The sequence below is a fragment of the Schistocerca americana genome, chromosome 4 (genome assembly GCF_021461395.2).
Source record: "Schistocerca americana isolate TAMUIC-IGC-003095 chromosome 4, iqSchAmer2.1, whole genome shotgun sequence".
Lineage (NCBI taxonomy): Eukaryota > Metazoa > Arthropoda > Insecta > Orthoptera > Acrididae > Schistocerca > Schistocerca americana.
In genome coordinates, this window is record NC_060122.1 from 293,271,704 (window position 1) to 293,415,882 (window position 144,179).

General features: G+C 39.9%; 2 protein-coding genes across 2 annotated transcripts; one reads left to right on the forward strand and one right to left on the reverse strand.

The window, feature by feature from the left end:
- Positions 1–20,461: 20,461 nt before the first annotated feature.
- Positions 20,462–89,616, forward strand: LOC124612705 (probable enoyl-CoA hydratase echA8). Its single transcript, XM_047141052.1, has 6 exons — positions 20,462–20,685; positions 47,596–47,849; positions 49,803–49,947; positions 70,548–70,697; positions 75,372–75,532; positions 89,434–89,616. Exons 1-6 carry the CDS (start codon positions 20,571–20,573, stop codon positions 89,521–89,523), a joined length of 915 nt encoding a protein of 304 aa, XP_046997008.1. The 5' UTR covers positions 20,462–20,570; the 3' UTR covers positions 89,524–89,616.
- Positions 89,617–95,454: 5,838 nt separating this feature from the next.
- On the reverse strand, positions 95,455–104,896 carry LOC124613429 (ribonuclease H1-like). The gene is made up of 3 exons (XM_047142131.1): positions 104,761–104,896; positions 104,014–104,183; positions 95,455–95,604 (listed from the first exon to the last, which is right to left on the reverse strand). The coding sequence occupies exons 1-3, from the start codon at positions 104,894–104,896 to the stop codon at positions 95,455–95,457; spliced, it is 456 nt and encodes a 151-aa protein (XP_046998087.1).
- Positions 104,897–144,179: the final 39,283 nt, after the last annotated feature.

Below are 144,179 nucleotides of genomic sequence, written 5' to 3' on the forward strand. Positions count from 1 at the left end.
GATAAATTCTTTTTCCGATTGGCGTCATCGTCAAAATCTTACTGTTGTGGCACTAAAGATGCGAGGAAGTGGTGCTGTGCCATCGTATATTGTCTGACGTTGACATCTTAAATAATAACGAAACGAGCGTTTAATTACTAAGGCAATAATTGTATTTATATAAAGTGACCTGACACGAACTAAAATGGTCATTATGTTTTTAAATGACGCTTTTCTCTACTACCTGCTTGGTGTTACAACACCTTTCAGACAGTTCCATTTTCCTTGATACGTGTGAATAACGCATTTGACGATGAGTATGTATCTGTATAATGCGCAGTGTGCACTTTGTGTATACCATTGCAGGTTTTTGGTACAATGCACGTGAACTTGTCAGTTAGCAGCTGCGAAACGGAGACTGATAAACATTCCCCCTAACACGTCACCCCTTACCCCGGCGACAATGGAACTTCCTCTCTCTCCTCCGCGTGCACGCCCTTGAGATAACACACTAACTCCAAATATTCGTACTGAAACAAATACTCTACTGCTCATAATCCGATGAACATGTGGACGTCAGTATAAATTTGTGTAAAACTGTGAAGTATACTCATTGTACTGATAATTATTCGAAAATGAGACCTAGCTGCAAAATGAATTGAGGAGACAATTTTTAAGAATGGAAGTTTTTGTTCGGGTTGTCGAACGCGCAATTTTAGTTAGCAGCTTACCTTAAAGATACAGAGGGAGTGTTGATTAGCCGCCATATTCGTGACAGGGGCAATGCTGGCTTGGCTCCACACTGGTGCTCCCAACCCACAAGTGTGTGCACATCCTATAAAAGTTGCCCTTTGGCTAACGTTTTGGATAAAAGCTTGTGCAAAATTGAAGTAAGTATAAAATTGAAACTGAATTTTGATGCTGCATGTTTCTGTTGTTTTTTGGTTCAAAAATGGTTCAAATGGCTCTGAGCACTATGGGACTCAACTGCTGTGGTCATTAGTCCCCTAGAACTTAGAACTAGTTAAACCTAACTAACCTAAGGACATCACACACATCCATGCCCGAGGCAGGATTTGAACCTGCGACCGTAGCAGCAGCGCGGCTCCGGACTGGAGCGCCTAGAACCGCACTGCCACCGCGGCTGGCTTTTTGCTTCTTGTAGCAGTTCATGAATGCAAACAAGTTTAAGATACGATAGTGTATGGAAATTGGGGCTCTAATTATAAGTCTTCACGAATCTATGTTACTTCTGTGTGGTATCTACACCTAAGGGCTGATCGATATACACTCCTGGAAATTGAAATAAGAACACCGTGAATTCATTGTCCCAGGAAGGGGAAACTTTATTGACACATCCTGGGGTCAGATGCATCACATGATCACACTGACAGAACCACAGGCACATAGGCACAGGCAACAGAGCATGCACAATGTCGGCACTGGTACAGTGTATATCCACCTTTCGCAGCAATGCAGGCTGCTATTCTCCCATGGAGACGATCGTAGAGATGCTGGATGTAGTCCTGTGGAACGGCTTGCCATGCCATTTCCACCTGGCGCCTCAGTTGGACCAGCATTCGTGCTGGACGTGCAGACCGCGTGAGACGACGCTTCATCCAGTCCCAAACATGCTCAATGGGGGACAGATCCGGAGATCTTGCTGGCCAGGGTAGTTGACTTACACCTTCTAGAGCACGTTGGGTGGCACGGGATACATGCGGACGTGCATTGTCCTGTTGGAACAGCAAGTTCCCTTGCCGGTCTAGGAATGGTAGAACGATGGGTTCGATGACGGTTTGGATGTACCGTGCACTATTCAGTGTCCCCTCGACGATCACCAGTGGTGTACGGCCAGTGTAGGAGATCGCTCCCCACACCATGATGCCGGGTGTTGGCCCTGTGTGCCTCGGTCGTATGCAGTCCTGATTGTGGCGCTCACCTGCACGGCGCCAAACACGCATACGACCATCATTGGCACCAAGGCAGAAGCGACTCTCATCGCTGAAGACGACACGTCTCCATTCGTCCCTCCATTCACGCCTGTCGCGACACCACTGGAGGCAGGCTGCACGATGTTGGGGCGTGAGCGGAAGACGGCCTAACGGTGTGCGGGACCGTAGCCCAGGTTCATGGAGACGGTTGCGAAAGGTCCTCGCCGATACCCCAACAGTGTCCCTAATTTGCTGGGAAGTGGCGGTGCGGTCCCCTACGGCACTGCGTAGGATCCTACGGCCTTGGCGTGCATCCGTGCGTTGCTGCGGTCCGGTCCCAGGTCGACGGGCACGTGCACCTTCCGCCGACCACTGGCGACAACATCGATGTACTGTGGAGACCTCACGCCCCACGTGTTGAGCAATTCGGCGGTACGTCCACCCGGCCTCCCGCATGCCCACTATACGCCCTCGCTCAAAGTCCGTCAACTGCACATACGGTTCACGTCCATGCTGTCGCGGCATGCTACCAGTGTTAAAGTCTGCGATGGAGCTCCGTATGCCACGGCAAACTGGCTGACACTGACGGCGGCGGTGCACAAATGCTGCGCAGCTAGCGCCATTCGACGGCCAACACCCCAGTTCCTGGTGTGTCCGCTGTGCCGTGCGTGTGATCATTGCTTGTACAGCCCTCTCGCAGTGTCCAGAGCAAGTATGGTGGGTCTGACACACCGGTGTCAATGTGTTCTTTTTTCCATTTCCAGGAGTGTAGGTTACATGCATCACCTTTATGTTGGCAGTGCCGAGAGAAAAATTAATACAGATTCATTTATCCTTTCATGACGCCCTCTCCTCACCAAGTCCTCATTATCTCCCCCCCCCCCCCCCAGACAATGAGCTAATCGGTCGCATTTTCAGGTTCTTGCGTTAGGTAAGACAGTGTTATTATTTTGAAGGGGGGCAATAGATGGACATGACAAACAATAATTTGGGAGCCACGAACTAGAGTATCAGCCTATGTGAATAAATATTTTGGTAATTGCTGGTCAAGTACCTCCAGCCGCGGAAGTCGAACATGTGCCAGAACAAATGGACATGGCCAGCCCATAGTGGGCTCCGCGTCAGCGGCGGCTCTTCCATGCAGCGGCTCTCCTGCAGCGAGGTTGCCACCGCTGCACCACGTGCAGACCGCGGCCAATAGCCGCTCCCTCCAGTTTCGTATATAGGGACCCGCTCTGCCCTAGTCCAGACTTTCTCCCATTATTCTGTTTTAAGTTCCCCTTTCTCGCCTTATGTATGTAATATGTTACTCTTATGTCACTCGGCTGAAGAGCGGCGGATTGTGCCGCTGACAGCCCTCCCCTGCCCATATGGGGCAGGGGAATGAAATCACAATAAAGGAAAAAAAAACCTAGTCCAGTCAGTCTGGTACTCGCTCTGTATTGCGTCTGTATCTCGGCGGTACTGCGTTCTGGTCGTTGCTTGTTGTTGACATTTGCCTGGCTCTGGTTCCGAGTGGATTTACTGTTGGTGTTTGGTGTTGTGGTTTCTACAAGCCTCCGTTGTTTATCTATTCCTTCTTGTGTCGGTCATAGTCGGTTGGTTGTTGTCGGTTGTCGTTGGTCTGTCGTCCGACTCGTCCTTGTGTTTACCCGGTGGTGCGTGCTCCACCGCCAGCGGCTTCCCCACCTGGCGGTTCTGATCCGCAGTCCTAGGTGTTCCCGCAGTTGGTTTTTGTTACTACAGCTGGTGTGATGTGTGTTTCTGTAGACTAAACTAGCAAGGTCTGGTGATACGCCATGCTTCATTCTTAACAAATGGACATCTGGTTAATCAATAGTGTGTAATTTATTGGGTGGACTGTTTGGTTGACTGACAGTGTCTTTGTACTTTGATGTTTGATTGAATGTTGCATAATTCTTTTATACTTATCTGGTCATGATTTTAAATATTGTACATACTCAGGAATCAGGGCCTTACCGAGCCCCTGGCTATACTGGCTCCCATGAAGGGTGTAAGCACACGAAGCGTAAAAACCTATATAATCAAAACGTGAAATACGATTTAATTCTCCTGCCTCTCATGTTTCTGTCTTCTGACTGCGAGAAGAAGACTTGCCCTCAGGTCGCGACTGTGCGCACACAGTTATCACAGTGTCATTTCGTCCAAGCAGCAGCATAAAAAATGATTTCTAATGAACAAGATTCATATGAGTTATGTGTCAACAGTGCACTTACTTCATAAATTGCCAACTACTTTTTTTGTACACTACTAGCTCACGTTCAACAATGGAATTTTTGTTGAAACTTCGTTACGGTATAGTAGGATCTAATGGATTCGTGAATGAGTGCTAAAAGAGATATGCTATTTGACTGAAGATTTCAGATTTTTGCTGATTTCTGACAACTAGGGAATGGAATGAAACGGTTTAAGCTTGAATGCTTCAAATTATTTGATAGAATAATAGGTGTATCGGGAAACGGGTTTCACATATAACATCCCATTTCACCTCATTTTAATTTATTGCAGGAATGCCTTAAACGAGAGTTTCCCATTTGGATATTTCGAAGTTTTTTTCAGAGTATGGGTTACTAGTACAGTTGACAGATTAAACTGACAAAATTACCAAATACATCCTGGCAAAAGAATTTTCTGAGCTGATAAAAGTTGTTGCATGCTGCAAAGTTCAAAATAATTCTGTTTTTACTGTATTGACACTGAATTTATTTCTAGTATCAGACCATAAATGATTCACATGACTGAAGATTGGTTCAAATGGCTCTGAGCACTATGGGACTCAACTGCTGTGGTCATAAGTCCCCTAGAACTTAGAACTACCTAAACCTAACTAACCTAAGGACATCACACACATCCATGCCCGAGGCAGGATTCGAACCTGCGACCGTAGCAGTTGTGCGGTTCCAGACTGTAGCACCTTTAACCGCTCGGCCACTCCGGCCGACTGACTGAAGATTATTCCCACACAGACAATGTTGCATCGACCCATCATTACCCTTTGATAACATTTTTTATGTTACATGTTTCTTCAATACCCACCATCTTCGATGCTTGTACAAATTTTTCATATGTAGGAGTTACTCTTTCTGCATTCATACAACTGAAAATATTAAAAGGAGTATTTTCATAGACAGAGAAGTTTTCATGATAATCTTTAGCTCTTTGATAAGGCATGAGAGCTTCATTCTTGAATTTATTTAAGTCAACCTCATTTAGTTTTAACACATCTTGATAAAATTTTGCGCCAAAGAAACAGTCATTCTTATGTGCTATGATATCCAGTTTTAATGTGACTATTGTATTAAATAATTCTAGAATTTTATATGTTTCTGAAATAAATTAACAAATGATACACTAAACAAACGCATCACTCTGACAATCTATTTTATTCATTAGCCATGAAAGACAAAATAAGCTTACTGCACTCACTCTCATTCTCTTGGCAGAAATACATCTTGGTTCCTTTCCAGTCAAGCAAAAGACTTTCCGCAGTTGCCCATCTAACTGTTGTGGCAAAACAAGGCATGATAATCATAATTAATGAAAGCAGAGCATTCTCTAAGCACCTCCACTCTTTTAACACTGAAAGAAAATTCACCAAAACCTTTAGTACAAGAGTTTCAATATCAAAAGGTACTGGCTTCATGCAATGTTTTGCTGCATTACGCAAAACATGGCTACTACAATTAGATTTATGGGCTTCAGGGTTCAGATTGACCTCATTTGATTGCGCAAATCAATAAGTAAGTTAGTGATATGAATGTAATCCGAAAAATACTGAACCACCCACTTGTACTTTGGTACCAAACACCGAACATGGACCGGAAATACGTAACAGTTTCGTAAATGACCCAACATCCGATGGCTCAGCTTACAAGCTGCTTCTCCAAACTTTGAAACAGCTTAGGACTTAGGGGATACTTATGACAATGCCAGTGACTGCAGCATGTTGTCAAGGCAGTACAGCAAATTAAACATGATAAAAAACTATTTAAGATAGAGTATAGCTGAGGTAGACTGTCAAATTGAGCTATCTTGTCATAGAATAGGACACAGCTGCTAGATTTGACATCAGTGACAAAAACCAACACGTTTGCTTCGCGAAAGTAAGAAAATGGAAACTAAAATTGTAACAAAAACATATTCTTGAGAAGACACATATTTCAGCACTTATTTACATCACCTTTTTACTTACGTCCAGTTAATTTATGAAGAACAAATAAATTCTATTCGTTACTGTACATCATATTAAAATCAGTATGCAATAGCTGACATAAAAAATTAGATACAGTTTTTGGTTTATTTTCATTTTTTAGAAATTTGATACGATTTGTAATTTATTTACTGCATACATTTAATTAGTTGTGTGCAATATTTTCCATTTGTTGTTGTTGCTACCGTTATGGCCTTCAGTCCAAAACCTGGTTTGATGCAGCATGTCATGCTAGTGTATCCTGTGCAAGCCTCTCCATCTCTGCATAACTACCACAACCTACATCCACTTGAACCTGCACCTTAGTACTCTATTCAAGCATTGTTTTACCCTCTCCACAGACACACACACACACAAACGCATACTTACTTCCGTCACCAAAATGACAATCCCTTGATGCCTCGGGGTGCATGTTAATAACTGATCCATTCTTTGAGTCAAGTTGTGCCTAAATTTAGATTTTCCCCACTTCGATTTAGTACCTCCTCATTTATTATTCGATCTACCCATCAATTCTTCAGCATTCTTCTATAGCACAACATTTCAAATGCTTCTATCTTCTTCTTATCTGAATGGGTATCGTCAATATTTCACTTCCATACAAAACTATATTCCAGACAAGTACCTTCAGAAAATATTTCCTAACACTTACACTATGTGATCAAAAATATCCGGACACCCCCACAAATATGCATTTTTCATATGAGGTTCATTGTGCTGCCATCTACTGTCAGGTACTCCACATCAGTGACCTCAGTAGCCATTAGACATAGGGAGAGAGCAGGATGCGGCGTTCCGCACAACTCACGGACTTTGAACGTGGTCAGGTGATTGGGTGCCATCTGTGTCACACGTCTGTATGCGAGAGTTCCACACTCCTAAACATCCCTAGGTCCACTGTTTCCGGTGTGATAGTGAAGAGGAAACGTGAAGGGACACGTACAGCACAAAAGTGCACAGGCCAACCTCGTATGCTGACTGACAGAGACCGCCAAGAACTGAAGAGGGACGTAATGTTTAATAGGAAGACATCTATCCAGACCATCACACAGGAATTCCAAATTGTACCAGGACCCACTGCAAATACGGTGACAGTTAGGCAGGAGGTGAGAAAACTTGGATTTCGTGGTCGAGCGGCAGCTCATAAACCACACATCACGTCGGTAAATGCCAAACGACGCCTCGCTTGGTGCAAGAATCGTAAACATTAGACGACTGAACAGTGGAAAAACATTGTGTGGAGTGCCGAATCACGGTACTCAATGTGGCGATCCGATGGAGAATGCCCAGTGTACCTCATCTGCCAGAGTGTTTAGTGCCAACAGTAAGATTCAGAGGTGGTGGTGTTATGGTATGGTCGTGTTTTTCAAGGAGGTGGCTTGCACTCCTTCTTGTTTTACGTGGCAATATCACAGCACAGGCCTACGTTGACGTTTTAAGCACCTTCTTGAAGAGAAATTCAGGGATGGCCATTGCATCTTTCAACACGGTCGAGCACCTGTTCATAATTCACGGCCTGTGGCGGAGTGGTTACACGACAATAACGTCCCTGTAATGGACTGGTCTGCACAGAGTCCTGACCTGAATCCTATAGAATATCTTTGGGATGTTTTGGAAAGCCGATTTCGTGCCAGGCCTCACCGAGCGACATCGATACCTCCCCTCAGTGCAAAATCCATGAAGAATGGTCTGCCGTTCCCCAAGAAACCTTCCAGCACCTGATTGAACGTATGCCTTCGAGAGTGGAAGCTGTCATCAAGGATGGACCAGCACCATACTGAATTCCAGCCGTACCGATGGAGGGCGCCACAAACTCGTAAGTCATTTTCAGTGAGGTGTCCAGATACTTTTGTTCACATAGTGTAGGTTTTTAATAAAAGTTAACAAATATGTATTTTTCGTAAATGGTTTTCTTGCTGCTGCCAGTCGGAATTTTATTTCTTCCATACTTAAGCCATCAACAGCAATTTTGCTGCCAAAATAACAAAACTCATATACTACTTTGAATAACAGCAGAGAAGTTTACAACTCTCTCTCACTCCCTTCTCAACTACTGCCTCCCTTTCACTTTTTTCGAATTGCATACCTGCACTCTGTCTTCTACACAAAATCTTAATAATCTTTTGGAGCCTGTATTTTATATCTGCTACCTTTCGAATTGTGTAGTCCAGACCAAACTGTCGAAAGCTTTCCCTAAATCTACAAATGCTGTAAACCTATCGTCTAGGAAAAGTCATAGAGTCAGTATTGCCTTGCATGTTTCCACATTTTTCCATAAACCAAACTGACCTTCCCTAAGGTTAGCCTCTACCAGTTTTTCAATTCTTCAGTAAATAATTCGTGTCAGTATTTTTCAACCAGTCATTCCTATGAACACCTGCCTTCTTTGGAATTATTTTATTCTTCCTGCAGTCTAAAGCTGTTTCGCCTGTCTCGTAATTATATCTTCCACACCAGGTAGAATAATTTTGTCATGGTTGGCTCTCCAAAGAATCTCAATAATTCTGAGGCAATGTCGTTATTTCCAAGGGCCTTATTGGCCTGTAGGTCTCTCATTGCTTTGTCAATTTCTTCTCGCAGTATCACTTCTTCCCTGTCATCCACATCTACTTCTTCCCTTTCTACAATATTGCCTTCAAGTTTGTTTCCCTTGGATCGCCCCTCTACATATTCCTTCCACCTTCTAGCTTTTCTTTCTCTGCTTAGTACTGGATTGTTATTTGAGCTCTTGATACTCATTCAGCTGCATCTCTTTTCTCCAAAGGTTTCTTTAATTTCCTTACAGACAGCATCTATCTCTCCTCTAGTCAGCCTTGCATTTGTCCTTCATCAATTTGTGCTTAACCTTTTTGCACTTCCTGACAATCTCATTTTTTATGCATTTGTATTCTCTTTTGCCTGCTTCATTTGCTACATTTTTATATTTTCTCTTTCCATCAGTTAAATTCAGTATCTTCTATGATACCCAAAAATTTCGATTAGGCCTTGTCTTTCTACGTATTTGCTCCTCTGCTGCCTTCTCTGTTGCATCTCTCAAAACTACTTATTCATTTCCTACTGTATTCCTTTCCCCTGCTGTAATCAATCATTGCCTATAGCTCCCTCTGATATTCTCTGGTTCTTTCCACTTATCAAGATCTCATCTCCTTAATTTCCTACGTTTTTGTAATTTTTCTTGTTTTAATCTACAGTTCATAACTAATAAATTATGATCAGACTCTACACCTGCTCCTGGAAATGTCTAACTGTTTGAAAGTTGGCTTCCAAATCTCTGTCTTACCAATACATACATTGAGGTAAGGAAAGTAATGGGATAGCGATGTGGACATATTCAGAGGGCGGTATTATCATGTACACAAGGTACAAAAGGGTAATGCATTGGCAGAGCTGTCATTTGCACTCAGGTGATTCATGGCCACACAATGGGAATTAACGGACTTTGAGAATGTGGTATGGCAGTTGGAACAAGATGCCCGTAACATTCAATTTCGGAAATCGTCAGAGAATTCAGTATTCCGAGATCCAGACTGTCAAGGGAGTGCCGGCAATACCTCTCACCAAGGATAGTGAAGTGGCCTAACGGCCTTCATTTAACAACCGAGAGCAGCAGCGTTTGTGTAGAGTTGTTAGTGCTAACACACACGCAAGACTGCGTGAAATAGCCCCATAAGTCAGTGTCGGATGTAGGAAGAACGTATCCATTAGGAAACTGCGGCGAAATTCGGCGTTGTTGAGCTAGGGCAGCAGATGACCGTTGCTAGTGCTATTGCTATAGGCACAACACCACATGCAGTGCCGCTCCTGAACTCATGATCATTTCACTTTGACCCTAGACGACTGGAAAATCGTGGCCTGGTCAGATAAGTCTCGATTTCCTTGGTAAGAGCTGAGTGTAGAGATCGAATGTGGCTCAGACCCCAGAAGCCATGGACCCAAGTTGTCAACAACACACTGTGCAAGGTGGTAGTGGCTCCATAATGGTGTGGGCTGTGTATACATGGAATGGACTAGGTCTTCTGATCAATCTGAACCGATCAGTAACAGTAAATGGTTATGTTCAGCTACCTGGAGATCATCTCGTTGTTGTTCCCAAACAACAATGGAATTTTTATGGATGTTAGTGTGGCATGTCACTGGGCCACAGTTGTTCGCAACTGATGTGAGGAACATTCTGGACAATTCAAGTGAATGACTTAACCACCCAGATCACTTGAAATGAATCTCACTAAACATTTATGGGATGTAATCAAGAGGTCAGTTCTTGCACGAAATCCTACACTGGCAACACTTCCACGATTATGGATGGGTAAAGAGACAGAATGACTCAGTATCTCTACAGCATGCTTCTAACGACTTGTTGAGTCCATGTTTGGATGTGACTATGTCTTATTTTTAATTAAATTCTGAGATATTATTTCTTCTATGTTGACTTGTCGAATACCTGGTAGAAATGTAAAGAATGTAAGTCAGGTGTACACACAGTAAATTTCATAAATTTAAAATTGATGAGTCTAATCATGGCACTCCATGAAGTAAAACGTCTTTTCTCGCTTTACATTGGTTCCTTTGTTGGTTGGTGGAGGAGACTAAATGGTGAGGTTATTGCTCCCATCAGATTAAGGAAGGATGGAGAAGGAAGTCGGCCATGCGAGGTGTGTACCTCACTGAACTCTCACGCCAGGAAATCCATGTCAAATTGTCTCAACATGGAGCATATTTACAAAATTCCATAATTTCAAGACAAACAAATGTGACTACATTGCCACAGACACAGTTTTTTGCACATGAATCTCGTCTTGGCAGAGTGCCTACTTCTGTACATTATTTACAAGGACAAGAAAAGTGAAGCTATTCCAATAATATTTTACATAACAGGCAAAAACATAGTGATCAAAAATTCCGTTTCTTGCAGCACAACATACTGCCTGGTGATGTACCAAACGAGGTGGTGCAGGACCCCTCCAGAGGGACACAAGTAGGACAATGCAAGTGGTTGGCTGGATGGGAGAGTGCCAGCCAGTCTACACTCAAACCATTCTCACAGAGTTGTGTCTTGGGACACTGGGACACTCCACTGCTGCTTTCCTAAAAGCATGATGTCTTTAGTTTTTGTGTGGAATACTGTGTGCTACTTTGTTGAAACTGAAATATTATTTTCCATTTTAAAATCTCCCCACCTAAGATATTGATAGTGCCACAGTCACATTCCTTTTTATGTTCCTTGGGCTTAAGGATAATTCACACCAGCTGTCATGGCACCGTCACATCACAGCACCATCATGTCAAAGTGTATTCATATCACCTCACCTAATAGCATGTCACGTCCATTCAAGTGATGTGATCTCTATTTGCATGGTTGCCCTAAACCGTTTTTTCGTGGGAGTTGTGATCTTCTGAAGATGACTTTCATCTGTTTTTACACACAAAATGCATGTACACAACAGAATATCTTATATACGTGGATGGTGGAGTCCACATTTGTATGACAGTGACATATGTTTGACTCAAATGGTTTGCAGCTTGCATAAATGCAAAACAACACAAAAAAGAGAGTAGGTCTATAAAATGTCATTATGTGGTACAGAAAGGGAATTTCACACGCTATAATGGAGCTCAGGGAAGAGGAATCTGTATTTTATAAGTATTTTAGGAAGTTGAAGCGCCAGTTTTTTCATTGGTTACGCCAAATTGCACCCAGAATCGCTGAAGCGAACACAGTGTTATGAGCTGTCATCACGTCTCGTGAAAAATTGGTCTGCGGAAGATTTAATTGCCAGTCCAGTGCAAATTTTTGTGCATTAGTCGTATCTCTTTCAAACGTTTCCCTGGAGGACTTATACGTTTTCTCCACATCTTTTATTGGCATAATCTAAATCATTTCAGGCAGGGGGGTTACCTTCATAGTCTCGTATGTTATTGAATTTAGCATATGTTATAATACAGGAGTAAGTAAGAAACAAACATTTTTTTGTTTTCTCCAAAAAAATTCCTGCCCCAAGATACAGGCCTCAAATGATGACACTGTGAACATCATTTTGAAGATGCGAATTTCGGAATTTTTTTAAAAAAATGCTCTATCTCTGTAACAGTTCTAGATTTTTGTTAGAGTTGTTTTTATTTTAAAGATAATTGCTTTATGATTACAATGGTATCCTCCGTTTAGCCATATCTATCAAAGTTCTTTTACTGTCACCTTTTGAATTTTTTTACAATTTACAGAAAAAAATTTTTTTTTCAAAAATACCGATCCAGAAAAGTTAGATTTTTTTCTGTTGATTAGTACCATGTAGTACTATATTCTCTGTACAGGTGTGCTTCCACTTTTAAGTTGGACAAGTTTTATTTCAAAAAATCATTTTTTTATCTTTCAAGGGTAATGCATGACTTCATTGAAGCTGTTTTCTTACCAATTTATTTGTTACAATGTTTGTTTGTATTGTCTATGTTGTAGTTATTTCTTATCACTTTCATTGTTGCAGATATTTCTTACACTTTATTGTAGTCTCTTGTCAGTTTTTTGCTGTGGTTGTTCATTGCAGGTTTATGTATTGTAGTTGTTCAGTGATAATTTGTATACTGAAGAGGCTTCTAAGAAATCTGAGACCATCCAGTGAGTTCTGTGTGTTTGTGAGGAATTTCCATTTGACACAGTTGCAGTGTGTTTTGTGAAAAGGACTGTTTGAAATGTATTCTGACTGGGGCCACAGGAGCGTGAAGTGTGCTAAATGTTTGCTCATCCATAAAAGTGTGACATATAAGGCAAACAAAAAAACAGACTTTGTTCAGGTTGGGAATAAGTGTTCTTATTTGAAGACTCTGTTTCAAAGTGAAGATATTTCCAGTGATGACTTTTTGTGTTCCAAATGTTTTGACAGAATAACAACAATGATAGTATCTGAACAAGGTAAAGCCTCACATGGTACAGATGAGGCAGATTTTGCATCAATACAGGAAGAATTAAATACCTTGAATCAATCATCTACAGAGGTAGCCCTGTTAGTTAACTGTGATCAGTGAAGTCGAGTCATAAGCTCTATGCATCAAGAAAATGCACAGAAATTACTAAAGCTATGGATGAATAAACTACAGAAAAATTGACCACACTCTTCAAACCAAAAATTCCATCTTCAGAATGAAATGAACCAAAGCTCTCTTGCAGCTCTTGCCAGGAATTTTTCACAAATATCAATTCAGCTGTTGAATATTGTGCATCCTACTGTGAAAAGGTGCAAGTTTTAACTATTATTTCAGAGACATTTTCAAAGAAAACAGTTTGAACCACATTCCATTAGTATCAAAGTACATGGTAGACAAATCAAGAAATTTGATGTCTGTAAAAGGAGTCTTTGGAAGACCAGATCCCTATTATGGTCATCCTGTAGAAGCAGCTCAAGTTCAAATAGTGCCAACAAAAAAGACATTATAACTGCAACAGTTGAAGGTCAAAAATTTGTGAAAGTGAAGACACATATGACTCTCAGTATTAAAGAAACTTTTCCAATTTGTAAGAGCAACTATAGAACTTCACATAGTGGAAGATCAAAATTTTATGTCCTATGACCTAAGTGAGTAATTCCATTTCCACCTAGAGATGTCTGCTTATGTGTGTACTGCGCGAATTTTGAACATTGTGTGGTAACTTTGAAGAACTTCCTGGAGCACGTGACATATAACACCTTGGTTGGGCGCGTGAAGTCATTATTAGTCTGTGATGTAAAGTGAGAGACTTGTTTGTTTGAAGAATATGACGACTGCCCTGGAAAGGGAGGACTGTCTTTACAAACTTAGCCTGGAAGATGTAGCGGTAACTCTGAATAAATTACATATGTGACATGAGAGGAAAATAAACTAAATAAGAAAACTGTTGCCTTTGACAGTTTCACTGATGACCTTGGCAAATGGTCAATGAAAGCAGTAACACACCAGCATCTGAAGAAACTGCAAGTTATTTTACTGTGAACTGGTCTGTAATTCTCCCACAAGATGTACAAGGGTATCATTGGAGTAATGACCAGGTTTCAATTTTTGTAGGAGTGGTATATTTTCAAAACAAGACCACAAGTGTTGCAGTTATAAGTGATGACGCAGGATATGATTCAGCGCATGCTTTGGTAGCAATACGCAAAATTCTTCAACTGCAAAGAGGGGCAGAGAAGATCATAATTATTTCTAATAGTGCTCCTAGTCATTTTAAAAATCATTACCAGCTGTATAAATTGAGTAAGTCGCTTGTGCTAACTGACTGGGTATACAGTGCTACTGGTCACATGAAGGGGCCTTGTGGTGGTGTAGGAGGCATGCTCAAGCAACATGCTACAAAACATAATATTTCCAGACCAAATACAGCTGCGATTCAGAATGCTGAGGATTTTACAAGAGTCTTGAAGTCTTACACATCCACAGCCCTAATTCTTTTGTCCAAAGAGGAAAAAAGAATTCCATGCACAGAAAAAAGAAGACTGGCCCAAAAAACTACTCCTGTAAAAGTAATTCAGAGGACACATTTTTCGACTCAAAGTGATGGGCAAACTCATACTGCACACACTTTAAAGAGCAAGAAAGAAGAAACTTCATTCGTTCAGCCAACACCTCAGAAATAGCAGGATAATATTCAGATTCAGAACTTGAGAAGGGGGATGTTTGTGGTGTGTGTGTGTGTGTGTGTGTGTGTGTGCGTGTGTGTGTGTGTGTGTGTGTGTGTGTGTATGACTGTGACTGGTGGATTACAGAGATCATAGACACCAGTTATGAGTTAAACGAAATTGTAGTGAACTTTATGCTACCACATGGACCAGCTGCTGGGTATAGGTTTCCAGCAGGACAGCAACAACCCCATCAGTTCTCACTTCCTGTTCACAATGTTTTGAAGATTGTAAGTGATCCAGATCCTATTGATTCAACAGGAAGGCATCACTCTATATCAAAGGAAGATTCTGAAGCACTGGAACACATTTTTAGTTCATTGACTGGCTAATTTCAGTACAAAACAAAGTGCACAGAAGTTTTATAAATTGAAACCCTTAAGTCTTTGGACCTTTCACATACATTTTGAAATCATTTAAAATGCTTGAAAATGAGTCTCTTACTCATCTTTCAAAACTAAAATTATGTTAAATAAGGATACATTCTGATTTTTATGAGCCTGTAATGTGATAATAATACAGGTTTTATGCATGCAAAAATTTCAGTTGTTCATAAAACCTCTTCAACCTACAACTCGAAGCTCTCCTTTTCAGGGAATGTAGAACTATATGGTGCTAATCAACAGAAAAGAACCAAAATATTATGGATTGGAATTTTGAGAAATTTTTTTTTCATAAATTACAAGTTCATAATTCTGTCATAAAACAAATTTGGCAGATAACTCCAAATGGAGCGTTTCGTTGTAATCATAAAGCAATTATCTTTCAAATAAAGAAAAACCCAACAAAATATCTAGAATTGATGCAGAGATACAGCAATTTAAAATCTTTTCCAAAATTCGCATCTTTAAAATGGTATGCACAGTGTCATCTTTGGAGGCCCGTATCTCAGAGCAGAAACTTTTTTTTAAAAAAAAAACAGAAAAAAATGTGTTCCTTAGTTAGTCCTTCATTTTGACATATGCTAAATTCAATATCTGAGACTTTTTCTAGCCTTCCTGAATTAATATGGACTATGCCTATTTGGCTTTTAATAGTTCAAGTGCCTTATTTGTACTGGGGTTAACAAGTGAAACCAAATAAATATTGAACACTAGTGCTTGCAAAATTGTTTCATACGCTGTCAAAGGAGCTACTTAGCAATAAATAAGTCTGCCAAAAAGACACAATTAAACGAACAACTCTAATAATACATTAGTTGATGTATACTTCACCAAAAATGTATTTTTCCACTGTTGCAGCATCTGAAGATTTCAGTCCATTTCATTATGAAATATTACAAATGCCTAACAACATATAAATAAATTTCACTCACTGAACAGTCTGATTCTGCCCACGGAATTCTTTTCAGTTAAAGTTGCAGCTGTACTGCTGTCCATTGCATGGTAAAATATTAAATACAGTATCGGTATGCATAAAAATCTATAAATGTAGCAGAGGGCAACTAATTTACTAACCTCATGTCACACAATCCAGACTACTGCCTCACTACTTTATTTAATCTTACATTTATTATAAAATTATAAATTTTAACAAAAGAAATAACGAAATGAAACAATTTATAACAAATAACAAAAATAACGAACGAGAAATAACTGATGTCAACCACAAAAAGAACGAAAAACGAAATATGGATATCTGCACATGGCCATGTATCAGGAGTGAATGAGCTTGTGGTCATGTGATTAACAATGGACAGATGATATCAGCCATCAAAACTTTTTTTGCAAGAAACTTTGACAGTGCCATGATGTGATGTGATTGCCAGTGTGGATGCTGCCATTTGAAATGCATTGCAGAATGTTTTGAGGATGGGTCGGGATGTGGCATGAAGTGATAGCGAATGTGAATTGGCCTTTAGCCCCTGAAATCCCTAAACACAGCATGAGGAAGAACAAGGAAAGCAAGGAAGGGTAAAACTTGAATAGCAGTGTAATTTGTCCATTGAATGGTTACATTTATTTAACCACCACATAATAGCATGAATAAATAACTACAATAATCACAAATAATTATCAGTAACAGTGTAAGGTTAATTAGTTTTTTACAGCAATGATTGGTTTCAAGAAATTTTTTTACCTCAATAAGCCACAAAGTACAGTGCCAGAATAAATATAAAACAGTAAATTAAAAAAACTTTATTTTATTATAAAATACAAGCTGCTCAAAGGGCAACAGTAAATATATTTTAAGGCAATTTAATAAAAAGTTACATAAGGCCTTTAAAGAGTTTTTGGAAAACTAATTATTAAAAAAATAATCAAACAGGCACTTAACACACAAGAGGTGAAACACACTGCTAAAATCAGCATAAAATCTACTGAAAAATTTTTCAGGTTCCAAAACAGCAAAATAGATTAAGGTTGTTCACTCGTGAGGCAAGTACAATCTCAATTTAAGCTCATACCAGTAATTATGCTTAAATGATTTAGAAGTGTTTGCATAACATAATAATCAAAAAAGTAGCATGAGCTTAAGCAAGTTTAGAAAAAAACTTAGGTACCTGAAATTCATAACATGGGCAATACAAGAATATTCCAAAGGAGATATACAACTTTAAGTAAAATTTAAATAAGGTTCCATAGATCAGATCATTAAGCAATATAGACACTATTTAACTTAGAATTCATTAGCAGGCAACTCGAACCAGCACGTTAAGGCAATCGTGGATGTGCCTCAAAGGAAGCCAATAAACACCAAGGCAATGCATAACAACAACAATACCCTGCAGCCGCCAGCCACTTAAAAACTGGCCATGAAGGTCAGAAGACTAAGTAGGGCTGTTAACAAACAATACTTCGGTGAAACACAGACCTAACAAACAAGTTAGGCAAATATTAATGCCCATCTTCTCGAGAAATGGTCAGCATAAGGCCTCTTAATATGCCACCAAATTTTAAACATTTATCCTTAATCAGATTTACAAAATATCGAGAATACAGAGTTGTAGCGAGGGTAAAGTCTCTTAAACCATTTAGCTGAATAAAATTTGATACAAAAAAACTTAATAAATACCCAGAGAATAAGATATGGCAATAATTTAGCCAAAACAAATGGCAAAGACCATTGTGTGAACCAAACAGTTGTGCAAGGAGAACAACAAGCTTACCTTTACGAGGTGATACTTAATGATTAGATCTTAGAAGCACTGCTTCCTTCCGTGGTATTTAGACATGGAAATCTACAACACGATTTTAACTCATATATTAAGTAGACGAAATTTCTGTTAAAATAAACAAAATATAAATTAAACGATTAAATGCAAAATCCTTCAAAACACTTAAGATCACACTTTAACCTGAAAAATTTTTGCCATGGCTTATTGCCAAAACATTACTCAGAACACTATGGCATAAGAAAGCTGACGGACATATCAATGGAAAAGCCTAACATTAGGTTAACCACTGAATTTAGTCTTTCACTCTGCTTATAGCAAAGACAAATACACCACAGCAATGTTCTCAGTGGTACACAGAAATCCCCAGTACAAGCACAATTATATGTACAACAAAATATTCGACTGATCAGAAATATAAATAATCTGAAGTAACTGAGCCTTAGCTCAGATAATTAGGCTGAAGCAATTATTTCAGTAAGCCACCAAGCACAAATGCCTGATGTGGAAGATATCTCATAGACCTGGAAATATCCAGTGTAGCTCCCAGCACCGAGTCCCACAAATCATGAAATATGAAAGTCGGACAAATGAGTGGCACGGACACAAGGACGCCAAACTGAGCTCAATATTCATAACTTTGACTTCATCAGTGTCACAAAGTCTTGGCGACTGACCCACTATGTGTGGAAGTCAGCCTGTGATGCCCCCTAGGCCTCTGTCAGAGTTTTATTGTTTCTGACGATTTATTATCACGTCTGTGTTGTTTTCTCTTAAGCTATGGCTGTGGTGGCTTATTTTATACATCAAATAATGTAGGAATTACATTCCACATTGGATCCCTCCCTTTTAAATTCAATGGTTTGGCTGAAAGTGTAGCGAGAAAAACTCCACTTTGTTGATTAGACATACATCTTCCTGCGAAAAGCCATTTCCTTCCACGTTAAATAGCAACTTTTTGCTCTTAAAGGAAAACAACATTATTCGGTAAATACTGTACGTTACAAGAGAATTATAAATAAACTGTACTGTAATGTACCGTTTCGTACTGTACTGTAATGTACCGTTTCGTACCTTCCAGGGTCCACCGAGCGAGGTGGCGCAGTGGTTAGCACACTGGACTCGCATTCGGGAGGACGACGGTTCAATCCCGTCTCCGGCCATCCTGATTTAGGTTTTCCGTGATTTCCCTAAATCGCTTCAGGCAAATGCCAGGATGGTTCCTTCGGAAGGGCACGGCCGATTTCCTTCCCCATCCTTCCCTCACCCGAGCTTGCGCTCCGTCTCTAATGACCTCGTTGTCGACGGGACGTTAAACACTAATCTCCTCCTCCCTCCTCCTTCCAGGGTCCTTAGGAAACCAAAGTATTACAAATTTTGTAGTTGTTGTCGCTTTTTATGGCACTAAATAGATTCCCTATTGTAAAAACTATGCTAGAGATCAACACAAACATTAACATTCGTACTCATCTTATATCGTATTCAGATGTGTCGCTTGCTGGCCGCCTTGGGCGCTTCTGTCGCAGTGGGTAACAAAAACAAGACGTTGTGTCGCGACTGTTATCAGACTGTGATGGCACCACAATCGCATTTCTTTTGATGTTCCTTGGGCGTAACCCCCTTTTGTTTATTCATTGTTTGTCCATCATTAAATACACTTCGCTGTATATTCAGGCGTAATAAAAGTTGTTCCTTTGTATTCTTGCATCTAAATTTTAATTCCATAAACCTTAACAGGCTTTGAGTCCAGTTTAATTCCAAAATGTCAAAATATTTGCAATGCTCTGAAGGTGCATCCGGAAATTAGGCTCTTTTCTCAACTGTTCTACCTTAATTTTATTCTCAGTCATGGTTCTGAGAGAGAATTGTTGCTGTAGATCTAATTTTGTAACAAAACTTTGTGGCAATATACAGAACCAGCCATCAATTGTGTCAATAAATTCACTGTGAAGTTTTGGTGGGATTTTATTTCAAATCAAAGGTAGCTTTAAATCTCCGAAGGCAGAAATAAATTTTCTGCTTCCACTCACTGTAACATTTACATTCAGTGACTTGTTCAGTATAACTTATGCAATTTAAGCTGTATGTTGAAACTAGACGAATAAATTTCTATGTCTTATAGGCTTATTTAAAAAAAAAATATTGTTATTATACTACATGGTGGTTAAACGGATTTGCTGAAGGCCAGTATGAGACTCCTACCATGATGTTCACAATCATTTTCCAATGTACAAAATATTTATTTATGTAGCTGAAAATATAACTCATTTTACAGTCGTGACACTGTCTTGCTAAAGAATGCAATATGAGAACTTAGCCATCTAGTGCAGTTTTCGAAGCTCTTGTTAAAGGTGGAGCAAGGTGCATGCGGGCCAGTAAAACAAACGGCTTTTAACTTTTCTGACTGTTATGCCAGCTGGCATGACAGTGAGCCGTTAGGATGTTTCCACAGGTCTGGGGCTTGTAGGAGATACATGTGCAAGTTTTCATTGAACGTAGAGTCGTCATAATCGTCAAAGCTCAAAGCAAGGCCATAGTGTGCCAGCGCGAAATAAAAATTAAAATCTCCAATGGAAGATCTCTGGTGTCTATGTGAATGTTTGTAAATAAAAGTGCTTGTGTTGAATTTTGTGGTTAGGGGTCGTGTTGGGTACATGGTTGGCGATTAAATGGCTTACTCTCGGAAACTTATTGTCAGTTGCCTACGAGAACAGTTGTCGAGGAAAAACTACCAATACTTACAGAAAAAGGCGTATTCAACGGCAGATGTAAATGCAAAGGATGGTTAGTTCAGCAATGATTTCAAAGAGTACTGCGTACAAATTCACTAGGCTCATCACTGATTCCAGAAATAAATAAGATATTTTTTTAAAAAGTTAATGAACATATCTCATTCTTAGTGATACTGTAAAACTATAGAATGCTGTTCATTGTTGCCGTTTCGCATTAATGTTTGATAGGATGCATCAGTATATTCCGAAAATAGCGCAGCTTCGCGTGCGTCAGGAACTAATAAAAATAAAAAATCATTTAATATTGTGATTGTGACAGGAGCATTGAAGTGACACAATCGAACTGCCATTTTAAAATGACAACTATTCCATTGCGGAAGTGAAATGTTTGCTGTAAAAAAATAGTTACCAATTTTCACTGAAACTTAAAGTAAGACCAATGAAAAAGCCATATAATCCGCTAGTTTTTGGTCAGAAGGTTTACAACAACACAGCATCATTATTGACGAGTGAAAGCCGACGAACGCTACTGTACGTTTCGGATGGCCCACTGTCACTAAAGGTTCTCCTTCATGCCGGAATCTGCCAGAACATGCTGAAAGAAGGAGTTAACATGTGTGATGTTATTCGAGTTGGCAGTTTTTGCACAGTTTGATCGGAGAATGGTATTGTATGTTGTGGGTGCAATTGGCTTAAAAATAGGGCCTATCATGAAACTTTTTGGCAGATTAAAATTGTGGGCAGACCGAGGCATGAATTCGGGGCCTTTGTTTTCTGTGGGCAAATGCTCCACGCCAGTACGTCATGTCCTACCTGCCAAACTTCACAGAAGCCAGGACGGTTCATATCAACGCACACACCACTGCAAAGTGAAAAATTCTTTCTGGAACCATACTAGGGGCTGTGGTTAAGCCATGTCTCCACATTATAGTTTCTACCAAGAGTGCTAGTACCGCAGATTTCACAGGGCAGCTTCTTTGCAGTCTGGAAGGTGGGACATGAGGTACTTGGCGGGGGTGAAAGCTGTGAGGACAGGTTGTGAGTTGGGCATGGGTAGCTCATTCAGTAGAGTACTTGGGCGCAAAATGCAAAGATCCTGAGTTCAAGTCTCGGTGCGACACACAGTTTTAATCTCCCATGTAGTTTCACATCAGTGCACACACTGCTGCAGAGCGAAAAATTCGTTCAGGGTCTGTTGCATCTGTCAGGATGATCATACACATTTGATAATCATTTAACCCCAGAACACTAAAGGAGAAAAAAAATAGATTTTTACTAAACCATCGTAAATTTTACTAGGCTATTCCATATTTTATTCAAAGAAAGTCATAATTTATAGCTTAAACACCAATTAATTACGATTATAAGGCCTTCAATGGTATGTCCCACACAAAAAAGTACAAAATGACTTTTTTTACACCCAATGCTGACAATACCAGATCGTAGGGAACTGTGAATTGGTATCAACTGCAATCATAAATTTTATGAGGGTTTAGTACTCTAGGGTTAATGTTCTGTGTGATTCATAAAGGAGTGTCTCATCAACACACTTTCCTATGCCTTATATGCATTCCTACAATTTCATTTGGAATGACATTAAATTTTATATATGCAGGCTGAAGTGGTGAGTTAACATTTTTACCAAGAAGGGGAAATTGAACTGGGTTTCCTGCTAATTAGGCAGGTGTGTTAGCTACCTTAGAATAGCAGTTCGCACAGCTACACGGATTAACCTGGCATGCAACCCACATTGATCCACACTCTCACTGCTGTCTCAATCTACTTTAAATTCCCCCTTGCACACAAACAGAATTGTTGAGGCTCTCCATTTTCTGGAATAGCACCTCAGCATCGAACCTTGGTACAAATTTTTACCTTCAGCTTCAGTCTATATACATGAAGTCATATCTGTATGAGACCAAGGAACCACCGTACAAATTTTCCCTTGCTACTTCAGTCTATATACATAGAATCATATTTGTATGAGACCAAGGTATCTTGGTGCAAATTTTCACTTGCCGCTTCAGTCTATATACAGAAAATTATGTCTGTATGAGGCCCATAAAGTCTCTGAAATTGTGTGATTTTATGTGTTTAAGTGCCTGCACTTGGGTTTCAGGCTGGGTCCCCCATTTATGTTCAATGCTGAGGTGCTATTCCAGAACATGGAGAGTCTCAGAAATTCTGTTCAGGTGCAAGGGGGAATTTAAAGTAGGCTGTGGCAACAGTGAGAGTCGTGTCGAGGAGGCAGAAGTGCCAGGATAATCTGTGCAGTTGTGTGAACCACTGTGCCAAGGTACCTTAGTGGCTAATGCACGAGCCTAGGATACCTGGGTTCGATTCCCGGCCTTCGTACACATTTTTTACTCACTGCTACAGTCTGTATACATAAAATCATATCTGCATGAGACCAGCCTCTGAAATTGTCATTTCATGACATGTTAAATGTCAAAGTCATTCCCATTTCAGTGAACCATAAGATACAGTACCATCCTACACATTTTCTAAGTTACCTATTTTAAGATGAGCAAAGTACTGGACACTAATTGATGCCTGTGGCTAGTGGTCATTGAGTGTCATTGACTCTACTATCACATTCAGCAAAGGCAGTCAAAACATAGAGATCTTGTATGGCCCAGCACAGCTGCAATGGATAAATGCACACCTTTTCACTTCTTGTCAGTCATCAGTGTCATTTATCAGATACAAGAATGTGACAGCAGCATTTTTCTGTGCATTTTATTGCCTTGTTTATGTACTTTCTCCACCATTCTACCATATAAATATTTTGTGATATTGTACTTCAGTAATAAATAAATCCTTTAAAATACATTATACAGTGTGCTTCTGTACCAGTATCCCAGATAAAACACTCAGATTACAAAGAATAATCAACAAGATTAGCCTATAATTACAGTACACAGGTATTAACTGAATATCAGGCAATGGGAAAATATGATTTTATAAGGCTAAAGCAACCTCTCTGAAATGCTCCCATTAATATCCATGGAAAAGGTGTCAGGTATGTAATTTGGAATTCCAGTTGTGGTGGAGACATATTTGTCAGCTACAGATTGGCGAGTTTTCTTGAGAACGTATACACAGAGACCAGGGCCAACTGCCGTATGCAATTCTAGCAACAGTGATCATAACATAAATAAATGAACGAGGATACAAAGTATTGTAGAAATGAGCAAAAAAATCTACGTTTTATTGCAAACTTGACATCGACATATTTGTAATGGGAGCTGGAAACATTTATTTTAGATAAGGGCCTTGCAAAATGCCTCTAATATAAGTAAAACTGAGTAGTTGATCACACTTTACAGTAATATGTAACTAGAAAATAAATAAGCCTGGCAGATCACCATGGCATATCAGTAGCATTAGGAAGCTTATTAAATGAAAACACTTGCTTTACAACAGATATAAAGCAAAGTGTAAGTCTATAGATAGGCAGATCTGATGCAACACAGTGGAATCAGCAACTGGTGTAGCAATGTCCTATTACGAAGCTCATCTAAACATACATTATGAGTCTATAATATACTGGGGGTATAAGATAATGTTACAGAACAAAACATTTTGCTCTCTAGCATCCAGCATGGTTTCTGATCAAAACTATCAGCTGAAAAGTCAACTTGTGCCCCTTACCCAACGCAGTTTAGAGCCATGCGTAATGGAACCTTGTTTTGTCTCTCTCTCTCTCTCTCTCTCTCTCTCTCTCTCTCTCTGTGGATTGAGATCATCTTAAAGAGACAGAATGTAGTGTGTTGTCAGTGAAAACTGGCTGTTGGAGCATCATGGGATAAGTGGTTAAAGCTAAGGCACTGAACATGCACTCAGGAGCTGCAATGTCCAAATCCCTGTCTAGCTATCCAGATTTGATTGTTCTGCAGCTTCCTGAAATCTTTCTTCCTCAAACTACCTAGAATATGAAGATAATAGAACCTTGTAGGTCAGCATCCCATTGTATTAAGTATTGAAGCACATATCACAATTATTATTCTTCTTCTGTAGCGCTACCATGCTTTGTGACCTTTGGCTTCTTCGTTTATTTTCCTCTATGCTTCTTGGTTTTTTCAATTGTTTTCCATCCCTGGACTCCTTTGCTGATGAGAGAGATCCTCCATTACATCATCAATCCACTTTCTTCTAGGTCTCCCCTTTTGGTCTAGTAGCATGGATGATACTTTTCATAATTTTCTTTTGTATTCTATCCTCTGCTATTCTCTCTCAATGTCCTAGCTATTATGTTCATTGTGATTTGACAAATGTTACTATCTCTCTTCCTTGTATTAATGCTTATTACTCAGTGTAACAGTTTATCCTCTGGTCTTCTTCCTCCCTCATTGGGCCATACATTTTATGTAGTACTTTTCACACATAGGTTCTTAAAGCATTTTCATCATCTTCTGTCAGTGTCCGTACCTCGGACCCATGTGTGACAACCAGGTGGACTAGGGAGTTATGTACTAAGAATTTCATTCTTCTTATAAAAAGGCTGTTTTCGAAGAGTTGTAGAGCTGCAAAGTAAGTTGTGCTCTCTGCTTGTATCCTTTCCTGTATAGCCTTTCAGATGTTGTTATCATTTGGTATTAAGCCTTCCAGGTAACTAAAAGATGATACCCCTTTGAAGTACTTCCCATTTATATTTAGATTTTTGGGGGTTCTTCTGGCCTCAGAGCATGACATTACTATACATTTTGTTTTATGTTTATTTGTGATGAAGCTGATTTTTAAAACTTCTGTTTCCGTTGCCAGGTATTTCTGTAAGTGTGTTAGAATCTCTTCATACTATTGCTATGTCTTCAGCATATTTACATAACTGGCTGGTTTTCATGGATATGGTGCCTCTTTTATTGATTTTATTTACCATGCTGTGCAGGGATATATGTTTAATATGACACTGGAGAGACTGTTACCGTGCTTCACTCCTTTATTTATTAAAGATGAATCTTTCATTTGTCCTGTTGAATATCTATACTTTAGCTCTTGACTCTGTCAGTGCGATTCCGATTGGATTTAATAGTCTAGCCAACTTCCCTTGGCGCTCTGTATAATTCTTGCCACCTGATGCTGTCAAAGGCTGGTTTGAAATCAATGAGTAGGGAGTGTAGGTCTATATTATGCTCTAGAAATTTTCCATCAGTTTTCTGTTCGCAAGTACTTGATTAGTTGTTCGTCTGTCTGGTTGAAAGTGACACTGATGTTCCCCATGTATGCCTTCTGTGCATTTCCGAATCCTTTGATTTAGTAAACATATGATGACCTTTTAAGCCTTGCTTAGCAGTGTTATACTTCAGTAGTTTTCATATGCAGTTCTATCTCCTTTCTTATAAATGGGGATTATTGTTTCAATTTTCCAGTTATCTGACATGATTTCAGTTTCCCATATGTCTGATATTAGTGTATGCACTTCCTTTATTACAACATTGTAATTTATATGTTTAGAGGCACACAATGAATCACTGGGTGATACTAACTCTCAACCCGTTAAAAGATTTAAAGAATTAAGTCCTTCTGAATACATAAAAAAAAATCCAGATTGTAGTAACAGAACGGAGATGAATTATCAAAATGGGTTTCAAATTATAAATAGTAAAAAAAACATGTTCTAAAAACTGGCACCAGAGGAAGGATTATGAAATCGGCCAAAAAGGCTAACAAATGGTGCTGTATACTTTTGAGACAGTTCCACAATGCTCATATTTATTAAAGTGGTGGAGACATGCACAGATTAATACAGTTGGAAACAAATGAACTTCAAGAACAGTTACAGGCTGATGATGTCACTGACAGAAGAAAGAAAATAATAAAGTGAAGAGCTTCAGTTACCAGAATGTGAACTGAGATATGTAATAATTTATTTTCCCATTAATGACCGCTGCTCCTACAGGTATGATGGTTTTGGTAGTTTTTCAGTTTCAGCAAGATGCTGCTTGCTGGGCTGTTAGATGCATCTGAAACTATTGTTCCAGATCATCATCTCAGATTATTCTTTGGATGATTTCTACGACTAGTGAGAACTGCAGTTGTGAACATAGTTAATCAAAGCTACACTACCAAGAAAAACAGTTACAATCAGTCATTAAATTTAATATCCATAACAGGACTGGCTTCATTTCTGTGTTTATTGACATAACATCCAGTATAAATATGTTGGGCAAAGCTCTGGTAGAATACAAATAATACACATATGCCCTGGGCAGCGAACAGGCAATGCCGGGATTGCAATTTGGTTATGAACTGGGGTGAGTGGTTACGTTGGGGTGGCTGGGTACATGGGGAAAGAGGCAGGAAACAGGAGGAAGCAGATGAGGAGGAGTAGCTGTTGGATTGGAAGGAAGCATCAGGTATGTAGGATAGTGACGTGGAAGGGAGAGGTAGCAGGTGCGTGGGCTGAGAATGTGAAAATTGGGCACCAAAGACAATGAGGTCATGTAGTGCACAGCAACAATGACATGAAGGCTTGAATTGAGAGGTGGTGACTGTTGGGCAGAGTGTGTGGGATGTGGGTGTAGTGGGTTAGTGGAGATGGAGGCCAGGAGGATTACAGGAGCAAGGAATATGTTTCAAGGCTAATTCCCATTTCCATTGTTCCAAAAACCTTGTACGGGACGGAAGGAATCAAGATGGCATGATTTGTGAAGCAACTGTTTATTTTGAATTTGTTGTGTTCTGCTAATGAGTGAGCAATCTTTTCTTGCCCACAGTTTGACAGTGGCCATTCATTCTAGTGGATAACAAAATGCTGTGCAGGAATTGCAGTGGAGCTAGCATATGACATGGCTGCTTTCACAGGTGTTCCTGCTCTGGTGGAGTAGGGTAAGACTTTGACAGGACAAGAGTACGATCTGTTGGGCAGTGAATCAAGCAAGTCTTGCATCTGGGTCTTCCACAGGAATATAACCGCTGTGGCAATGGAGTGGCGGTGGCGTGGGTATGGACCAGGATGTTATGTAGTTTGAGTGGATGGTGGAACACCACATTAAGAAGGGTGGGAATGACTATAGGTAGGATATCCCTCATTTCCAGGAATGGTGATAGATATTCAAAGGCCTTTCAAGGAAAACAGTTCAGATGCTCCAGTTCAGGACGATATTGGGTGATGTGGTGGCACACTCCTTTGCAGTGGGTTCTTGGGGGTGGTGGGAGGTTTAGGAGTGTGTAAGGATATGGTATGAGAAACTTGTTTGCGGATTACAGGTGATGGGAGGGGAGGCGGGGGGAGAATGCCTGTCTATGAAGGCCTTCATGAGATGTTCAGCCTATTGGACAACACTGCAAGTACATCTGCCATGGGTGGCCATGCTACAAGGGAGCAATTTTTTGGTATGGAAGGCACAACAGTTTTCAAAATGCAAGCACTGATAGTCATTAGTGGGCCTGATTTGGACAGAAGTGTGCACTGAGCCATCGGAGAGATGGAGGTCAATGTCCAGGAAGGTGGCACCTTGGGCTGAGGAGGACCAGGTAAGCAGATTGGGAAAATGTGTTATGGAATGAGGAGAGCATGTCTTTGGCTCTTAATCTTTCTCCTTTGAGGGAAAGATACATAAACAGATCCATAGCACACCCATAGGCACCCACATGCACCCTTCTATGCCAACCAGTTAATGGACCGTCTAGAGGAAACCTTCCTAGGTTCATTGATGATACCTTCATGGTCTAGAGGCCGGGAAAATGTGTTATGGAATAACGAGAGGATTCTTTGGCTCTTAATCTTTCTCCTTTGAGTGAAAGATAAACAAACAGACCCATGGCGCACCCATAGGCACCCACATTGCACCAATCTGCCAACCAGTTTATGTCCCATTTAGAGGAAACCTTCCTAACCTTCCAAAGCCCCAAACCCCTTGTATGATTAAGGTTCATTGATGATACCTTCATGATCTAGAGGCCAGGTCTTTGTTTATCTATTATCATGGCTGGAAATGAGGAACATCCTTCCCACCCCTGCTAAAGTGATATTCTGTTGGCCACAACATCCTTGCTCATTCCTATGTCACTCCTACTCCCAGCCTTTTGCCCAAGGACTCATATTCCTGTGGAGGACCCAGGTTCAAGACCTGCCATATCCACCACCCGGCATATCCTTCCCTTGTCCTATCACAACCTTATTCTATACCATTAGCAGCAGGGCCACATAACAAAGCAACCATGTCATATACTAGCTCATTTACAATTTATGCACATTTTTATGTGAGCATGACCACCAAATACAAGAGCTATCCACAAAGTACATTACGTTTTGGAATTAAAAATAAATAAAGTATTGGAATTTTTTTTATTATATACAGATGAAAGCCACACTTAAATACTACTTTTCTACATAGTTGCCATTTAAATTAAAGCACTTATCGTAGCGATGGACGAGCTTGGAAATTCCTTCGTCGTAAAATTCGGCCGCCTGCGCCTTCAACCACGTGGTTACCTCTTCTTGAAGCTGTGTGTCGTCATCAAAACGCTGCAAAGCCAACCACTTCTTCATTGCTGGGAATAAGTGGAAGTCACTCGGTGCCAGGTCGGGACTGTACGGTGGATGAGGAAACAACTCCCACTTAAAAGATTCGAGAACTTCACAAGTGGCATTTGCCGTGTGGGCCCGGGCGTTGTCGTGAATCAGCAAGATCTTTGAGCCCAACTTTCCCCTGCGCTTGTTTTGTATTGCTCTTCTGAGGTTGTGCAGAGTTTGGCAATACCTTTGAGAGTTTATTGTAGTGCCTCTTTCCAGGAAATCCACAAAAATCACACCTTTTCTGTCCCAAAAGACAGTCACCATCACCTTCCTTGCCGACGTTGTCTGCATGCATTTCTTGGGTTTTTGGGGGGAATTTGTGTGCCCCCACTGCATTGACTGCAATTTTGTCTCGCAGTTCACATGCTTAACCCATGTTTCGTCACCAGTAATGATGCGATTGAGTAATGAGTAACCATCTTTCTCGTAAGCGTCCAAAAACGTTAACGCTGCAGCCATTCGCTGATTTTTGTGAATCTCTGTCAAGATTTTTGGCATCCATCTTGCACAAAACTTGTGGTAACCAAGCTTTTCGGTAATGATTTTGTGCAACAAACTTCGTGAAATTTGTGAAAAACTCATAGAGAGTTCTGTTATTGTGAAATTACAGTTTTCACGGACCGCGGCATCGACTTTTTCGACAAGTTCGGCAGTCACTATGCTCGGTCTTCCACTTCGCTCTTCGTCGTGAATGTTAGTTCAGCCATTTTTAAATTTTATGACCCATTGACGCACTCCACCTTCAATGATTATGTTGTCCCCATACACTTCACAAAGCTGCCGATAGATTTCTATCGGTGTACAGTTTTTTGCAGTCAGAAACTTTATTACAGCACGCACTTCACACTTCGTGGCATTTTCAATTAATGCTGACATTTCAAACTGTCACAGTAAGTCAACGGAGTACAGCACGAACCTCTCACTAGCACGGCAGGATGCCGGCTGAGCGGCGGAATGCCATGACACCAAGATGGCCGCGCTAGCCCCGCCGATAACGGACACAAACGAAAACATAATGTACTTTGTGGATAACCCTCGTAACTGTCCATGAAAAGAATGGCCACCACCCAAAGGATTCATCTGAAAGCTAGCACGTTTTCATTCTTTTTTTGTATGCCTGTTGACAACTCAACACTTCTACTACTCAGTGAGTGGTCTCCTTTACTCCTAAATTGGTGACACAACATCCAATATTTCAACCACATCAGGCTAAGAAAATACTGTAAGAAGACATATACTTTGGGTTTCCTAATCTGCTGTTGATATTCTGTAACATATTAATGGCCCAAGATTCTAAGAATCTGTACCTCCTTAGGCAGCCACAGTACTATAACCACCAACTCTCTCTGATGAGTATCTTCTGCCAATACAGCATAAGGTCACCGGATTACAGTGTGTTTGCTTGTCTGTCCTGCTGTCTCATTTGTGCACCCATAGTCTGCTCACTTTAAGCGTATTAGATGAGAGCCTTGTGAAACCCTCTGCTTCAGATATCCTGTTCCATATTTGCCCTCCCCGCTTATTATAATATTAGAGATAGGCTTACAGCCTTTTTAATTAGGCTTTACAGTGCCCCCTCTTTTCAGTGTCTACTGGGAGTAGTTCCTAATTACAAAAACAGACATAAAAAACCTCTAGTATCAGACACTGGAGGTGTGTGAGATTGGTTAGTCTCTAGATGTATCATGATAAATCAAAAGAGAAACATAGCTTAAAATTACATTTTTTGCACCCATTGACATATAAGATAATATAAATTCACTTTTTTATTGATCTACCTAGTTGACTGTACTGACAAAATGCTTTGTACTGTAGTTACCAAGTACTCTCCTTTAATGTTGCAACAATATGAGAGGCATCACTCAAAAGAAAATCTACAACCTGTGCTTTTCTGAGCTCAGTCTCTTGCACAACAGAACTAAACAATCTAAGAAAATATTTTCAAAATAAAACAGCTTAAGCTCTGTGATTCCTCCCTTGCATACCATGTAGTATCTACTCATACTCCCCTTGATAAACCTCTTCCTAAAAGAAGAAAGACAGAATAATGTAATTACACTTTATCAATGTATGTCTACCATGAAGACTGGAGCTCTTCCAACTGAAGAAAGATACAAAAATATGATCTTATAAACACACACATCTGGCATCTAAGCTCACCATGTGCACATTATCCAGAGGCAAAAAAGCATATTGAAAATAATAATGTGGTAACTCTCCAAACAACTCACTCTTTAAACAACTTGCAACATGTGCCTCTGCTTGAAGTGTTGTTCTTATTTAGGCTATCCATAACACAGTCACTTGTTACTAACAAACTCAAAATATGCTCTTCATATTAAGTCTTCTACTTCTACACATCTTGACATCTCTTTAGATTTCAGTCTTTGCTGAACTAGATAGTGGCACTTATTGCTTCACTTATTAGATGGCACTATCTTTTCCTCTATTACACATTGTACATGTCCTGCTCAGTAACCATCTATGAAGGTCTGCATGCAGACATCAGTTCCTGCATTAGTCAGTATCTTCTGAAGTAGCTGGTATGTATTTCTGTATATACCTGGCTACCTAAATGGAAGGTTGTCTTCTGATAGCTGCCTGTTCTGACAGCCATTGTGAGCAGGATAACAGGCCCTATGGTGAGCTACACATTGGATATAGATAGAGGGCACATCCTTGTTTACTGGGCTGTTTCCTTGGTTCCATGTGGTTCACTATATAGCCTTAGTACCTTCTGACTCCACAAGTGGTGACAGATTATCACTGAGATGGACCCCTTAGCCTGATGTGCATGGCAGTGAAAACCTCGTACCTACTCCCTTTTTACTGTTATATTTATCCCTCCAAAACTCCACTGTTGCTTATTAGCAGGTATCAGATCACCCCCTTCTATTTCTAATCTAATCCAAAGTTTAGAACTTTATTATGTGTTGCTTGACGAATGTTGTACTGGTTCTTCCAATAGTTACTCTGTTGGGTTTCTACAGGAAGAACTTGTGCAGGCTAATCATATTAGGTTCTTTCCTGGAAAATTTAAAACTCTCTCTATCTGACCTCATGTTATTAAATATCTTAATTTTCATGCATTTTCCCACATGTTCTACCTGTCAAAAACCTGTCCTTGTTTATCATTTCTCCTTAGTGACATAGCCAACTTTCTCAGACAGTTGTCCTTTCAATATGTCTGTGTTTTCAAGGGAAGGCCATACCTCATCTGCTGTCCATGCCCAGTCTATCAAAGCATACCCCCTGGATTCAGATTGGCAGCTTCTCAGAAACTGTGAATAAGGTCTTCTTTCCTCCTTGTACCACACTTTATCTGTAAGTTGCAAAAGAAATCTTTTCCATATTCCCAACCAGGACTGGTGACTGGTAACTTTTATCATGTATGTATGTTCTACCAGCAGTGTTCTTGCTTCCTCTCTGACCAGACTTGTTTCTTAAATTTTTTGGCGCATTCAAGTAAAGCTGGATGAGTGGCATTTAAATACTCCCCCTACTAATTCTATCTCTCCTGCTAAATTGGAAGAGTTTATTTTGGATTTTTGGCCCTTTTTTTGTTCTGCTAAGCGAGGTGGTGCAGTGGTTGGCACACTGGACTTGCATTCTGGAGGACCACGATTCAACTCCGCATCCAGCCATCCTGATTCAGGTTTTCCATGATTTTCCTAAATCATTTCAGGCAAACTCCAGGGTGCTTTCCTTTGAAAGTGCATAGCCAACTTCCTTCCCCGCCCTTGCCTAATTGGTTAGGATTGATGACCACACTGTTTGGTCCCCTCCTACAATTCAACCAACCAACCACCTTTTTTTTTGTTTTCATAGTCTTTAAAATTGTTGTGAGAAATTGGTTGGCTGTAGTTATCTGTTCTCTGCAAAATCTTAAAGATTACCCTTTCTGCAAAATGCATCTTGCCATACTTTGTTCTAATTACTGTCGCTTTCCCTGGCCTGCTTGTTTCTCTTTTCTTATTTTTTCCACCACATGCTATAGTTTCTGTTATTTGCCTTAAATTTTCTCTGTCTCAGCTCTCAGGTTGTGCATTATGTGTCATTCTCGTAGTTATTTATTCATTCATTGTTGTGTTCTGTAGATGAACATTTAGGGTTGGGGTTGTTTTGGGGGAGGAGACCAGACAGCGAGGTCATCGGTCTCATCGGATTAGGAAAGCAAGTCGGCCATGCCCTTTCGAAGGAACCATCCCGGCATTTGTCTGGTGCGATTTAGGGAAATCACGGAAAACCTAAATCAGGATGGCTGGACACGGGATTTAACTGTCGTCCTCCCAGATGCAAGTCCAGTGTGCTAGCCACTGCGCCGAACATGTAGGGGTGTGAAATAAATCAAGATATACTTTAACAGAGACAATACATTGAAACTTAGTCTGCATATTATTTTAATAATAAGCTATCACTGTAATGCTTCATGAATCCAAATTTTAGATAATTTGTAGAAAGAATGGCTAATGAGGTACATTTTAATTTTCTTTTGAACTGATTAAGATTCCCAGTTTGTTGGTTTATGTTAGATGGGACCCTGATGAATACCATTACAGCAGTGTTCATAACCTCACTCTGAACCATAGACCAGGAGGAAAAATCTACATGAAAATTATTTTTGTATCATATTTTAGGACTGTGTATATTACAGTTCAGCTGAGCTGGTTTTTCTTATCAGCTACAGATACCATTAAAGAGTAAATGTATTGGAAATTAGTGTAAGAATTCTAATATCCATAAAAAGGCCCTCTGCAAGATGTTTGGTCATCAGTTTTACACAATATTTGTACTGGTTGCTTCTGTGGAATAAATATTTTATTTAGTTAGGGTTCATTTCCCCAGAACATAATTCCATGAGACAGTATGTCCCCCCACCCTCTTAAACCAGTCAACCAACCAGTGAGGAGGGAAAATATCCAAAATAAGCTAACACTCTTGCCTTTAAGCCAACTCAGTGACAGATACTCCTAAGGGCAAAAAATAATAAACCAAGTTTCTTGATTTAGTTTGTTTATGTAATGACTATTTTAACATGTTACTCAGCTGAATGATAAGGAGGTTTCCACACAGTGTTTCACTGGGTGCATAATCATTAATGTCTACTTGTGGTGCAAGCGGGGAATTTTCATATGTTTGAGTGAGATTAAAACTTAAACTGTTTGCTGTGAACCAGTGATAGGCTTATTCAGCTAAAACCTGAACTGTATCTGGTAAAGTTGAATTTGGACCCTTGATTAGTATGTTTGTGTCACCAGAAAATGTTACAGTTTTAAATGCTTTTTTCTCCCATGTTTACTCATTCAGTTACCTCATCCCTAAGCATTTTACTTTTCTCCTCCTTATCTTTTCTCTCATTTTTCAATTTTCCCACCCCCACCCCTTCACCCCTTCCTTTCCTTTTTGGTATCTTTCTTTCTGCTCTCTACCCTCCCTTTCCTTCTCCCTCTCTTCCTCCTCTTGCACTCTTTCTTTCTGTCATTTATTTTCTTCCCTCACTTTCCATAACCGTCTACTGTCCCCTGTCTAATTATCTCTTCTCTTCTGTCTCTCTCTTTTTCTACCCTAGACAAAATTATCTGTATGTTTACTCCTGTATTTCTTTTCTCACTGCTTACTTACTTCTTTCTAACTTTTGTAAATGGAATTCTTTTCTTTTCCAATGCTTCCTGCCTCCTTCCACTACTGATTGAGCTCTCTTTCATTTCACTTAATGCTCTGTTCATCTGTTCACATACATAATCACCTCATTCCATATCATCAAAATCAAATGTGTGGTTCTCTTATTTCCATTCATTGTTCATGTTGTCGTGCAGATACCACACAAAGTCTGTTCAAGCCTATTGTCATCAGCATAGCTCATCAAGTGTAACTCCTCAATTTTATATTACTTATTTACATCACTTAGCTCTGGAGACAAGTCCCCAGAGCCTTCTTTACTTGAGCTCCGCTAATGGCTTGCTTGGGTTGCAGCCACCTTCTTACCTGGCCCATGCAGGGTGCTGACCGTGTCATTCTCTGCAGTTTTGTAAACACCTGTATCTCAGATAATTGATGTAGATTTAAGGGTTACTCGCCCCAATAAGAAATCTGTGATATGAAAATGAATTTAATATCAACACAAAGTGGCTCTCTTGACTAACATCCCAGAAGATTCACTTAATCTGCTCATTAAGTGATGTACATACACAAAAAACTTGCATAATTAATAAACTCTGTCTGAACAGGCTTTGCAAGGTCCAACGATACCAACTGGCCACCGTGTCATCTTCAGCCAACAGGCATCACTGGATGCAGATATGAAGGGGCATGTGATCGCCACACCACTCTCCCAGCTGTTGTCAGTTTCCATGACTAGAACTGCTGCTTCGCAGCAAGTAGCTCCTCAATTGGCCTTACAAGGGCTGAGTGAACCCCACTTGCCAACAGCACTCGGCAGACCCAGACAGTCACACTTCCAAGTACTAGCCGAGTCCAACCATGCTTAACTTCAGTGGTCTGATGGGAACCAGAGTTACTAATGCGGCAGGGCTGTTGGCATAATTAACCAGAACTCTGATAAATTATGAGCATGGGAAGTAAAAGTTACACTATTAATAAAAACAGCTATAATCAAATATTAAGTTTAACATAAATGTGCTCATTAGTTCTAATATTATGTTTGAGAAGACATCTAATTCTTCTGCAACATCAAGAAACCTACTTAAGAAAGTTATTTAAACACATACTTCAGTTTTCCAAATTTGCTGTCCAACCCTCTAAAACGTAAAGAGCCTATGGTTCTACAGTATTTTATTTCCTCATTACTCAACCTATCCTCCTCCTCCCAATTCCTTCACTATTGACTATCTGACACACACAATCAAATATGCATTATTCATAAAGGGATCTTGCAAACAGGTGTTGCAGATGAACAGGCATGTTCTGCCATCGTAGATTTCTGAAAGGCGTTTGAAACTTAACCATTTTACCAGATAATAATCAAGATACAATCATATGGAACATCTTCACAGATATGCAGTTGGCCCAATGAATTTTTGACTGACAGAACACGGTACATTGTACTGGATAGCAAATATTCAACAGTGATGAAAGTGAAATTGGCCATGCCCAAGGAAGCATAATAGGAACACTGGTGCGACCATACAAAATACACATAAGCAGTGTATCAGAGAGCATCAGCAGCACTATCAAATTGCTCACTGATGATGCTGATGTCATTATTAAATCACAAAGAAATGGAGATAGACTTGGACAAAATTTCCTCTGGGTGTAATGACGGGCAGCTCTCCTTACATGTAGATAAATACAAGATAATGCATATCACAAAATAACACCATAATATCCTGAAATATTAGTGGCAAAATCTAGAGTTTGTCACATTATTTAAATATTTAGTTGTAGTATTTACAAGAAATTTTAAATGAGATGAAAATTTTAAATCCTTAATTGGTACAAGAACTGAAGGACTGAAATTTGTTGTAAGAGTTCTGTGAAAATGGAAAGCATCTCTAAAGGAAATCACATAGAAGACACTAGTATGACTAGTTCTAGAGTATAAATCAAGCTTTTGGAGTTGTTATCAAGTAGGAATGACAGTATAAACATCAGAAGAACTCAGAGATACACTACTATGACTGTAACAGTTTCATATAGCTCATATAAAATTGTTAATAATGTAGAAGTAAAGGTAACAACTCACCCAAATAGTGGAGACACTGAGTCACAGAGACACACACAAACATGACTGCAGCTTGACTGGGATCAGCGGTTGTGTGGGGTGAAGTGAGAGAGTGGAGAAAGGAGGCAGGGAGTGGGAGGGACCTTTGGGGAAAATTGGCTAATAGCTTGGAGGGAGACAGCAGTTGCATGAGATAGGAGACGGTGGCACCAGTGAGTTGGGTCAGCACATGATGATGGTGATGATGATGATGATGATGAAATGGGCTAGTGGGCTGCTATAGGTGATGGAACAGGAAGGGGAGGCTGTAGGGACGAGGTGAGTAAAGTTATGGTGCTGGGGCAGGAGGAGGTGCATGTGGCTCTAGCTCAAAAAAAGGATTTCTCTGAAAGCTAGCAAGTTGTCAGTTTTATTTATGTGTATGTTGTCAACTCAGTGCCTCTACTATTTGGTGAGTTGTTACCTTTACTCTTAAATTATGTACATTGTATTATGACTCATTGTTATAATATTCATATATATTGTAGTGGGAATGTTCAGATATTTACAGGGTGACAATTATTGAACTATATGATAAAAACATAAATTAGTTACAAACTATGGTGTGCTGACACTTTATTCAACATTTAATTGTCACTACAGATATTTGGATTTAGGTTATGACATGTTTGAAATGCCTGCCATCATTGGCAATGATTTGGCGCAGACGAATAATGAAATTCTTCATGACCTGCTGAAGTGTCAGAACATCGATGCTGTTTATGACCTCCCGAATGGCTGTTTTCAGCTCAGCAAAGGTTTTGGGGTTGTTGCTGCACACCACATCTTTAATATAGCCCCACAAAAAGGAGTTGCATGTGTTCGGATCTGGAGAACACGGCGGCCAATTGAGGCCCCTGCCAGTGGCCTCTGGGTACCCCAGAGCTAGAATGTGGTCCCCAAAGTGCTCCTCCAAGACATAAGACACTCTCCCGCTTTGATGTGGTCAAGCTCCGTCATGCGTGAACCACATCTTGTCGAAATCAGGGTCACTTTGGATAATGGGGATGAAATCATCTTCTAAAACCTTCACATACTGTTCTGTAGTAACCATGCCATCAAGGAATGTCGCGCCAATTATTCCGTGACTGGACAATGGACACCACACATTCATCTGCTGAGGGTGAAGATACTTTTCGATCATGAAATGCAGATTCTCACTACCCCAAATGCGATAATTTTACTTATTGACCAGTTCTGTGGACAACAGTGTTGGCGAAACGCAACCTCTGTTCCATGGCCCTGGGGATTAATGGCTCATGGTATTGAATTTTGTATGGGAAGAGATGCAAGTCTTCAACAATTTCTCAGTGTCTCCCGGTTGATTCTCACCTGTTGTGCAGCTCGTCTGATTGATTTCCTGGAGCTGATTTGAAACACAGCACATATCTTCTTGATGTTATCAGGCATTTCCACACATTTTGGATGACCAATATTGCCAATACTGTCATCATAAACACTACCCGTTCTCTCAAACTTGTGAATCAGATTCTAGATTGTTAGCACACTTGGACCAGCTGTCTTCAGCTTGAACTTGGTCACAAACTTCCTGTGAGCCACAGTTGGGCTGTTATTGCATGCATTGCATAGTAGGCCTTCACAAGCACTATATGCTCAGGCACTCTGTACCATGACATTTTCTCATGCAAATGGCTGACAACAACAAGGTGCGTACACATTCACACTAATTCCCATCATGGCCCGCCGACAACCTTGCAGTTTGAACATTCTAACACAAACCGTTCAGAAGTTATGATGATTTTATTTCATATAGTTCAATAATGGTCACCCTGTAAATGCAAATTTTTGGGAGAATGGCAGTGGTGTTTCCATGAAAACATATTTGTTGAATTACGGAATGGGTATTGAGGAAGACTGTTCAACATTTCTGTTGTCACTGTCATATATGTCACACAGGGATTCTGAGAATAAGGTATGATAGATTACGGTGCATAGAGAGACATATAAACACTAATTTTTCCCCTCAATCAGTTGCATTGTTAGCTGCAACAGACAGAAGATGTGCTTTGTTGGTGTTGCACATTTTACCGATTTTAATTGAGATAAACTCATGCTGCATTGTTCTTCTTCAGCATGCCAGTGTAGAAGTGTGCACAGAATCAGCTAAATGAAAAATCTGTGCAATGCACACTTTTATTTGTATGCAGAGGGATTCAGAAAAATGTAGATGCTCTTTGATAGTTAATATCTTTGCAATTTCATGAGGTGACATAGTCCACTGTTTTTCTCAACAGATCGTGATGTGCGTTTTCCAGCAGATGACAGTGCACCAATGAATGGAGTAAGATTGTCGTCTGAACAATGCACAGCCGTATTGAAGTGGTACTGGAAGTACAAAAACATGATGGAGGTACAATGACAATGATGTAATGTCCACAGAACTCAGCCACCAACATGTACAACAATTTATCATATTTATTTGGGATGATTTTGAAGCCAATGGTACTCTTCAGGATGTGCATAAGAAAAAGTCTGGCTGATCAAAAAATCAGTAAGTCCAACTTCCAACATTGCTGTGTTGCAACATTTTTTAGGCCATCTCAAAAATCTGTGTGAGCCAATCAAGCGTGCAATGAATTCTGAAGGCTGCAAAGTGGAAAATGTACATTCCTAGATCACTACACACCATGAACAAGAATGACCCAGATACAAGGATGGAGTACTGTGAGTGATTTGAAGGCATGCTTTGGGAGGATGAACAGTTTGCAGGGATGTTTATTTGGTCTGACAAGGCGCAATTCAAACTGAACAGTACTTTAAACTGCCACAACTGTATATATGGGCTCCTGAAAATCCTTACATTCCCATGGACAAACATGTTAATCTACAGGGTGTTAATTTGTGGTGTGGTCTGTCATCGCACGGTTTGATTGGCCCATTCTTTAAAGATATGTAACTAGTAAGGTGTATTTTCAAATGCTGCAAACATTGATTTTACTTGCTATCTGAGAGGTGTTTGGAAATGAAAGATTTTTACCTACAATAACTACCATAGAGATGAAAATATACCTGGGCAATGGATAGGTCGAAGAGGAACTTGTGAATACCCAGAACGGTCTCCGGACCTTACACCTCTTAACTTCTACGTATGGGAAACCATGAAAAATGAAGTTTATCAACAGAAGCCAGCTACAATGAATGAGCTACAAGAACCATCGAGGCGTACTGTGTGGCTATCACACTGGCAACACTGACAGCTATAGTTCGGGTAACAGTTCAGTGGTATTAATGTTGTTTGGCTGCTAATGAGGGTCACTTTGAACACATAAAATAACCTTCCCTCCATGCAATAATTGTAACAGTGTGTCATTTTGTTCCATTCATATTGACTATCAAAGAGTATCTACATTTTTCTGGACCCCTCTATGTAAAAGGCGACTTCAGAATTTCCTTTGTGTGAGACCATGCCTACAAGAACAGTGTGCCAATTTGAAGTTTTAGATTTGCTTATTCTACCATTCACTTTGCTTCTGTGTGATCTTTCATTGATTGTATCAATACCCATTTGTAATGTGAAATTTCAAACATTCGTGAGTGTTGCAATAAACTGATACTGTTATCATCAACTTAAACTTAATGGTGCTCTTTTAAAGTTTTTGAGACCAGTGGGCCTCTCATGATTCAAACCAATCATTTCATAATTTAATTGTATGGTTACATTAGAAATAGTTTATTTTTGAGAATTTTTGGAGACTTACAAAACTATATTTTTGTAAGTTTCCAGTACGATTGTTTTGGATACGCAATTTATTTTGCAGCAAATCAGCATTTGTGATTCACAGTTCTGCCAAAGAATACATTATCCCCAAATATCACTGTATTTCAATGCAAATAAATGTGCATTTTTGAGAATTTTTGGAAGCTCTGATTATCCTTTGCATAATCTACGAGCAATTTGTAGTAAATCGGTGTTTGTGATTTAGTTACTGTAGTAGTAATTCTAACATATTGTGTTACATCCTTTTAGCTCAGCAGATTAAAAGGTAATCACCAGGCTTAATTTAAAGTTATTTGTTCACTGCCTTGTAATGCACTGCATCAGCCAAAATGGAGCGCCCCTGTGAATTCTGTTGTCGAACAATGGATGAATTGGTTGACATTCATAAACAGCGGGAAATTGCCCTGACTACTGTCAAAAGATTGGCAGGTGCTGTGAGTTGGTGTGTTGGAAGAGCTCCTGAGAGTCGTGTACCTGCGATACCAATACCAGAGATACATCAAGTACTATCCTCTTCTGTAGATCCTGTCTCCTCTGCAGAAAGTACTTGATCTGTCATTACTCATCCACTTGACTGTGAGTGGCATGTCAGCGGTAGATCTAGGCATCCCGTACAGGGTGGATGGAGGCCGAGGAGGACTCAGGGTGTTGTACCAATCCCCCTAACCAATGAGTTTGAGGTGCTATCTCTCATATAAACTGAAACAGAGCCAGTGGGACTCACTTCACCTCTTTTGGGGAAACCTGTTTTGTTCAGTGTCAAGAGGAGGCAAATGCTAAATGGTAGTGGTCTGTTAATCGTTAGCAGTTCAGGTATATCGTAAATGATGGTACCCCTTAGGGAAATGGCAGCAAGGGATAGGAAGGACACCAGGTGCACTCAGTGTGTATGCTTGGGAGCCTCATTCAACATGTTGAAGAGGCTATTCCAGTGGCCATTGAGAGAACAGGGTGCAACCAACTGCAGAATGTGGCACATGTTGCAACAAATGATGCCTGTCTTGTGGACTCCAAGGTCATATTTGAGTCATTTCAGCAACTGGCAGAGAAGGTTGAGAAGACCAGCCTTGCACAGGGAATTTAAACGAAGTGCACAATTTGCAGCATTGTCCCCAGAACTGATCATAGCCATTTGGTTCTGAGTCGAATGGAAGAAATGAATGGGAGCTGTAATGGTTCTGTGACAAGCTAGGCTGTGTCTTCCTGGACTTGTGCCATAGGGTTGAGAATTGTAGGGTCCCCCTAATGGGTCAGGTGAGCACTAAACATCAGAGGCTGCTACTCAGATAGCTGACTATGTGTGAGGTGCACACATGGGTTTTTTAGATTAGATGACTCTCCATCCAATCCATATAACGATAGCTGTGGGAAACCCAGAAGCGTCAGTGCTGGGTCAAAAGAAATGCTTTCCTTAGTTGAGAGTATTAAAATCCTAATGGTAAACTGCCAAAGCATTTGCAACAAAGTGCCAGAGTTTGAGGCACTCATGAAAAGTTGTAAAGCTCACATAATACCTTAAATTAATGGCAGTGAGATTTTAGGGGAAAATTTAAGTGTATGTGAAAAGTATAGGCAAATGGACATGGAGGTGGTATGTTTGTTGCAGTAGACAAGAAACCTGAATCCACCAAGATAGAAATTGCAGATGCATATGAGATTGTTTGGGCAAGACTCAGTATCAGGGGTGTGCATAAAATGGTAATTGGATCCTTTTATCACCCACCAGGATTATCTCGTGATGTAACCAAAAACTTTAAAGAAAACCTTAGTTCACATGTACATAAGTTCCCCAATCATACTGTAATTGTTGGTGGAGACTTTAATCATCCAACAATTAATTGGGAAACTTATTGTTTTGTTAGTGGTGCGTGTGATGAGACATCCTCTGAAACATTACAAATGCCTTCTCTTAAAAGTGCCTAGAACAGATAGTTAGGAAATATATTGGATCTAATGGCAACAAATGGACCTAAACTCTTGGAGGATGTCCACATTGAAACTTGTATCAGTGACCATGACATGGTTGTGGCTACAGTGATCACCAAAGAACAAAGGACAACTAAAACAAGCAGAAAGATATATATGTTCAGTAAACTAGATAAAAAATCAGTAGCGTCATATTTCAAAGAGGAACTGGAAACTTCCAGTACAGGGCAGAAGCTTGTAGGAGAACTATGGCTCATGTTTAAAAGAATAGTTGACAATGCAACTGGACAGATATGTACCTAGTAGAACAGTCCATAATAGGAGGGAACCTCCATGCTATACAGTCATTGTAAAGAAACTTCTAAAGAAACAGAGACCACTGTGTAATAGGCATAAAACAAAGTGTACTTCTATAGATACAGAGATGCTGAATGAAATAGGCATGGCTGTCAGGATATCACTTTGTGATGCCTTCAATGACTACTGTAGCAGTATATTGGCAAATGATCTTTCACAGAACCCAAAGAAATTCTGATTGTGTATAAAGGCTGTTAGTGGCACCAAAGTTAGTGGCCAGTCCCTAGCGAATGAGACAGGAACTGAAATTGAGCAAAAGCTGAAATGCTTAATTCTGTTTTAAAATGTTCCTTTACTGAGGAAAATGTAGGAGAATTGCCCCAAATTTAATCCCCAAACCACTGAAAATATGTATAAAATAAGCGTTAGTGCCAGTGGTGTTGAGAAACAGCTGGAATCATTAAAACTGAGCAAAGCTCCAGAACCCGATGGAATCCCTACCAGATTCTATAGTGAATTTGAGGCTGTATTAGCCTCTCTTCTAACTATAATCTATTGTAGATCCCTCAAACGAAAAACCACACACAGTTCTTGGAAAATAGCACAGGTCACACCCATCTACAAGAAGGGTAGTAGAAGTAATCCACAAAACTTTCATCCAATATCCTAGAATTCGATTTGTTGTAGAATCTTAGAACATATTCTTAGCTCAAACATAATGAAGTATCTTGAGCAGAATCATCTCCTCAATGCCAACAGCATGGAACTCGAAAACATTGATCATGTGGAACCCAACTCCCATTTTCTCACATGACATACCGAAAGCTTCAGATCAAGGCAGTCAGATAGATGCAGTATTTCTTGATTTCTGAAAAGCATTTGACTCAGTATCACACCTACACTTATTGTCAAAATTACGTTCATATGGGGTATCAAGTGAAATTTGTGACTGGATTGAGGACATTTTGATAGGGAGGACATAGCATGTTATCTTGGATGGAGAGCCATCATCAGATGTAGAGATAACTTCGGATATACACAAGGGGAGTGTGTTGGGACCATTGCTGTTCATGTTGTATATTAATGACATTTTACACAATGTTAATAGTAAAATCCGGCATTTTGCTGATGATGCAGTTATCTATAATGAAGTACTATCTGAAAGAAGCTGCATAAATATAGTCAGATCATGATCGATTTCAACATGGTGCAGAGATTGGCATCCTATGACTATAATATCAATGGGTCACACCTGGAATTGGCCAACTCATACAAATTCCTTAGTGTAGCACTTTGCAGGGATATGAAATGGAATGATCACATAGGTTCAGTCAGTGGTAAAGCAGTTGGTAGACTTCAGTTTATTGCTAGAATGCTGGGTAAGTGCAATCAGTCTATAAACGAGATTGCTTACAAATCACTTGTGTGACCCATCACAGAATATTGTTCATATGTCTGGGAACCGTACCAAATAGGGCTAACAGGGGATATTGAACACATACAGAGCGGGGCAGCGTGAATGGTTACAGGTTTTTTCATCTGTGACAGAGTGTCACAGAGATACTGAAGGAACTGAACAGGAAGGCTCTTGAAGATAGATGTAAACTATTGTGTGAAAGTTTATTAATAGAGTTTCAAGAACTGGCTTTGAATTATGACTAGATATGTACTACAGTCCCCTAAATACCACTCACAGAAGAATCATGAGGATAAGATTAGAATGATTACTGCATGCACAGAGGCATTCTAACAATCATTCTTCCCATGCTCCATACATGAATGGAATGGGAAAAAACCCTAATAACTGCTGCAATGGGACATAACCTCTTCCATGCACCTCACAGTGGTTTGAAGAGTATAGATGTAGATGTAGATGTAGAAGTAAATGAAATAGCACAGATAATCTCTAATTTAAGTTTACCCTCTACAGTGCACTGTGCAGTGGCTTATTTAGATTTGTAGGTGTGATGAATGAGGCCTTTATCTTTATTCTGCTCATTACCTTTCTTCTGAATAATCTTTTCACTGTTCACTTGCCTAAGAATCAGTTCTGCTGACAAAACCAGCATCTCCGTGCCTCATCTCCTGACCGAGCGAGGTGGCGCAGCGGTTAGCACACTGGACTCGCATTCGGGAGGACGACGGTTCAATCCCGTCTCCGGCCATCCTGATTTAGGTTTTCCGTGATTTCCCTAAATCGTTTCAGGCGAATGCCGAGATGGTTCCTTTGAAAGGGCACGGCCGATTTCCTTCCCAATCCTTCCCTAACCCGAGCTTGCGCTCCGTCTCTAATAACCTCGTTGTCGACGGGACGTTAAACACTAACCACCACCACCACCACCTCATCTCCTGGACCAGGAATCTTAAGAAGCTTCATAATGCTTGAGATCCCAACCACTTGGCCTGCATAATTATTACATGTTTGTGACTTCCATTTGAAACTCTTTGTTGTTGGTTGGTTGAAAATTATTTTCTCTCATCACACCCAGAAAGTTGATATATTCTCCATAATTTCTCAAGAATTGGTCACTTTCTGCAGGTGAACTGACAGCTTTCAGAGCTTCCTGTGGACAGCTGAACAGCAGAAATTGTAGTTTAGGAGCAGGTGTAAACCTTTTGTAAGTAAGAATAGAACTGAATAGATTGGATTTGGACACTATTTTTGTGAATAGAAAGCATTACCTTATTACACAGCCTGTAATTTGCAAAACAGTTCTAACAGGAATCTTAAGAAGCTTCTTAATGCTTGAGATCCCAGCCACTTGCCCTGCATAATTATTACATATTTGTGACTTCCATTTGAAACTCTTTGTTATTGGTTGGTTGAAAATTATTTTCTCTCATCACACTCAGAAAGTTGATATATTCTCCATAATTTCTTAAGAATTGGTCACTTTCTGCAGGTGAGCTGACAGCTTTCAGAGCTTCCTGTGGACAGCTGAACAGCAGAAATTGTCATTTAGAAGCAGGTGTCAACCTTTTGTAAGTAAGAATGCAACTGAATAGATTGAATTGGGACACTATTTTTGTGAATAGAAAGCATTACCTTATTACACAGTCTGTAATTTGCAAAACAGTTCTATTTATACAAATTTACTTTAATTGTGTGTAGGGAAGGATACTTTGTGTACCGCTGTCAGTCCCCCCCCCCCCCCCCCCCCCCTCCTGTTCCAGTCACGAATGATTCATGGGAAGAACGATTCTTGGTAAGGTGCCATGTGAGCTCATATATCTAATTTTACTTTCATGATCTTTATGCAAGATGTGCATTGGAGGAAGCAATATATTAGTTGATTCTTCTAAGAATGTATGCTCTCTGAAAGCAGATCATGATTCAGAACATCTCTCTTGCAGTATCTACCACAGGTGTTGGCTGACCATCTCCATGATGATTTCACACTTATTTAATACACCTGTAATGAAACAAACTGTTCTTCCTTAGATCTTTTCAATTCCCTCTATTAGTCGTAGCTGGTACACATGCCAGACTGACAACTATTTCCTTTGTGAGTTCTTTACACTTCCTGAGGATACTTCCAATGAATCGCAGTCTGACATCTGCTTTATCTGCAATTAATTTTATGTTGTTGTTCCACTTTAAATCATTCTAAACACATACTCCTAGATATTTTATGGTTGTGACTGCTTCCAGTTTTATTACGTAATAGATATAACATTTGCAAAAGTGATCCTTTGATCACTGTATGCAAAAAGAATTGTAATTTAATAAAGAATTGTCAACCAGGACTCAAGTACACTACTGCTTTTGCAGTACTTAACAGACCCTGTACTGACTGAGCATTGTGGCCACAATAATCCAATCCTCCACAGAAACACCCTTCCTAAAACTTTTCACTGCTTACAGTAGTTGCTTTGTTCTTTCCCCCTCAATGTGCCTGTGGTTGCTTCCTTCTTTTCCCTGTGAAGATGCTTGTTTAAATTCTCTGTCTCTGAGACTTCTAAATTGGATGCCCACAAACAGTCCCTCAAATGAGACATTTCAATGTCTCAAGACCTTGAATTGTTTGTAAGAGCTTGTGAAGGAAAATTTCTCAGTTGCTACCTAGAAATTGATCATATATCAACCATCACAGGGGGAAAGAATAATTATATTTACTTTCAGAAAGAAACAAACACTGTCTGAACAGACTGTAGAGGCCCAATGGTACTGACCGGCCGCTGTGTCATCCTCACCCCTTAGGCGTCACTCGGTGCAGATATGGAGGGGCATGTGACCAGAACACCACCCTAATGGCCATTGTCAGTTTTTGTGACTGGTGTCTGCTACTCCTCAATCAAGTAGGTCCTCAATTGGCCTCACAAGAGCTGAGTGCACCCTGCTTACTAACAGCGCTTAGGAGACCTGAATGGTGACCCATCCAAGTGGTAGAAAAGCCCAATGGCACTTAACTTCAGTGATCTAATATGAACTGGTGTTACCACTGCAGCAAGGCCATTGGCTATATTTTATTTCATAACATTATGAAAATTAAATGACTGCAGGAACAGATTTATATCTGTAATTATCACTTTTCCTATTTGTACATAATTCACTTAGGCATGTGCATCAGTCACAAAATTTAAACTGTTTATTTGTTTTTTATGTTTTTCATCTAGCTATTGGACAAATGTCATGGTTTTTAGCTGCAGCATATAAGTTTGGTGGATTTCTATGTACTTCCATTGAAGCTGTAATTGCTATGTGTCTTTTGTGACTTTGTTCTTTACTTAGAGATAATTGAAATAACCACATTTTCAGATGAAATATTGGTGGACAAAGTATTTGATGTAACCACTATTGGTATCAATAGACCAAACAAGAGAAACTGTGTAAACCCTGAAGTTGCAAGAAAACTCCGAGCAGCTGTTACAAATTTTGAAGATGACCCTTCTTCCTCAGTTGCTGTTTTGTATGGTACTGGAGGCAACTTCTGTTCTGGATTTGATCTGGAAACTTTGGCAGAAGTGAAGAGTTTTGAGAATTTACGCAAGGAAATTGCAGCAGGAGGAATGGTGAGCACTGGTGTAACCTGATAGTATCAAATATGAAAAAGAAGAAAAGAAAAAAATTAGAATGAACCTCCTCATTCACAAATTAAATCACTGAGCAGCAATTCATCAATTACAGTTATAAATAACTCTCACAGCAGAGAACATTCCATTGCCTTCATACATCACTCAAACTATATTTTATGCAGGTCTACTTCCTTTAATGATAATCAAAAGGCAAGTAAATTTTGTCATTGAAATTTTTGTTAAACACACCGAGGTGCATAAAAACCTCTTCAGGTGCAACTGTGGGTGTCTTACCTTTTTCAAATGTTATTTAAAGGATGAGAAAAAATTAATAGTTTATTTTCTAATTATTATGAGATTTACTTTGTGCGAATGCTTAATAGAATTTAAAAAATATATTTTCTGCTGTTATGTCTTGAATAATGTCCCACTTATCAACTATCAGCCATCTGATGAACTGGACTAGTGCTATCTTTAGATGTATTAAAGATAGAAAAATTAGAAATATATAAAACCATTAAAAAAGTGTAATTGATATCATTGTATATTATGGGAGTAAAATTAACTTACGACATTAAATCAAGGACTATTAGGAGAGGAATCTAAAACAATGGTGGAATCACAGCTGCAAATTTAATTGTGGCTGTTTATCCATTAATTCCAAAATATATTTTTTCTGTCTGTTGTTCAAGTTTTGATGGTTTTAAAATAGACTCTATTGTGATTTTGGTACTGGAAACATGTACGTCATACTATATCATGTATCAGATGTGCATCATGTTTGTGTCCTCCTCATTCTGTTTTCTACCTCTCCTGTTTTTCTTTTTGTCTGAAAAACTGGTGGCTGTGTATTGTTTTGTGGTTTGGTTTTCACTAAACAGAATGACAATGGGTGTTACATGGTGAAAAATCAACTTTCAGGCATGAGGTGTGACACCAAATATTGTGAATACACTGTGGAACTCTAGTGATACTCAATGTCTGGACCACAACTCACTTCCTGCTAGATGATCTATGCATGGAGGAAGACATTTAACTGAGTTATGAAAAAGCCAGTGTGGCTGATAATTTTTTTTAAAAAAAAAGAAAAGAAAAGAAAGTTATCTGGCCATACACACAGTTGCAAAGAAGTTGTATGTACAGTTTTCACTGAACTATTCATCTTAAACTGTTGGTCTAATGCCTGCAATATTATAATTCAGTCCACTGATCTACCATTGTTGACTTAATAACCATCACAATATCTATAATACTACATGAGCTATGATCTTATTTCTCCGTCGTTTTTAATGATGTCAAAAGAGTGTGTTATTAACAATAAAGATTATCTTCTTCTTTCGTTAATTTTCTTGTGCCTTTGTCCTGCATGTGTGCAGGGTTGTGATGGTTATTGATGGTTTTGGCACAGTTAATTTAAGGGGTGGCTGGATGCCCTTCCTGTCACCACCTCGTTACCCTTCGGGTCTGTGTGTAGTGAGAGTTATGCAAAAACTTTCAAAATTTTTGCAAATTGTGCAACTGAGGTGCGAATTCGGTACCAGCCCAGACTCACCTATTCAGATGTTGGGAAACTGCCTAAAACCACATTCAGACTGGCTGGCACACCGACCCTCATTGTTAATTCACTGAGCAGATTTAATTGGGGACTGGCACATCTCACCATCCCAGAAGCAGCGCTTTAACATGTGCAGTTATCTGGGTGGGTAATGATGACATGGTCACTGGTTATTTATATCCTAAATTGATCTTTCATCATTTATTATTTCAGTTCTGTTATAATTTCATTTCTAATATCATAAGATTTTCATTTGGTTTGACTGTCACTTAGCCAAGAATTTCTTTGCTATACTATCATTCTAAAATTATTATTATACAATTATTGTTATTGCTTTTGTTACTAAAAATCACACAGTTGAAAAATTATCATTTAAATATTTTTGTCTCTGATAGGGATTAACAAGAAGGATTACAAAGAAACCTCTAATAGCTGCTGTCAGTGGCTATGCAGTAGCTGGTGGTTTTGAACTTGCGTTACTGTGTGATCTTAGGGTTGTTGAAGAAACAGCAGTCATGGGAGTATTCTGTCGACGATTTGGTGAGCTTATAACAGATTTATCATAGTGAAGCCCAACAATATCATGACTACAGCCTAATAGAATGTACTTTTAATGAAAATAAATTATTTTCGGTGGTTACATTGTACATAGATGGTAGTAATGACTGAACTTAGTCTGGAGTTGATGACAAAGGAGAGAAAAATTTCTAGTGCTGGCACATGCTTGCACCTTTTGGTTAGTAATGAGGGTGTCATTAGGTGTAATGATCCCTTAATTTTTTTCTCTTTCATTAAGAGCTGCAGTACTGAACCATTCACAGATCAGTCCAGTATCAGTCTATCACAATCCTTTAACACTATGAACAATTTCTGGCTTAGCTTTGGACACCTAGTGCTTCATGTCCAAACAATGAAAGAAATTACAGATGTGGTATGATACTAAATGTACAGGTGTTGTATGAATATCCCTATTTTGAGGTAGTTTTCACTAATGATAGATGAATACTTTATTGTGAAATAACAATAGAAAAAGACATTGTTACTCACTCCATGGAGGAGCCATTGAGTGGCAGGCAGGCATATTGAAAATAGACTGCTAGATTTTTTTAAAATATCAGACCAAATCCTTCATCAGAGGTACTAAAAGGAAAAAAATGCACACACATTTGCAACTCACATACATATGTTCACTACCATCTCTGGAGCTTGCCAGGCAGAGACACTTGCTCTTGATGCTGAGTCTTAGAATACCTGGTACATCTGCTCATTACAGCACTTACAGTAACAAAGGTTTCAACAGGGAGCAGACTATACTGGGCAGACTGACCTACCCAGCTGTAAGACTACACAAGATGTCACTTGTAACATAATAGACTGAGATTCACTTACTATAATATGTGATACATCTGATTTCTAAACATCACAATATTCTGTAACTTTAAACAATGGGAAATCCAGGATGGAATGTAACAATATTATAAAAAGGATAGTTGCTACTCACCATGTAACAGTGATGCTGAGTTGTGGATAGCCACAACAAAAAGACTGTCATAAAATAAGTTTTCGGCCAACAAGGCTTTTGTCAGAAACAAATGACAAAAAAACACACACACACACACACACACACACACACACACACACACACACACACACACAAACACACAAGACCACACTACAAGCAGCAGCAGTGCATGATGTGAGAGGCAACTGGATGGGAGTAAGGAGGAGATGGGGTGGGGAGGGAGAGGGATAGCAGAATATGGGTGGAGAACGGTGAAGTGCTGCTGGGGAGTGTGCAGGGATGAGGTGGAGAGAGGGTAGAGCAGCTAGGTGCAGTTGGGAGGTTAGACAAAGGGGAGGGGGGGGGGGAGGAGGGGAGCAGAAAACAAGAAAAGTAAGAAGACTGGATGTGTTGGTGCAATAGAGGGTTGTGTAGTGCTGGAACATTCCCATTCCAGCACTAAACAGCCCTCTATGCCAGCGATGCACCCAGTTTTTTATTTCTCTCCTTTTCTGCTACTACCCCCCTCCCCACCATCTAATCTCTAACCTCCCGACTGCACCTAGCTGCTCTACCCTCTCTCCACATCGTCCGTACACTCTACCCAGCAGCACTTCACCATACCCCACCCCTACCCTGCTATCCCTTCCCCTCCCTGCCCCAGCCTCCTCCTTAGCCCCAACCAACTGCCTCTCCCATGATGCGCTGGTGCTGCAGCTCGTAGTCTGGTTTCAGCTGCCAGAGACTGTGGTCATGGTTGTGTGTGTGTGTGTGTGTGTGTGTGTGTGTGTGTGTGTGTGTGTGTGTGTGTGTGTTGTCTATTTTTGATAAAGGCCTTGCTGGCCGAAAGATTATTCTGTGACAGTCTTTTTCTTGTGCATATCTGCGACTCAGCATCTCCGCTATATGTTGAGTAACAACTATCCTTATCATAATATTCTATAATTTTATTGTATGATTGTATGCTTATGGTCATGTGTTTATTTTCAACTACACCAATTAGTTTTTAACAACATCTGAAATAAAAAAGAAAATACTTGAACAGAATGTTCGTTCAAGATGTATAAAATGAAATAATTGTCTTGAAGTAAACTTGTTAATTACTGATTTTAAATACAATATGGAGTAGTGTGTTTTTGCAGAATAATTAGGGTTGATGAATGGCATTGCTTCTATTTTGGCAAGTGAAATATTAATTTATCTGATGAGAATATACATACTGTAGTATTAATTGTTAAAAATACTCATCATATAATAATTAACACTCAAAGCCTCTATATTTTATGAAACCAATTTTGAAACATATGCTTACGTTTTTTGCTGAGCATAATGTCATGCTCAAATAATTTTGTAGAGAAATGGGGAAGCCTGAATGTTCCAGTAAGGTATGGTCTTTCTTTTACAGTATGTAATGAACATGGGTGTCATCTTAAAATCGGCCATCTTGAATCTACGTCAGTTTTTTTAAATGGAAAGGAGGTTTTGTGATACACCAAATTACATCAGCATTTTCTCACAGGTTCATTCCTGTAAACACAGTCGAATTAGCTGTTATGGTTAAAAAATTACAACACATTTTGGTTGGAATTACAGACTGGACTGTTCTCCATAAAGGACAGTCGTTTAATGTGTTCAACAAAGTGTTCCTCTCAGTCAACATACATTTGAAGGCACTTAATCCAATCATCACACGCTCGCAGAAGCATTTCTGCAGAAATGCTGGCACATGCATCTTCAGCGTGTTACTCAAGATAATGTCTGTTTCTTATTTTCTCTGCATAAACAGTCCCACAGATAGAAGTCAGGTGGTGTGAGATCAGGTGATCTTGGTGCCACTCCACAGAACCACTTCAGCCAATCCAATGACCAGGAAATTGACCACCTGACTAACCACTGACAAACAACTGCTCCATTTTGTGGTGGAGACCTGTCCTGTTGAAAGTAAGAGGGAAAGCTGCCATCTTCATTCAGAACTAAGGGAAACACCACTTCTTGCAGCATTTGCAGGTAGCATTGAGCATTTAGGTTCTGGTCAGTTAAAATGGGTCCGATTACACAGGTACCTCATATTCCACACCACACCATAACCTTTACATCACCAACTGCCCCGGAAAGTTGCATCCAGTGTTGATTCTGGTCACTCCAATGTCTGTAGTTGTGATAAGAAATTTTTGCTCATCACTGAACAGGATACATTGTGCACAAGAGGGATCTTGTTGAACTTGCTCTAGGGTCCTCATGCAAAACTGCATACATCTGTCTGGGTCGTCCCCTCCTAGATGCAGAGTAGCTGAATCTTGAATGGATGCCATCGATAAGCATGAAGGATCTGTACTATCAATGGCTGGCTAATTCCATATTCTGCTGACAGACGTCATGTGCTGCGGTGTGGGCTCTTCACGGAGGATGCCAAAACCATTGTTGAGGTCATCTCGTCAGTAGCAGTTTTTGGATGGCCACTCCATGCCTTGTCAGCCACAGTCCTATTTTCTTGGAATTTGGAAATGAAGCACTTGACTGTGTTATGTGAAATTGGATGTCTTTCTGGGTGGCAGTTATTAAAATCTGCTGCTGTGACATGGAAACTCCCTTCTCCAGAGATCAAAATGTCCTCAATTCTCTCCTCCTTGATCAAAGCCATCTTCAGTTACATATAACGAAAAAAAAGTGTTGTAACTTTTGAACCATAACTGGTATTTCAAATCTGCTTACAGGAGTGAATTTGTCAGAAAATGCTGATGTTACTTGAGATTAAAAAAAAAAAAAAAAAAAATTACTTAAATTCAAGCTGGCACCCACATTCAGTACATACTGTAAAAGATAGACCACCTCACCTAAACCATACTGGAATATTCAGGTTTCCCCATTCCTGCGGGATTTTTGGCATAAAAGGGTGTACTGCAACTTTTGACCCACTCTGTACTGTAAATACCAAGCATTGTTGAGATTCTAAAGGGGCTCGTGGCTGCAAATGCAGAGAATCAATAAGTAAGCAAGGGAGTGCATCAGTGTGTAAGAGTGCTGTTGAATTCAGTGTTTCAAGACTCTTCATTTAGCAAAACTCATGCAAGCAGATAAGAATATGAAAGACTCCAAAGAGTCACTCAGGATATCTGCAATGAACATAAATTATTATTATTATTATTAACTTGATTGGCCACATTTGACCACTTGAGTCATTCCACGTTCACTTTCTCTTTGAAGATTGGACTACTTGCTTCTTGTGCTCAGCTCAGTACTTTTTCATTCGTTCCAAATGCAATTTTCTTAACTCGTCTGAAATCTCTTACCAGTCTGCTGTGCGTCATTTCTGCTGAAAATTTATGATTCATAAGGAGAGTGTTAATTTTGTTTTTGTTCTCTGCATCAGTAATTCTAAGTCCAACTGCCTCAAGATCTTGCTGAATTTCTTTGACTCACTGTCCTCCTGTCTTTTTTCTGAGACTTCTCATCACTAGTTGTTTTAATAAATAATAATGTTTAAATATGACACAATGTTTGACACCTCCTATTCAGCCAGATAAGTAACCAGGTACTTACAAAATATTTTCCTGCTCCAAAGCTCAGTTTATTATTTTGCAAAAACTATGATATAATGCTGTGGATACTGAAAACAGTTAATATTTTTTTACTGAAATTTTGACTTGATACTCATCCATGTTGTGGGTAGGAGTGTTACACACTACAAGTGGCAGAAGTGCCTGAAGGGATTCAGTCTACTCTCACCCTAAAAGGGATCTTCTCCTTTTTTCCAACTAAGCATAAATTTAAAAAAGCAGACAAAAAACGAAAACTGAAAACCATGGAAAATTATAAAAATAACTATTACTACAAACAATATCTAGGAATATTTAACATAAAGGGCACTAACATGCGAGACCTTCAACAAGATAGTTATGAAATTCATACTGACAACATCAAGTCCACAAGAAGACATTTATGGATTCTTAAGGTGTGATTGTGAGCTAAGATTTTTTGCTGTAAATAACAATTTGGCAGTGGGTAGTCCTTGTGTACCTCCACACAAATGGGCGGGAACACTTCAGTGTTTCACTGCTTGCAGAGGGGACTCAGTTTCATTACTGGGAAATGTGTGGTCAGTGAGACCCAACCTCCACACAGGAGGTCCTCGATGACCAGGATGAGATCGCCAATCTAGGGCTATCATGCTCCTCCTGATGTCCATTTATTGCATTTCTGCAGCTGATGCAGGTGTCCAGTGAACCACCTCTTCCAAAGATTCTGGCTCAGCGACTACAAGTAGCCATTTATGCAATCTGTTGGTGGGAATCTCAAGGATAAACACTATGGGGCTGCATGTTTAAACTTCTGATGCTGTAGTTATCGAGAGGCTTGTTGTGATTCACTTAAGAATTTATTAACTTCCCACCTAATCACTAAATACCATCTGTGTCAACAATTTGCCATGTTTCCCGTAATTTTCAGTTATGTTGGCACAATACTTGGCCTTTAGCAAAGCAATCTCATTGCCAAGCTCATTATTTTCAACAGTACCAACAACCATTTTGATGGTGTTTTGAGATTGTTTTGTGGTGAGTGGTCCCGTTATTCTATCTATTTGTTGCAAACTAATGTGTAGACCAAAACACTATACCTTATTTGAATATTGAATATCAACACAGCAATTTATCATCAAAGTTGATAACTGAATACAAGGATACATGCACAAATCTTTTTTCTGGCGCATCTTCTACAGCTAATATAGGACAAGTGCTGCAGTCCAGGTACTAGTTGGATAGTTGTAGCTGGCCACACCACCACTGGTCAAGTGAGCTCAAATATGCTGGACTGGGCCAACTTGATAGATGATCACCAGACTTGTCTTCTGATTTGACAAGTCTTCAATTGGATGCTGTGCTGCTCGCTTCACCCACCCAGCACGTCTTACTCAAGTCTTGTCACAGGCCTGTCCTATCCTATCATGGGCATGGCCACCTGTGAAAGCAATCATTTCATATACCAGCTCTGCTGCAACTTCTGCACAGCGTTTTATGTGGGCATGACCACCAATCAGTTGTCCACCAAGATGAATAGCCACCACCAAACTGTGGCCAAGAACAGAGCTGACCACCCAGTGGCACAAAATGCTAATGAGTACAACATGTTAGTGTTCAGTAGCTGCTTCACATTGTGTGCATTCCAGATCCTTTCTCTGGTACCGTGAGCTGCGGAATTTGAATCCGCGCCAGATGTCATGGATGTCGAAGACCCCTAGAGGTCTCTGCACCATCGCACCGTAAGCCGTGGCAGCGTGCGCCTCCTGGCCCACATTGAGTGTGAGGGCACCACAGTGGAACACGTGGTCCCAGCGACCAATAGTGGCACCCCGATCATGTATTTAAGTGCCTGTGTGCCTGCCTCTCGCTCAGCCAGCGAGTCTAATCATTGCGTGCGTCTTGACCTATCGCCTCAACAACAGACAGCATGTTTACTGTTCTTTGTTTTTATTACTAGTGGATGTCTTGGATTCGTTTGGTTGTCTCTGTCACTCTGTTGCTTCTTGTGTGTTCATCATCATTGTTTGTTCACTGGCCGCTCTCCATTTGGTCCCGCTGCGCTTTCTCGGCCATCCCGCAACCTCTCCGGTCGCGGTTACAACATTTTTGGCGACGAGGTAAACGGTGGTAGTTGTTAGCATGGAGGCAAAGTTGGTCTGTCTTCTAGAGCAACAGCAGCAGCTCATGCAGCAGCAGCAGCTCCAGCTCCAGTTAGACATCTTGCAACAGTCGCTGCGGTTGCTAATGGACAAAGTTGATGCCCGGGATGCATTACCACAACAGCTTCTGAGTCCTCGGGTGTCCGATGCTTTCCCATGTCTGCCGTCATTCCTACCCTTTAATGACGCTAAAGAGGACTGGGAAACCTACTTACATCGACTGAAACAACATTTCACAGCTTTTTATGTCACAGATCACTGCTTGCAGTGGTCGTTGTTTTTGTCTTGGGCCTCCCCAGACACGTTCTTTCTTGTGCGCAAGTTGGCACCATTGTCCGATCCTGTAGCTCTCTCTTTCCAGGAGATATGATTTTTGCTAACAAACAATTATTCCCAACGCTACCATGTGGTCGCTTCTCAGCTGGAGTTCCACCAGTACCATAAACAGCCTGGTCAATTGTATCGTTCCTGGGTCACAGACATGCAGGGTCTCAGCCATCGATGTGATTTTACATGCACCAATCAACAGTGTAAGTTTTCGTATGCAGACTCCCTGATCCGGGATGTGGTGGTTCAGCTGGCTCCCGATCCAGAGGTCTGTACTGCAGCACTGAAACTCAATAACCCCTCCTTGGAAGAGATTCTCCACATTGCCCACTCCTTTGAAATAGCTCAAGCAGCTAATGAGCATCTTATGGCACAACTGCAGGTGGTGGCGATCAAGGTGTCATGGCAGGTTCCACCCTCACGACGTCAACGTGGCCTGGCCGACAGAGGCCAGCACCTTCGGGACACCTCATTGTCCAACGTCTTTGTGGCATCGGTGACTCTGGTCGCCCCTCGTCGCCGGTCGCGCGGCCCACTTCCATCTTGCCCAGAGTGCTTTACTGCATATTCTCAAGCTGATTGTTCCCACTACTGGAAAACATGCACACTGTGTAACAAGGAGGGCCACATCCAATCGGTTTATCGTAGTTTCTCGACTTGCTCCAGTCTGCCCCTCCTGGGCTTCAAGATACAGTCCATGCACTGCAATCGGTCATCCCACAGGATGACCCGTCAGTGCGGAAGCATTTCTTCATGCTCTGCCTTTTCACTGAGGATGTCAGTTTTCAGCTCGACACTGGGGCCACCATTTTCCTGATTAATATGGTGACATACACGTGGCTGGGCTCTCCTGCGTTGTCGCCTCCCTCTTGCCGTTTGGTCACCTACAGAGATGGTTCCATTCCCGCGTGTGGGCAGTTCATCGTCCAGGCAATGTACAAGCATGTTCCCCAGCTCCTTACCCTCTTTGTCGTCAACCATCCATCAGATTCGAATATTTTTGGCCTGGATGCGTTTCCACTGTTGGGCTTTTCAATTTCTGATGAAGTTAAGGTCGTTTTCTATGGCTGTTCCTTTTCAGGACTTTGACGATCTGTGCTTCGCTTTTGTGTCGTTGTTTGCAACGGATCTCAGATGTGCTTCCGGTTTACAGGCACACATCACCCTATGGCCGGATGTGCAGCCTCGCATTTTCTGGGCCCAGCCCCTTCCGGTAGCCTTACGGCCAGCAGTCAAGCAGGAACTTGATTGGCTCCAGGCCACTGGCGTTCAGCAGCTGTGACTTATGGTGCTTGGGCGACGCCATTGGTGGTCATACGGAAACCCAATGGGTCCCTTCGGCTGTGTGGGGAGTTCGGCATTAGAGTCAATGCTCAGTCCCTCGTTTACACTTACCCAATTCCCCGACAAGAAGACCTTCTCACCAAGCTTGCCGGGGGAGCGTATTTTTCAAAGATCGACCTGGCTGAGGCATACCACCAGTCACCCTTGGATGCCGAATCTCAGAACATCATGGTTCTCAGCACACCTTTCAGACTGTATAAGTACGAGCGCCTTCCCTTTGGTGTCTCTTCAGCGCTGGCCATTTTCCAGAGGTTCCTGGAGCAGCTTGCACAGCCTATCCCTGCCTGTGTGAATTATCTGGATGACATCTTGGTCACCGGGCGTTCCCACCAGGAGCATTTGCAAAACCTCAGCGCCTTATTTCACGCTCTGCAATTTGCAGGTTTACGCTGTCGGCTGGACAAGTGTTGTTTTTTCAACCGGAAGTGGAAGACTTAGGCCACTGGCTTAACAAAGATAGCATTCACCCTTCGGGTCATAATGTTGCGGCCATTGAGGCCCTTCCTCGTCCCTAGGACTTATCTGAACTCCAGGTGCTTTTGGGCAAGGTTACTTATTGCTTAAAGTTCTTGCCCCAGGCTGCCTCCGTTGCTCAACCCCTCAATCACTTGCATCGCAAAGGGGTACCTTTTGATTGGACTCCTGCCTGTGGCCAGGCTTTTCCCCATTTAAAGGCAATGCTGAAGTCCACCCCTTGCTTTACTCCCTTCTCTCTGGATTGCCCCTTGGTTGTGGTGGCTGATGCATCGGCATATGGCATTGGGGCCGTCCTCACGCGTCAGGATGCCGATTGCTCTGAACAACCCATCGCTTATGCCTCTAAGACATTGACCACAGCACAATGGAACTACTCCCAGATTGAAAAGGAGGCCCTGGGGATCATGTTCGCCATCCAAAAATTTCACACCTATCTCTTTGGGGCAAAGTTCACCCTCCTGACAAACAATAAACCCTTGGTTATGCTTTTTGGACCCCACTCTCACCTCCCAGAGTGGATGGCTCAATGTCTCCAGCACTGGGTGTTGTTTTTACGAAATTACACTTACACCATCTGGTATAAGCCCACCGCCCACCATGCTAACACGGACACTTTGTCACATCTCCCAGCAGGCCCCGATCCTGCCTTTGACCAACAGGAGTTCCTCTGCTTTCACATTGATTCTGCCTGCCAGGATGCGTTGGACAGTCTGCCTCTTATGGCTGCTCACATTGCCACGGCTACCCTCCGCGACCCTATCTTGCAGCAGGTCTGCACTACGTGGTACATGGGTGGCCCTCCTATGTTACTCATCAGATGCAGTCTGATTTCAGCCCCTGGTGCCACCTGTCCCACAGGCTCTCCATTGTCGCTGATGTCCTTCTGTTGGCCACAGAGTCGGATGCCCATCGGGTGGTCATCCTTCCAGATTTCTGGCTTCATGTGCTCAGTTTGTTGCACTGCGGGCACTGGGGTATGTCCTGTATGAAAGTTTTGGCTCGCCGGCACGTGTATTGGCCCGGCACCGATGGCAGTATTGACCACCTGGCCCGTGGGTGCACTGTGTGTGCGCGTCACCAGGCAGCCCCCCCCCCCCCCCCCCCCAGTCTTTTGCATCCCGGCATGTGCCTCGCCGGCCCTGGGATTGCATGCATATCGATTTTGCTGACCCGTTTTTGGGGTCCATGTGGTTACTTATCGTTGATGTTTACTCCAAATACCCATATGTTGTCTGCATGGCATGCACCATCACAGAGGCTACACTCACAGCCCTGGCCCAGGTCCTTGCCATTGAGGGCCTGCCACACACGTTGATCTCCAATAATGGTCCCCAATTCATGGCGTCCTCCTTCCATGACTTCTGTCAGGCCAACAGTATCAAACAAATCCGTAGCCCCCTTTCCACCCTTCATCCAATGGCACAGTGGATAGGCTTGTCCGCACTTTTAAACAACAGTTGACAAAGACGGTAGACACATCTCCAACCACGTTGGCCCTCGCCCTGTTTTAGAACACCTGTTGCACTATGCCAATTGATGGATGCAGTCCGGCAGAGCTCGTTCATGGGCGACAGCCGCAGACCCTGCTCAATTGGCTGATGCCATCCCCCTCCTGGCCCCACTCCCAGCCCTCGCAGTGTTATGCCCCTGGCACAGCTGTCTAGGCTCGCAAGACTGGACGCAAGGCAGGTTGGACGCCTGGCACGGTCGCCACAGCCCATGGGTGGCATGTGATGTTGGTGCAGACGTCGAAAGGGTTGGAGTGCTGCCATCATAATCAGCTCCGCCCGCGTGCCCCTGCGGGACTCGCACCGTCGCCTCCTCCCCTACCTCCTTCGGGTACAGGCATGGTCCTCGAGTCGCCGCCCCTGCCCCCGATTGCCGTCTCCCCTCGGGCCTGCCGCCGGCCCTCCCTGCCCTCTGGTGGATCAGCGGCTCTCTCCCCCACCCTGGATTCTGGGTCGGCTGTCATGCTGTCATGGATACCTCGGGTGTCCCATCCTCCCCACAAACAGTGGTTGATGAGCCCGGCTCTTTTCCCCACTGCCACCCACCTCGGCACCGTCCGGGGTGTTTCCGCCCCTACGCCCAAGTTTAAGGGGGGGAGGGATCTGGTACCGCGCACTGCGGAATTTGAATCTGCGCTAGACATCATGGACGTCGAAGACCCCTAGAGGTCTCTGCACCATTGCGCCATAAGCTGTGGTGGCGCACCTCCTGGCCCACATTTAGAGTGAGGTTGCCACAGTGGAACACGTGGTCCCAGCGGTCAATAGCGGTGCCCCCAATCGTGTATTTAAGCACCTGTCTCTCGCTCAGCCAGCGAGTCTAATTGTTGCGTACGTCTTGACCTATCGCTTCAACAACAGACAGCGTGTTTACCGTTCTTTGCTTTCATTACTAGTGGACATCTTAGATTCGTTTGGTTGTCTCTGTAACTTCGTTGCTTCTTGCGTGTTGTTGTCGTAAGGTCTCTCTCAATCATCCGTCGTTGTTTCATGTCTGTCCTTTCCATTCATTTGTATGTTCGCAAAATTTCTTTCTTTTTGTGTGCCTGTTAGGCAAAATTTTCATTATTTTCTGGGTGCCTGTCAACAGCTCTATTCAGTGAGTGATCTCCTTTAGTTCCAAATTATGTACACTGTGCCAAAACTTTCCGTGACATTTAAAACCAGTTTAGCATGTTTATGGCAAGAAATGATCTCCCTGCCAATCAAAATACCAATTAGGAAAGGCAACTGTGTTTAAAGAGCATTCCATTCATCAGTCATGATCACTGATGAAACAGCTTGCATAAAACTGCTTATTTGTCTGAGGTGGCCTTAATGTTGTCTCTGTATTTGACCAACCTCATCCTCTCCAAAGAAACCATGTCAGGAATGATCATATGGAAACAAGAAGCCAACAGTTATACTTACCTTAGCAACACATACCTGTTTCACCAACATGGTCCTCTCCAAAGAACTTATAATGGGAATGGGAAGATGGTAACAAGAAGCCAACAGCTCCACTTACCAATTGCAGTCAGCATGGCACAGCAGTACAAATTGGAACAGCAGTAGCATCAAGGGTGCTTACAGATATATTGTCTGGTGTGCACTCTGGGTGGTGAAACTCTGGCAGGAACATGAGGTGACATAATAGAAGATGGTGTGACAGCCACTATCTGTGTCTTTACCTTACATGTCAAAAATTCTGAAGGTGCTTCAACAAACAACAAATTAATAGCTTGAATCATCGTGTTAAATGCCTTGTCCCCTAAGACCTGAACAGGCCTTATAGTGCTTGTATCCCTTAAAGATAGAGCTGAGAACATATACAGCTTACATAAACTGAGTTTCTCACAGTTTCTTACAAGTTCATATACACTGAACCAAACACACACACACACACACACACACACACACACACAACTATTTTGCGCGTTCGCCGTATCCAGCTCAGATGACCAAAAAATGTATGCCACTGTTCACTTGTAGGTCTCTGGTTCCTGCATTCATACTCTTTTTTTTCTGAGTGTATAGTATGATATACTTTTAACTGTATGTATCATGGTATTCAACACAACTCAAGTAGGCCATGGAAATCAGAAAATATGTTAACAGTTTTAACAGACGTATTGGTTAAGTATATAGCTACTAAGTTTTGCTGCTCGTTACAATGGAAAGATAAACTTGGAGTTATTATTTATTCACAAAGTCTACACACTGTTGTTGTAATGCAATGCTCATCACATATTGATTTTTTACATTTTTTGCAACTTTTTCTTGTTTTCGTTTTGTTTATTTGAGATTTGCTTGCAAAACAGTCACAAACCATTTTCAGTTATACAAATGCATTTCATTCTGGCTGAGCCTACACTCATTGGGGAACTAAAATTAGAGGTCCTTTTATCATGCACTCAGTAGTGGATTACACAGAAAATTTTCTCAAGATGTGTATGTAGGTGTAGATCAGGTGTACTGATGTTAGTATACACAAGCACCAGGTTATTCTTCATTTGTATCTTAGGATTTGATGGTCTACAGATAATGGAAGCCATTACCAAATATTTTCCCAGAACCAGTAGAAATAGTCTGTGTCTATAAGTCATGTTCTTTGTTTGAGGATTGTTTTCTATGTAAATAACATATGCTGCTAAGGAAGCAATATCCAGAATATTGTAAAAAATGCTGGGGCCCATCTCTGTGTTCTTCTTTTTACATGGTAATGGCAACAAAACTTGTCCATATTATCAACATGCCTTTTATGCTGTTATATTAATGCATAACATGTAGCTTTTAAAGTGGGTCAGAAGTGGATGCATCATAATGTCTTGTGAACAACATTAGAACTGCTTTTGTTCTTCTTTGGGGCATATGAACTCAGGGAAACATTATCTTCACTTAATCAAAATACAGGCAACAGTTCTTGCCATGAAGGTTGCATTTATGAAGATATGTAGGTCTTACTTCTTTTCACAGTACCAACTACGGACAGGCCCAGTCATAAACGGCCTTGCTAATGGTGGAGTTGTGAAAAAACTGTCAGTGATTATTAGAGACCGGATTATATGCATTTGCATATTTGGCTCCTTTTCACCAGTTATTGCATATTTTAACTAAAACTAGTGATGAGGCATAGTTTTGCTCTGTGTTTACAATATTTTAAAAGTTTAGACTGGAGGTCTTCAGCTCGATCTAGTTTTGATGTCTCACTGATTGACCGCAACCTAGAACTGTGTGCAATTGTTAACTGAGAGGCAACTGCCTAGCGAAATCATTACAGAACAACAACATGAACGAGCAGACTGAGTCAATGCTCCTGCGCCCATGTCCCCAGTTAATCGCCTCCGCTGTCATACCGTTTGCATCAGCAACAATTAAATTAAACTACGCAAGCTTTTAGTCTCATGTCCATTGTTTCAGTTTAGCTTTCTATTTACTTGTGCACAGCTGAACTTTTTTACGGTGTGTAGTGTGTAATGTGTTGTGCGTCATGCCATCCAAAAAAAGAAATGTCGTTTCATAGATAGCTGACCATCCTGGAACATTTACATATGACAAAATTGTTTTATATCGTCAAGTTTGCCAGAGAAACGTTTTGTGCAAAAAAGTTTTCCAATAGACCAGCATTTCAAGACAAGTATTCACATCGCAGGAATGCAGAAGAAAGGACAACAACAATTTCTGAAAGTAGCAAGCTGCAGTAGCAGGGATTTGTCCAAAGGAAACCAAAAAAGTTGATTTAATATAGATCTAAGTGAAGCATTCATTGCAAGCAATGTTCCTCTTCACAAACTTGCAAACCCTATCCTCAAAGGTTTCCAAATATTGCTTAAATCAAAACATACCAGATGATCAACATTACTTAAAAATTACATACCAACAATTTACGTAAATGTTCTGGAAGAAATACGCAATGAACTCAATGACAGCATTATCAGGATTTCAGATGATGAAATTGCAGACACTTATGGCCGTTACATTGCAAATTTAATTGTTGGTACTTTAAAAGAAGAACCTTTTTCTTATTTAGTAGCCTGCAGAGAACTTGAAAAAGTGAATCATTCAATGATTGCCAGGTTTATGACTGAGGGGACTAGAAAAATATTTCCAAAATTTTCTGCAGATGAAAGGGTGTTTGTGTTTAATTCAGATACCGCTCTCTATATGACCAAAGCAGGAAAAGCCCTCTGAATATTTTATCCCAATTTGATTCATGTCACGTGCTTTTCTCATGGAGTACATCGCCTTGCTGAAGAAGTATGTTCCATATTTGCAAATGTAAATAAACTAATTTCATCCACAAATAAAGTGTTTCTAATGGCTCCTGGTCGCTTCAAGTTCTACAAAGAAGAACTACCAAATGTGCTTTTACCTCGCGAACCAGTGGTAACTCGTCGGGTTTCATGGGTCGAAGCTGTGTTGTTCTACAGTGAACATTTTGAGGCCATTAGAGGGGCAGTAAATGACTTCAATAGTGCAGAGGCTTTGGCAGTTTGCCGGTGCAAGGAAGATTTTAATTATTCTGGTGTTAAAAAAGACATTGCTGTGATTAGCACTCATTTTCCCCATTTACCGGCAAGTATTAAAAAGTCTGAAACTTGAGGTTTGGGGTTGAATAAATCTATTCAGTTAATGAATAAAATTATTCTAGTGAATTCCTCATTGCTGGAGGTATTCCCAAAAAACTTAAAGAAAAGTTTAAAAACATTTTAAACAATAATCCAGGCTTTGAACTCTTGTGCCAAATTGATTGTTTTATTAATGGGATGGGCGAACTTTTAACAGAAAAAGTAATTGCCAACATAGCACCCAAATTCCAATGCTGCCCAGTCACCTCAGTTGATGTAGAATGGTCCTTTTCTGCTTATAAAAATGTTTTAAGTGATCGAAGACACAATCTTGCTACTGAACTTTTGGAACAGTACTTGGTTGTATATGTTTACAATAGTATAAAAATGTAAAATAAATTGTAAATGATTTATTGGTCCAATAGTATTAATTAAAAGTTAATGCTGTTCAAAAAATTTATGATTGTATGGTTTTTTTTTTAATAAAATATTACGGATATTTTGAGCGTGCCCCTCTGCGGGTGATTATCTTGAAGTTGGTCCTGTACATATCAGTTGTTTCGCTGCAATGCACCCGCATCGCATCCACTTGTTACTGACAACAGTAGCAAAGAAGGAACAGTTCTTAAAATTAGGTATGTGTCCCCATTTTGCAAATATTTAGAAAATAATCCCAGAATGGGCCCCCTTCCTAACCTCTACCAGAAAGTATTCAGAAAATGATATCAGTGTTCTAAATGTACCGATTTTTCGCATGGCTGGCATTTTTCATCATAACTGATATGCACAGTTTCGACTTTGAGATATAATGCATGCAGTATCTACCATGTTTTTATATTATTTGATCTTGCATGTTTTGACACTTTTCATGCATTTTTTAAACATTTTTCATGCATATTTTAAGGTATTTATGATGCATGTAATCCAGTATCTAGGGATTATATTTCTCCTGGTGCCTATGAAATGGTAGCATACATCTTTTGCTACCCTCTCCTTTTGATTAGTTTCTCTATCAGAAGCAGATTTATCTGTATAAATTTGGCCGGTTATCAGATCAGAATTTTGCAAATCACAAACCCACCAAATCTTCAAGCCATATTTGGCTGGCTTTGAGGGTATGTATTGTCGTGGCAACTTCCACCACCAAATGTAACAGCAACACCAAATGTAGTGGGAAGAGGTAGAAGGCACCGTATTAAGACTCGTCTGAGCTTTCCAAGTGATTTATTGTTTCCAGCTACAATACTACGTTTCACAAAACAACCTATTGGATCCAAAAATTCATTATCCTGCAATGGTTCAGTAACACATACTGTACCCACAGGTACATTCGACTCCACACTTATCCAAAGCGACTGCCCGGTGCCACCAGACACACACTCAAGCAGTTCAATTGGTTTGTTCATTATGTTGAACACCTCTCGCAACAGCTCTGCTTCGACAACAGTTTCCCCTAGCTGAAATAACATTCCACCAAGTTCCACAGTTCATTGTCCAAGGTCAATTTCGGCATGATGTTGATGCAAGAAATCTACTCCTAGGTTCATGTCATAGCCCTCACTTACCCATGGTACTACCTCCATGCAGGCACCAAATCAGACTTTCCCTACGTGGAAGTCAACTGTCGCTGACCCCAATGGTGTGACCTCCTTATCCCCCACTCCACGCATCCTATAACTTGGTGGGTCTAACTTCCTTTGTCCCATTAAACTCTTAGTAGCTACTGACACTTGCGCCCCTGTGTCCAACAAAATCTTAAACTTTTTAGTTCCTACGGATCCTACCACTGAACATTCCACCTCTGCATACGTATTTGTAGCATTGAAATTAAACGAGAGCTCCCTTAGGTGGGTCGTGGGCCCCCTCTGCTGTTTAACAATTGTCCAGCCCTACTAACTCACCTTCTCCATCCTCCACACTGCTGATTTCCACGCCTTCCTCTATTCCTTGGTGACTAGGTAAATTGCCTCTGCACATCTCCTGTACGACCACACCTATAACATTTTATTCCTGCTGTAAATACTGCTTGTCAATCACATACCCCTGTTGCCAGGTATATTTCCTCACATTGGATTGCCAGCTAAACGGCCGAATACAAATATTTCGGAGTCCCTTCACACACTTTCCGTGACACATGTGCCGGTAACCCCCTCAAAAATACATCAAGTGCCCTTTGCTCAGCCCTCTGCAACAAAATACCATTCACTCTGACCCAACTCATAAGTATACTCATTAATTTCTATTATCCTGTCTGCAAATTTCTCTACCGTCTCCCCCTGTCTCTTTGTCATTGTACTCAACCTCTCCCTAAAGCACCGAGCACTATTCTGTTTCTTGAACCTTTGTGAAAGCCACTCCTTCAACTGCTTAAACTGTCCTGTCTTCCTTGAGGCCTCAGAACACCTTACATATGTCTTCGCTTCACCCATTAATCTAATCTTGGCGACTGTTCATCCGACCAACTGCTCATCACGGCTGAAGTTGCCACGTCCTCCACAAACACACACACATCCTCAGATGCCTTGTCAGAAAAGAGAGTAATCAAACTCGTGGTAACTGGATCAATCTCCTGCTGCGGCACCTTAGGCCAAAACGACTGATCCGATGCGGTTTCCCACTCATTTCTAGTTGTTAATTCACTTCTCAACTGTGTATAGTCTGCTGTCAGTTGTGCTACCTTTTCCAACAAAATCCGTACCGCTTCTGGTTCCAACACACCTCGCGTTCCTGACTCTGCCACTGTGTTGCTTTTGTTCCCCGTTAATCTCAAAACAATACAATTAAGTACAAAAATAGCCCGACTCCCTACACCTCAGTACCATCATACACATCAATGTCATACGCAAACCAATACAAAAGTAATTAAATGTCATGAAAAAAAATCTTACTGCCCCAAATACACTAACACTTACTCTGACAACAAAAAATACTACGCCCAAGCAAAACATCTACAATGGCCTGCATAGAGCCATACCCAAAAACACAAAAATGAAAGAAAATGTCCAACACTCAAAAGAAAACTGGCCAAAACTCACCACATCTTGTGACTATAATGCAGGCGGTCGACTCAAATGTCGTACTGTACAGCCAATGTTCACTATTCTGACACTAAATGTAGTGGCAACTTCTGCCACCGAATGTAACAGCAACACCAAATGTAGCGGGAAGAGGTAGAAGGCACTGTATTAAGACTCGTCCGAGCTTTCCAAGTGATTTATTGTTTCCAACTACAGCGCCCCGTTTCTCTCAGTCTGCGCCACCGGGGCCAGCAATGCTGAGGACACCACTTCGCTGTCTGCGAAATGTCTTAGCACGGAATGGCTGCCTCAGTGACCCATGCATGCACTGCTATGTGTTGGCCTTGTACGGCAGCAGAGTTGCGGCGTTGTCAGGATGTGCCAGCAGCCGACTCAGCGGCCTTCGCCTCTGCCACCTCAGTGCCACCTGCTGCAAAGCAACCCGCGGCGCGCTCCCTCGCCAGCATATCTAAGAACGCAGTGACATCGAGTGCCCACAATCCGGTGTACGAATCTGTGGCCCTCACTCTGGATGTCTCCGGTGCATGTTGGGAGCCAAGACGACTGCCCACAGTAGTGAGCCGTGGAGTGGCATGTCGCTGGATGGCTACGGACCCCGCGTCAGCTTCAGAGGGTCGAACCAGCAACCATCTGGGGACTGGAACACTGGTGCCCCATCTGCTGCTGTGTGTAGCCAGTGGTGTGACATGCCCCACCATCCAGGAGAGCTGCCGCACTAGAATGCCCCGCGTTGGCTTCAGAAGTTCGAACCAGCGACCCACTGTGGACTGGAACGCTGGCACCCCATCTTCTGCTGTAAGTAGCTGGTGGTGTGACATGCCCCGCTATCCAGGAGAGCTGTCACACTTGAATGCCTTGTTAGTGAACCAGCACCTACTTATACATGGCTGTGTGCCTCTGTTTTGCTAACACGCTGCTCCGAGTCATGTACTCATAACAATTAAGTTGCGATAGTGGGCCCTTTCTGCTGTAACTTGCACCATGCAAACCACTGCGTTAACTCTTTTCAGCAGTTTGATGGCCCTGTGGCCTCCATTCTACTTCACAACAGCAGGTAGCATAACTTACTGTCAACAGGCCCACACCTGGCTGTAACTTGTGTGCTCAGAAATGTTGTACCAAATCTAACTGTGGTGCCACTACAGTATTGAGTAAATCTTGTCTTTCCTTTGTAAGGGGAAAGCTGCTTATCAACAGTGAAACGATCAGGAGGCAAATAGTTTATCGAAGATTAAATTTAGTATTTCAAATATGTCAGATATTGCAGTAGCTTTGTCACTTTTCAAACGCTCAGCCCTAGTGTTCACATTGTCAAATCCTAAAAATCGGCTTTTTGGCCAAGACCTTTTGAGGGCTAAACTTGCACAATACAGAGGAAATGCATTTGTTTTCCACATTTGCTTTGTGTGTTCACTGTTACAGAATTTTACTCCATCTTCAGGCCATAAGTGGCCCATCAGGGCCATCCGACCACCGTGTCATCCTCAGATGAGGATGCGGATAGGGGGGGCGTGTGGTCAGCACACCGCTCTCCCGGTCGGTACGATGGTATTCTTGACCAAGGCCACTACTAATCAGTTGATTAGCTCCTCAATTGGCATCACGAGGCTGAGTGCACCCCGAAAAAATGACAACAGTGCATGGTAGCCTGGATGGTCACCCATCCAAGTGCCAGCCAAACCCAGCAGTGCTTAACTTCGGTGATCTTACAGGAGCCGGTGTATCCACTGCGGCAAGGCCGTTGCCTACAGAATCTTACTCCAGCTGTAATCAGTATATGAAGATAGGCATAAAATTCTTCAGTTGTAAATGGCTTCCATACTTTTGCTGCTCTTTCCAAATTTTGTTGTACCTGATTTGCCTTCCTGTTGGTTTCGCATACTACTGTGTCATGCATTTCATCCATAAATATACTCTTGAAGGTGTCTTCTATAAAAAGAATTTTTGTTGCACATTATAGATCAGCCCTCCCCACAAAATATTATGTTTGAATAACTTTAAAGTCACAAAAGATTCCTTATGCCATTCAGTTCCATCTTTACCATGTAGAATGCCTGCAAAAAACAAAATTGCTTCACTGTTATTGTCAACTCTATCATTTTCATCACTACTCTTATCTCAACTTCAGTATCATTCCAAGCATCAATGGCATCTTCAATATTTGAAGCTTTCGAATTTAATTTCTTTTGCTTCAAAGTTTAATCCACTGTATTCAGATTCAGAGAGTTCTCATATATCATCAATGAGAATTCAGATTTGAGGTTCATTGTAGCAAAGCTTACACTATAACGAATAGTTCATAATGTGCAACAATAGCCAGCAAGAATTAGAATGCACTGTTGTAGTGATGTACACCCAGAGCTGAGTGGCTAACAACAATAAATTCATTGGGTTCCTCTAGTAACCAGTTTATAGAAGAAAGTATAATTTTTTTGTGTGGACACAAGGATTAATGAGTGATTAAGTCGCCTCTTCAACATAACATGCTATTGCATGAGGCAGCCTCAATAAATTCCCGGGTTACTTCCCTATTACAGTCTTCCCAGCAAAATACCAAACTGCAATCTTCACATCACTCCATTCTGAAATAGGTATGCATTATGTAGATTAATAATTTAATATAGCAAGCAAATCAGATACTGGGGACTGGACGTAATCTCTACTTCTTTATATATTTGAATGACTGCACATCTACATCTGAACAAATCTTGTTTTTCACAGGTGTACCACTTGTAGATGGTGGCACTGTCCGCTTACAAGCAATGGTTGGCCTGTCACGAGCACTGGATTTGATTCTAACAGGACGACCAATTAAAGCCAAAGAAGCCTTTGAGTGGGGTCTTGCAAATCGAGTGGTTGCCTGTGGAACAGGTAAACAGTATGAAGTTCTTTTTATATAGTCTTAGCATTCAGTTAGTGAAGGAAGCAAATAAAGAATGGCAACTTCCGTACTTCAATGTGTGTGCTCTGCATACAGTGACACAATTTGTTCCTATCATAAACAATTTAAATTCATCCTTTCTCTCTGTGCATTTTATTCTGTTACTTCACATAGACTAGTTTAAGTGTCTCATCTTTTAAAAATCCACACAGTATATTGTTTCATGTTTTCACATTACTAGAATTGACTAGAATTGACCCAGTATCTTCAAAGAGTAAAAAAATATTAATTAAAGTTAAATTTGGAACAATATTCAGTTTGAAAACTTCACAGCAACTACTTTTATTGTGATCCTCTCTAAGAAATTTTATTTTCAAGAGGATATGCCAGGGAAGCACCAGCATCTGGGACAGCTTTTTCATGATGCACAGAGGTCCTGCCACAAGAACTGAGCCACTTACAGAAAGTATTTGAGGGAAACTGTGACTGAAAAGGTTAGCCGGCTCCTGAAGATGTGTAAAATGGATTTAGTCTTCAGGGCTCCAACAAAAATTTGGCAATTTGTGAGGCCAGTAAAAGGCGATGTAGGCCTCACAATCCCCATAATATACTAAATGTCATGTGGTGTGGACAGTTTTATGTGAGATGGACTGTGTGTACTCTTGAATAGCTCCAGATAGAATATGAGATGTGTTCCACCTACAATAGCCTCAGAAATCAATGGTAGCAGAACATGCTCTAGAAAACAGGCAATGAATTGCTTTTGACAAGGCTTACGTTATTAACTTAAAAATGTCTATGGAAAAGCATAATAAAAGAAATTATAGAGATGACAACATCCCCAATAAAGATGACACTGCGCAGCTAAACCACAACTTGGGATACAGGACACAGTGATTCTGGTTGAGGCAGGCACACAACTTAAACATTATCTTATATGTCATTGGAGTGGGCATCAGTGATGTCACAGTTGGTAGCATGGCTGTATATAGATGGAAGCAGCAACCGCATGACATCCTTGATGATTTTTGTTATATGGGCTTCTATCTATGGTCTAAGGCATATTGAAAAGGAAGGATAGGTCACTCAGACTCAAGACTGAGAGGACCTACCCGTTATTGTCCAGAAGCTTAGCGACATTTTTAGGTGTGTAGAGTTTTCACGTGTTCAACTGGATCACATTGTAAGTTCACCATGATATTTCAGCAAGCAGGCTCATTGCCAACTTCACTTGGTTCCTGATGACTACTGCTCTGCCTGTGTTGGCATCCTACATTCATTGGCTGTTACCCTCTCCTTCACTCTGCTCCTGTCACTATCTGTGCAGTCACCATTGTGAGTGGTGAGGCTGGCAACGTCCAGCTGTGGACAAATTGGGCATTGCTCTCCTCATCACCACCCACTGTAGCGGCTGCACGGATGGTGACAGGAGTGGAGTGATGGAGAGGGTAATGGCCAGTGTGTATAGGATGCCAACATGAGCAGAGAAATAATCATAAAAAAGATCAGGAACCACCTGAAGATGGTGGTGAGTCTGCTGGAGTATTGTGGAGATGTTATGATATGACACAGGCGACACCCAAGAATTCTACAAGTTACAAATTTACCAGGAAAACATCAGACCACTTTTTTAGGCTTGTTTATATGTCTACTGACCTTTCTAGAACATACTAATATTGCTGGAGACATCATCAGACATTATAAAGACTCACATGCAGTTAGGAGAAGTGATCAAAAATTATATTAAACTGATTTAGAGAAATAAGTTTCAACTTACAAACTTGCAGATATTTAAGATAATTCTCATTTATTGTTCCATCTCAGTTGCACACTTTTTAATTTGATTGCATGTTTTGATCACTCTGCATCATCTTCAGATCTAAAACAAAGTAAAACTAAATACACTGAAGCACCAAAGAAACTGGTATAGGCATGCATATTCAAATCCTGAGATATGTAAACAGGCAGAAGACAACACTGTGGTCGGCAATGCCTATATAAGAAAACAAGTCTCTGACACAGTTGTTAGTTCTGTTACTGCTGCTACACAATGGCAGGTTATCAAGATTTAAGTGAGTTTGAATGTGGTGTTACAGTCAGTGCCCAAGTGATGGGACACAGCATCTCCAAGATAGCGATGAAGTGGGATTTTTGCAAACAACCATTTTACGAGAGTGGGACATTTGTAGCTGGAGAGATATAGGACCCCTGATATGTCTGGATACAACTCTGCCTTGCAACATGCTGTTCAGAAGAGATCTCCACCCTCTTGTACTCTTATGGATTTATGGACAGCCCTGCAGGCTTCATGGTGTCAGTTCCCTCTAGCACCACTTCATACATTATTCAAGTCCATTCCATGTCATGATGCAGCACTTCTGCTTGCTCGCAGGGGCCCTACACAGTATTAGGCAGGTGTACCAGTTTCTTCGGCTCTTCATTGTGTATACCATTTAATATTTGACAAAAGTAGAAAACAAAGGAATAATACATAAATGTAGAATTTACCTAAGAACTGCATCAGCAACCTGCCTTGTCTACTCAGAACAACGTATCAGAGTACTGTATTTTGCAACTTTGGTCAATGTTTTAAATAGGCAGATGTTGGAGGCAGCGGGAGAGGGGGGAGCGGAAATGGAGTGAGACTAATTGTAGGAGGGAAAAAGAAGTAGGGGGGGGGGGGGGATGGTGGGGAAGTCATGAATTTAAACAAGAGAGGTCATTTTAAAATTATAGAACGTGATGTAAAAATTCTCATTGAAAGACTAATAGTGTAGAACAATGTGTATCTAAAATATAAACAGTATAAAATAAGGAATTATAAAATGGAGTGAGGGAGGGATTGCGAGTTGGCAAAGAAGATGACGGAGGGGGTGGGAGGGAGAGGAATAGTGGCAGGGATGCTATGGGTTCAACAAGAGACTAAGGCTGCAAAAAGTGAATAATGTAAAAAAAAAAGTCTGGTAAGATACCAGACTAGATGCATAAATCTGTAAAAGTGGATAGAACAGCAGATTTTGAAATTGGAACTAGCTAAAACTAACAAGTGTCTGAAGATATTCAAAGTGTGAAACTTTTTAAGTATAAAGTCATAAGTTGTTACTCTGAAAATATACAAATGTATAAAGATTTTTTTCATTAAAATGTTAAAAGTGTAGGCCTAGTATGATGGATGTATAAATAGTGAAAAACATAAAGATCGTAAAATTACAGAAGTGGAATTATGTAGAGAACCTAGAACTGCATGAAGAGTCAGTAAATACTATGAAATAAAAAAATGAAGACATTGAAAGTACAAAGCCAATAAAAAATGTAAAACAATAAATTATGAAAGTGTAGCAACTAAAGTTATAGGGACATGGTGTGACATTCATGGTTAACTGCATTTGCTTGTGCTGGTGGCATTGTAGAGCAGATAATTTTGCAGTATGTACAAAGCCTGTCTCTATGCCAGCCTGCTGCTAGAACAGTGCATGAGCTGATGTATTGCTGCTGTCTCTTCTGGGTGAGTGGGGCTGTTGATCATACATGTGTTGTGGTGAGGTGGTCAATTGGAATAGACTTTCAAAGTTTCTAAAAAAATGCACTTGATAAAATAATTCTGCTGCTGATGTAATGTATTGCCAGGCTCTTGCAGACAGTGTGTAAAAATCTCAATCAATCATTGTCAGGAGGTGCCCTTAGGTTCATTGTGCAGCTCTTCCAAATGTGTATCTATCTGTTTAAAACATTGACCGAGTTGCAAAACACAGTATTCTGATATTCAGACAAGATGGGTTGCTGATGCAACTATTCAGGTAAATTCTACATTTATGTACAACTATTTTCTTTTCTACTGTTATAAAATATTAGATGGTACATATTTGGTTTTACCTTGTTTTTTATTTGAAAATGATCCAGAGTGATTGAAACATGTTATTGAATCAAAAACGTGTGCAACTGAGACAGAACAATAAATGAGAATTATCTTAAATATCTACTTGTACAAAGTTGCTGAATTCTCCCGAGACAATTATGTTGACTATAGTTACAAACTTGTACTTGATTCTCTTCTAAGATATCTTCTTAATCTAACATTGCTTCCATTAAACAGAATGTGAACTGGACAGCTCATCCAAAATGAAAAATTTCAGTGTTTTCCATGTTTATGAGCGCTTGACAAGGTGTCAGTTCAAGATATATCCTTGTGGCAGGTCTGTTTTTGCCTTTGTCATAATAATGATTAACAGTTTCTTTCAAATTTTGAATATCTTCAGATCAACCATAAATACAGTGCAGCTGCCAGTTCTATATGCTGTGTGCAACTTCTATAAGTCTTCCATTGACTTTATCATATTAATTTACATATTTTTATGTATGTTATGTGCTACTTTGCTTATTTTCAGTTTAATTACAATAATTAGAGAGATGGCAAAAGAAGATACTTTAGATTGTCATAATGCGCTTACACACACATCATTTTTCTTTCCTCCGTATTTTATTGTAATCTGGTCCAAAGATTCAATTTTTAAATATTTTTGTTCTGGTTTTATACCAGAATATTATTAGTGAGAATATGCACAAAATTAAAGAGTTATTTGTGTTCTGTGCATGTGCTCTTTCAATTTGAATTTTGGTAGCCATTTTGTATAATTAGATGCTACATAATTACTGTTTACTTCCAGCCCTGGGTCAAGCAGTCCAGCTTGCTTCGTCTTTAGTGAAGTTCCCACAAGCATGTATGTTAGCAGACAGGGATTCAGTTTATAACAGTGCCTTCAATGCAAAAACCTTTGATGAAGGAATGGAGTATGAAAAGAATAGTGCATCTGATGAAGTCATAGCTGTAAGTTATTTGCTTATTAAATGAAGTTGCCTCATGTAGACTTGTTTTATGGAAATCTGATTTTAATTAATATTTTTTACTCTTTTGCCCTGTACAAGAAAACACAGTAGTAAGACACTTTTCTTTTGAGAAGAACAGTTTTTATACCCCCATTGAGCCATTTTAATTTTCCACAATTTCCCTAAATCATGTGATACAAATAACCAGATGCTTCCTTGGAAGAAGGCAAAACTGTTATTACTGATACTTGGTGCCACTAACAAATGTTGTTTCATTATTGATTACATTTATACAGTGTCTTTGATTAATTACTAGCATTGGACAAAAAGTTGAAGCAGCTATTTTGAACCAGATGGAACGAGTTAGGAAGCCAAAAAAACAGTTCAGTAACAGTAAAAAGAGTACACGATATGTGTAATATCTTCATTAAAAAACTTAAAACTGAAAAAAGTGAGTAATAATAGCTGGAGAGAGAGCGTTTAATTACATCTCAATGAGGATTAAGTGAACCAACCAAGGTAGATTTCAAAGTCCAGTCAAGATGTTCAGGCTATTAATAGCCCCAAAGAACAATTTTGATGTAACAATCGCCATTTGTGTTATGTTATGCTGGAGAGCTGTGTTGAGCTATTGATATGCAGTAGTTCAGTAATTTTTGTGTATGTGTTGCTATTCTTGTCATTTAGAAACTCTTAATGCATGTCATATGATAAATAAATAATAGAGAGCAAATAAGGATGGGCTGCTGACCAGTGTGCACTGCAGGCAGTGAATTGAAACCTGTTTTCTGGACTACACAGTTATGAGTGACTAAGACAGACTGACTGACTGCTAAATGGCAGTACTAACATGAGGGCACTCCTGACGCATGATCAGTGTGTTGAACCCCGGTTGTAAGATTTAGAAGCACTCAGGCCTGGGCTAAGACTGTTTTGAACGTAGGTTTACCAAGGTTTAACACTATGCACATGTCTTCCAAAACTCTTTAGGTACTGGTAGACTAGCATACTACATATAGGATTGTCAGAGGCCCTGTTGCCATGTGAGAGTTCCTACGATGTGGGTTTCCTAGTTAAGTTTTTAATATAACTGAGGAAGCAGCAGTGTTTTTATTTATTTATTTGTTTTTTAAGCAGCTTTCTTTCTAGTTTACTTAGTCAAATTTACCTGGCATATGCATGAATAGCATTAAGCACTACCATGATTGTTTACTGTGTACAGAGTAAGTTTTTATGATGTCCTTGCCTTTTCTTAATGCATACCTTGACCTTTCTCACATCATCCACGTTGTGGGTGGGATCAACATGATGAATGAATAAATATGAGGTCTATTCAAAAAATTCCAGAACAGTCATAATTTCATGTCAGTGGTGTGTTAGGGTGAAATGTGGTTGGCATCCCTGCACACATCTGTGTTTAATAAGTAAGGCCATGCTGATAGTTTTGTTTGACTTCCTGTGAAGGATTATTTCATAATGAATTTGTTCCACTGGGACAAACTGTTAATCAGTGGTACTACCAGGATACGTTGCAACACCTGTGAGAAAATGTGACAAGGAAACTGTCTGAAATGTGGTGAGACAACTCATGGCTGTTGCATCACGACAATACCCCCTCACATTCATCCCTGTTGGTGCATGACTATTGCATAAAAAATGAAATCACTGTGCTGTCTCATCCTCTGTACTCTACAGATCTGGCCCTTGCAGACTTTTCTTATTTCCAAAGTTGAAAACCCCATTGAAATGATGAAGATTTGCAATGATAGACAAGATAAAAGAAAATTTGCAGTCTGCACTTCATGCGATCCAGCAAGAGGCATACCAAACTGCTTTGGGAAGTGGAATCGGCATTGGGAGCAGTGTATCAATTGTGGAGGAGAGTATTTCGAAAGAGACCATGCATAATAAGTAAAAGATAACTGTAGAAAAATTTTGTGGACGAAGTTCCAAAATTTTTTTGAACAGACTTTGTATGACTGAATGGATGAATAAAGGAACAAAAGGAGAAAGGACTGTGTTACTGGAAGGGTCTTGGTAGACTGTAAATAATGGAAGGAGTAAAGGTAACAACTCACAATATATTTGGGATGAGCAGTAGTCATAGGCATATAAACAATAATAAAAATGTTGCTAAGGCCTTGGGGCCCTCTCATTCTGGAATCTAATGACCTCCCTTTCCTTCTCAACCTTTTCTAATCTGCTGCTCTCTTCTCCCCTGGGGAAGAAACTAATCGCTCTGAATCCTAGGATATTATAGTGTATTTTTATATATGTACAAATGTCTCACCTCCTGAAGGTAAGTACTGGCCGGCAATTCTAGCAGTGCTCATAAAATTACAATACATCTACATCTACATCACACTTTGCAAGCCACCTAATGGTGTGTGGCAGAGGGTTCTTTTGATACCACTGTCTGATCCCTCCAACCCTGTTCCACTTGCAAATAGTGTGTGGGAAGAATGATTGTTGGTAAGCCTCTGTATTGGCTCTAATTTTTCAAATTTTCTCCTTGTGTTCAATATGTGAGATGTACGTGGCAGGAAGTAATATGTTGCCTGACTCCTCCTGAAAAGTGCTGTCCCAAAACTTCAATAGTAACTCTCTCCATGATGCACAATGCCTCTCATGTAACTTCTTCCAGTGGAGTTTGTTTAGCATCTCCGTAACGCTCTCTCACCAGCTAAACGATCCCATGACGAAATGTGCCGCTCTTTGGATCTTCTCTATTTCCGCTCTTTGGATCTTCTCTATTTTGTCTATCAGTCGTACATGATAGGGGTCCCAGATAGATGAATAATACTCAAGAATTGGGCAAACAGGCACCTTATAAGCCATTTCTTTCATGGACATTTCCTTAAGATTCTTCCGATGAGTCTGAGTCTGGTGTCTGGTTTTCCCACTGTATGTTTTATATGGTCATTCCACTTAAGGTCGCTCAGGATAGTTACTCCTAGATATTTTACGGCAGATGCTGTCTCCAGCTGTTTGTCATCAATAGTGTAGTTGTACGGTAGTGGATTTCTTTTCCTATACATGCGCAATATACTACATTTATTTACGTTCAGGGTCAACTGCCAGTGCCTGCACCAATCATCAATTCTCTGCAGGTTGTTCTGCAAATTCTTGTCATCTTCTGACGTTGCTACTTTGGTATAGAAAACTGCATCATCTGTGAATGGCCTTAAAGAGCATGCAATGCTTTCTACTTGATCATTTATATATATTGTGAACAGCAACGGTCCTATCACACTTCCCTGTGATATTCTGAATATTACCTTTACATCTGTCAATTTTGTTCTGTTAAGAGCAATGTGTTGAGTTCCATCTGCAAGAATGTCTTGAATCCAATTGCAAGTCTTCTCCAATACTCTGTGAGCCCATATTTTTTTAATTAATCAGCAATGCAGGACAGTGTCAAATGCCTTACTGAAATCAAGGAACATGGCATCTACGTGAGCGCCATTGTCCACTGCACTGTGGATCTCATGGAGAAACAGAGCGAGCTGAGTTTTGCAGGATCTATGTTTGCAGAATCCATTTTGATTTGTATAGAGATGATCATTTTCCAAAAACATGATAATTCTTGAGAATAAAACATGTTCCATAATTCTACAACAGATTGATGTCAACAATATTGGTCTATAATTGTGTCGATCTGTCTTATGGCCTTTCTTAAAAACGGGAATGACCTGTGCTTTTTTTTCCAGTCATTAGGTACCTTTTGTTGCTCAAGCAATCTACGATAAACTACTGCTAGAAAGGGAGCAAGTTCTTTTGCATAATCTTTAAAGAGTCTTATAGGTATCTCATTTGTTCCTGACACCTTTCCACTACTGAGCGATTTTAGCTGCTTTTTAATTCTGCAATCGGTTATCTCAATATCTGCCATTTCGACATTGGCATAACAATTGAAAGGATGGACAGTGTTACAATCTGCTGCGGTGAAATAACTTCGGAAGACCAAATTCAGTATTTCGGCTTTCTCTCTGTTATCTTCTGTTTCGGTGCCGGTGTGGTCACTGAGAGAACGAATAGATGATTTTGACCCACTTACTGATTTTACATACAACCAAAATCTCTTAGGGTTTTTACTCAGGTCGGTTGACAACATCTTACTTTTAAAATCATTGAATGCTTCTCTCATAGCTCTCCTTACACTCATTTTCACTTTGTTCAGCTTTTATTTATTAGCTAGGTTTTTACTTCTCTTGAATCTGAAATGAAGTGCCCTTTGTTTACGTAGTGCTTTTTTAACATGGCAATTAAACCATGGTGGATCTTTCCCATACCTTAAAACCTTACTAGGGCATATTGAATGATGCCTTTGAATTTTTTTCCATTTGTTCTCCACATCTTTGTCCTCTTCACTGAATATTTGATGCTGACTGCTGATATATTCTGAAATTTGTATCCTGTCACCCTTGCTGAGCAAATATATCTTCCTACCTTTCTTAACATTTGTTATAGGCCCTGTCGTCATAGATGCTGTCACAGCCTTATGATCACTGATACCTTCCTCTACGTTAACGGATTCAATAAGTTCAGGTCTATTTGTTGTCAGGAGATGTAAGACATTATCCTTTTGAGTTGGTTTTCTAACTATCTGCTCAAGGTAATTTTCGGACAAGACATCCAGGACAATGCCTCGTGAATCCCTGTCTCGGGCGCCAGTTTTGATGGCATAAGACTCCCAGTCTTTATCTGGTAAGTTGAGGTCACCCCCTGTTACAACAGCATGATCAGGAAAATTAATATTGATATTCTGCAAGTTGTGTCTGAAGTGCTCTACAACTACAGATCCCGACCCAGGTGGTCTATAGAAGCATCTGATCACCATTTTTGACTGGACAAATGTAAGGATGTAGAGGCGCATATCACTAGGGGTAAGATAGATACTGCCTACAGGAAAATTAAAGAGACCTTTGGAGAAAAGAGAACCACTTGCATGAATATCAAGAGGTCAGATGGAAACCCAGTTCTAAGCAAAGAAGGGAAAGCAGAAAGGTGGAAGGAGTATGTAGAGGGCCTATACAGGGGCGATGTTCTTGAGGACAATATTATGGAAATGGAAGAGGAGGTAGATGAAGATGAAATGGGAGATATGATACTGCGTGAAGAGTTTGACACAGCACTGAAAGACCTAAGTTGAAACAAGGCCCCGGGAGTAGACAACATTCCATTAGAACTACTGACAGGCTTGGGAGAGCCGGTGCTGACAAAACTCTATCATCTGGTGAGCAAGATGTATGAGACAGGCGAAATTCCCTCAGACTACAAGAAGAATATAATAATTCCAATCCCAAAGAAAGAAGGTGTTGACAGATGTGAAAATTACCGAACTATCAGTTTAATAAGTCACAGCTGCAAAATACTAACGCGAATTCTTTACAGACGAATGGAACAACTGGTAGAAGCTGACCTTGGGGAAGATCAGTTTGGATTCCGTAGAAATGTTGGAACACGTGAGGCAATACTGAACCTACAACTTATCTTAGAAGAGAGATTAAGGAAAGGCAAACCTACATTTCTGGCATTTGTAGACTTAGAGAAAGCTTTTGACAATGTTGACTGGAATACTCTCTTTCAAATTCTGAAGGTGGCAGGGGTAAAACACAGGGAGCGAAAGGCTATTTACAATTTGTACAGAAAGCAGATGGCAGTTATAAGAGTCGAGGGACATGAAAGGGAAGCAGTGGTTTGGAAGGGAGTGAGACAGGGTTGTAGCCTCTCCCCGATGCTATTCAATCTGTATATTGAGCAAGCAGTAAAGGAAACAAAAGAAAAATCTGGAGTAGGTATTAAAATCCATGGAGAAGAAATAAAAACTCTGAAGTTTGCCGATTACATTGTAATTCTGTCAGAGACAGCAAAGGACTTGGCAGAGCAGTTGAACGGAATGGACAGTGTCTTGAAAGGAGGATATAAGATGAACATCAACAAAAGCAAAATGAGGATAATGGAATGTGGTCAAATTAAGTCAGGTGATGCAGAGGGAATTAGATTAGGAAATGAGACACTTAAAGTAGTAAAGGAGTTTTGCTACTTGGGGAGCAAAATAACTGATGATGGTCGAAGTAGGGAGGATATAAAACATAGACTGGCAATGGCAAGGAAAGCGTTTCTGAAGAAGAGAAATTTGTTAACGTCGAGTATAGATTTAAGTGTCAGGAAGTCGTTTCTGAAAGTATTTGTATGGAGTGTAGCCATGTATGGAAGTGAAACATGGACAATAAATAGTTTGAACAAGAAGAGAATAGAAGCTATCGAAATGTGGTGCTACAGAAGAATGCTGAAGATTAGATGGGTAGATCATATAACTAATGAGGAGGTATTGAATAGGATTGGGGAGAAGAGGAGTTTGTGGCACAACTTGACAAGAAGAAGGGACCGGTTGGTAGGACATGGGACATGTTCTGAGGCATCAAGGGACCACAAATTTAGCATTGTAGGGCAGCGTGGAGGGTAAAAATCGTAGAGGGTGACCAAGAGATGAATACACTAAGCAGATTCAGAAGGATGTAGGTTGCAGTAAGTTCTGGGAGATGAAGAGGCTTGCACAGGATAGAGTAGCACGGAGAGCTGCATCAAACCAGTCTCAGGACTGAAGACCACAACAACAACACATGGGCTAGGTTTATGTAACAAATACAAGATGCCATACAACAGTATAGATAGTGAGGAATAAGCACAACTACAATGACTGTCACTGTACAAAAGTACATGAACTACATATACAATAACATAGGCAGTGTAACGCACAACATAAAAAAAAAACAGCCAATAGCTACTGTACAAGTATAGTTAATGATCTAACAGGACAATAGTTCACATTGGATACAATTTATGGTGTAGCCACGAGGCAAGATAGGTACAGTACAGTTTTAGCTAGTGTTAAATAACACAATGAGTGAAATCAGAAAGAGTGATCACCAGGCAGTGATGGCATATATAGATGGCATGTCATAGGTGATGCTGGAAGGTGCCTGCACAGCCCACCATGTGCGGTCGCTTGGCAGCAGTGTCTCCCCCTGGCAGCCATGCTTTGCAATAGTGGACACAGTGTGACAGTCATATCATATGTGCCAGTCATGTGTCTTGGTAAGTCAACCCCCACCCGATGATGTTGAGCAGTGCTCCAAACCAGGCCGATGTTGTTGGAAACATCAGATAGCCCCTCTAGTTTTGCCAGCTCCTGCTCAGTACAGACAGAAGCACACATCTGGAAAGTCCCCACCTGACAATGCAGTCTTAGTCATGGTGGCTCCGACATTGGTTGCAGAGGCCACTGACTCAAGTCCACATCGGGTTCTGGCATGGAAGGGAACTCCAGTGGTGAGGCCTGGGCCGATACCACAGCCTGATCTTCTCCTGACATCCAGTACTAGACCAAGAAACCTATAAACAGAGGGAGATGAGGGCAAGGACAGGATTGGCGAACAGGGCTGTGAACCAGAGGGCAGGTACAGCTTCGAATCAGGAGGGGAGATAGCAGAAGGCCCAATGGAAGAGAAATGAAAGGCAGCATCACCATAATGTATGTCTGCCAGACGTGGCAGCAGCTGGGTCCTCCACACATATGGAGCTGATTTTGATGGCATGCCACCACTGTCCGGTCCCACATGGCCAGAGTGAACATGCAGTGTCCTCACTGCTTCTGTTGCACACCTGCCAGAATCCATGTGACCTGGCATCCAAAACTTTGCAGCCACACAAGGGTGCCTGTCCAGAAGCATGGAGACGGTGCTGCGGATGGCCCCACAGATGTTGGCAGCTTGAGACGGAGGAGTGTGTGGGGCTTATGGTCATGGAGGATTTTCACTATACTCTTCTTCCCTATTGGTGTTGAGCTGCAGCAATACAAAAAATGTTAGCACCTCATCCGTAGAAGCATCAGCCACATATTACTTCATCTGCATTTTAAAAGCGAGTCTTTTGGTGTCACCATTTGATTGGAGGTGCGGGGCAAAGTCAGGACATGCGGGGACCAAGCAGCAATTGGTATTGTAATTGTAAACTGTCAAAGCTGCATTGGTAAAGTACCGGAACTTCAAGCGCTGATAGAAAGCACCGAAGCTGAAATCGTTATAGGTACAGAAAGCTGGCTGAAGCCAGAAATAAATTCTGCCGAAATTTTTACAAAGGCACAGACAGTGTTTAGAAAGGATAGATTGCATAAAACCAATGGTGGTGTGTTTGTCGCTGTTAGTAGTAGTTTATCCTGTAGTGAAGTAGAAGTGGATAGTTCCTGTGAATTGTTATGGGTGGAGGTTACACTCAACTACCGAGCTAGGTTAATAATTGGCTCCTTTTACCGACCTCCCGACTCAGCAGCATTAGTGGCAGAACAACTGACAGAAAATTTGGAATACATTTCACATAAATTTTCTCAGCATGTTATAGTCTTAGGTGGAGATTTCAATTTACCAGATATAGACTGGGACACTCAGATGTTTAGGACCGGTGGTAGGGACAGAGTATCGAGTGACATTATACTGAGAGCATTATCTGAAAATTACCTCGAGCAATTAAACAGAGAACTGACTCATGGAGATAACATCTTGGACCTACTGATAACAAACAGACCTAAACTTTTCGACTCTGTAAGCGCAGAACAGGGAATCAGTGATCATAAGGCCGTTGCAGCATCCCTGAATATGGAAGTTAATATGAATATAAAAAAGAGAGGAAGGTTTATCTGTTTAACAAGAGTAATAGAAGGGAGATTTCAGACTACCTAACAGATCAAAACGAAAATTTCTGTTCCGACACTGACCAAGTTGAGTGTTTATGGAAAAAGTTCAAGGCAATCGTAAAATACGTTTTAGACAGGTACGTGCCGAGTAAAACTGTGAGGGACGGAAAAAACCCACCGTGGTTCAACAACAAAGTTAGGAAACTACTGCGAAAGCAAAGAGAGCTTCACTGCAAGTTTAAACGCAGCCAAAACCTCTCAGACAAACAGAAGCTAAACGATGTCAAAGTTAGCGTAAGGAGGGCTATGCGTGAAGTGTTCAGTGAATTCGAAAGTAAAATTCTATGTACCGACTTGACAGAAAATCCTAGGAAGTTCTGGTCTTACATTAAATCAGTAAGTGGCTCAAAACAGCATATCCAGACACTCCAAGATGATGATGGCATTGAAACAGAGGATGACACGCATAAAGCTGAAATACTAAACACCTTTTTCCAAAGCTGTTTCACAGAGGAAGACCGCACTGCAGTTCCTTCTCTAAATCCTCGCACAAACGAACAAATGGCTGACATCAAAATAAGTGTCCAAGGAATAGAAAAGCAACTGGAATCACTCAACAGAGGAAAGTCCACTGGACCTGACAGGATACCAATTCGATTCTACACAGAGTACGCGAAAGAACTTGCCCCCCTTCTAACAGCCATGTACCGCAAGTCTCTAGAGGAACGGAAGGTTCCAAATGATTGGAAAAGAGCACAGGTAGTCCCAGTCTTCAAGAAGGGTCGTTGAGCAGATGTGCAAAACTATAGACCTATATCTCTGACGTCGATCTGTTTTAGAATTTTAGAACATGTTTTTTGCTCGCGTATCACGTCATTTCTGGAAACCCAGAGTCTACTCTGTAGGAATCAACATGGATTCCGGAAACAGCAATCATGTGAGACCCAACTCGCTTTATTTGTTCATGAGACCCAGAAAATATTAGATACAGGCTCCCAGGTAGATGCTATTTCCCTTGACTTCCGGAAGGCATTCGATACCGTTTCGCACTGTCGCCTGATAAACAAAGTAAGAGCCTACGGAATATCAGACCAGCTGTGTGGCTGGATTGAAGAGTTTTTAGCAAACAGAACACAGCATGTTGTTATCAATGGAGAGACGTCTACAGACGTTAAAGTAACCTCTGGCGTGCCACAGGGGAGTGTTATGGGACCATTGCTTTTCACAATATATATAAATGACCTAGTAGATAGTGTCGGAAGTTCCATGCGGCTTTTCGCGGATGATGCTGTAGTATACAGAGAAGTTGCAGCATTAGAAAATTGTAGTGAAATGCAGGAAGATCTGCAGCGGATAGGCACTTGGTGCAGGGAGTGGCAACGGACCCTTAACGTAGACAAATGTAATGTATTGCGAATACATAGAAAGAAGGATCCTTTATTGTATGATTATATGATAGCGGAATAAACACTGGTAGCAGTTACTTCTGTAAAATATCTGGGAGTATGCATGCGGAACGATTTGAAGTGGAATGTAGTCCATCAACAAAGGAGGTGGCTTACAAAAAGACTCGTTCAACCTATACTTGAGTATTGCTCATCAGTGTGGGATCCGTACCAGGTCGGGTTGACAGAGGAGATAGAGAAGATCCAAAGAAGAGCGGCGCGTTTCGTCACAGGGTTATTTGGTAACCGTGATAGCATTACGGAGATGTTTAGCAAACTCAAGTGGCAGACTCTGCAAGAGAGGCGCTCTGCATCGCAGTGTAGCTTGCTCACCAGGTTTTGAGGGGGTGCGTTTCTGGATGAGGTATCGAATATATTGCTTCCCGACTGGAACAGAAAAGGGAGGTAATGACAGTGGCACATAAAGTGTCCTCCGTCACACACCGTTGGGTGGCTTGCGGAGTATAAATGTAGATGTAGATGTAGAGGTGGAAAGGTGGAGACAGCAGGTGTTGAATTCCATTTCTGTGGCAGAACTCACTGGAAACTGGGGAGCAAAAGTGTGGTCCACTGTAAGACACCAACATGAGAGGAAGTCCTTCAATATCAAACATTCTGTTGAGTGCTGCAGCTGTAGCCTTTGCACTCCTTGACTGACAATTGACCACATACTGGAAGTTGGAGTATGCATCGAGGAAAATCAGCCAGGTGGTATCCAGGAAGGGGCCCACAAAAGTTGACATGAACCTTTGAAATATTGCTGGTGCACCCCAAAAACTAATCATTTGAAACAATACAGGGTGTACATGAATTCTGGGAACACTTTCAGTTATTTATTGCACAAGACCTAAACATTGTACAGATGTCATGCATATTTTGTTTTGAAGAGAAACCCTGAAAGTTTTTTTACAAACATTTGATATGCGAACCATGAGTGACCCAGCAAACGTCAATATGGTAATTGAATTCTTGCCATACCCATCCCAGCAGGGCATCATCGACTGTGGCAGTTGCTTCCTGTATTCTCTCCTGGAGCTCTGCTACATCACGTGGTAGAGGCGGTTGTAGTGTTGGCTGAAGAGCCAACACTGTGTTTCTAGAGGAGGCCGAAATGCACGCGTTTAATTACACGCTGACTGGTGTGAGGTCTGGAACAGGACAATATCTTGAGAATTGCAAATAAAGTACGTAGTTGATATAATACTTAACTTTAATCCACAATTGTAGAACATCTCTCTTAACGGTACATGTTATAACCACAATATATATAGCAAAGGATTATGGCGCCTTGCTAGGTCGTAGCAAATGACGTAGCTGAAGGCTATGCTAACTATCGTCTCGGCAAATGAGAGTGTATCGGTCAGTGTAGCTTCACTAGCAAAGTCGGCTGTACAACTGGGGCGAGTGCTAGGATGACTCTCTAGACCTGCCGTGTGGCGGCGCTTGGTCTGCAATCACTGATAGTGGCGACACGCGGGTCCGACGTATACTAATGGACCGCGGCCGATTTAAAGGCTACCACCTAGCAAGTGTAGTGTCTGGCGGTGACACCACAGCGGTACATACACCAGATCCTTAATGTGTCCCCACAGAAAAAAGTCACATGGAGTGAGATCTGGTGATCGGGGAGGCCATTTCATGAAACAGCTGTCCCCTTCTGTAGCACGGCACCTGCACTCACCATGTTTGCGACCAGAGTTGACTATCAGCAAATTACCAAACTATGCTGTGGCAGTATACATGGGGGAAAAAAAAACTTTCAGGGCTTCTCTTCAAAATGACATATGTATGATATCTGTACAATGTTTGGTTCTTGTGCAATAAATAATTGAAAATGTTCCCGGACTTTATGTACACCCTGTATAATCCATGCAGCATGTTGACTACCAGAATCTTCTGTGATTCCTCATCCAGGGGTAGTTAAGAGTAAGCTTTGGAGAGATTGACCTGCAGAAACTGCTAGCTTCTCGCAAGTGCAAAGAAAAGCTCATCTAGTTTTGGAATGGGATACATATCAACCTCTGACCGGGAATTGAACATAACATTAGTCTCCATAAAAGCACAGTTTTCCTGACAGGTTTTGACAACAACCAGGAATGTTGCCCACTGACTTACAGACATGGATTCAATGATGTCCAAGGCTGTCAATCTATCTAGCTCATTTTTGACAGCATGCCCCAGTGCGAAGGGCATGAGTCATGCAGAGAAGAATAGAATTTAACAGGGATGCAGAGGCACTTATGGCCCACATTTTCCCAAATGAACAGCATTTCTTTGCTGAGAGATGAGCTTCTTTCCTGCAAAAGCTACTTTCAGTAGCCATTGGATTTGAAAAAGCTCAATTGAATGTGTGTAAAACAAGAGTAATTACAATGACTGACTGTTCCTGGTCAAGTCAGGTTTGTTAACAAACCATGTCCAGTAGACAAGCTGAATGATTAAAACTTGTTATGGGGCACTCCTAGAATGAGAGTCTGTGTTGCTTATCGCTAGTAAACCTTTGTGGAATAATTTAAGCCATGTAGACTACAAGTGTCAAATATCAAACTGCTCATCTCAGCATCCTCTACATTGCCATGGAAAGTTTTAAACATCCACCATTACACAGTACATATGCTGCCTCACAGAATTTATTGTTGAAAAGCTTCACCTGCTCATGATGTGTAGTGTTTCCTTGGTGAACACAATTAACCTGTGTGAAAAGGAAAATGTGGTGTTGTGTAAAATAATTTTTGATCCTTTAATGAAGATGACAAATCAAAATAATTAAAATCCACATCTGTAGAAATACCCTGAAATCATTCCTTAACTGGTTTGTGACTTCACTGTTTCTCCTATCAAAATCATAATATATTTTATTTCTTTCTGCAGTTTGTTAGCTTTTACTTTTCTAAAATCAGATAACTGTTCATTATACACAAGTGTCCAAAATACAAAAATTATAAGAAGTAAAATCTAGAGAACAAGTTATGAATTTGTGTAAAGGTGCTGCATGTGCTCTATGAATACAATGTTGTGCCTTCAGTAACTTCTTTCTTTTTGGGCTCTAACAGCACGACAGAATCACTAAACTAAACTCCGTCCGAACAGACCTTGGCAGGTCCAACGGTACCGACCGGCCGCCGTGTCATCCTCTGCCCACGGGCATCTCTGGAGGCAGATACAGAGGGGCATGCGGTCAGCACACCATTCTCCCAGCCATATGTCAGTTTATGAGAGCAGGGCCGCTACCTCTCAGTCAAGCGGCTCCTAATTTTTGCCGCACAAGGGCAGAGTGCACCGCACTTGTCAATAGCACTCAGCAGACCGGACGGTCACCCATCCAAATGCTAGCCCAGCCCGACATTGCTTAACTTTGGTGATCTGATGGGAGCTGGTGTTACCGCTGTGGCGAGGCCATTGGCACAGAATCACTAGTGTATTCATAAATAAGTAAATGGTTACTATGACTAAGCACCCCAACAGAACATCGAGGCCATAATACTGACAACCAGTGTTTAAATCACAGTTGAAATTTTTGTACCAATGCCAGTGAATTGTGTGCTTCAATAACTCATGGCCTCTTAAAAAAAATGCATTGTATGAAGGATAGTGAAAAGAACCTGGACTCAGTGTGTGAAATATTATTGCAATGGGAATTTTATATTTATTGAGCTGGCATTACTAGCAGAGAAGACATAAAGGTAGAGATGGAGGTGGTGGTGACGTGTATGTAGTGAGTTTGTGTCAGTTTGAACTGATGTTAAATGTTAAATGTTTCAGGAGGCTGTTAAAGGAGCAAGAAGGTTCCTCTCTGGCACTGGAAAGCATGGGACAACTCAAAACTTGACAGAAGATTTTTCTCCACAATGACACTAGCTTTACTTTAAATATCATATGTATAATACTTGACTCTATAATGACACTTGGTAATGTTTCATGAAATAAATTTTATTTTATCAAAAACAGTAATGTACTGAAGACTTTCTGACCGTTCACTGTGTGTAGGTCCCATCATCAAGAAGAATCTTCAGAGATGTGGGGTGACTCAAGGTATACGTTAACAAAAGAAAAACAGTTGTTAGAAAGTGTCACTACAGTGTGCTTACACAGGTTAAATTTAACACAAAAAAACCAACACATCAGCTGCTTATATTGCAAGAAGATGTTTCTTCTTTAGTCATATGAAATGAGAGCTGTTTGTCTCCTGCTGGTAGCTTAGTATTTATGACCACATTAATACTCATCAAAGTTGTCTACCTTTGTAACAGTTACATAAATTTGTAATAATTAAGGCTTGTTTACAATGAACATTGATAGTTGTCATGCAACCAATGAGTCTTTAAAGCATGAATCCAAATTAATTAAATAGTGTCTGTGGCCAATAAGATGTTTTTAAATTTTCTTTTCATTTTGTGAGAATTTGTTTCTTTCTTGTGCCATGTTTGTTTGATAATGATTTGAAAGACCATTGTGTCAGAATGTGGACCCCTACTCTGGTTCCTAGAAAGTCAAGCAAAGTGTTCTTTTGTGTTGTTTTGTGATTGTATAGATAACAGTTTAACTTAATCTTGATCATGTTGAGCTCCACAGTTGATATCTATTTATATTAATAAGAAACCACCACTGCTATATTTATACATATTTATTACATCACAACCGATTTCATTAAAAAGAACATAATCGATTTAACTGCCAATAGTCTTCATAAGAAATCCCCACAGATTTGTGCCATGACTTGAGAAGTCTAGTTGTCTTATGCAGTCAAATGCCAAAGAAACTGGTGTAGGCATGCACATTCAAATACAGAGATATGTAAACAGGCAGAATACGGTCCTGCGGTTGACAGCGCCTATACAAGACAACAAGCGGGCACAGTTGTTAGATAGGTGACTGCTGCTACAATGGCAGGTTATAAAAATTTGAGTTTGAACATGGCGTTACAGTCGGTGCACTAGCCATGAGATGCAGCATCTCTGAGGTAGCGATGAACTGTTGATTTTCCTGTACAACCATTTCACAAGTCTATCGTGGATATCAGGAATCCAGTAAAACATCAAATCGCTGCAGCTGGAAAAAAATCCTGCAAGAACAGGACCAACAATGACTGAAGAGAATTGTTCAACATGACAGAAGTGTAACCCTTTCGCAAATTGCTGAAGATTTCAGTGCTGGGCCATTAATAAGTGTCAACGTGTGAACCATTCAATGAACATCATTGATATGGGCTTTTGGAGCCGAAGGCCCACTCATGTTCCATTGACGACTGCATGACACAAAGCTTTACGTCTCACTTGGGCTCGTCAACACAGACATTGGACTGTTGATGATTGGAAACATGTTGCCTGGTCGGACGAGTTTCATTTCAAATTATTTTGAGCAGATGGACATGTACAAGTATCGAGACAACCTCATGAATCCATGGACCCTGCATGTCAACAGAGGATTGTTCAAGCTGGTGGACACTTTGTAATGGTGTGAGACATGCAGTTGGAGTGATATGGGGTCCCCAATACATCTAGATACGACTGACAGGTGATGCGTACGTAAGTATCCTGTCTGATCCTGCATCCATTCATATCCATTGTGCATTCCGATGGACTTGGGCAATTCCAGCAGCTCAATGCGACACCCCACATGCCCAGAATTGCTACAGAGTGGCTCCAGGAATGCTCTTCTGAATTTAAACACTTCTGCTGGCCACAAACTCCCTAGACATGAACATTATTGAGCATATCTGGGATGCCTTGCAACATGCTGTTCAGAAGAGTTCCCCATCCCCTTGTACTCTTACAGAGAATATGAATAGTGTACACAAGGGATATAGGTTCTTACTTCGTCCAAATATGTGTGTGTTATTCAGTATGACACATATTCGATAGCTTGCAAGTAACCATAAAATGTGTACTTGCAAAGACAGTGCATTTCAAGAGGAGTTGGAAGTGTTTTATTGGCTGGCAACTTCTTCATTAATGAATATCTTAGCAAACATATAAATGTCACATAATGTGAGTTTGGTTTCTATCTATCAAAAGTTAAGAAATGAGAACACTGTAAATGGAGATTAAAAATTATTTTGATGATGTGTCGCTACAACAGCCTGCAGTTTATGTGGTGTACTTGTTATAAGGCATGACAAGGTTCACGATAGTAAAGGAATGCTGGCACAAACTGGCCCCTAGCTCAGGGATCACAAAATGCATATCCATCAATGATGGGCAAAGTTCCCTGAAGTATTTGCTATCTTGAACAACTCTGAGGCAAATGTTTTAAATTTTGTGGACATTGTGAGCATTATCCTCATAATTGTATTATCCTTATAAGAACTGATTTACCATCTCTCCACAATGACTGAGATACTGAACTCAATAGAGGAAAAGGTTAATATTATTCATTTTACTTAATATTCATTTATACAGGGTTATTACAAATTATTGAAGCAATTTCACAGCTCTACAATAACTTTATTATTTGAGATATTTTAACAATGCTTTGCACACACATACAAAAACTCAAAAAGTTTTTTTAGGCATTCACAAATGTTCGATATGTGCCCCTTTAGTGATTCGGCAGACATCAAGCCGATAATCAAGTTCCTCCCACACTCGGCGCAGCATGTCCCCATCAATCAGTTCGAAAGCATTGTTGATGCGAGCTCGCAGTTCTGGCACGTTTCTTGGTAGAGGAGGTTTAAACACTGAATCTTTCACATCATTATGCGTGAAACTTTCCCGCATGCGTTCAACTGTTTCTTCGCTCACTGCAGGCCGACCCGTTGATTTTTCCTTACAGAGGCATCCAGAAGCTTTAAACTGCGCATACCATCGCCGAATGGAGTTAGCAGTTGGTGGATCTTTGTTGAACTTCGTCCTGAAGTGTCGTTGCACTGTTATGACTGACTGGTGTGAGTGCATTTCAAGCACGACATACGCTTTCTCGGCTCCTGTCGCCATTTTGTCTCACTGCACTCTCGAGCGCTCTGGCGGCAGAAACCTGAAGTGTGGCTTCAGCCGAACAAAACTTTATGAGTTTTTCTACGTATTTGTAGTGTGTCGTGACCATATGTCAATGAATGGAGCTACAGTGAATTTATGAAATCGCTTCAATCATTAGTAATAGCCCTGCATTTATTCCTAGTTTTTACTCTGTGTTAATATAATTTTATTTGGCAGGAAGTTTTATTTGACAGGTTTATTTTAGTGTCCTTTGTAGAGAAATCTGTTTTATGTAGGCCAGTAATCTTTCCTGGCCAACCTATTGCTCGATTTTGTTCCTTTGATGGAAAATATTTTAAGTTTTTAGTGTGATATTGTTATTATGGCTGCTACAAGCAGCTACACATTGTCATGGAGAAGGAAACCATGTGGCCAGTGGCAGGTACAGCAGAACTGCGTGTCTGACACCTTGTTCCTGTGGTGGCCACAGCACACAGCAGAGCCTCATGCCTAACGCCATGCGCCTGACGGTGAAACATCCATCACTAAACCTGCACCAATAAACAGTTTGTTGTTTTAAGCAATTTTCATGATGTCTAACAGCTTGCAGTAGTATTCTGAGTTCATCATTTTTCTGTTGTGAAGGAAGGTACTGAATGTCACATCCTTAGTAGTAGTCGTAGTTGTAGTAGTAGTAGGCTTCTAAGGGACTCGAAGCTCCTGTGCTGATTTCACATGATTCCTCCAGATTCTGTCTTCTGATGCCTCTTGCCAGTTATTTATTTCCAATCTTTCACATGTGCAATCAATTTCATTGCACCAAGTACTCCTGGGTCTCTCCTTAGTCTTTTGCCATATGGCTTCTCCCTGAACATTCTTGCCTTTTGCCATATGGCTTCTCCCTGAATATTCTTGCCTTTTGCCATATAGCTTCTCCATGAATATTCTTAACACAATTGGTCTGATTTCATCCTCATCAGATGTCCAGCCTATTGCAGTGTTCTAGCATTTATTATGTTTACTGTCATTCGTTGTTGAGATAGCTCATGTATTTCTGTGTTGTGTCTTCTCTTCCAGTATTGTGATTAATTGTCATAATATGGACCAAAGATTTTTTCTATAAACTATATTCTCAGACACTTGTAAATGGTGGTGTTCTGTTTTTGTTAGGCTCCATAATTCTGCCCCATAGATTATAACTGGTCTGATGATTGTATTATATAACTTTATTTTAGTTTTCCTAGTCAGCAGTTTGGACTCTAAGAGATTTTGTATTGCATAATATGCTCAGTTAGCATTTTGCAGTCCCACTTTTATTTCTATCTGTCTCTGATTTTGTTAATCTATCACTGATCCCAGAAATTTGAACTGTTCGACATGCTCGAATTTGTGTTCAACTATTAGATGTGATTGGTTATCCCATTGATCTCTACATCTTTGAACTATCATGTATTTCGTTTATGACTGTCACATCCTTTGTATATGAAAATATAAAGTTGGTTTACTTACTAACAGCATACTAATTTCACTGTTCTCTGAAGTATCATTATGAAACCACAGATTATTAAAGGTCTCAGTGCAATGCAAAATTTCTAAAATGTACTCATAACAAACTTGGCAACATGGGGAACAGACCACGTGTTGCCAAGGTTGTTTTAAGTATGTTGCAGAATTTGCACTGGGAAGCTATTACGTGGCTTCCATAGAGTCCCGATCTCTCCTCATGTGGTTTCCATATTTTTGGAGTCCTGAAGAAAGACGTTCATGGCTGTTGATTTGCTTTGGATGAAGATATCCACAACTGGTTCTGCAGGCAACAGCAAACACTTTTCCACGAAGGCACTGACCACCTTGTCTCATAGTGAGATAAATGTGTTAACAATTATGGTGATTACTTTTGAAATAATAAACAAATTCTTGTTTTCATTTGACTGTCCCTTATATGTTGCCAATGGCCTTGTTACAGTGGTAACACTGGTTCCCGTCATATCACTGAAGTTAAGTGCTGTTGGGCTTGGCTAGAGGGTCTGCAGAGTGCTGTTGGCAAGAGGGGTGCACCCAGTCCTTGTGAGGCCAATTGGGGAGCTACTTGATTGAGAAGTAGCAACACCAGTCACAAAAACCGATAACAGCTGAGAGAGCAGTGTGCTGACCACATGCCCCTCCGTACCTGCATTCAGGGTTGAGGAAGACACAGTGGTCAGTGAGTACCATTGAGCCTTCTGGCCTGTTCAGATGGTGTTCCCTCCCCCCCCCCCCCCCCCCCCCATTTCCCCATATGTTGTGACTTTGTGACTCATAGATGTGTAGGTTGGATAGTAGGCAGGTTACACACAAAGTGCAGTGACCCAGGTTCGTACTTGGTCTAGCACAGAGCTTCGGTGTCAAAAAGGCCCACAGTACTATAACCTATGCCACACAGGGGAAGACTAATTCTGAAAGTAACCAGTAATTGAAGTTCAGCAAAGTACACTATACAGTATGTGAGGGGTTTGAAATGTAGGAGGAATGTAAATGTAACAGGTGTTGTTGAACTATCTCCAGAAGCAGCAGCATATGTCATAATGTGTAAGACGATGAGACTGACTGTACTTACGTTAGCTTTTTTTATTGTTGATAAGTAAATGTCATAGCATTATTATATCCGTGCATTTTTGCTTTTGAATGATATGTGTATGAGAGAACCCCTGCAATGAACTACTGAAGTTAGAATGCATGAGAAATGAATAGTCCAATATTCCACAATTTGTAGTTTTTAAAGTGATTTATTTGTTCCACAAATACAGGAAATGATATTATTCAAATCTTTAATTTAGATTCATGCTGTAAAACTTACTTTCAGAATAAAGCAACTGTAAGAAGATAAGCATCAGTAAAATCTACTGTAATTCTCTTTGGATTTCAAATTCTCAGAGAGTGTAGCATCACCAGCATCGTTTGCACTCATCTGGGCTCCCAATCTTGCGAGTGCATCTGCTTTCTGGTTGCCTTCAATACCACTGTGTCCAGGAACATAATGCTGTAAGCAAAGAACTTTATAGTGAACCTCCTCAAGCAAAATATTCCAATTAAGCATTCCAATTGCTTGTCCTACACAGAACTCAGTACTTGTGAGCCAAGCGCCATCTATAGTTTCAGGATGTCGGTAATGGAACTCTCTCCAGTCAACCAATTAAGATAAATAAAACTCAACAGAAAATTGAGCTTCTTTTGTACATTTTTGGGGATAATATATAATTTGGGGACAAACAAGTAAGCACAACTATTGCAAAGGAACCAGTAACGATAGATGCAATTTGCTAGGTTGATATCTCCATCAATACATTCTTACTCAAAAACTTGCACTTTCAGTATTGTGCACCATACCATCGCAACATGTAGAAGGAATCAAGTTGTAAAACTTACCTGCAATGTTAAAATTTGTTTTATGTGCCATTCCACTGCTTACCTAAATGTTGAGTGGTTAACATCATTAATTCATTATTTGTATTACACCAAACATAAAGTGTAGTAGAAATAACAGAAAGTAAAAATAGAGAACATTTATCACACTACAATTAATGTGCATGATAATCTGATTTTGTAATGAATTCTGTTACTCAAATATGAGAACATTTGCATAATCTATTTTGAGCAACTCATTGTTTCCTGTCATTGGCGCGTAAGTATGTAAGTGCATTTTAATTTTTTCTGAGATATAACACATTTCTTTTGCAGAGAATTCAATGATAAACATATCTACAAAATATTTATATTAGTTTTTTCTGCCATTTAATGGAAGGAGTGAAGGTAGCTATTCACAATTTGATTGTGTTTCATAGTCCAGGGTGATATCGGGTAATGAGTTGGTACACATCATCTGCAACTAGTTCTTAGACCACTGATTCTCAATCTAGTCAGAAAATTAATAACATTATGTGGATGTGGTGCAGGAGGTCTGTTTTCAGACATGTTTTGCTGGATTGTTCCTATCTGTGAAGGCTGTTACTTTTTACTTAGGAAGATTTCATCAAGTGTAATCACAATTAGTAAGACCCGTATCCCAGCAACTATTCCATGATGCTAAATTGTCACTATACAAAAATATTGCAGGACCACTATCTCAGGCAATTACAGCCTTCTGCTGGAATTTTTTGTGCTAACAATTGCACAGTATGTGGTTTACAATTAGTAACAGTAATTTAAGTTTTTTATGCTGAGAGATGGTGTAATACTGAATTTCTTTTATTTCCACTGTGAGATAACTCAGAAGAGTCAGATGTTTAAGCTGATGATGATGATGATGATGATGACAATCACGATTATGTCCTGTTGTTTCCTGAGCTTTTGTCTACTCCAGGTAACATCAGAAATTAGGACAGGTAGTTACGTAGAACAAATTGTCAACAATTATGTATCTCCTTATCCACTGACAGATGAAAACAATGTTGAGAATGAAACTGAAGTTTACAAACAAAATGATGAAATAGGTCATTGTACAGTTTGTGACCATTCGAAGGGATACATTTACCTTCATCTACTCAACGAAACCTACTATGAACTTTGCTTTGATAGACAATGAATATGTGCATGTTTAAAAATTATTTCTACAATGGCCAGGATCTGATTTCAAATGAATTTGTAAGCCAAACAGAAGAATAGTGCACAGTGGAAACAGCCTGTCGACATGAAGAACCAGAGCCAACTACGAGAAAAGAAGATAAGTAAAACGTTTATTGTAAATCTTACTCCTCTCGTATTTTTGGGAAAAAAAAGGCTTCAGCACCGAAAATAGTAGTAACAATAACGACAAATCGTGGGAGGGGGAGATTACAGGGTGATATTGTGAAGGGGTGGCAGTGTGTGCAAGGTGATGGACCTGATTTCTGTCCTTTATATGGGAAGTTGGGCTGCAGGTGACAGAGTATTAAAATCCTTGTGGTAAACTGCCAAAGCATTCACAGCAAAATGCTAGAAGCTGAGGCACTCATGAAAAGCTGTGAAGCTCACATAATACCTGAAATTGACAGCAGTGAGATTTTTGGGGAAAATTTGAGTGTATATTGAAAGGATAGGCAAATCAGAAATGGAGGTGGTATATTTGTCACAGTAGACAAGAAACTCGAATCATCTGAGATAGAAATTGAAGCTGCATGTGAGATTGTTAGAGCAAGGCTCAGTATCAAGGGTGTGCATAAAATGATCCATCTATTGCCCACCAGACTCATCTCCTGGTGTAATCGAAAATATGAGAGAAGACCTCAGTTCACTTGTACATAAGATCCCCAATGATACTGTAACCACTGGTAGAAACATTCATCATCAAACAATTAAGTAGGAAAATTACAATTTTGTTAGTGGCAGATGTGATAAGACATACTGTAAAACATTACGAAATATCTTCTCTGAAAACTACCTAGAACAGATAGTTAGGAACCCCTCCCATGATGGAAATACATTGGGTCTAATGGCAACAAATAGACCTGACCTCTCTGCAGATGCCCTCATTGAACTGTTATCAGTGACCATGACATGGTTGTGGCAACAATGATTACCAAAGTATAAAGGACAACTAAAACAAGCAGAAAGATATATATATTCAGTAAACTAGATAAAAAATCAATAACGTCATATCTCAATGAGGAACTTGAAACTTTCAGCACAGAGGAACTATGGCTCAAGTTTAAAGAAATACTTGACAATGCACTGGGTGATATGTACCCAGTAGAACAGTTCACAATTGGAGGGAGCCTCAATGGTATACAGTCACTGTAAAGAAACTTCTAAAGAAACAGACATTACTGCATAATAGGTGTAAAACAAAGTGTAAGCCTATTGTTAGAGAGATGCTGAATGAAACGTGTTTGGCAGTCAAGAGAGTGATGTGTGATGCCTTCAATGGCTACTAAAAATGTTGTTAAATGATCTTTCACAGAACCCAAAGAAATTCTTTTCATATTCATTCACGGTACCAATGTTAGTGTCCAGCTCCTAGCAAATAAGACAGGATCTGAAATTGAAGGTGGCAAAACAAAAGCTGAAATGCTTCACTCTGTTTTCAAATGTTTCTTAACAAAGGAGAACCTTAGACAAATTGCCTCAATTTAAATCTCATATCATTGAAAAGTGGAATGAAATAAGTATTAGTGTCAGTTGTGTTGAGAAACAGCTGAAATTGCTGAAATTGAACAAAGCTCCAGGGTCCAGTGGAATCCCTGTCAGAGACTACGGTATACTGACTTTGCAGCTGAGTTAGCACCACTTCTATCTATAATCTATCACTGATCCCTCAAACAAAAAACTGTGCCCAGTTCTTGGAAAAAAGCACAGGTCATTCCCATCTACAAGATCAGTAGAAGAAGCAATCCACAAAACTACCATCCAATATCTGTGACATCAATTTGTTGTAGAATCTTAGAATGTATTCTGAGCTCAAACATAATGAGGTTTCTTGAACAAAATGATCTCAATGCCAACCAGCTTGGATTCCAAAAACATGGAACATGTGAAACCCAACTCGCACTTTACTTATGTGACATACTGAAAGCTTTAGATCAAGACAGTGAGGTAGATGCCGTACTTCTTAATTTCCAAAAAGCATCTGACCAGTACCACACCTGTTCTTATTGCCAAAAGCATGATCATACAGCATATCAAGTGAAATTTGTGACTGGATTGAAGATGTTTTGGAAGAGAGGATGCAGCATGTCATCTTGGATGGAGAGTCATCTTCAGATGTATATGTAACTTCAGGTGTACCAGAGGGAAGTGTGCTGGGAGCCTTGCTGTTCATGTTGTATATTAAAGAACTTGCAGACAATATTAATAGTAACATCACACTTTTTGCAGATGATGCAGTTATCATAAGTGGTGCAAAGATTGGCAACGTGCTTTAAATGCTCAGAAATGTAAAATTTTGCACTTCACAAAATGAAGAAACTTAGTATCCATTGACTGTCAAGGAATCACTGTTGGAGTTAGCCAACTCATACCTAGGTGTAGCACTTTGTAGGGATATGAAATGGAATGATCATTAAGGCTTAGTCATGGGTACAGAAGACGGTATACTTTGTTTTTTTGCTAGAATATTGGGGACATGCAATCATTCTACAAAGGAGACTGCTTACAAATCACTCATGCGACTGGCTCTAGAATATTGCTCAAGTGTGTGGAACCCAGACTAAATAGGACTAACAGTGGACATTGAACATATAAAGAGCAGGGCAGCACAAATGGTCACAGTTTTGTGTGGTCCATGGGGGAGTGTCACAGAGATACTGAAGGAACTGGACTGTAAGATCTTGAAGATAGACATAAATTATCCCTAGTGAGTCTATTAACAAAATTTCAAGAACCAGCTGTAAATGATGACTCTAGGAATATGCTACAATCTCCCTATGTATTGTTCACATACGGGTCATGAGGATATAATTAGAATAGTAACTGCAAGCACAGAGGCATTGAAACAATTATTCTCCCTGTGCTCCATACAGGAATGGAATGGGAAGAAATTATAATAACTGGTACAGTGGGATGTACCCTCTGCCATCTACCTGACATTGGTTTGCAGAGTATAGATGTAGATCTAGATGTAGATGTACCACAGCACAGATAAGAGCACTTGGATGCCCAAACATGCCAACACGAACTGTTGTGAACTGCTTTTTGGCAGTGGGACCTAGCAATCACACAGCTAACCTGTCTTTCATTCGTGCCACAGCATCAATGTGCACAGCTTCAACTGATGCGATCAGAGAATCATTTGGGAGATGGAATGCCATGCCGTTGCCTTCAGCAATAAAAGCAGATTCTGGATGCATGCAAGTGATTGTTGTTTGCCTGTACAATGTAGACCCAGTGAGCACTATCTTACAGAGTGCATTCATCCAAGACAAACTGGCCCCACTCCAGGCCTTATGATCTGGTGTGCAATAAGCTACAATTCTTGTTTATCCTTGGTGTTTCTGGAGGAGACACTAACCAGTACTCAGTACATGCACAATGTTGTTAGACACATTCTTTTGCCTATCTTGTAACAGGAAGGTGATGTGTTGTTCCAAATGAGTAATGCTAACCCACACACTGCCCACGAACTCAACGTGCTCTGGAAGACATGCAGTAGCTTTCCTGGTGAGCAAAATCTCCAGACTTGTCTCCAATTGAGCATGTGTGGGCTATGATGGGACGCGAATGTTTTGTCAACCAACAACTCTTACTTAATGACATGAGCAGGTGTGGCATAATGTATCCCAGGACAGTATTTGCCATCTTTACGATAGACTTGTCTCCAATTGAGCATGTATGGGCTATGATCGGACGCAAATGTTTTGTCAACCAACAACTCTTACTTAATGACATGAGCTGGTCAAGCAGGTGTGGCATAATGTATCCCAGGATAGGATTTGCCATCTGTACGATTGACTGGATGCCAGAGTCAGCACCTGCACTGCCGCGTGTGGAGGCTACACCGCAGGCTAATATAGGTGTTGCACCTGGTACCTCAGAACTGCGTGTGCTGTTGATCTGCAAATGTAATCATTTTATGTACTACACATGCATTGTTGGGCCAATAAATCTTGAGTGAAATGGACCCTCTATAACGGTGTACTAATTTTTTCGCTCTCCTCTTAATGAGATTCAAGGAACCTGACATTGGGGTTGGGTGAAACAGAGAGAGAGATTTATAGATCATCAAAAAATGCTGGTTTCATCCTAAGAAAAACAGATGAAATAATCATACACTGTAGATGTATGTTGAATAAGAAGGACCACGACATGGAATGTTTTGACTGTGGATGCCCTTATACAAAGTGTTATGTTCAAAGTGGAGATTTATATACTATTTATTGCAACCTGCTGACGAAAGTAGTACAAAGGAAGTATAGGCTGTATTGTGGGCCATTAACTTACTGTATGAACAAGTTTACTGTGAGGAATATTTTCCTTATGAACTTGATCAGTCTAGGGTAGTTCCAGTATAAAAAGTTTCAGACCAATTTCCATAGCCCCAGATTTTTCTACAGTGTTGGAATGTATAATTTATCAACTGTTTATCTGTTTAATTTGAAAAATCTAGGAATAATTTTAGTATTATGAAAAACCTTTCAACAGTCAGTGTCGTAGGATCTGTAGAAAATACCTCCTTCTGGTGTTTGAGGCTAAGGGATTTGCTCAAGTAACCTTTTGCACCTTTAGACTGTGTGCAATGAACAACAGTTCTAGAAAAAATAGATTTCTATAGCATAAGAGATAACAGCCTTAAGCTATTAAAATCCTATCTACAGAACTGTAAGCAAGTTGTCTGTGTAGGCAAGAAAGTGTCCAGAATAAGTTAACGTAGAAGTTCCACAGAGATCTATGATGGCCCTTTTTTGTTCCTAATAAAGATTAATGACCTATCATTATTTATTTCATCTAGTACAGTACTATATTGAGATGATAATATTTTTCTTATCTGACATCGCTTTAAAACGTGTGTTGAAAAAGCACTTACTCAAGCATCCTACTGGTTTTGAGCAAATGGATTCCTGCTGAATGAGAACTAAACTCAGCAGATGGTTGTTACCCTGAAAGATAATCTTCCCTCAGATGATCCAATTAAAGTTTTTGGAGGTAAAATTTAGATGATAAATTGTCTTGGGGTCAACAAGTAAAATAATCAATGGTATGATGACTACAGGCACTTTTCTCAACTTTTTTCTTTCCTTTGGGGCAGCAAAGTATTTTCAAACTTTGCAACACTTCTACATGTGATCCTTTCCCTAGATACGAGAAAGCAAACACACGTATCGCATACATTTTTTTGTCATGGAACGACTATGAGATACAATTTTACAAATTTATTACTTCAAGAAATGACTTAGCAATAAATTTTTTTTATTTTCTAGGTATTAGATTATTATTATTCTAGATATTAGAATAAACTACATTAAAAAAATCTCACAGCTCATCTGACAAATATTCACAACATACCAATGTGCCACAACATGGTGGTTAAGAAACACTGATCTATAGAAATTTATTCATTTAGATAATTTATGAATTTTGTATGTGAAATATATATTATAATGTTCTCTTTTCTATTTTTCATAACATAATATCTATATAATTTTGTTGGGAATGTCTAGTTGAGTGCATGACATGTAAATACTGCAGAAGTTTTAATTTATACGAAGAAGAAGTTGAACATGCAAAATGTGGAGAAAATATACATTGTTACAACATAAAAGGCAATATATGCATTTGTACTCCATCCCACAGACTGTCAAAATCAGTTAACTGTCATGTATTCATGTAGTATATATTATTTTATGAACTTTCACAAACTGTACTAGCTCTGCTGAACAAACATGCAAACAAACTGGTTAGTTTCCCACCTACTCTATGGTATAAAGGAATTTATTAATTGTAATATATTATAACATTAATGACTAACCTTATTAATTGTGTTGCACTATGTATGTGATGTCTGTTGCTGCAATGGCCCAGTGACAGTAAGTATTATTATTACTATATTTATTATTATTCCTGTTCAATCATACTATTTACTGTGTTTCGTGTGAGTGTCACCAGTAAACACTGTTTTTGAAGAGACCTCCAAGGTAAATCATTTATGCAGATCAAGAACAGTTGTGAGCCTAGGTCCAATACTGGCAGAACACTATATTTATTGATTCTCCACTCTGAATTTAGTCTTATCCTTTTATTTCATCAATGTTAAATTAAACAATCTCTTCTTAGAACAGGATACTTTGAGCCTAGATGTTAGCCACCCTTCATCTTGGTTTTCACTGTAATTGTTCATGTTTTGTGACAGAAAACTGGATTCAGTGGGATCTAATAATATTTTTAGAAAATAATCAGTTACCCATCTACAGTGCACCCTTGGTAGCCTACTTCCTAATGTCCATTCATTATTTTCTCTCTGAATAGCCTGACTGAATCATTGTTTATAATTTTGCACAATTATACTTTTCTTTTCTTAGCTAAAACTGCCATTTGACTGTAATGGTCAGATAAACCACTTATTAAGTGTTCAAATATATATCATGTAACACAGTTTGCTAGGTAACACTTTACTTTTATAATGGTCAAATTAAGTGGATCTGGGAATAGATTTGAAGTGCTGGAGAAAATTGCAAAGGTTTCTTTCCCATTGGTAAAAATTGATTTGTTATTTTGTAACACTCCATTCCTAATCTTCTACCTGAGAGTTTAATCATACAGAACATATCTTTTTATTTACTAAAGGTGGATGACTCACAAGCTTCTAGAACCTGAATTTATGTTTGGGTAAGAGAAAAGATGAAAGTAAGACAGAAATTTGAATACTTATCCCTGCATAATCATTGACTACTTAATTTCCAATTGCATCTCTGATAATGCCTTAGAAAGTACAGCTACCTTAGAAACTATAGCTATAATATGACATAAGGCAGATTTTATTTACCCATCTGATTTCCATTCCACTGTCCGTTATTGCATCGTATAGTACTTTGTAATCTTCTTGATTCTGGGCCCAGCTACCGCCTGCCTCTAAAGTGCAGCCAGCCTTGCTCCAGTGAGATGCACTCTTTACCAAAAATTCAGAATCTGTTTTGATGCATAGCTTTTTTATACCTGTAAATCAGAGATGGGAAAGTTACTTTTTGGAAGTAACTAAGTTGTAGTTATTGTTACTTTCCAGGAAAAGTAATTTATGTTAGTTACAGTTATAGTTACTAAACATCAAAAGTAACTATATCAGGTATATTATAATTGTAGCTCATCTGTAAACAAATGATTAACCTTGTTCACATAGAAAGGAAACCTCCATAAATGTCAATCAATAATTAAACATTTTGTCTACAGCCTTTTTTATCTCAATACATTTCAGTCAAACTGCTTGTTCATTTTCAACATAAGTTGTATTTCAAATGTTTTATCTCCCAATTTGCCCCTCATTGCACTCATCACAATACCTCCTACACTGAAAACTCACTCTACAGATGTACTACTTAATGTGCCTGTATTATATTCAGTTATGACTGTCTTGATTATAGGAAAAAACATTGATCATCTGTATATCTGTTGAAGAATTTGGTAAAAATTGTTAAAGATTCAGTTGAGACATGAGGTTAGTGTGTTTGAGTACCTCAGTTGCAAAACACAGTAACTGTAAAAAAAATGAAAAATGAGATAGTGGTTTTCAATTTACCATTAGCTGCAAGAAGAATAATACTTTCATTTCTGAAACCAGCTATAACACCTTTGAAATTAGAACAGAAATTTGTAGACTGTTGCAAAAATTGATAGTGTGAGTTGGACAAGGATGCAAGACCTGCTAAGTGCATGATGCCATGTTTACTTTTGCAATACATGCTAAAACCATTGAAACAACATGTCCATCTTTACAGTTACAGATGCAAGAGCTGTTACTTAAGCTCCATAAGGATTACATTGAGCATGAAAAAATGGTATATTGTTGCACGTAGTTATGAAGATGGTATTTACTTTCAGGGTTAATTTGGCCTATCTGCTTCCTTTGACAAATGAGCTGCATGATTTTTCACATTAATTATGAAGGAATTCTGACTTTTTAGGTTGTGTGTGTTGATGTCAAAATGGGTGTTCCTCCTTCAGTTTTTGTGAATTTTACGAAAATGTATGAGACTGGATATGGTGCATCAAGTCTGCATAACTACAGTGTTGAGGAAGGAGATAAAATTAATCCAGAGAATGGTTTCAGTGAAAAAGAAGTTGTGATTTTTGAGACAAACCTGTGACATCTAGAGAATGGTTTCAGTGAAAAAGAAGTTGTGATTTTTGAGACAAACCTGTGACATCTGGAAAGAGAGAGATTTACAGGGCACTGTAAAAGGACAGAAAATAAGAGCGCAAGATGAGATTAAGAATGTAAAGGCTCCTATGAACTTATTGATAACAATCTAATGATTATTTAATTCTGAGATAGTAATGCAGTGGTTTAACACTGATCTGTTAGTATAGATTTGAGTTCAACAAAATGGATATTTACTTTGTTTTACCTAGAGGAGAGAAAATGCAGTCAAAAATGTGAGGGGCTACAGAGCAGCATTTGCGGGTATTATTCAAATTGATAGAGGTAGATAACGCAGACTGTGTCAAAAATATTTTGAGACTCCCACTGAATCAAGGGGAGGTGACAGGTGAACACACAAATATGAAATGAAGAAAGAGGCTGCAATTCAGTACATCAAAGAGTTGAAATCACTTCAAAGCCACTATTCCAGGAGCAAGAACTGCAACAGATAGTATCTTCATAGTGAGCTATGGTTATTACAGAATGGTATTCAATAACAATTTTAATACTGGCTTTGGAATCCCGTGTGTAGACAAATGTTCAACATGAAATGACACAGTTTCAGAGACTTTACTGGTCCCATACAGATACGATTTTATTTATATAGATTGAAGCAGTGAGTGAAAATTTGTACCAAGACTGGGAATTGAACCCAGGCGTACTGCTTACTAGGCAGGTGCATTGTTCGCTAAGCCGCCTTGACACAGTGGTTCATACAAATGCACAGATTACACTGGCATGCCTCGCTTCTTGATTCAAATTCTCACTACTGCCCAGCCTACTTAAAATTCCCTCTTACAGATGAGCAGAATTGCCAAGGCTCTCTATGTTCTGTAATAGTGCCTCAGCATTGAATGTAAATGGGGGATCCAGGCTGAAACCCATGTACAGGTACTTATACAAATGAAATGATTTCATGTACATACCAGTAGACTGTAGCAGCGAGTGAACATTTATACCAAGGTGAGGAATCAAAACCTAGGTCTCCTGCTTACTAGACAGGTGCATTATCCCCTAAGTCTTTGAAATTGTGTCATTTCATTTGTATAAGTACCTGCACCTGGATTTCAGGCTGAATCCCCCAGTCAAATGGTTCAAATGGCTCTGAGCACTATGAGACTTAACTTCTGAGATCATCAGTCCCCTAGAACTTCGAACTACTTAAACCTAACTAACCTAAGGACATCACACACATCCATGCCTGAGGCAGCATTCGAACCTGCGACCGTAGCGGTCGCGCGATTCCAGACTGCAGCACCTAGAACCGCTTGGCCACCCCAGCCGGCAATCCCCCAGTCACATTCAAAGTTGAGGTGCTATCAAAAAAGATGGAGAGCCTTGACAATGCTATTCATGTGTAAGGGGGAATTTAAAGTAGACTGGGGGGGGGGAGGCAGTGAGGATTTGGATTGAAGAGAGAGGCTTGCCAGGGTAATCTATGCAGTTGTGTGAACTGCTGTACCAAGGTGTGTAAGTGGTTAACACACTTGCTAAGTAAGCAGGAAAGATCCGGTTTTGATTCCTAGCCTTGGTACAAATTTTCACTTGCTGCTTTAGGCTATCTGTATGAGACTGTATGAGACCAGGAAAGTCTCTGAAATTGCATCATTTCATTTATATAAGTACTTGCACCTGGGTTTCAGGCTGGATTCCCCATTTACGTTCCATGCTGAGGTGCTATTACAGAACATAGAGAGCCTTGGTAATTCTGTTCGTGTGTGAGGGGGAATTTAAAGTAGTCTGGGGTGGCAGTGAGAATTTGGATCGAGGAGAGAGGCATGTAAGGGTAATTTGTACAGTTGTGTGAACCGCTGTGCCAAGGTGGCCAACACACCTGCCTCATAGGCAGGAGAACTGGGTTATTTTCACTCGCCACTTCAGTCTATATACATAAAATGTTCCACATGCTCATCCATTAAGAATAGAATTGCAGCCAACAAGATGCCCTCAGACAGACATGAATTACAATTGCAGCTTAAAGTTCTCAAGCTCACAAGATGGTTTTGCAAATGGTCTACTCATTTTGTCTCTCAAAGAAGAAAAAAATCTTCCTCCTCATAATCAAGTACTCCTGCTTCTTCTCTGGCAGGGTCTGTAACTGCTGTTTGTTTGTAGCATGGCTTCCACCATATGAGCCCTAGCTACACAGGCATGTGGCTGACCCATCCAGTTGGTTCTGAATTTTGGGTGGAACCACGCAGAAACATGAGGAAATGAATGTAACATTAGAGAGTGCATGTTATTCACAAGTGATGTGTCATTTGCCTGCAGTATATTCATTGTTGCATATATAATTTCCAGATAAAAATGTTATGAATGAATGAACGAATTAAATGCAGTAATGGCACTACAAATATAATTCAGACAGCAGACTTTTCTATGTGAAATTTAGAATATTATACACAAATGATAATTATTAATTGTAGCCATATCGTTGATCAAGTGGTGTCACAAACAGGAAGACGGAGAAACATGCAGAAACAAAATGCCAATAAAGCATGGTGTTCAGCTGGGCTGCAGGAATAAAATGTGTCATCAGCAGCCGCAGCAAAAGGTTTCCAACAAGTATAATGTGCTCATTGATGAAAAGATTGAATTTTGAACACCCCCCCACCCCCACCCCAAAAAAAAATTGAGGTCGGCATTATGCTGTCTTGAGATTCCTGTAACGAAATAGGTTACATACTATAAAAAAAGGTAATGACACTTTTACATTGTTACTGATAAAAACAATTTATTAAATTAAGGTTACATCCTTTATGGAAGTAATAATGCTGTTGCTGACTGTTACCAATGAAAAGTAACTGTTACTAGTAATGCTGTTAGAAGTAACACATTACTCCCCAACTATGCTATAAACATATATTAAATGTCAACAGTCCAATACGAAATAAATGAAAAAAGTTACCTCAGGTTAAGTTTCCTGACATTAATCTGCAATTAAACTGCGTGTGCCATGAAAAAATAAATATCTTATTAAAACCAGAAGACATCAAATAGCTGAATATATTTAGTGACCTAATACCATCATAGGACAGAATGATTTTACATGAAAATAAACCAAAGACTAACGACTCAAAAAATCTACTAATTGAGTGGAACAGAGTGATAGTCACACAATAAATGTAAAATTTTTGTCAACAAGAAGGAACAGGGTGAGAGAAGAAAGTGGGACTGTGCCAAATAAACAAAACCTAGGCTCTGAATGCTTAAGTATTTCAGTTTTTCTGCATGTGTTAATATTTTGTGTCATTACTTCAGTGTAATGAAGTTACAGAGTGACAGATATAGGTCTGACAAACCTTAAGTTATAACTACAAATACTGTTGACATAATAAGCAGTATATACAGTGTGCCACACTGCTTGTCAAATGTGACTGAAGAGGATTGTTACACACACAAAAGGTAGAGATTTGTAATATACAATACTGAACCAAATAATTACCAACTACAAAATAAGTGCTACGAGTTCTGTGAACAAAAAGAATGAGTTCTCAACCTGGGGGCCACGCAGACCTCGTGGGAGAGGATACTGATATTTATGGGCAGGGCCGAGAGGGTGGGGGTGGGGGGGATGCACAGCCAGCTCAGAATAAAGCAGAAACATACAGTTACCCAAATCAAAAATTTTATTGTCTTATAGCAGTTAGTGAGTGCATTTTTGTAGAGTTGACAGCATCAGCTTTGCTTCATATGTCAGAGAGTAATTGTTGACACAATATATTCTTTAGTATGCACTGTGCATTCTCAACTCAGTATTATGCCTGTTGTGCTCTGTAGAAGTAAACAGTAGTTTTATTGGGTTTGTACAGTGAGTGAAACGTTCTGCTAGAAGAAAATTGTAAAATGAAGCATACATCAAATATTATTGAAAAAGACAATGTCCAACAACCACAGTGTCATTATGGCCTGTGCATCTGGAATGTCATCTAATAATAGCTTACATGGCGTTGAAAAATATACAAAAAACGTTTTTGTTAGAAGAAGATGTCCTTTAAATCTGTTGGTATCTTTCAGCAGGAAAATGAGAAAGTTATTGAAGCATCGTATGAAATTTCTCTCTCAACAGCAAAACACAAAACCTACTAATGAGAAATTAATCAAATATTCCATTCTTGAAGCAACCAGAATTGTTTTTGGAGAAGACAGTCATCAAACAATGGGCAACATACCTCTTTCAATCAACAGTGTGTAACATAGGATAAAAACCATCATACAGAATGCATTAGATGAGTATGTGCCAAGCAAGATCGTAAGAGATGGAAAAGAGCCACCGTGGTACAACAACCAAGTTAGAAAACTGCTGCAGAAGCAAAGCGAACTCCACAGCAAACATAAACATAGCCAAATCCTTCCAGACAAACAAAAATTACATGAAGCAAAATGTAGTGTGAGGAGGGCTATGCGAGAGGCGTTCAATGAATTCGAAAGTAAAGTTCTGTGTACTGACTTGGCAGAAAATCCTAAGAAATTTTGGTCTTATGTCAAAGCGGTAGGTGGATCAAAACAAAATTTCCAGACACTCTGTGACCAAAATAGTACTGAAACAGAGGATGACAGACTAAAGGCCGAAATACTAAATGTCTTTTTCAAAAGCTGTTTCACAGAGGAAGACTGCACTGTAGTTTCCTCTCTAGATTGTCAAACAGATGACAAAATGTTAGATATCAAAATAGATGACAGAGGGATAGAGAAACAATTAAACTCACTCAAAAGAGGAAAGGCCACTGGACCTGATGGGATACCAGTTCGATTTTACACAGAGTACGCAAAGGAACTTGCCACCATTCTTGCAGTGGTGTACCGTAGGTCTCTAGAAGAGCGTAGTGTTCCAAAGGATTGGAAAAGGGCACAGGTCATCCCCGTTTTCAAGAAGGGACGTCGAACAGATGTGCAGAACTATAGACCTATATCTCTAACGTCGATCAGTTGCAGAATTTTGGAACACGTATTATGTTCGAGTATAATGACTTTTCTGGAGACTAGAAATTTACTCTGTAGGAATTGGCATGGGTTTCGAAAAAGACGATCGTGTGAAACCCAGCTCACGCTATTCGTCCACGAGACTTAGAGGGCCATAGACACAGGTTCCCAGGTAGATGCCGTGTTTCTTGACTTCCGCAAGGCGTTCGATACAGTTCTTCACAGTCGTTTAATGAACAAAGTAAGAGCATATGGACTATCAGACCCATTGTGTGATTGGATTGAAGAGTTCCTAGATAACAGAAAGCAGCATGTCATTCTCAATGGAGACAAGTCTTCCGAAGTAAGAGTGATTTCATGTGTGCTGCAGAGGAGTGTTGTAGGACCATTGCTATTCACAACATACATAAATGACCTTGTGGATAACATCGGAAGTTCAATGAAGCTTTTTGCGGATGATGCTGTAATATATCAAGAGGTTGTAACAATGGAAAATTGTACTGAAATGCAGGAGGATCTGCAACGAATTGACGCATGGTGCAGGGAATGGCAATTGAATCTCAATGTAGACAAGTGTAATGTGCTGCGAATACATAGAAAGAAAGATCCTTTATCATTTAGCTACAATATAGTAGGTCAGCAACTGGAAGCAGTTAATTCCATAAATTATCTGGGAGTAGGCATTAGGAGTGATTTAAAATGGAATGACCATATAAAGTTGATCGTCAGTAAAGCAGATGCCAGACTGAGATTCATTGGAAGAATATTAAGCAAATGCAATCCAAAAGCAAAGGAAGTAGGTTACAGTACACTTGTTTGCCCACTGCTTGAATATTGCTCAGCAGTGTGGGATCCGTACCAGATAGGGTTGATAGAAGAGATAGAGAAGATCCAACAGAGAGGAGCACGCTTCATTACAGGATCATTTAGTAATCGTGAAAGCGTTATGGAGATGATAGATAAACTCCAGTGGAACACTTCGCAGGAGAGACACTCAGTAGCTTTTGTTGAAGTTTCGAGAACATACCTTCACCGAGGAGTCAAGCAGTATATTGCTCCCTCCTATGTATATCTCACGAAGAGACCAAGAGGATAAAATCAGAGAGATTAGAGCCCACACGGAGGCATACCGGCAATCTTTCTTTCCACGAACAATACGAGACAAATAGAAGGGAGAACTGATAGAGGTACTCAAAGTACCCTCTGCCACGCACTGTCGGGTGGCTTGTGGAGTATGTATGTAGATGCAGATGTAGAAATGGCCCAAAATGTGACAGAACGGCTGCTTTTTGCATTCCAGTGTGATGATTCTACTAGTATAGCTCAACAATGTCCTCTTAATAGTATAGTGCTGATTTGTGAATGAGAAGAAAGTAATGGAAGAACTATTGTTTTCTAAAAACTTGGAAACGAAATCAAAAGCTTCTTATGTATTTTCTGCCATTAATGAATATTTGGTTAAAAATGGTTTACGTTGGGACAGAGTTATGAGGATTTGTACAGTCAGGGTACCAGCCATGTTAGTTCATGAAGTATTGGCAGAGAAAAAAATCCTGATCTTATTATCTCTCACTGTTTGAGCCACAGATGAGTCCCAGCTTCTAAAACCTTACCTAAGAAACTAAACACTACACTGAAAGTGGCTATCAGTGTAGTAGACAAAATTAAGTCAAGCACAAGTGCAAGCATATATAATCATCTCAATGCTGATCACTAATCTTTAATCTTTCGTACACAAAGTCTGGTGGCTCTTGAAGGGTAATATGCTTAGCAGGCTGCATGAAATGAAATCAGAGGTAGAACCATTTCTTTGGAGTCAAGGGAAAGCTGATCTTCATTATCCATTCACTGGTGAGTGCCTTATTTTCCCTGGTACATCGTGAATAATCTGAATTTGGAAAGACAAAATAGAAACACCTCTATAATGGATGCCAATGATGCTATAAGAGACTTTTTGGAAAAGGCACAATTATGGAAGTATCCCCTGGATGCTCCAATTACTAACTTTTCATCATTCCATAACTGAATTTTCATCATTCCATCAATTCAATGGAATTCCTGATAGCCAAAAGTACAATGTCAGTGAGTGGAGGGTTATCACTGAACACCAGGAACAGCTTCAAGAAAAGTTCAAACTTTATTTTCCTCATTTGTCTTCAGAAGACTGGCAGTCGAATTTAAATGTGATTCAAGTGCTGAAGAACAGTTTCAACAAATAAGGTGTGAAGAATTTTGGGCCAGTTTCCTTCCTATTTATCCAGGAGTGGCGAAGGAAGCCTTAGAAGTATCCATACAGTGCTCATCTAGGTACGTATGTGAGACCAATTCCCGACACCAGCCATCATGAAAACAAAACATCACAGTCACCTAAAAGTGGAGAGTGATCTTACACATGCTTGAACTAGTTTGAAACCAAATATTCAGGAACTACTTAAAGAAAAACAATTTCGACCTCCTCATTGATGTTCTGAATTTTTTCTTGTGACTTTCATCACATTAAAAATTGTTAGATTTCAAAAATATAGTATAAGTAAAAAACAATATCATAAGGTATTTTAAGTAAGACAAGATATTTCTATTTCAGCTTCCAAGTCCTTTGAAACACTATAGTTTTGTATTAATCTATGTTTGATAACCATCTTTTACTAAAATTTGGGTTGCAGAATATTGCCAAATAAAAGTTTTTAAAATAAAATACACATAGGGGGCATAAGATATTCTGGGGGTTGCACCAGATAGAAAATAGTTAGGAACCACTGAGTTACAAACCACTGAGTTACAATCAAGGGAAGTAGTGAGACCACCCTATTAGTTTCTAGAAATAGAAAAGAAAAATAGTAATAACAATAATGATATGCTTTACTCACCCATAATAATTTCATAATCTTGGACATTATCACTTTTTTACATTAATGGCATCATTCCACAAATATAATAAACTAGCCAACTCCACAGTGCTTCGCAATTGTTAAATATAATGGGAATTGTATATATGACTTAATCTCCTTTTCACCCCCCCCCCCCCCCCCTCTCTCTCCATCATTCTCATCCTGCCCCCCCTCTCATTGTCCATCAACTCCTACTCCCTCCATCTCCCTGTCCACTACCTCCAACCCCCTCTCTCTGTCCATCATCTCCTCCCCCTTCCCAATCTCCTCCTCTTTCCAACGCTCTATATTCATTCCCCCCCTTTTGCCTATCTCCTCTTCCTCCTCCTCCAAGTCACTTTGACCTTGAGAATTGTTTATTGTTATTGCAAATTCAGATTCTGTAGTAGTATTCTAACCATACAGTGATAAGCCATAAATACAACTTACCTGTCTTCTGTGCAAACTGACTGTGAGAAAGAAAACAGAACAGCTAATTGTTGTATATACAATTTTCTTTGAAAAATGTTTGTAACAAGAAAGAACATGTATGGGAGAAACACTATGTCTAATGGTTTAAATGCCCTGCTATCACAGTTAAAACTGGCTGCAAGAAGAGAACAAAACTGCACTGTTTCACAGCAGAGCACAGTGCAGTGTGCAATGAGTTTTAACAGAAATCTGTACATTGTTGTTTAAAGACGTATATAGCTCATATCTGTTTGAATGTTTATTAAAGTGTTTCGTGAAAATTTGAAGGAAATTGGCCAAGTACTTTGAGATTTTTGTTCACAATGTTTTCCCTTTCTACATTAAACAGATAGTTATATATTATATACAGCTTAGAAGAAAGATTAGGGAAAGGCAAACCTACATTTCTAGCATTTGTAGACTTAGAGAAAGCTTTTGACAATGTTGACTGGAATACTCTCTTTCAAATTCTAAAGGTGGCAGGGGTAAAATACAGGGAGCGAAAGGCTATTTACAATTTGTACAGAAACCAGATGGCAGTTATAGGAGTCGAGCGGCATGAAAGGGAAGCAGTGGTTGGGAAGGGAGTGATACAGGGTTGTAGCCTCTCCCTGATGTTATTCAATCTGTATATTGAGCAAGCAGTGAAGGAAACAAAAGAAAAATTCGGAGTAGGTATTAAAATCCATGGAGAAGGCATAAAAACTTTGAGGTTCGCCGATGACATTGTAATTCTGTCAGAGACAGCAAAGGACTTGGAAGAGCAGTTAAACAGAATGGACAGTGTCTTGAAAGGAGGATATAAGATGAACATCAACAAAAGCAAAACGAGGATAATGGAATGTAGTTGAATTAAGTCGGGTGATGCTGAGGGAATTAGATTAGGAAATGAGACACTCAAAGTAGTAAAAGAGTTTTGCTATTTGGGGAGCAAAATAACTGATGATGGTTGAAGTAGAGAGGATATAAAATGTAGACTGGCAATGGCAAGGAAAGTATTTCTGAAGAAGATAAATTTATTAACATCGAGTATAGATTTAAGTGTCAGGAAGTCGTTTCTAAAAGTATTTGTATGGAGTGTAGCCATGTATGGAAGTGAAACATGGACGATAAATAGTTTGGACAAGAAAAGAAGCTTTTGAAATGTGGTGCTACAGAAGAATGCTGAAGATTAGATGGGTAGATCACATAACTAATGAGTAGGTATTGAATACAACTGAGGAGAAGAGGAGTTTGTGGCACAACTTGACAAGAAGAAGGGACTGGTTGGTAGGACATGTTCTGAGGCATCAGGGGATCACAAATTTAGCATTAGAGGGCAGCATGGAGGGTAAAACTCGTAGAGGGAGACCAAGAGATGAATACACTAAGCAGATTCAGAAGGATGTAGGTTGCAGTAAGTACTGGGAGATGAAGAAGCTTGCACAGGATAGAGTAGCATGGAGAGCTGCATCAAACCAGTCTCAGGACTGAAGACCACAACAACAACAACAACAACAACATATACATTTAAAAAAATTACAACCTATCTCTGCCCAAATGTTCATGAGAGTATTGTGTAAAACTTGAAGTAAATCGATCAAGTACTTTTCGAATTTTTTGTACAGCATTAACCAATGACCTGTCTATAGATGTATGTAAAAGAATAACTTATCGAATACTATTAAGTAAATCTTTACTGCCATTAATATACCAAAACTGAATATAAGTGCGAGACAGTTAAGTCACAATACACAAAATCAAGGCCAAGGTATGATTTTTGTTAAATTGTGCAGTACAATGTAACAAAGTTTCTGGCATATGCAAGTAATTTTCAACTTCATTTTTATTTTATCGGATACTCTTTCTGTGGCAATCGAAGAAACCTATGAAGAGAACTTCAGTGACTAACAATCAAATAATAACAAGATAACATCACTGCAGATCACTGTATCGCCACCAGGAAAAGAATTTCCGCAAATGTCTGCCCTACTGTACAAAATGTATGCAAACACATAGCTCAGGTATGGTTTGTGTGTCTGTTACTATGACTGTGGTACTGAGTGCTAAAAATGCCAACCTTCAACACATACATGTTTATCATGATTTGTACTTTTTCCTTGAAAAAAAAAATTAATAAGTTTTTAAGGTGCTTAAAAATGTAAGAAGTTTCTAAGGAGTCCCTGCTTGCCTGTATACACAGTGACGTGAAAACATTTAATAAGTGAAACAGCTGCAAGTTAATAAATAGTAAACTTCAACAAATTATCTTTCACATACATTATATAAACTGAAAACACAAGAATACATTTACCTCACTATTAAGGCATTTCTTCAATGAATTTGAAGTTTCTAGCACAAGCACCGCTTTGTGCAATGATGCTGATTTTTAGATCACAGTATGAAAAAGTACTTCTTAGTTTGGCCACAAATTATACTTAAAATGTACGATATTGTAGCGAAAAACATATGGAAGTATAGTCATGTAATTACATAACAAAAAAAGCTAGAAGCCTCTAAGTTTGGTCACTTTTTATTTTTTATTTAACACATTCAGTTTAACATGGGATAGCAGCATTTTTCCGCTTAGTTCTTTACACTCTTCTTGTTCCTTCAATTTGTGTCTTATTTCACTTACTTCCTCCAGGCTCTCCTTAACTGTTCTTCGGATAGTGTTGACTACCATCAGAACTGTGTACCTTGTTTACTAAGAACAAAATGCAACATCCATAGTCTTCTATGATCACTCTGAGAACTCATCAGGAAGATTTTGTCAGCTTTCCAACATCAGGGTCGAGAGAGACAGAGAGAGAGAGAGAGAGAGAGAGAGATAGAGAGAGAGATGGTGTGTGTGTGTGTGTGTGTACATTCAGCATAAGAATAATTGCTATTTAATTGCCACTGCGTTTTTGTAATCAACATAAGAACAATTTTTATTTAACTACCAACACATTCACCAGTAATACATTTTCGACGAAATTAAAGATAAATGTGACATAAGTTGGTCTTCATAAATACACAAACAGAATAAAATCAATGCTGGGGCATTATATTGGTAACACACTTCCTGAAAAAGTTTTTATTGTTTTTGACAGAGCAAGGTAATTTACTGTAGAGCTTGCTGCCTTTATGCCTCACACTGTCATGGTATTTCCTCATTCTCTGATTTATCAAATGAATGTTACCTCTACCACGGGTGTGATAATCATACACATCAGTATTTGTTTTAGATATATGGATGTTTTTATTTATCAATGAAACAGTCTCAGGTTGTATATGCTTGGAACGGCAGTATTCCCAGTTCTTTAAAGATTGGCTTGGTAGGCATATGTAGTGGTACTGGAAACATGATCTTGACAATTTGTTACGCATAATAAATATTTACTTGTGTATTGACACCCAGAAAGGAATGCCACACGAGATGACTGAGTTAACTAGTGGAAAGTATATAGTTTTAATGGTTCTCAAGTCAAACCTTTGAGAGAGAACTCTAAAGGCATAGCAAAGGCTACTTTGTTAATACAGTAGTTTATCTCTGTGAATATTCCACTGTAGTGTGTTGTCTATCCAGAGCCCCATGGATTTAGTCTCATTGACCTGTTCGATAATGTTCTTGTCTACGCTTGAAAGTCTCTTGGGCATGAAACTGGACTGACTGATCATTGTAGAACAAATTTATGACGGTGTAACATGCCATCTTCATCAAGTTACTCCTGCTGACTGACGTCCTGGACCAATGGATGTGACACATATACTGGTCATCTCCCACCCCCACTGATCCTGTTAATGGATCACTTGATGTGGCAGCAGTGATGGTGTGGGTAACTCGTGCTCGGGAGTCAAGTTGTGGTCCTCAGCCTATGCTCCGCCTTCACTGTGCTCACTGTTCCATTTCCACTGCATTTGGAGAATTTTCAGTGCTGGAGTCCATGCTTGACTAAGTTGAAATACATGGTCTTTGTTGATGAGGTTGTCATGTAGCTGTTTTTCAATAGTGTCCTTGTATAAATAGTCCCAATAGTGTTGTGCAGAATCTTTGTACCTTTGTATTTCATTTTGTGGTTTGTTTCCAGGCAATGTTCAGCAATTGCTGATTATATGGGTTGCTGGAGGTTAATGTACCATTTCTGTTCTGTGCACTTTTCTCTAATTGTGCAAATGTTTTGTCCGACGTATACATTACCACACTTGCACAGTTTGTAATACACTATAGATTTCCAGAGTCCCAGGTCATTTTTACTATCCTTAAAAGGGACTTGGTCTCTGCCAGTGTGCGGTATGCACATCTAATATTTTGCCATCATAAAATTCTACCAATTTTTCCAGCTATGTTACCCACATATGGAATGTATGCTATCTTTTTTAGCTGGTCTTCATTGGGTGTTGGCTGTGGTGTGGTCTTTTGCTTAAAGCCATGTCATATTTGGCAGTCAATATAAACATTTTTCTGGAACACGTCCCTGAGGTGGTCCAGTCCTGGTTTTAGACTTTCTTCATTGGAGATCACACAAGCTCTGTGGACCAACATTTTTAGCACTTCTCTTTGCGACAGATGATGACAGTCAGAGGCATGGAGGCACTGGTCTGTGTGGGTTTTCTTCCGATAGATGCTGTGTCCCTGTGTTCCATCCTGTTTTCTCTGTACCAGAACATCCAAGAATGACAGTTGACTGTCATCCATCTTACCAGCTCTAAGTCCACTCCATCCATTGCACCTCATCAAGGTTCCCTATCCCTCCTCCCTACCTGTTTTCTTGCCTTTCTCTTCCCTACCCTCATCAACTTTTACCCTACCTAGTACTACCCTCTACTCCACCCCCTCCTCTGTCTCTTACCCCGTTGATACTATGCCCCAATCCTCCATCCTTATACCACCACATTCCTATCCTCCTCACCAACCAACCTTTACTCTTCAACAATGGACTCCCTCTCCCAGGGCAGGTTCTCACAGTTCTAAGTGTCAGGAAATGGTTTCCTTTTAATCTAAGAGGTGAACTGAATTTGGTTATGGATAAAGTTCAGATGTCGCAAGAAAACTTGAAGCTCAACTTTTCTGTGAAACCAAATGATGAATGTACTGTCAACACATCTGTAAAAAACTGTTAGTTTTAATGGTGCTGAGTCTAGAGCCTTGTCCTCAGAGTCTTCCATGTCCATAATGGCCGCCACAGGTGACAGAGAACTAGCCATAGCCACACATTGGTCTGTTCATAATAACGTCCATCAAAAAGAAAATATGTGGACGTGAGCATAAAACTGAAAAGTTTGGTGAATAAGAATACAAATGTCTCTTCAGTAAGGTTCAACAACTACTTGAGTGGAACTCTGGTGAAAAGAGACACATTGTCAAAATTGACAATGAGATCTGAGCAGGGCAATCTGAGCACAGTGTACGGAGACAAGTGCATGCATGTGGATGGACAGCTTGAGAAAGGAATTTCATTCCAAAAGCTAGCAAGGCAAAGCTCTGTACTTTTTCTTTGTATATCTGTCACGACACAGTGCTTCTGACTTTCGGTGAGTTGTCTTCTTTATTCCTAAATAATTCATTATTATCAACCAGAACTTTTTGTACATTACAATCTTATTTTCCATAGATGTTCTACAAACTGAGTTGAGTTCTTGATGTGGTACTCACATTTGCCAGCCAATGGACTCAAAACTAATGTCAAGTGTTTTGCAAGGTGGTGCATTGGCACTCCTATTGGTCTCTCATATGGGCCAAGCTTCTTCAATGTCTCTTCTGTAAAATTACTTGAGAGAAGTTCAATCATGCATCCAGCTGGTTGGGTCCATTGTCAACATCTTGTAAGCCATGTTGTCCAAGACTTTGTACATTTCTTCTTTGCATTCTGCAAGTGTTAGTAAGATGGTTGTGTTCCTCTTATCTGCTGCGAGGATGACGATGTCTTGATCATCACACAGAGAATGCAGCATGATTTTTACACTCTGAAGATTTTATGCCTCGGCAAGAGTACTGTGTGTTTCTGACCATATCTCCTCTGCCATATTGCGGAGGCAGCTTGTTGATTTCTGCGAAAGGTAGTGCTGCTGGAGTTGGGGCAAAGTTTATGCCTTTCTCAAGGACTGACAACACATTGTCCTTGATCGTATTCCCTTAAAATTCATGATGGTTCATTTGGTCTCTTGTTTTGGCTGTTTTGATGCTGTTTTGTTGAATTTTGAAGGCTGTTTCATAGACACATTTTGTTGTGCCCACTTTGCTTGCGCCTAAGATGAACATTCAATCCACTCCCAGGAAATGTGAGTGAGCAAGGACTCCAATTCTAGATGTAGGGCAAAGACTTTGTGTCCTATAAAGCCAAGCTGGTGGTGTGTGTTTCTGATCCATTCGCTCACTAGAGCCATGCTGGCTCTTTGTGTAATTCGGTTCACTGCTGGTGTCTGGATTTGATGTACAATCTTGACAAAGGCTGGAACAAGCAGGATATTCACTGGGAAAACCTATGAACACACATTATTTTCTTGTGTGTTACTAATCATTCTGTGTGTGTTATATGGATCTTGAATAGACAGGATATCATATGAACTGCTTTTTGCGAATTAAGTAAGAGATTGTTTTCATAGAGCCAGTGTACGAGCCTTTCACAGCTGTGAACTAAGTCGGCTCTCATCTGCTGTGGAGAAATGTTACAATAGAGGAGACTTGTATCATCAGCAGATAACACAAGTATTGTTGAAGGTAGGTGTTCTAGGAGGTCATTAATAAAAAGAAGGAAAAGATAGGGGTCTAAGGTTGAGACCTGTGGGACTCCTGATATGACTGGTATTGTATCTGAACAGCTTGTCTTCCATCACATGTTGTTATTTCTAGCAGCTGCCCTCCATTGGATAGATATGACAAACCACTCATTACAGGTTCCTCTTATACTGTAAGCATACAGTTTATATAGAAGCAGTGTGTGATTCACTAGATCAAACTCCTTTGCCAGATCAAAGTGGTTTTCATTAAATATATGTATTATCTTGTCAGTAAATGAAACGAGAGCCTCATTGCTGGATTTATTTTTATGAAAGTCAAACTGTTGTGCTGCTAGTAGGGAACTGCTTTCAAGAAAGGTCATCAATTGAATGAGTACAGTTTTTTCTACTGGACACAATTGGAAGAGGAGGGATGTAGGTCAGTAGTTGTTCACCTCATGCTTGTCCCCTTTCTTGTGTAATGGAACTATCTTGGAGGTTTTCAGTGGTTGAGGTAAAATGCCAGTACCCCGTGTACTATTCTTCAACAGCCTGTTTTATTGCAGAGCTATAGAGTACATTTAAAATTAGTTGTGACTTTTGACGTTTGTCTCACCAGAGGGGACATGACGCCATTGCCCAGGTAACACCAATGGCAAGACGGCTTTCCTTACCATGGTTCGGTGTTTCGGATGGTAAAGCGCCCCTGTTGCCATGCCATGGATAAACAGTATAATGTAGTACCATGCATTAGATGCACCTGCGTTCTTCAGCTCTCATTGTGAAATAGCATTTTTTGGCGTTGAAGTGTTCTGCAGCTATTGTAAACAAGTGTTTTGTGTAGGTGTTGCACTGATAACGACAGAGCAGTACATCTGAATACGAGATTCGCAAGAAAATTGTCATCCAAGAACACATTCACCAGCTGTGAAGATAATGTTCTGCTGCAAAATATTCCTGCAGATTCAGCAATGGTAATGGTCAATATGCCATGCTGCTCTGTTGTGATGAATAAAGCTCCAACAATGCAGTAGAAGAATGCAGATTGTTTCCTCTGGGTAAAAAGATATGTTCATTCAGATAAAGTTGAATGTAGCATGTATAAGGTGAAGTTAGTGGAACTTTTAGTGGTGTACAAGCCAAAACTCCACGCTATCAAGTCGACGAACTGGCTAATGCTAAAGGGTATAGTTTAATCAGGCTTCCTCCTGTCCTTCTACAGCACCTACATTCGCTTCTCACAACCATCTGGGAAGAAGGCTATGTCCCACTAAGTATATGAAATTCAAAGATTGTTACTTTGTATAAACAGAAAGGAGACAGAAGTGATTGTAACAATTACCGAGCATTTCACTGTTGGGTGTAGCTGGGCAGGCTTATGCAAGAGTCATCCTAATGTGATTGCAATTCCTAGCACCTAGAAATCTACCCAGAATCTCAATGTGGCTTCAGACCTGGCCGATCAACCATGGACATGATTTTTTTCTCTACGCCAACTGCAAGAGAAGTGCCGTGAGCAGCAGAGACCACTGTATATTGCTTTTGTTGACCTTGTCAAAGCATTTTATTTAGTGAGCAGAATTGGACTCTTCAAGTTGCTGCAGAAGACTGGATGCCCACCTAAACAACTACGAATAACTGTCTCAGCAGTGTAAAGCAGGGGTGTATGTTAGCTCCTACTCTGTTTGGCATTTTCTTTTCCATTCTGCTGAGATTTGCCTTTGAAGACTGTGAGGAGGGAGCGTATTTACACACTAGGTCCAATGGAAATCTCTTCAACACTGTCTGTCTCAAGGCCAAGACCAAAGTCAATACAATTGTTATTTGCAAATTGTTGTATGCAGATGATGCAGCTCTGCTAGCAAACTCAGAGGATGAGCAGCAGTATCTAATCACCAAGTTATCACATGCATGTGGAAAATTTGGTCTTACCATCAGCCTCCAAAAGACTAAGATCATGGCGCAAGGGAGCCACCAACCTTCCATCCATTAGCATTGACGGCAATCCTCTCCAGGTACTTGATTTTACCTACCTGGGATCTACAATATGTAGCAACTTGCCTGCGGACACTGAGATTACCAACAGAATTTCAAAAGCATTGTCTGTCATGGGTAGACTGAAAAACAGAGTACGGAAGAATGGACTCCTCACATTAAAAACTAAATTGCCAGTATGTAATGCTTGTGTTATCAGCACCCTTTTGTATAGCTGTGAGACATGGACAACTCTTGCTAAACATTCATAAATTTTGCCTAGAACAGCATATGGAAGCATGGGCAACAGAAGTAGAATTTCATAAAAATCCTTCATAATATTAAATGTATATCAAGCACCTGCAGGTAACTTTAATCTGTTCATAAACCACCTTGAAGCTGTACTGGACTATTTAGCAACCAAAAACAAAGAAAATGTGGTTGCTGGTGATTTGAATGTAGATTTCCTTAAACACTTTCCCAATAAGAACTTATTCTACATATCCACATATATACTCCACTAGTCACCAAGCATTGTGTGGCGGTGGGCACAACTCGCGCCAAAGTAATATTCCCCCCCCCCCCCCCTCTGTTCCACTTGCGGCATGTGAGGGAAAAACCACTGTCTGAACGCCTCAGTATGAGCTCTAATTTCCCTTATCTTTGAATAGTGATCATTGCACAATTTGAAAGTTAGTGGTAATAATATATGCTCTACATCCTCAGCGAAGATCAGATTTCAGAATTTAGTGAGCAGTCCCTTCCCTTTAGCGCATCGTCTATCTGTAAGTGTATCCCACTTCGAACTTTCTATGATATTTGTAATGCTCTTGCGATAACTTTCTATGATATTTGTAATGCTCTTGCGATGGCTAAATGTACCAGTCACGAATCTTGCCGCTCTTCTTTGGACCTTCTCAATCTCTTGAATCAGACCCAACTGGTAAGGATCTCATACAGATGAACAATACTCTAATACTGGAAAACTAACATATTGTAAGCTATTTCCTTTGTTGAAGGACTACATCGCTTCAAGATTGTACCAATAAACTGCAATCTAGAGTTCGCCTTGCCCGTTACTTGTGTAATCTGATCATTCCATTTGAGATCATTTTGAATAGTCACACCCAGATATTTGATGGGTGTAACTGCTTCCAAAGACTGGGCATTTATTTGAGTTAGTAACACTATCATTCAACTTCATTCCCATTGTAAAGTTCCCAACTAGGGTATCCAATTGCTCACAAACAGCCATTGATAATATCTTTATAGAAAAATCCTATGAACAAAATTATATTACAAAAGCAATAGTCAATGTCCTCTCAGACTATGACATGCAGTTCCTTCTATTAAATGGTAATACTGAACAGGACATACAATCTGTCAAATCTGAACTCAAGAGGATAAACAATAAGCCAACAATTGATTATTTTAGGACACTCCTCAGAGGCATTCACTGGAGTAATATTTACAGTGCTCATGGCATGAATGAAAAATATAACACTTCTGCTAATAAAGTGCTTACCTTATTCGAACACTGTTTTCCCCCAAAACTAACCAAGGTTAGTGTAAAGTCTACAAAGAAGCCATGGAATACTCAAGAAATAGAAGTTATCTCATAAAACAAAAAGAAAAGTGTACCCGTCAATCAGAAACAGTTCGGATGTTGATGCTATAGCACATTACAAGAAATATTGCAAAATATTAAAGACTGTAATACGGACATCAAAGCAAATATATTACAAGGGAAAGATAGTCATATCAGATAACACAATAAAGACAATATGAGATATAGTGAAGCAGGAGACTAGTGGAACCAGACATGAAGAGGAACAAATAGCATTATGAGTGAATGATACATTGGTGACAGATGTGTATAGTGTTGCAGAACATTTTAACCAACATTTTATAACTGTTACTGAAAAGATGGGGTAAGGTTCTGTAGATGCTGCCGTGGGATACCTCAGACCAGACATTTCAAGTAACTTCCATAATATGAATTTGACCCTCACTTCTCCATCAGAAGTAATGTCCATCTTAAATCTTTAAAATCAAAAACATCTCATGGGTATGATGAAATATCAACAAAGTTAATTAAAGAATGTGGTTCTGAGTTAGGTAACATATTAAGCTATCTGTGTAACCATATATGTAAAAAACAAAGATGCTTTAACTTACCAAACAAGAAAGTGCTGGTATATTGATAGAATAAAAAACACACAGTCATTCCATTTGCGGGAGTGGAAAGACTTACCTTAGGGGGTACGTTTTTCCACTCCCGGGATTGGAATGACTCCTTACCCTCTCCCTTAAAACCCACATCCTTTCATATTTCCCTCTCCTTCCCTCTTTCCTGATGAAGCAACCATGGGTTGCAAAAGCTTGAATATTTGTGTGTGTGTTTGTGTGTTTTTTATTCTATCAACACACCAGCACTTTCTCGTTTGGTAAGTTAAAGCATCTTTGTTTTTTATATATATTTTCCCACATGGAATATTTCCCTCTATTATATTCACATATGTGTAACCAGTCATTTATCAGTGGAATATTTCCTGAACGGTTGAAATATGCTGAAGTTAAGCCACTGTTTAAGAAAGGAGATAAAGAAACAGTGCCAAATTTCCATCCAATTTCACTTTTTCCAACATTCTCAAAAATTTTAGAAAAGGTAATGTACAATCAGCTTTATAACATCTTATCACAAATAACATACTGTCAGAGTCGCAGTTTGGATTTCTAAAGGGTTCTGATATTGAGAAGGATAACTACACTCACAGTGAAAATGTACTTAATTCATTAGACAAAAAATTGCAGGCAACTGGTATATTTTGTCATCTAGCAAAGGTATTTGACTGTGTAAATCACAATAGCCTTTTAAGTAACTTAGAATATTATGGTGTAACAGGAAATTCTGCAAAGTGGTTCAAATCTTATATCTCTGGCATGAAACAAAGGGTGTTATTAGGAAGGAGACATGTATTAAGCTATCAGGCATCACCCAACTGGGATTAATTACACGTCGGATCCCACAAGGTTCCATCTTAGGGCCCTTACTTTTTCTTGTGTATATCAATGACCTTTCATCAGTAACATTACCAGATGCCAAGTTTGTTTTGTTTGCCAATGATACAAACATTGCAATAAATAGCAAATCAATTATAGTGTTAGAAAGATCAGCTAATAAAATATTTGTTGGCATTAATCACTGGTTCCTAGCCAATTCTTTGTCACTAAGCTTTGAAAAAACACACTACATGCAGTTCGGAACTTGTAAGGGGTGTCCCACGAGTATATGCCTAACATATGATGACAAGCAGATAAAAGAAGAGGACAGTGTTAAGTTCTTAGGATTACAGCTTGATAATAAATTCAACTGCTGAAGTGTCTAAGCAAATCTTTATTTGAAAGGTGAATTCTATCACACACAGGGGATATAAAAATGAAAAAGCTGGCATACTATGCTTACTTTCACTCCATAATGTCGTATGGGATTATTTATTGGGGTAATTCATCAAGCCAAGCTAAAGTTTTCGGGGTAAAAAAACGTGCAATAAAAGTTATATGCGGTGTGAACTCAAGAACATCCTGCAGAGGCCTGTTTAGGGAACTAGGGATACTAACTACTGCTTCCTAATATATTTATTCCTTAATGAAATTTGTCATTAAAAATATATCACATTTTCAAAACAACAGCTCAGTTCATGGAATCAATATTAGAAATAAGTATAATCTTCACAAGGATTTAAAGTCACTTACTCCTGTACAAAACAGTATGCATTATTCAGGAACACGCATTTTCAATAACTTGCCAGCAGCCATAGAAAGCTTAACAAGCAATGAAATTCAGTTTACGAGAAGCCTAAGGGTTTTATTGATGTCCAACTCCACCTACTCCGCCGATGAATTTCTCAGTAGAACCAACAGGTTTTTTTTTTTTGGTGTGTGTGTGTGTGTGTGTGTGTGTGGGTGGGTGGGGGGGGGGGGTTTGTATATATACGAGGGTCACTCCAAAAGAAATGCATACTATTTATTTTTATACTCCATCTTTTAGTCTAAATGTTTGAAAGTTTTACAGTGTGTAGATACATCCTTTACGAACAATATATTCATTTCTCCACATAATTTCCCTCTCAACAGCCTTACGCCATCTTGGAACCAGCACCTGTATACCCACACCGTAAAATTCTGTACCAACCTGTTGGAGGCACTTTTTGGCACCGTGCACAAGGGAGTCATCATCTTCAAACCTTGTTCCACGAAGACAGTCTTTCAGTTTCCCAAAGAGATGAAAGTCACATGGAGCCAGGTCAGGACTGTATGGTAGGTGTTTCAGTGTTGTCCATCCGAGTTTTGTGATCGCTTCCATGGTTTTTTGACTGACATGTGGCCGTGCATTGTCGTGCAACAGCAAAACATCCTGCTTTTGCTGATGTGGCCGAACACGTCTCAGTCGAGCTTGAAGTTTCTTCAGTGTCGTCACACATGCCTCAGAATTTATGGTGGTTCCACTTGGCCTGATGTCCACAATCAACAGTCATTCGGAATCGGAAAACACCGTAACCATAACTTTTCCAGCAGAAGGTGTGGTTTTGAATTTTTTTTTCTTAAGTGAATTTGCATGATGCCACTACATTGATTGCCTCTTTGTCTCTGGTGAAAAATGATGGAGTCATGTTTCATCACCTGTCACAATTCTTCCAAGAAATTCATCTCCACCATTCTCGTACTGTTCCAAAAGTTCGCTGCATACCGTTTTTCTTGTTTCTTTGTGAGCCACTGTCAACATCCTTGGAACCCACCTGGCACAAACCTTTTTCAACGCCAACACTTTCAGTATTCTGCAAACACATCCTTTCCCTATCCCAATGTAGCATGACAATTCGTTCACTGTGATGTGTCTGTCAGCAATCACCAATTCATTAACTCTCTGCACATTGTCTGGAGTGTGTGCAGTACGAGGCCTGCCGTTGCGAGGACAATCCTTAATATTGCCATGCCCACTTTCATCACATAACCTGCTTGCCCACCGACTAACTGTACTGTGATCGACAGCAGCATCTCCATACACCTTATTCAACCTCTTGTGGATGTTTCCACTGTCTGGTTTTCACAGCACAGGAATTCTATGATAGCACGTTGCTTCTGACGAACGTCAAGTGTAGCAGCCATCTTGAAGATATGCTGTGCTGATGCCACATACGGAAACAGTTCTGCATTTCAGTGCAGTAAAGTGTTCTGTGTTCATTGTAAATAAGTATTGTAGTAGTTCTATTATTAGTTTATTATCTTATAAATAAATAAAAACATTTTTTTAAATTTTCAGTTCACTGCGATCTTAGTAAATGAGTGGAAGGTATATTAGCTTATTTATTTTAGTTGCAAATATTTGTTTGTATTATTGTTTTTCTGACACAATCTACATCCTGGAGGACCTCCTCACTACAGATCTATTGGACTGAAAGTAAATCTAATCTAATCTAAACAGAGCCCCGACTGAACAGCTTCCATCTCCGTTGTCTCCAGAGGATCAGATCTCTTGGAAGGATAGAGTACCCAGCACCAACGTATTACAGTTTACCCAACACCAAAGTATTACGGTTTGCAAGCACAACCAGCACTCATGCACTCCTGAGCCACTGACGTCTAAGTTGGCTGGGACGTATCAGGCACATCAATCCTTAGCAAATACTGAAAAAAGTGCTGTAAGAGAACTTCGGGCAGGTGTGAGGCCAGTAGTAAGACCGCACCTTCGCTTCAAGGGTATCTACAAGACAGATCTGACCAAGGCCAGCATCGATCCAAGTCAGTGGGAAAATACAGCAGGTGACCTTGTCAAGTGGCAACAAGCTGTGTGCAACAGGGTTGAGGTTGCACAGAATGAATGCATGCCAGAAGACATCAGGAAGAGGGAAAGACCAAAGGAGAGAGTGGCCTCTGGTGGAATTCCTTCACATTTCAAGTGCCCAAACTGCAGGAGAGACTGCGACTCTAGAGTGTAACTTTTCAGCCCTAGCTGATGTTACAGAGTCTGAATCAACTATGCTACACCATCATCCTTCAAGGATGGACGGATGCCATTATTATTCCTCCGTGTCATGTTCATTTAAATCCGACTGAGAAAGTGTGGACCTAGGTGAAAAGTAATGTGGCAGAGAACAACAGAAAGTTTACCCACACTGAGGTTGAAATGCTGAGAAAAGAAATGGCTCTGAGCACTATGGGACTTAACATCTGAGGTCATCAGTCCCCTTGAACTTAGAACTACTTAAACCTAACTAACCTAAGGACATCACACATATCCATGCCCGAGGCAGGATTCGAACCTGTGACCGTAGCGGTCGCGCGGTTCCAGACTGAAGCGCCTAGAACCGCTCGGTCACAGGGGCCGGCGCTGAGAAAAGAAACCATTGCAAATGTTACACCATAAGACTAGCCTCAAGTTGTCAGCTATACCAATTAGGTAGTTGAGGAGACGTGGATTCATGAAGAACTGACGAGTTTTAAGGACTACGTAACTTCTCTTGTTGCCATGTTAAAATATGTTTCTTTCGCCAAAACACAACAAAGTTTAGAAATATTCATGTCACTAACATTCTAATGCAGTTGACATTGCGAAAGAATCCTGAAACAGTGTATTATTAAACTAGCAACGGAGGGTAAGACACGTGAATAGTTTACGGAAAAGATCAGTTTCAGTATAAAAATAAACATGTTACTTCATCACTTATATTGTTGCAAAACCCACAGCAATTCTCGTTTCACCTGCTATCGCTGGACTAAAAAAACTACATCACTTCTTTAAAAAATCTGTAGTTGCTTGAATGTCGCGGTAGATATGGAAGTTTCACGTATTAATCATATGGATAAATACCGTACTCTTCTCTTTGTATGCTATTATTTGCCAAAATCTTGTTTTGATATCGCAGAAGTTAAAAAATGAAGAAAAGCAAATTGTTCCTGATTTCGAGTTCCACGAAAAACTAATTGTCGAGTCAGACATTACAAAAAGCAATAACCTCGTTAGTGATTATCCTGCAGAATGGCGTATCAGTAAATCAACAATCAACATTCTCTTACAACGTGGCATTGATCAAAATTGTAACGGTGATTTTTTTCATTCAAGAAGATCAATAGGCGATAAAACCAGATATTTGAACAAAAATGTATTTTGCCGTAAACTTTTAAATGGTGAACCAACTTTGAATGATTCTCTAGTATACTCCTGTAGCAGTAGGATAGTGAACCTGTTGAATGTTTCCTTCTGTTTTTACCAAACCCGTGACACAAGTCCGAAAACTTAGCTGAGGCCGTACTAAAAGTCCTGTCTAGAAATTCCATTGATATTACTGACTGTAGAGGCCAGTCATATGACAATGCGAACAATAAGACAGGAACCTACACCTGTTTGCAAGCAAGCATTAAAGAACGAAATCCGAAAGCGCATTATGTGCCTTGTGCAACACATTCTTTGAATTTAGTCGGCACTAGTGCTGCAATCTGCTGTCGGGAAGCATGTTCATTTTTCAATGTAGTGTAAAACACTTACAATTTTTTCTCTGCTTCTTCACAGCACTGGGAAAAACTTATTTCTTTCATGAAATCAGGAAGCAAAACGATAAACAGTTCATCAAAAACACTTTGTCAGCAAGAGAGGAAACGTGTGTAAGTCTATATGAAAACTGGGAGGGCGTTATCAGTGCCTTCACACATATTTCCAATAATACGCTTGAAAAACCACTTGTGGGAAATGAGGCTTCAACTTTATTCAATCAGTTTAGCAGACTAGAAACTGTATTCATGATGACAGTTTGGAAGGACATACACCAGAGATTTAACAGTGCAAATCTGAAATTGCAAAGCATAAATATTGATACTAAAATAGTGCATGAATTGTATGACTCACTTGTAGGATTTATTGCATCTATTCGTGGCATGTTCGAATATTATGAAAATAAATCCATGGAGATTCTTTTTTCGTATGGTTAGGGCCCCCCGTCGGGCAGGCTTTCAGTTTGATGCCGCTGCAGCGACCTGCAGTCGATGAGGATGATGGTGAGGACAGCACAACAGCCAGTCCCTGGGCGGAGAAAATTCCCCGAATCGAACCCAGGCCCAGAGGATTGACAATCCGACACGCTGACCATTCAGCTACTGGGGGCGGAGATTGTGACTGATATAGACTATGAATGCACCTATAAAAGATCACGAAAATGCAAACTTCATAATGACGAAGAAGTAGACTCTGAAGAAGTTTTTCTGACTGGAAGGGAAAAATTTAAGAATCGAAACATTTCTCCCAGTACTCGACAACTTGTAAGGCGATTTAGTGAGGAAGAGGGAAAGCTATAGTGCACTGTTGGACTCCTTCACAGTTTTCAGTAATCTTAAGAACAGTTCACCTGACGATATTGCTGAACGTGCAGCAAAACTCCAAGCGTCATATGACACAGATTTAGAGCCTTTCTTTCCTAGTGAATGTGCACATTTCGAGGAACTTTCGAAATCTTCTGAGATTAGTGATATACCAGTCGAAATGAGTAAATTTTTACGTAAAGAGAAGTTACAGTCCGTGTTTCCGAATGTTGACATTCGGAAACTATATTTCTATGACTTACCAATTGTTTAGCAGAAACCTAGTTTTCGGTTCTTAAAAGACTGAAATTGTACCTACGTTCTACGTTGTCTGAGGAGAGATTGAACGCCTTGTCCATTTTCACATCGGAGCCGACCTCCTAACTGATAGCCGTATGAACTATGAAGATCAACGAGTTTTCTGCCGTCAGAGCCAGACGCAAATTTCGCTGACTGGTGAGTTTGCTTTGTATTCATATTAGTTTTAAAAATTTAAGATTATATTGTCATTTTTATTGTAACTTAGAGCACATTCATTGGATTTACAAACTACATATTACTTCTTTATTTTACAACTGCAGATGGCAGAACGCGGAACTAAACATCGTTTACGTGCAGACGTGGCCGAAGGCGCGCACAGTACTTTTACAATACCCGAATGACCCACGCCGCTCGGCGCTGTACAGTCAAGTCATACTGATACTGTAGTATATTACAACTGACTCATATCTTGGCGTCTGCTGAAATGTATAGTTAGCGTGGAAATATACGTTATCGGGGTGTTAATAAATAACATAGTTCAGTTCTGTCGATAAGTACATAAAAGCTTTGCTAATACCGTTAGAAAGAGCTATGGTGAGAGCAGTAGCTGCAGTACAAAACTGTTCAGTCCTAACATGGATTAAAGATATTGTGTACGCTTATTACGCAGTATCTAGTTACACAGACCCTAATGCTTTACGTGTTAACTATTAGATTATAAAACAAATTTGATTTTTCCACACTAGTCTGTAAAATTATGTAATAGCAAATGCAGTTATGTGTTTGTTCGTCTGTATTTAGTTATTAGTTCGTGAACCGAAATCTCTGTTTCATTTTCATTTCTTATGCTTTCCGAAGATTCACGTATTAATATCTAACGTGTTTTTTTTATCTGATACACATTCAAGTTATTAGATCGTAAAGCGACAGTTTAGTTTCAATTTTGAACGAATCTCTGTAAAGCTACGTGTTAATTTGTAATGTACGAGAAGTTTGCTTCAATTTTTAGACCGTAACACAACTTTTTTATTTTCGTTTTCAACGGTTTCGTGTAAAAGAAAATGTTAAAAGTGAATGAATAACAAAAATCCGTTGTCTCATACATGCCCTGCTGAATTTTAGGCCATAAAAGAAAAGTTATTTTCCTTCTGTTCGTTTCTGTTGTCTTTCGACAGTGAATGTGTAACACAATGCAGTTTTAAGTGTCGTGCACCAAGTACAGTTCAGGAACCATATTACATTTTGACTGAGCGTTTTGACTGTGCGCAACTAGACCGCTGACGCATCCTTCAGAACAACGAATAGCAGAGTACGGAAACAACTCACAGCGCTCCCACCCAAAACGGCAATTGTAAAGTGATCGGGTAATACTTATTATTTAAAACATATTTTTGTGTATGTGTGGGGGGGGGGGGGGGCTTCATATAATATGGTGTGCCTAGGGGGCGCAAAGCTTTTAAATCCGCCACTGATAGCCGAGTTTATGGTGTTTCCTGTTTGGCATCAGTTTGTACATTTTTTGGAGATATCCCACATGGCTTTACATTTATTATTAGAATCATTTATGTAGGCTTTATTTGCTAATTGTTTTGCTCTAGATATTACTTTATAAAGGATCTTCTTGTACAATTTGAAATAAGGGTGGAAATTTGGATCATCTGTTTTTATACTTTGCTCATAGTGGGCTCTTGGTCTCACGTGACGTTCTTATACCTCTTGATGTCCACATAGTGTCAGTTTTCCTGGATAAATGTTCCACTATTTTGATTTGTTTTACTGTAAAGTAGAGGTCTGCAAATTGTGGGCTTCGCTCGTTCAATCTCACTCGAGCGCGCCGCGCTCTGTCATGGCTTCCCCGAGTACGAACGCTCGAAGCGGGCTGTGGTCGATCGTTGTGCCGTTGGTGAAGGGGGAGGGGGGGGGGGCACCACAGGCCGGGCCGATTTAGCCAAAGTCTTCTAGATACAGATGGTGTTGGTCTGGCGCGCTCACGGCGTTGCTGTTGCCAGCGTTTTACTAGCATCATCACTCGGTGTCTGTAGGCTGGTGTCGTTCCTGACATACTCCCACCTGCTGACGGAACTACACTCAGATCAGTCTGTTTACACCGTAAACGTATACTCCTGGGTGGCAGTTTCTAATCATGACATCATTGTGATCCATAAGAGAAAACAGCTTGCTCTATGCAATAAAGAAATTTTGGAAACAGTTTGGAATTTCTCAGGAAGATTATGTATCTACAAAGTTTTGTCGGTCTCATTGTGAAAAATCACGTTCCTGCTTTTTGTAACACCATCTGCTTTATTGATTCAAATGTAATATGTGAACTTAACCACCTAAAAAATTAGAAATCTAAAAAGAAAAATATTGTCTCCAATTATCCCCTGTTGGCGTAATTACAATGAATCGGCTCATTTCGTATCAAGTTCGCTTCGTCAGTCAGAGATAACATCCCAAACTGCAATGACATTTTTGTTTTGTTTTAGCTTATCAGAACCTGATACTTCAGCACACATTTGACCCACACGATTTAACGTCTCATCTGTGTCACCAACAAACATAATTTCCAATAATCAGAAGGGCGAACACAGAATTGTTACTATTCTGTGCAATGCCGGAGTTTCGACATTCTCATCTACGAGATGGAGACAGCTATGATTCAGTACTCATGGTACTTGCAGTTTATAGACGATAATACGACCGTTGTAGTGTACTGCGAAAATATCGGTAACACTGAAAGTTTTATAAAAGGCTGCGAATCAGCAACTGTGTAAGTCTGAAGAGGTTGAAAAACCAGCCAACCAGTTGCAAAACTAAGGTTTATTATCCCTTGACCTAGATTTCAATACATCTGAAAATATTTTCTTCGTAAGGGGTGGGCCTTAGAAATGTATAAGCCAGTTACAAAAATTATTTTTACAGATATAACAATACCTTAATTCGTATTTTCAGATCAGGGAAATTTAGGTCGCTGTTCTTAGTTTTAATTTAAATGTAAGTTTCTCGTGAAAGCCGTTGAAGGTGTTAAATAATGTATCTAATTCTTGGTGAGTTCCATCAAATGTAAAAACTAACTCGTCTACATAACGTGCATAAAATCGTTTTTTACTCACAAATTCTGACTCGGTTATGAAGAAGCTATCTTCAAGGGAGTTAATGAAAATGTGAGCTAGGATGCTAGCCAAGGGACTACGCACCGCAAGGCCAAAGGACTGAACATACAATTTACCATTAAAAGTAAAATAACTGTATTTGAGCGCTACCTTTAACAACCTCATAGTTCCGTAATTTGCATCACAGCTAACTTTTTATGCAGTAATAGGTTCTTTTCAACGATTTCAAGTGTCACGTCAATCAGAACGTTCGTAATCAGCCTTGTAATATCAAAGAACAACTACCTGGTATTAGGAGCATTTTACTAGTCAGATCTAGCCTATTTTTAACGGAAAATTTTCTGCCAAAATAAAAGATTTTGTATTCTTGACACACTTTTGACACTGTAGATTTCGTAATATTGAATTCCCTAACGATTTCCGAAATGGAATATACAATGCTAGATCAATTTACCAATCTGCTTTCAAAATCTGTAGTCTCTCGTCGTGGCACCATAGCCAATTCGGATACCTTTTCATATGAAATCACCTGCGTGCAAATGACAGCTCCGCCAATGTACTGCCCTTTTATACCTTGTGTACGTTATACTACTGCCATCTGTGTATGTGCATATCGTTCTGCCATGACTTCTGGCACCCCAGTGTGTTCTTTAAGTATGGCGAGTACTTATGTAGATATGATACTTCATGAAAAGCATTTAATCAAAACTCTTGTTCACTTTCAGAATCGTCAAATTAATGAGCTGTTGTTCGTGGTTGTGCAGCTACTTCGTGTGCAACAAATCCAACTACCAGCACAGAAAGCAACTAACGAAGCTCAGAATTACGGAAGTTCAGTGCCATGCGTGCACCATATCGTCCATTCGATGCCAAAGTCGAAGAATGACCTGAATATAAGTCGCAGATCAAGTAGCACTTCTCTGCATATAACATTCACGGCGAATTTCACTGTACATTTTTCTTATCTTTGGTTGGAGTAGAAGATCTCAGACTCTGTAGAAAACTTTATACTCAAAACAGAGCTGCAACTTTGCCCTAGGCTGATCAAGTGAATAAATTGGTCGAGTTTTATAACTCTCAGATATAAATTAGCTTTATAATGAATGGATAGCAGAACTTAAAAAGGTATGACTCGAAATTGCAAATTTAATTGCAGTTGTGGCGCGTCATTTCGTAATGAAATGCAATCGATGCCACTGTCGAAAATATTAACAGACATCAGAATGAAAGGAGAATTTTTAAAGGCATAGCAACCCCTGCTTGACCGACTAACTAAATGTGAATGAAGCTCAGGGGTACAAGATTTTGCAGAGTTCGATTTTCACCCGCCCGAAGTTGCAGCTATGGGCGCTAAAAGGGGAGGGCTTGACATGTGGATCACAGCTTTTGATCAAGTTTTGCAAGAACGATCTATATTAAAAATAAAGGGAAACGTATTTCGGCTTTTTGCTAGACACTCCCAATTTTTTGAAAAATCGATGTCAAAGTTCATGACGGAAAATCGTATTTTCAATGCTATACACCGAAAGATCGTCTAAGAAAAAAAAAAACCTTTTTTATTGATATAATATGGGGTCCAAAGTCAATACAGTCAATCCGGGTAACTTTTTACCGATCAGGGTATCTTTTTACCACTTACTATTTTTGTTTCAAACGGGTTGTGTTCCAGCTACTGTCATTATATTGTTTGAAGTGTAACTGTTTTATGACCTTTGTTACTCGTAAAATAAAATAATGCCAATACATGGAACACCAACAGTATGTGGTACAAAGATATCCCGATTGGTAAAAGTTAGTCTGATTGACTATATTGTTCGAATTATTAACCTTTTTGTGTTTTCATGCTATGGTCTGGGTACCCATCTTTCTGGGTACATAGCAGAGCGAGATCGGCGGTCATGCGGTCAAGACATATTTCGTTCCATATTTTTTTTGGTGTATCTGATAACATTCTGATAAAAGTCAGAATACTTTTCTTTGCCATTTTTTGAACTAAAACATTGTGAGCTGTGATGAATAATCAAATAAGTATACATAATATACTGACAGTTATTTTCATCGTGATACATAGTACAAAAATCTGCTTAAGCTATGTTATTGCGTAATCATAACTGATCGTCTGTTCGTGAACGTTTTCTCGCAATCAGTGGGGTAAACTTATAATTGAAACAGGCAAAACATAAATATTTCTCTCAACCTGCGCAACACACAGACATCGTTAGTGTAAGACATACATTATCTGATTCACATTGCTAAAAAGAGATATATCAGATATCAAACTGGATGCGTACGAAGCGTATCAAAGCACATGTAGAAAGACAAGCGCGGACAAACGGTTATGGACCAACGCAAGAACTTCGATAGCATCCGCCCTATCTTGTATTTCTCTGCTATGCTGCGATGTCGCTTGATTTGGAAGTCGTGCGATGAAATTCTACTGCAGTCGGAAGAAGTAAATATGACATGGTTGAGAACGAGAAGCATCACGTTTCGGTGGTATCACTTTCACAGTGCAGGTCGGTTGAGCATCATCATCTACGAAAGTCCTATCGTAGGGCGTCAGGTATCACAATGAATATGTTCAGCACATTATATAGGGTAAGGTGGGGTAAATCCGACCGGGCTGGTAAACCCCACAGCCCTCCATTTGTGAGAAACGGCAAAGTGGAACGATTTCGCATTAGTGTTTCGATATAGAGCATTCGAAATAGCGAAAATGTCACCTTGACAGTTTTGCCGCATTTTACATTTAGACACTCAAAAGACAAGTAATTTGCGATTGTTTCAATTTAATGTTTGTGCAAACTGCATCACTAGATTTACCTTATCAAATAAAACGATCGCAAAACAAACGGTGATTTTTGTAGTGCATTTAGTGACCTATTCAGTGTATGTATCGTTTTTGTTGGTAATTTCGTGTAAATTATTTCTGTGTGTGTTAAATGAAAAATGGCTTGGTGGGGTAAATCCGACCGCTAGATGGTGGGTTAGATCCGGCCGCATATTTTTTTATCGTTTATGTGTATGGAATTATTTAATGTAACCAAAGTGAATTTTTGTTTATTTTTAGGAAAATGATACGAAATTACAAACGAGAAAACGCAATCGAAACGATATTCGCCGAGCAGTTGCTGCTATGCAAATGGGAATGTCTTTACGAGCTGTCGCTAGTGATTTTAACATTCCGAGATCGACATTGCTGTTGCACCGCCGTGCAATGAAATCATCTTCTTTCAATTAAAATTTACATTTATTTTACTTTCAGTACATTTAGTACTCTAAACATTGTTATTTTTTAATAAATTGTGTTCATTTATGTAAAAAACATAATTTCTTATAATTATTTCCCAAAAAAACCGTTCATTTGGATCTATTCCTGTGCAAAATCGGCCAAACAAATAGGGAGTTGGATTTACCCCACCATCGTTTGCAGATGACAAAAATGGACGTTTCTTAAAGTACGGATATCTCCAAAACTATCCATGGTATAACAAAAATATTTTGCAGAAAGTTGCTCCTTTATAATATCTATAATTTAACTTATATAACGTTAAGTTCCGAACTTGGATAAGCGTTTTATAGCCACAAGAAATTACTAGGTCGGATTTACCCCACCTTATCCTATACCTATTTTTATATATATACTTATTTGAATATTAATCACATCTTCCGATGTTACTTTTAAAAAAGGCAAAGAAAGTTATTCCCAGTGTCGGAATATTATCAGATAACTCCGAAAAAAGCTTCAAGTTCATCGTTGAATATTTCATTCACTATTTTTTTTTATTATAGACAGAACACGCTGAGCCACCGTTCCTGCTTGCTAATCTTCTCTGTGTCGTTCCTTAGTATGAATACCGCCGAAATGAGTACACTGCTCGACACCCGACCTCACTCTGTTACATACCCTAGAATGACGTGAACACTACCTACGGCACGAAACACAAAATCGATAATAACTCGAACATTATTAACTTTGGACCCCATATTATATTAATACTTGTACGCCATATACAAAGACCAGCCTGTTAGAAGAATTGTGAAGTCATCTAGGCTGAGATGGCTGGACACGTGGCACGGATGTATCATACAGAAATACCAAAAAAGGTTTAACAAGGAAAGCCAGGTGGACAGAGAAACGTGGTCGACCAAAAGCTAGATGGGTGGACGGAGTCATAGAAGACTCTCGGAAGATGGGCTACTGAAACTGGAAAATGCTAGCAAGGGAGATTGTTGATGAGGCCAAAACTCACCACGAGTTGTAGATCCGCAGAAGAAGAAGAAGAAGCAGAAGAAGAAGATTGTATTAATAAAAATGTTTATTTTTAGACGATCTTTCGATGTATAGCATTTATAATACGATTTCATCAACTTTGACCTCGATTTTTTTTAACTAGGGAGTTTCTAGGAAAAAGCCGAAACACGTTTCTCTTTATTTGTAAAGTATTACTTCCTTGCAAGACTTGATCAAAATCGATGACACAGATGTCAGACCCTCCCTTTGTAAGTGTTCTACACTGTCCCTCAACTCAGAAACAGTTCTTGTTGCTCAGGACCGCGACTGCCCGTAATTCGAAGCGCGATCCCCCCCCCCCGCACGACTGCAAAAAAATGAGTGAATTCCTAAGGGATTAAACTGCTGAGGTCATCGGTCCCTAGACTTACACACTACTTAAACTACACTAAACTAACTTATGCTAAGAACAACACGCACACCCATGCCGAACCTCCGACGGGAGAGGCCACGCAATCCGTGACACGGCGCCCATGACCGCGTGGCCACTCCGCGAGGCTGCACGACTGCACTTGCACATCAGAGTCATGTACTAAATGCTTCATAACACAGCCGTAAACATTGCTTTTCCGTCAAGCAGAATGCTGGAATTATCATAAAATCGGATACACTCAGGAAGTTTTCTTACAGAAGATACATAAAGTGAATCCAGTTCCAGGCAGTTCTCAATTGCACAAAATGGAAATAAACATTATTTCACAATCGGAGTTCAAAAAAACTCTTCCTAGCAGAACTCTATCGAAACGAAAGCGAAATCGCGCGAATCGTAAACTTAAAAGCACGCAGCAGAGCTTCGCTATTGAGAAGTCACATCAGCTCTCACCAAACAATTGCACTCAACCAGGATTCAAAAGGTAATCGTCTTACGGGGAAGAGTACCGACACTCAAAATCCGAAGGAACAGCCATAAATTGTTCATTGCTTTACGAATTGTCAGTCAAAATTTCCGCTACACACTGGTGCTTCAGTTACTTTACTTAATCAGAAAACATACGAGAAATTAGGGCTCCCACACCTTCAGCAGCCAAATCTATATTTCACAACATACAATGGTGAAAGGATTTGTTCTCGGGACGTGTACGCTAAGAGCAAAATACGACAAACACAGAGACATTCACTGTAGTGCACTCCAGAAACAGTCCAAACGTATTTGGAATGGATACATTCGATTCATTTGATTTGGGAACTCAAGATTGTGCACGTCCAGACATTACTCAGATTTCACACAAGAGCATCAAATAATTATGCGGAAGATACCAACACGAAGGATTTCAAAGCGCATATTTCACTTACAGATAATGCCACACCTAAATCTTACGCAGCATGACCAGTATCACATGCTACTGGAAACGAAAGAGCTACTGAACAGGTACGACAGGAACAAATTGGCGTCTTGGAACCAATATTACCTGAAACGGTACAGTGTGGAAGTGGAGGATTGGATTGAGTGGTTGCGTTTACACTGGATGGAGAACATAAGGTTATTAAGTGAGCGTAGCCGGTTACGTTTAAATGGTGGAGGTCGATGTAGGACTGGTATCCAGTCCTGCATCAATCTCCACCAATTAAACGTAACTGTTCAGATTTCCTTAATAACCCTCCGTCTTCCGTCCAATGTAAACGTAACCACTCAATCCGGGTCTCCACTTCCACATTTATAATTTCACGTCATCGTTTCTTATCATATAAAAGGCCATCTCCTCAGTTCATCACCAAGAATGCAAATGGGATAATTACACACTGTGCAGATTTCAGAGCCATTGTAAATGCTTAATAGTGGTACTTTCATTCCCACTGCCAGACATTTAGAGGCCATCCGTAGAGTGCATTCTCCCAAAAATTTCGGGAATCACAAGCAGTTCTTGGGAAGATTAATTATTCCATAAGGTTTATCACGAACGCAGCAAAAATTTCGGTATCGTTGCATCTCCTCAGGCGTTAAATCGTACCTTTGAAATGGATTTCAGAATACAAACAATCTTTTCAGAAATTAAAATCTGCATTCTTATTGACGCCAACAGTTAGGCGCTGCCTGTCGCGTGCGACTTGCGATGCGCAACTTTTTGCCATAGAGTAGGTACAGCTACGGGGAGAGCATAGTCTATTATGCATGTTCTCACAATCAAACCGTGCTAGTCACGTGTATTTGGGACGACGCTGCTTGTCCACATGTTGCGGTGACAGCGAAACTTGAGTACTACTCGTTTTCGCCTTGTTTTATACAAGTTTCTGCACGTTTCAGTTTTATTAACAGCTATATGTGGTATTGTCGTTGCTACGGGTTTAAAGAGAAGTATGTGAAAGAAGGACCCGTTACTTTTCGTAGGTTCGCGTAACATATGTATAACTGTAAATGTCGTATTGATTTGAGGCACTTTATATGTCGAAAAATACGAGATGCAGTATTACAAAGTCTTCAGTTGTAGAGAGAATTTCCGCGATTTTATGGCCTAGTGTTTACGTGAACGGTGCTAGATAAATTTGCAACTGTGTCTGAGAAAACTTCCAGTCAATGTATACGTACTGGTGCTATGTTCATGTCGAGATCAAATTTATACATGACTGTCTAATTGATTTTCTCCAATTTATGCAGGGTCTCCAAAACCCTTGTGTGTATCTAAATATTTCTGCATGAAACAGTTTCCACACAGTATCATTGTAACGTAAGTAATTAGAACAGATTCGACAGTATGAATCAATGCAACAGAAAACCTGAAAAAATATTGTTGGCTATCACTTCTTTTATTACTCCAAAATTCGCGCACGGATCTTGTAAACAAAAAAATTAAAATAATAATGGACAAGCAGGAGGTGCAAATCGCTAATCATGTTTACTGTAATGATTTCATAGTTCCAAATCCGCTGTTTTTTCATGGCACTTCGGCGCAGTCTACAGTGTCACTGTAACGTAATTAATTGAAAAAATGATTCGACAATATGAATAAGTGCAATAGAAAAGGTACAAATGTTATTGGCTGCCACTCCTTATTTCGTTACCTAAAAAACATCTGAGTTATGGTACTGTGGTGAAAAAGTATAATACCATTGCTCCTCATATCTTAAAAGCAAAACTTCAATTCCTGGTGTCATATTTTTATATGTGTAAAACGCGTATACAAAGTTTCACGGTACTTCTGAAGTTGATCTGTCTGCAGCAGCGAAGTTATAACACTCAAAATACGCTAAGCGAGTGATTCCCAACCTGGGAGTAATTATTCCCTGAGAGGCAAAATGTAATTTTTTCGGTCACAAAACGTAATTATTTTTAAAATAACACTACTATCATCACTGTTTCATAAGACTGCAATACTGATTACGTAAGTAATCACTAATTACATGTTTTTTTCAAATACTAGCATACACTCATGACACAACGTGGTGAAGGTTACAGCTTATGAAACGAATGTATAAACATAACCTGCTTCACATAGTGTTCCTATTCCACTCATACTTTGCATATTCTCGACATAATGTCGGTCGGAACACCGACCAAGAAACTTTAGAAATACCATACGTTTTAGTCTGTATGGCAATTTTTTATTTTGCCTACTGCCTATCGATTTGGTATATAGTACAATCCTCATACCACCTCCTGGCATTCCGTCGTCACGCTCGCTTCCCAGTAAGTGTGACAAATATTTTGTACTTTGTACCGTTCAAAACTAAGACATATACATCACATGTGCATAATCATCTCATGAAAATGACTTTCCTAAGTTATAGGTAGTTCCTGCAATGCACGAGAAGTTACTTCACTATTCATTTCACACCAGCTACACCAACAAATTGACAGGACAAAACAACAGTAACTATGTAATAGCTACTACATTTTAGTAGAGCCTACACTTCATTATTATAATAATAATTATTACTATAGGTGGCAGTGGTTAGACACAAAGCATCGGAAGCCTGAAGTTTTCCAACTTCCGTCAGTTCAGAAGTAAGGAGACAAGGAATCAAGTGATTTACAATAGTAAGTGTAGCACACACATTTTAATTTGGTTAGTTTTAAATGGGGAGGGGAGGGGGCTGCCGGCTATTAGTGAAGCAATGGTCGCTAAAGAGAGAAATGGTGCAAAAGAAGCATGTTTCGTAACGAGTATTACCCTCTATGTGGACATCAACATCCTTTTCTGAGGAGGAGTTGTAGATAGCACTCGCGATGCCCTGAGTACTGCTTCACCATTCTATAAGAAAAGGTTGCTAGAAATAAGCAATACCGATTGTCTCTGACTTATTAGTTGATGGCTTAAAAAACATCTAGAAACACTAAACATCATTTATCTTCCGTCATCTTAAAATTAAAAGAGTTCAGAGAAAATTCTGTTTTTTCTTCAAAGTTCAGCTAGGCGCTAGTGTTGGTTGTCGAAGGGCGGGTGCTAGCTAATATCTGATTACACTAAGGGGTAATGTCTCAGAATGTTGGGAACCATTTCGCAAACTGCTATTTAGGCTACAATGTTGCAGGGGAGGTTGCGGACTGAATTCTCGATCTGCGCATCCGAATGCTCACTCCATAGATATTTATACTCATTGCTTTTTGCATCCGGCTACGCACTGCTTGAATGCCGTCAGAGTGGAAAACTGAGGAGGTAATAGCTCTGTTGTTCCATCTTGTTCGTCGTTGTAAAACGCAAAAAAGGAAGTCGACGATAATATATGCACCACAAAAGATTCATTTTATATGATCTGCGGCTTGCGTAATCGCAATGATACGGTTTTTTTTTTCAATTCCGCTACAATATATACTGAACCTTTTGATGAACCGTTACAACTTATAAAAGATGGAATAGACTTAATAGATTTCATAGTTCGCCGGATTAAACGATGAGTTTGCCGTGGTATAATTACTGTATTCACGCCAATAAATTCGAACTCTGACGACATATTAAATTATTGTATAAGATCGAGTTAGAAAAGAAAATATTTTGTTGACAAAAACCAGCAAAAGACTGACTGCCAAGTGCAACCATTCAGGTTAACCTCCTCCTAGTGCCTTCTACCGTTACTGTATTTGGGAGTGTACTACAACTTTCGTTTCTTGCTGTAGATTTCGGCAACTTAATCAGCAGTTATGTTGTCAAGGATCTCTAGCAGAAAGATATTCCTATCTCTCAAATTCAGTAGTACACCGATATAAATTGTGCAAATGCAGTAACATGTATCAGGGTATGTTCAATGTCGAGATAATCTGAACTGCTAATCCTGTCTTAATTGCAAACTGGCCAATATAAGATGAACCTGAAATTTCTTATTTTCTTTGCTGTTACCACGAGTTGTATTAATCAGTCAGCACCCAAACGTTTATGCTACAGAGGTAAAAGTCGAAACAGCTACAATAAATGTATCGTAGCATTCTTCTATACTAATGGCGGTAATAATCTTCTTAAACATCATTACTCCTTGAACTGACAGAGCAATGGATTTCTATATCTACGACACGTGCACATTGTGTCTGCCATATTTTTTAAATAATTAATTACATTAACTATTACTGATTTAGGAAGCGTACCATATAATTTCAGTAACATCTGTTTCTGTGGCGTAATACCGCAGACAAGAGATAACGAACAAAATAATGAAAGAAATTATTTCGAGCGTTATTCTAAAGTTTCCGAATTATTCGCTCTAGACGCGTAACACCGAGTTTTCGGTGATTTTTCTTTGTCATCTGCCTTAGAATTAAAAGACGAGTGTAAGTGAAAGTTTTGCTATTTCGTACCACATGTTTGAGATTCACAGTTATAATCTTGCAACACCAATTAGAATATAATAAAATCAGCAGCTTTTTAAAACAAAGAAGAACGTTCGCTTTTCTCTAGAATGATTTAAATAAGCTCTCACTGTTGTTTTGCATAG

Coding starts and splice junctions, on each gene's coding strand:
- LOC124612705 (XM_047141052.1), top strand. CDS start 20,571: ATGGCTTACTCTCGGAAACTTATTGTCAGTTGCCTACGAGAACAGTTG. Junction 47,850..49,802: donor AAATTGCAGCAGGAGGAATG/GTGAGCACTGGT, acceptor TGTCTCTGATAG/GGATTAACAAGAAGGATTAC. Junction 70,698..75,371: donor AGTGGTTGCCTGTGGAACAG/GTAAACAGTATG, acceptor GTTTACTTCCAG/CCCTGGGTCAAGCAGTCCAG.
- LOC124613429 (XM_047142131.1), bottom strand. CDS start 104,896: ATGCACTTAGCAGGTCTTGCATCCTTGTCCAACTCACACTATCAATTT. Junction 104,184..104,760: donor TATTCTTCTTGCAGCTAATG/GTAAATTGAAAA, acceptor TCTGATTTACAG/GTATAAAAAAGCTATGCATC. Junction 95,605..104,013: donor GTGGAATGGAAATCAGATGG/GTAAATAAAATC, acceptor CTTTGCTTACAG/CATTATGTTCCTGGACACAG.